Source organism: Phacochoerus africanus, chromosome 15 (assembly GCF_016906955.1).
Source record: "Phacochoerus africanus isolate WHEZ1 chromosome 15, ROS_Pafr_v1, whole genome shotgun sequence".
NCBI lineage: Eukaryota > Metazoa > Chordata > Mammalia > Artiodactyla > Suidae > Phacochoerus > Phacochoerus africanus.
In genome coordinates, this window is record NC_062558.1 from 124,954,974 (window position 1) to 125,067,892 (window position 112,919).

The 112,919-nt window shown below is 50.5% G+C and overlaps 1 protein-coding gene across 4 annotated transcripts; it reads right to left on the minus strand.

Annotated features, from left to right (window-relative positions):
- Window positions 1-1,913: 1,913 nt before the first annotated feature.
- AFAP1L2 (actin filament associated protein 1 like 2) lies at window positions 1,914-106,522 on the minus strand. Of its 4 annotated transcripts, none has more exons than XM_047760243.1 (20): window positions 106,392-106,472; window positions 100,930-100,983; window positions 43,418-43,546; window positions 36,672-36,746; window positions 35,353-35,447; window positions 27,344-27,434; window positions 21,293-21,498; window positions 19,691-19,870; window positions 18,857-18,946; window positions 16,667-16,751; window positions 15,980-16,084; window positions 12,516-12,727; window positions 10,554-10,699; window positions 9,343-9,454; window positions 6,482-6,721; window positions 6,229-6,400; window positions 5,782-5,937; window positions 4,204-4,397; window positions 3,963-4,085; window positions 1,914-3,111 (listed from the first exon to the last, which is right to left on the minus strand). In XM_047760243.1, exons 1-20 carry the CDS (start codon window positions 106,405-106,407, stop codon window positions 3,085-3,087), a joined length of 2,508 nt encoding a protein of 835 aa, XP_047616199.1. In that variant the 5' UTR covers window positions 106,408-106,472; the 3' UTR covers window positions 1,914-3,084. The 4 variants fall into 4 exon arrangements, with proteins under 4 accessions (XP_047616199.1, XP_047616198.1, XP_047616200.1 ...); XM_047760242.1 differs by having other exon boundaries at window positions 6,229-6,403; window positions 106,392-106,471; XM_047760244.1 differs by lacking the exon at window positions 100,930-100,983 and having other exon boundaries at window positions 6,229-6,403; window positions 106,392-106,522.
- Window positions 106,523-112,919: the final 6,397 nt, after the last annotated feature.

The window sequence follows — 112,919 nt, forward strand, 5'->3', positions numbered from 1 at the left end:
TCAAGGGATACATTCATTCCTATGACCACTCTTGCCTTGGCAGAGGCGACATCAGAGCGAGGGCCACACGTCCACCTGGCAGATGCTGATAGGTGATGGCAGAGAATTTACATGACTCCATTGTCTTTGCATTCGTAGCAGTTTAATCATTTAATAGCGGAAGCGCTTTGTCTGGTTCAGGGCTGATATGTGGATGTCCCATTTTCATTGGACTTTATTAAAAAAAAAAAAAAAGCCACAAAACTGTGGGCCCTGGGCTTACATACCAAAAGCCTTTTTTTTTTTTTTTTTTTAAAGGCTTCACCAGCGGCACATGGAGGTTCCCAGGCTAGGGGTCGAATTGGAGCTGTAGCTGCTGGCCTACACCATAGCTCTCAGCAATGTCAGATCCTTAACCCACTGAGCGAGGCCAGGGATCAAACCCGCAACCTCATGGTTCCTAGTCGGATTTGTTTCGGCTGCGCCACAACGGGAACTCCAGGCTTTACTGTTTTTTATTTTTAGTTCTCAGTCCTTGAAACTTTTTTTTACCTTTTCTAGTGAAGGTGCCAGTTGAGGGATCAGTGCTTTCAGGGTCCCAGTAGTGGCAGAGGGCCTTCCTAACCACACGGCCTTGGTGAGCTTTTCCCAGCCAACCCTTTCTCCTTCTTTTCAAAGAAACTGGCTCTTCATTATGTGTGTAATATAGATGTATGTTCTCCTTGGAAAAATGTAAACATTGCAGGTAGATCATAAATCTTTTCTTTGCACTGAATGCTCATGATTTCAACGAGCTTGCTAAATGCTCTGGTCCTGACGGTTATTTGTGTCTCTTGCTTTTCTAGAAAGATAGCATTTACACATACTCACCGTTTTGTCTCTTCCTCTTGAAGTTCCAGACTACTTCTTGTCATTTTTGTATCGTGTAGGATCTCCAGAGTGATGTTTTTTTAAAAAGTAATGGTAAGAGTGTGTATCTGGTTCTTGATTTGAAGGGTCTTTTTCATCATGACATTTTATTTTTTTTGTGGGTTACTTGATAAGGAACCCTAAGTAATCTAATTCCTAGATTACAAAGAGTGTATTAGGAGGGTTGAGACTTGTGTTTCTGTTTCCTTTGAAAAGATGTTTATTTCACACTGAATCTGTTAATAGGATAAATTACCCATGAGCGTATTTTCAGTTGTTGAACCACCTCTGATTTTCCTGGATGAATGTTATTTGGTTGCGATATCCGATTCTTTAAATGCTGCCGAATTTCATTTGCCAATATTATAAAGATTTTTTTTCATCTATGTCTGAAAATAAGATTAAGTTTTTCTTCTGCAAAGTGTTAGAATTTTGGTATCAGAGCTATGCTAACTTTCTAAAATGGAACACATATAGTCCTCAACCTTTCAATCTGCTATATTCATAGTATTTTCTTGTAATTTAAAAAGTCTTGTATCTGTACTTAAGGCCTCCTTTTTAGCTCTACCATTTAATATTGCCTTAAGCTACGTTTTTTATTGGATTTGTCCTCTTTTCAAGGAGCTAGAAATTTGATTTTATCATTTGGAAAATGAGCATATTTACACTATGAACTTTCTTAATTATTACCACTGAGGCAACTTTCCAAGTATTGATATGTCCCCCCCCCCAAGAATTATTTAGGAGTGTGTTTAACTTCTAGGAGTATTGATTTTGTCATTTATGTGGGTGACAGCTTCTGAAGATGTTTCCCATGTGTTAAATTACAGTATTAAAATCTTCTTACGCAGCTTGATTGAAGGAGACTTAAAGTCTCCTTCTAAGATCCCCCCTTATAGCTCCACCAGTTTTTACTGCACATAGTTTGTAGTTCGCTGCGTAAATAACCATGAGGTTTCCCCCTTGAAGGAGAAGTCTCCCAGGCTTGGTCCAAGTCGTCCCATGAAATACGAGAAAACCCAAAATACAACGAACATTTTATTAAAAAAAAAATCAACTCTAACTCACCACTTGGGACACCAAGTGTTTATGACAAAGGAAATAAATGCCCTGGGATTAGACAATAAGAATCAAAAGACCTTTAGTTCTCAGGAACCAGTGTTATAGAGAACTCTGATTCAGAACCCCCAGAAATGAGGCAGAGATGACAGATGACACATTTCAACCTGTATTAACAACGCCATCGGAAGAGAAGGACAGGCAGCACAAAGAACAGCACTGCCCATTAAAGAAAAGAGACCACCCCCTTTTTTTTTTTCCTTGGAAAGGTCCTGGACATTAAGGACAACTTAAAAAACAGAGACTAAGAGAGCATTATATTAAATAACTAACTCTTCTATAAAAATGGCCTCGCCACAGGACTCAATCTGTAAACACAGGGTAATCTTGTTTCTATGATAATGTAAAAAGTCAGTTAACTCTCCAAAGACACTTTTCACTGTTCTAAATTACAGGATTTTAAACATTTTTTTTCCTATATAATACAGCAAAACAATTTTTTTAAAAAAACACAATTGATTCAGGCTTGCTTTAGGATGGGAAAAAAGTCCTTGATTTATTGGGAACGGTGTCTCAGCTTGGTCCCAAATATCTTTCCCCGTGCAATTTCTCAAAAAACCACGATGGTTTTACACAGTTGAAGACAAGGACGGTTTAACCCCCGGCACCGCGAAGACTCGGATAGGCGATGACAACCAGGCGTTTCCCTCTTCCCGATCACCAGAGCCATGTGATCAGCGCAGCAGGGCCCTGCTACCTCGGTTTCTCGTCCACCAAAGTCTCAACATCAGAAGCTTTTCACTTAAAAAGCTTGATAAAGCAATTGACGAAACCGTCAAGGAAGAAACACAGGATACCCCTAAATACAGCAATGTCTTCTTTACAACCACCAGACTTAGGTCTCCAAAAAAAAAAAAAAGAGAGAGAGAGAAGCCTTTTCATTGTTGTGTTACTTCCTTTGGCTCTGCAGAGGGGGAGAGCCTCCTCTCCGCTGAGGCGCTCCATTCACAGAACCCCAGTCCTTCCTTCCTTCTTGTAACCAGACTCACCCTTTCACAGAGCTGCTGCTCTAACGAAGACTGTCAGGAAGCAGGATTGTCCCCAAGGTCCATGTTGACAGGCGATGAAGCTCGCTTCCTAACTCGCTCCTTTCTTCTCCCATTCCTAGGGTACCAGGCAAACCCCAGCAGCACCCCCCGCCCCAAAGAGACAAGTTAGTTATCTTCTGTAGCAGCCTACGTATACACACAAGACAATGGGAAGAGGGGCAGCAATTAGGGTTCTGCCTCCATGCGTGTGTCCCACTGTTTCACAGAGCACCTGTCCCTCGTGTGGCGGAGAGCGGGGGGTGAGGGATGTTTGTCACAGCACGGTGGCAGCAGTGGCTCGAGGTCTTCAGGGACTTGATAGTTAGTCACTGGTGCCTCAGAGTATCTCAAGCAGGTAAGTGGGGTGGAACTAAAGAGAGTCCACGCCAAACCCGGGCAGCTCCGGGCATGCGCTTCATCGTACAGATGAGCACAGGGTTTGTCACACAGTCTCTGTGGCCCTCGGGAAAACCCCACAGTGGCATCGGCTCCGTGTTTACCCTTCTTGAGCCTTTGCCACCAGCTGGCTGGGCAGCGTTAGGCAAATCAGTCACCTGTCTGAAACTGAGTCACTCTTTAGTTTTCAGGGCGGAAGTCCTGCAGTCACTGGGGTGTTTTTAATGGGAGGACCATGCGGCCCCGGCCTGTCTCTCGATCTCCTGATCAGCACCTGGTGGGCTGTACGGGGCTTTCTGTGCCCTCGGGCTGACTCGTAAGGTCGGAGCCGAGCGCAAGCACCCTTCTGGTGGGTCAGTGCCCAGGGCCCAGGCAAGCCCCAGACCCGGCCTCCTCCTGCCTCATCCCACTGAGAGCAGAGCCCTCACTCAGAGCAGAAAAGGGCCACCCGGGTCAGAAGGAGGCCCCCACCACAGTGACAGTGCTGCTGTCCACCCATGGGCCCAACAGAGGCCAGGAGCGACCCCTTACCTTGGCTTTCTGGAGGACGGTGCCTTTGCCCGTGACCATGACCGACAGAGGTCTGTTCTTGAGCGCAGTGGCAGCATTGACTGGGGTACAGTCCGGGGCCAGAGTTGGGGTGGCAGCTTTGGGCTATGGCGACAGGAGAGAGCGAGGACTGAGTTAAGGGGAGGGAGGTGTGACCCAGTCCCCTGAGTCCGATCCAGCAGGCCCGGCCCACAGCACCAAGGAACGTGGCTCCCTGACTCACACGGGGACTGGCATTCTCCAGGTGGGTGGTGTCCACGGTGGTGCCCAGCGTCACGGGCCCGGCCTCGGCCTTCTTCAGGTTATCCTTCACCTCCACAATGCTGAGCTCCAGGTCCACGCGCCTGCGCTCCTCCACCCTGCACTCCTCATCCATCTCCTTCAGCTTCTGCTCCAGGCTGGCCACTGCCTCCTTGTCTGCAGAGAGAATGAAGCCGGCTGCAGGAATAGCCTCGGCCAGAAGCCCTGCCGGGAGGAGGCAGGATTTGCACCCACCGCTGCTGAAACAGGACCCTGGGTGGCCGTGGACCACAGCTCTGGGTCCCACACACTCTGTGGGGTGGGCAGCCTCCAAGCCCAGGTCCTGCATCAGCAGATGGACAGCCCCGGAGCCCAGATCCTGCGTCAGCGCTCTGCAAAGGCCCCGGAGGAAGAGCTCAGCCTTCACAAAAGGGCCTGAGTCCCAGAGGCTCTTAGAGACTTTAGAGATTGTTTTGATATCTGCTCTTGTGACAATGACCCCAACCAAAGGGAGAGAGGAGCTTTACGGATGACCCTTGGAGGAAGGCTGGGCTGTTTCAACCTGCCCCACACAATTGCCCCAATCCTTCTGGCACGTGGTGCTTCCTAGGGCCTAACACAGCAGTGTGTCTCAGTCCTGCCCTCTGGTCCTGGCTGGATGGAAAGGAAACCCAGTGATTGTCTCCTGGCCTCTGGGCACTAGCAGCCAAGACTGCCCAAATCCCCAAAACCAGTGGGCACACATTTATAAACAACAGAAAGATCTGTGGTTGCCTGGGGATAGGAGGATTGAGGGGAAATAGGTATGGGTGATGAAAATGTTCCAGAATTGACCGTGGGGACGGCTGCACAACTCGGAATATACTGAAAACCATCGAGTTGTACCCTGGAAATGGGTCATCATACAGTCTGTGGATTATCTCTCAATAAAGATATAATATTAATGTAATTTGTGCCCCCATGACCTTTGTCCACCAGTCATGTTAGAAGCTTCCCAGGCCCCCAAACTGTTTATACTTGTGGGTGCGAGACGGCAATTTAAACATTAAATGAGCACAGAGTCACTCTCTAAAAACTAAGTCAAATGCAGCTGAAAGGTCTTCCAAGAGACAAGCTGCTGGGAAACAGCTGACAAATGATATGAGGCTGATGTGGAAAATAATCTACAAGGATTCGAATTTCTTTAAAATGAATAAAACTTAAGACACGTGTATAAGAAACGATGGGAGCTTAAGAAGGAGGCATTAAAGGGGTGGTTAATGCGTGAGCGCTGATCCAGAGCGCAGGAAAAGGCGAAGACGGGCCAAGAAATACGTGTTTGTTTAAGTGAGAATCAAACATTTAAGATCTAAACACACAGATTTAAGAGTTCCTCCTTGAACCAGCTTTTCCAGCACGTCCTGGTGCAGGACAGCAGCCTTTGAGACAGGATGGAGGGGAAGACTGCAGGGAGCATCCACCTGTGCCAAAGGCTGACAGGGCTGCAGACCAGGTGCGCTGATCTGGATTCTGCCCGCCCCCCCGCCAAGAGCCCAGGCCCCTCGCCTGGGGACCCCGTTACCTGTACACTTTAACAGGGTCTCCTTCAGCTCCCGCTTCTCCTTTCGGAGCTGAGCCAGGTGCCCCCGGATTTCTTCCTTCTTCTTCTCGAGCCTCTCCTTCTCCTCCGTGTACCGTTTCACCTCGGCTTCTGTCCTGTTCTTGCCAAGCTTGATCTCTACAGAGCCAGAGAGGCGGGGGGACCCCCGGGTCAGCCACACTGGCCCATGCGAGCTGTCCCAGCCCACCCCACAGGCTCAGGTGGAACCCAGGCCTTTGGTGGCAGATTAGAGCTGGACACCAGGCTTGCCTGGCAGGGAGAGAGGAGGCAACTTGGTCCACCCTTTCTCTGCTGTGTGATCTCAGGCAAGTCCCTTCACCTCTCTGAGCCTCTGTTTCCTCATCTGAAAGGGAGGGAAGCAGGCTAACTTCTCTAAGCCAACATTCAGCTTTTATCTAGCATAGGCACCTGCATTGGTTGCCTTCAACTTGTCCTTCACAGGTGGGCTGGCCCCGGCTGGGGCATTGGCCACAGCATCCGGGCAGCTTGGTGGGATGGAGATTTTCTGCTGGTCAGTCTGGCTTTTGACGGCTGTCGGCCTAGGGGAAGTCTCCTCAGGTTCCAGACTCTCCTGCTGCACCTGCTTTGGGAGAAAGCACGACTCAGCTGGCCCAGGGCCCGGCACAGGGAGGCCGGCTCACCTGCTGGGGGCAGCCTGTACCTGCAACTCAGGGTTCTCTGGAGACTTTGCGAGGGGCTCATCAGGGGTGGGGTCTGGGTCTGCAGGGAGGGCCTCCACCGGAGGGTCCTGCTGGGGCGGCGTGGGGGAGGGGGCCCGGGCCTGCACCCCGCTGCTGCCGTGCAGGAAGGACTTGACGGGCGTGAGGTCCAGGTATACTCGGTCGGGGTCGGACTCGCTCGGAGCATCTGTCGCAGGGGCAGCTTCCTCGGGGGGTTCCGCCTGCACAGGAAAGAGTCAGGTGGCTCTCACTGCCTCTGATCCCGGGGGGCTGCAGGGGGCACCAGCCCTGCTGCAAACCTCTGTCCCGGCCCATGGAGTTCACAGGACCTCCTTCCTGGGGAGCCTCATACTGAGCTGGATTAGAATGCTGGGGTTTGAGTCCTGGGTTTGCTGCTGTAGAGGTGGCAGGCCCAGGAGTAGTACCTCATTTTCCTGACCCTTCTTTCCTCCTCTAGAGAAGAGACAGTAGCACCTCCCTGTAAAGTGGCCGGGATGAAAGAGAAGCCCTTGGCACAGCACAGAGGCTCAAGCCCGCTTATTGGAACCTGTTGTCAGGGTGATTATTCCAATCTGAGCCTCAGAGGCTCATGAGCTCTGACAGCTACAGGTAAGAGAATGAGATGGGAACACCTCCTCATACCATGCACAAAAATAAACTCGAAATGGATTAAAGACCTCAGTGTAAGACCTGAATCCATAAAACGCCTAGACCAGAACATAGGCAGAACACCCTCGGACATAAATCCTATCAGTACTTTTTTGGATCTGTTTCCTAAGGCCAAAGAAATAAAAGCAAGAATAAACAAATGAGACCTAATTACAAAAGCTCCTGTAAAAGCTTTGGTACAGCAAAGGAAGTCATCAACAAAACAAAAAGACAACCTATAGAATAGGAGAAAATATTTGCAAAATAAAATGACTGACGGGGCTGATGTCGAAAATATATTAATAGCTCATGATTTCCTACTAAAAAAAAAAAATTGGAGTTCTCTTGTGACACAGCAGGTTAAGGATCCAGCATTGTCATTGCAGTGGCTCTGGGTCACTGCCTGTGGTACAGGTTTGATCCCTGGCCCAGGAACTCCCACATGCTGCGGGCGAGGCCGAAAATAAATAAGCTTACCATAAGACAAACAAGCAAAAAACAGGCAGAAGACCTGAATAGACACTTTTCCAAAGAAGACATATGGTGAGCTCATAGGCACATGAAAAGATGCTAATTATGAGAGAAATGCAAATCAAAACCACAATGAGACAGCACCTCACACCTGTCAGAAAGGCTATCTTCAAAGAGCCTACAAATAAATAACAAATATGGAGAAAAGAGAATCCTTGTATACTGTCGGTGAGAAGGTAAACAGGTGCAGCCACTGTGGAAAACAGCACAGAGGTTCCTCCAAACACTAAAACAGAACTAATAGGATCCAGCAATTCTACTCCTTGGTATATATAATATATCCGGGACAAGCAAAAACACGAATGGGAAAAGAGACATGCACCTGTGTTCACAGCAACGCTACTTAAAATAGCCAAGATATGAAAGCAATTCTAGTGCCCATCAGCAGGTGAATGGAAAAGAAGATGTATGTATGTATATACACATATATACATACACAAGGGAATATTACTCAACTGTTAAAAACTAAAAATTCAGCCACTTGCAGCAATGTGATGGACCTAGAGAATATAATGCTTAGTGAAATGAGTCCGACATGAAAAGACAGATGCTGTATGTTATCACTTTTATATGAAATCTAAAAAATAATACAATCAAATGCATAGAGCAAAACAGACTCACAGGCGTTCCCGTCGTGGGGCAGTGGTTAACGAATCCAACTAGGAACCATGAGGTTGCAGGTTCGATCCCTGGCCTTGCTCAGTGGGTTAGGGATCCGGCGTTGCCGTGAGCTGTGGTATAGGTTGCAGACGCGGCTTGGATCCCCGTTGCTGTGGCTGTGGTGAAGGCGGGCGGCTACAGCTCTGATTAGACCCCTAGCCTGGGAACCTCCATATGCTGTGGGTGCGGCCCTAGAAAAGGCAAAAAGACAAACAAAACAAAACAAAACGAAACACAGACTCATAGAAAAAGACAACAAACTACTGTTGATCACTAAAGAGAGGGAAGGGAGGAAGGACAAGATAGAGGTGTGGGATTAAGAGATGCAAACTACTCTGGATAAAACAGATAAACCATGAGGGGGATTAGAACCATTATTTTGTTATAACTTTTAATGGCATATAATTTATAATCATACATACTATGATGTATACCTGAAGCTAATATAATATTGCAAATCAACTATACTTCAATTAAAAAAAAAAAAAAAAAAAGGGCTGGAGTTCCCTTCGTGGCTCAGTGGTTAACAAACCCGGCTAGGATCCATGAGGATGCAGGTTCGATCCCTGGCCTCACTCAGTGGGTCAAGGATCTGGCATTACTGTGGCTGTGTTATAGACAGCAGCTGTAGCTCTGATTCGACCCCTAGGCTGGGAATTTCTGAATGCTGCAGCTGCAGCCCTAGAAAGCAAAAATAAAATAAAATAAAAAGAGCTAACAATATCACCACTCCCAATACCACACCCTCTACCCGTGAACTGACCAGAGTGGTTAACCAGCTCTTTCATCTAGACAAGTCCCCAAGCCAGGCAGCTGGCGCAGCCCCAGCATACATAAGAGGACTTTGTGGCACCTTGGTTTCAACACTGATGGCCCTGTGGGTGACTTGGAGCCCATCCCTCTTGGGGACCATCTAATGGTCTCTGGCACTGAGACACAAAGGCACTGAGGCTTGGCAGGAGGAGGAGGGGCAGCCCCAGGCGGCTGCTGGTGGCATCCTTACCGAGGCCGTCAGCTCCGACATCTCCACATCATCATACAGCAGCTCCTGGCGATCCTGGCTGGGCAGGCCGTCGATGTAAGTGTTCGGCTCCGAGAACTTTCTCTGCATCAGTCTGGAAGACACGGCAAGAGAGGGTAAATGCCACCAGCCTCAAAGCATTCATAGCAGTGAGAGCTATGGCGAAATCCGTGGGCTGTGCAGGAGACCTGGGGACCAGCACTGACCTCATTTTAAAATGAATTTTTTTTTCTACTTTTTAAAGTTTTTTGGTCATGCCCTTGGCTGGGCCAGGGATCAAACCCATGCAATAGCAGTGACTTGAGCCACTGCAGTGACCATGCTGGATCCTTAACCCACTGAGCCACACGGGAGCTCCACGAATCCGTTTGCTTAGGGTTACCTCCTCTCTCTCTCCCCAGGGCCTTCTTATTAGAATTCCCGTTCCAAATTTCTCTTCCAGGAAAGCAGGCGTCCCTATCCACCTCCCTCCTCTTAGGCTCCTTTGCCGTCTTCTCACCCCTATTTCTCCCTTTCAGGATCTCCTTCCAACAACAAAATCCTTTCTCATTTTATCTGTGCGGCACACGGCATGCTTGGGGCCTCACTGGCCAGATGGCACTTTCTGCATTTCGTACCTCAGAGAGCAGATTCTGTTCCAGTGGCTCGGCTGGCTGCCACATCTGCTCACCCCTCCCCGCCCTGCCCTAGGACCACTTCTCCCGGAGTTAGTTTGCTGATCCAAGAAGCAGAAGTGCCACCTCTGCCCTGCTTCTTCCAGGGTGTGCTGGGACCCAGCGAGGGCTCCATGGGCAAATGCTGCCTCAGCAGAAGGAAAGCGGAAGCCAGCAAAGGCGCCGGCTCTGCCTTAAGGAGCTGAGAGTGTCTAACCAGAGCTGGATGCTGTGGCTGTCCCTGGGCCAGAGGCCTGGCTCAGCTCCTGCGGGGCCCTCCTGAAGGCTGCTCCCTGGCCCTGATCTTTTTGCTGCGCAGAACAGGTTAACCAGCTCTTTTATCTAGACAAGTCCCCCAAGCCAGGCGGCTGGTACAGCCCCAGCATACATAAGATGACTTCGTGGCACGTCGGTTTCGACACTGATGGCCCTCCCAGCTGCCACACTGCTCAGCTGCCCACCAGGGCCCCTTCTGGGCCTGGGTCTGGAAGCAAGGCTGGGCATGGGAGGGTGCAAAGCGGGAGGTCCCTGAATACTCACAGCAGAGAGGTTTTGGCGGCGCTTACAATACAGGAAACCCTATCGGCATCCACATAGTCGTAGGTAAATTCTTCCGGGTCTGTCTTGGAGCCTGACTCCGAGAGCAGGAGGCCTAGCCAGTGGCCCATTTCCTCGGAAGTCTTGGCCTGGGAGGAGGCCGAGAAGGACATGAGCGGGGCTGACCGTGCAGCCTGGGGCCCAGCCTCTCCCCAGCCCCACCCTACACAAGGCCTCTGACTGTGAGGCCCTGGGGCCAAGCTCCTCATTTTCACTAGCACGTCCCATCCTCCGGGGACCCGAAATAGTATTTCCTGCTACTAGTGACACCCTAGAGTGACCTCAATGATGCTGTGGACATTTGTGCCAAGTATGACACGTGATGCTAATATACATCTATTTCCAGAAGGCTAATGAACCCCGAGAGGCCTGGTAACGGTGTATCTTGGGTGACACCTCTCTTTTGTGAATGATCACATTTCAATTTCAACAGCTTTAATTCATGCATGTAATACTACCGGATCCCTGCTAAGAAATATCAAAATGCGAATTTATTTTTGTTTACGGTTTCAGTATACACCTTACACCAGGTCAAATCGTTCAGACAAATCAGGAACTAAATCCCCGTGACGTTGGTGCCTATATTTTCCCAGGAGACAACACAGCATTCTCATCAAGTGTACCTGCTGGGTATTTCTATTTAAATGCCAAGATTGATTCTTGGCTTGATAATGAGAAAGCCCTGGAAATTCTATGAATATTATGCGTTTTCTTTCATGAGGAAAAACAGCTATCTGACTGGCATTGCTCAGTACAGCTCTGCCACCCCTTTGCCCTGTTTTCGTGATCGGAGGGGGTAGCTGAAAGCGGATTTCGACATTAATTGCTTTCCTTTTCCTACTCATTTTCAAGTGGATTTCTCAACACAGCTTTTCTTTGGATGGCCTGTAGTTCCTGCTGCGACCATCCCTGCCCTGGACAATGGTAACAGCTTCTCATTTTATCCCTTCCTACCCCCCCGCCCCCGGCAGCTGGAAGAAGTGTCTGGGAAGCCAAATCTGAACAGGCCACCTTCCCTTGAATCCCTTCAGGGTCTCTCTCCCCTCTTAGGATCAGCCTCGCTTTCCTCCCCACCTCTCCTGCCCCACACAAGCTCTCCCTACTTAGCGCCCACCTGCCCAGCACGTGGACTTCCACACATATTCACAGCACCTGCCCCACTGCTCTCTGGCAACTGGCCTTAAGTAATCGATGGGGCAATGAAGAACATCTCACTCTTGTACTAGGAATGTAAGTTCCACTTCTTCACCATATTATTGTACTGAGTAGGTATCTGTCAATGGGATGGATGGATGAAGAGGGATGTGGATCTTTTAGCCACCAGAGGGCAGCATTGGCGCAAAATCTGGAGGAAGACCCCGGGGATACAGGGCTAGGTGCACAGGAGTGGACTGGGGTGTGTTCTTAAACGCCTGTAAAGCCTTCTGCTGGGGACTGCCCAGCTCATTGCAAGGTATTATGTCACCTCTTATTTTTATAAATGGAACATAACATCAAACAGGGGGGGGAGTGGGATTACTGTCATTGTATCACCAACCTTATTCTCCCCCAAGATAAGCCCTACTGGTTGGCATGTTAATGTACTGGTGATACACAAACAAAATCACAAACCCGCTTTGAATCCCCAGAAAGTTTTTCCAGCAGCTCAGGGAGTTATAAATACTCCTCTTGCCCTGAGTGCAGGAAATAGCTCATTGTCCCGGTCCTATAACTCCACCACCCTGAGGTCAGAAAGGGAATGGAATTTTTTTTTTTTTTTTTAAATGCAAACAATCTCAGGCAAAGGAAGTACAAATAAAGCCGCTGGGTGGACTCTCCCATTGTGGGGCTGTGGTCCTCAGGACCTGTGGCAAGGGCTGTGACCTTGCCCCCGGGCCCTGCCCCTCCCCCACGGGCCAGCACTACCTCGAGCTTGGCCAGCTCCTCGCCGTTGTGGAGGATGCGGAAGGAGTAGAGGTGGTCCGGGCTCGGGTCTGGGACCACCTCACAGCCCACCAGGCTGAGGGGCTGCTGGGCCGCCTTGCTCCGGTTCCGGTCCTGGTAGATGTACAGGTGACTGTCCCTGACAGAGCACCAGCGCGACTTCCACTGGCTGTTCACCAGCACGTTCAGGTAACCTGCGGGGAGGGATGCAGCTGAGGGGGCTGGGTGGCGGGGGGCGGCCAGGGATGCCTCCAGCCCCCTGAGAGGCTCCTCCAGAATCTCTGTTCTAAGACTTGCCAGGCTTGGAGTTCCCGTCGTGGCGCAGTGGTTAACGAATCCGACTAGGAACCATGAGGTTGCGGGTTCCATCCCTGGCCTTGCTCAGTGGGTTAGGGATCCGGTGTTGCCATGATCTGTGGTGTAGGTTACAGATGTGGCTCAGATCCCGAGTTGCTGTGGCTCTGGTGTAGGCTGGCGGCTACAGCTCCAATTCGACCCCTAGCCTGGGAACCTCCACACGCCACGGAAGCAGCCCAAGAGATGGCAAAAAGATTAAAAAAAAAAAAAAAAAAGACTTGCCAGGCTTTGCCCGAGAAACGTTCCAACCTTGCGGAGGCTGTGAATCGGACTTTCTCCCTCCTTTGCATTAGCAGCTTAAACCTTTTGAAGGTGGGCAGCACAGCACTACTGGTTTTTGGAAAGTGTGTAGAAGCAAGTGAGTTGGGTCTTAGACTAGAGGAGGCCGTGTGTGTGTGTGTGTGTGTGTTGGTGTGCATGCATGTGCAAGTGGAGACTCCTTCACACACACACCCCTGCCTCCCTGCCTCATCTCCAGGCTCGAAGGCCTGTCCTCCTCCCTGCCTCCACCGGCGGCTCAGGCCCCGCGCAGGAAGCTCACCCCAGCCACATGTCCTAGCTGCAGGTGCAACCCCCTCACCTTGCAGACTCAGTTTCCTCAGCTGCTCTGGCAACCTCGCCATCCCTGGGCCACTCAATCTCAGCCTGCAAAGTCCTCCTCCCCTCAGCCAGCTCCTCCTCCTCCTCCCAGAGGTGGCCGGCCTTGGCCCTCCCAGCTCTACTGCCTTCAGAACCCTTGAGTCCTCAAACAGTGACACTCTGCTCCCAAGTAAGCCTCCCAAGCAGACACAGAGCTTGTCAAGGCCAGGAACTGGGCACATTCGTCTCCAGTGCCCAGATCTGTGCCCTGTGGTCTTTCCACCAGGGACTGCTTCTTTCTCTGCCAGTGCCGGTGGGGGCACCCCTCACGCCATCCTTTCTTGTGTTTAAATGGTTGCATGTGTTGGGTTCAGATGATAAGCCTTTCCCTCCCCCATGATGTTATGGAGCTCACATCATGTGCCAGGCACAGCCTTGTCCCAGGTGCTACAAAGATGAAGGGTCTTTCGGCCCCTCTGCAGGAGGCTGACAGCTCTCTGCGCTGCTCACCTTCCCAGAGGCACAGTCTGACAAAGAGGTTATGCCTTCTCCATCCTTGGGGATCAGCAGCTGCTCTCACCTTAGCTGGGATGAACTGGGCCCAGGCAGCAGCGTCAATGTGGATGGCCACCTTGGCACCCAGCCCACTGCGAGACACACAGTGGAGACCAGGAATTTCTCAGAGCCATGTGACTGTCACATCACCATAGTAAGATGGGGAGTTCCCGTCGTGGCTCAGTATTGACGAATCCGACTAGGAACCATGAGGTTGTGGGTTTGATCCCTGGCCTCACTCAGTGGGTTAAGGATCTGGCGTTGGCCGTGAGCGGTGGTGTAGGTTGCAGACCAGCTCCGATCCTGCGTTGCTGTGGCTCTGGTGTAGGCCAGTGGCTACAGCTCCGAATGGACCCCTAGCCTGGGAACCTCCATATGCTGCAGAAGTGGCCCAAGAAATGGCAGAAAGAAAAAAAAAAAAAATAGTAAGACAGAAGTATGTAAGCCCAGAACCTGGAACCCTGGTTCATTCAGGCAGGTGCCCCACTCGCCAGCAGCATTCTCTAGGCCAAACAGAACTCTGGGTGCAGAAGCAGGGAGCCCAGACGCCGAGTCCCAGGAAGAAGGGCATCTGCGTTCTCTCTGGCCCTGTCCCCAGCCACAGAGGGCAGGATGCTTCACCACTGAGTAACTTCCAGCCTAAGCCAGCTGCATCTCCCAAAGTGACTCACTGGGGCCAGCATCATGCCTCGAGGCTGCAGGGGCAGAAGCAGGAGGCTCGCAGTTAAGGCCACATCTGCCGTCTTCCTGTTCCATCTGATCCCAGGCTGCAGCCACAAAGCATGGAGCTGAACTGGGACTCAGGAGGAGAGCCAGGGCTGGGACATGGGTTCCAGGAGGAGGAGGGACAGGCCCAGAGATGGTCAGCAGTGGCCTTTAGGCCCTGGGGGGACGTAGAGCAGTGAGCCTCAGGCTGGAAGCCAGGATATTGTCTGGAAAAGGTCTTTCTCCCCTGGCCTTGGTTTCCTCAAGGTTGAGTAAGGGCAGCAGAGCCCCCCTCTAAGGCCCCCCAGCACCTGCACACACCCTCTGTACTTAGAACACAGGCTTCTGTCGTCCCTGTAACAGGTGTCACCAGTGCTCCTCTCAGAGTCTTGTTCCTGCCCCCGGGGGCCCTCCCAGCCCTTTGGGCTCCTGCCCTTCCTCCAAGGCTCAGGTCCAGGAAGCCAGTCCTTACTCTGTTCCCAGAGTAAGAAAGGTTCTTTCTGTCCCTGAGTTCCTGTAGCTACTAAGACAGCACAGTGTGTGGTTATAAATATAAAAAGCCATCTTCTCTTTTTCTTTTTTTTCGCCTCTTTTTTCTCTTTCTCTCTCGTTCCTTCTTTCTTCCTTCCTTTCTTTCGCTTTTTAGGACCACACCTGCAGCTGATGGAAGTTTCCAGACTAGGGGTCCAATCGGAGCTGTAGTTGCCAGCCTCCATCACAGCCGCAGCAGCGCCAGATCCGAGCTGCGTCTGTGACCTACACCACAGCTCACGGCAACACTGGACCCTTAACCCACGAAGAAGGCCAGGGATTGAACCTGCATCCTCATGGATACTAGTTGGGTTCGTAACCCGCTGAGCCACAAGAGGAACTCCCGCCATCACCTCTCTTGAGCTTTAAGCTCTCAGGGCTCTGCCTCCGTCTGCTTGGTCCCCCTTCCCTGACACTGTGCCTACCACGCTCCATACATACTGGTCAAATGAACATAACTTTAAGGACCTTTAGAGGACAGCCATCAGTTACCCATCAACCTCCACAAAGGAGCCAGCCTTGCAGCAGGAGGGATGGGTAAGGCCTAAAGAGCTGCCTGCAATGAAGATCAACAGAAACTGTGGGCAGGGGGCCCACCCACCCGAGGGGTGTCAGAGTGAGACCCAGAACCCCTGCTGGTGGCTGAGCTGCCCGCCTGGAGACCTGTGGCAGCCCAGGGAGAGCCCGCCCTCTGGCCCAGGAGGTGGCTGGGGTCTTACTGGCTGTCTCGAGGGACCTCTCCTGAGGCTCCAGGGAGGTAGATTTCTTCCTGCCCAGGTTCATCAGGTTGCTGAGCTTGAGGCCAGCAGAACATTTTTTCTTGACTGTGGAGATGAGAGAAAACACCATCAGCCTTGCACACAGCCTACCGGTGTGCCCTCATGGAGACGGAAAAAATAGCAGAACCATTCCCATCAAGTCTATACACACACACACACGTCATAGCAGAACTATTCCCATCAAGTCTGCCTCTCCCTGTGAGCATGTGCACACATGCGCATGCACACGCATGCGCGCACACACACGTCTGCTCCCCAAACCAGGATGCACAGGCCAGAGTCGGGTGTCCCTAGACTCACACCCTCGAGAGAGAGGCAACCAACCTCTCATAGAACATGTCAGCCCTGGAGAAGCTTTGCAGCCTGAACTGGCTCAGAGAGTTGACCTCGGGTTAGCAGATGAGAAAAAAGAATATTCTACCCCCAGCAGTTCATGAAACTTAACTTTGCTTTGGTCCCCTCTCCCTTTCTCTGGCGTCTATCAGCTGCTTATGTCTAAGCAGTTCAGGAATCGGAGGCGTATTGGAATTGGCTGTTAAAACCTATTAGGGTTGAGCCAGAGAGCTGAGCCTCACAGCTTGGGGTACCCCCCACCCCACCCCCGGCTGACAGCCAGAGCGCTGATACCATCTTTGGTCTCCGGGACCTCAGGGTGGCCATCTGTGGAGCTTCCGTACTCCGAGGCGGACAGGTACTTCTCGTTGATATCTGGCTGTGGAAGAGAGAGAAACAAGTGGGTGATGGCGTCTGGGGATGATTCTTGGGTCACCTTGGGGTCCAGGTCACCGGTGGGACATGGCCAGGCTTCCCTGGAGGACCTGTCTTTGCCCTCCCTTCTGCGGTTCCCCGGAGCGCCTTCCTCTTCTTCAGCTACTGCACATCCTGGCCACCAGTTCTCAACATGACTGCTCCATGCGATGTCACAGCGCCCCGTAGCCAGTGGGGAGGGCAGGGAGCCGGCCCCAGGGCGCATTGGAATCAGCACCCCAACTGAAGCCAACTGGCAGGTGGGGAACCGGCCATACCAGGAGCTGGAGGACATCTTTTCAGAACTGACTGTGCCACCAACTTGCGGTCTTTGGAGAAGGGCTGGCTGGTTGGCACGGGGTCGGACCAGGATCCGAATGCCAGCTGGAGCATTCTCCTGCCAAGCAGGGCTTCCCTGCCCCCCACCCTGTGTATAAAATAGGGATAACATCCCTGTCTGCATTCCCAGGGCTGCTGGGGGATCAGAGACAGTCCCTGGAGGAGTGTAGTGGCTGCTGCTGTTAGAACATGAGACACTCAGAATATTGCAGTCAAGGAGGTGCCCTCGTGGCTCAGTGGAAATGAACCCGACTAGCATCTATGAGGATGTGGGTTCGATCCCTGGCCTCGCTCCAGGGGTTAAGGATCTGGCGTTGCTGTGAGCTGTGGTGTAGGCCAGCAGCTGCAGCTCTGACTGGACCCCTAGTCTGGGAACTTCCATGTCCCATGGGTGTGCCCCTCCCCCCAAACAAAGACTATTTCCTTCAAGCTTCCAGAAACACTGGCTCCAGACCTCTGGAAACTAAGGCAAGGGACTGACTCCCAACCAACAGAGCCTTTGCCAGGGACCAAGGACTCCTGTCTCTGGCCAGGGAATCAGCATTCTGGGTCTTTAGGGAGAGCCCTTGTTTCTCACCCCCATATGAAGAAATCCCTAAGTTTACTTTGACTTGTGTTTGTTTTCTTTTTCTTTCTTTCTTTAGGGGCCATATTCATGGCATATGGAGGTTCCCAGGCTAGGGGTTGAATCAGTGCCATAGCTGCCAGCCTACACCACAGCCACAGCCATGCCAGATTGAAGCTGCATCTGCAACCTACACCTCAGCTCACAGCAATGCCAGATCCTTAACCCACTGAGTGAGGCCAGGCACTGAGCCTGCATCCTCATGGATACTAGCTGGAGTCATTACCGCTGAGCCACAATAGGTATTCCTGATTTTTATTTTCTTGTCAATGTCTGAGGAATGACTAAGACAACGAAACATCTAGAAGTGCTGTGGGTTTTCCTCCCTGGAAAAGGGCCCCCTCCCTGCTCAAGGCCTCTGCTCACCCTCTGCCTTCCTCCCTGACAGGAGTGGGGACCCCCAACATAAGACACAAGCACCCTTGGCTCTTTGCACACCAGGCTTTGGGCATCTGCCTGCAAATGTCTGGGGATGTGGAATGTGATGCTGCAGTGATGGCACCCTCCTCGGCCAGCACCCAGCCTAACTTCCCTGCCTTTGACCTTAAAGCAGGAGCCCCACAGCTCCGTGCAGCTGAACACAAGGGCCACTTGGTTGGGGTCAACACCTAGGCTGTTCCCCCAACCCCTGAAGCTTCCAACAATTAATGCTGTTGTCGTGAAGCTCTCCTGGGGATGAAGTGGGAAGGAAGAGCCTTGAAAGATGCATGTCCTTGCCCAAGGACACAGGCAAAGTGACTTTGTCCTAATAAAGTATTCCCCCTGCCCCTGGCCCCAGGCCCAAAGCAAGAAAATATGTAGGTTTCCTTGCCAAGCTGAAGCTCCTACCCTGAGCCAGGCACTGTATGCTTCTTATTTATTGGGCTGTGTTGCAGAAGCAAAGCTCCCAATTTTACACCTGTAATTTTTATTTATTTTTTTATTATTATTTGCCATGCTCACAGCCTGCGGAAGTTCCCAGGGCCAGGGATCAAACCCAAGTCACAGCAGTGACCAGAGCCACAGCAGTGACAGCTCCGGATCCTTAACCTGCTCAGCCACCAGGGAACTCCTACATCTTTAATTTTTCTGGAAGTGAACTCTCCTCCGGGCAGGGAGAGGCTTACTTTTGGACAGCTCAGGCGCTGGGCATCTGGGCTGTACTGGTTTCCCTCGGATGTTCCTTCGGAAGGCAGGCCGCTCACCTCCTGGATGACCTGAGGGAAGAGGAAGGCCCTTCACAGCCAGGCGGAAGCCAGAGCCCCTCTAGGTCGGGTGAGCGAGAGGATGCAGGATTTCAAAGGAGCAGAGCACCCCTGCTCCACCCTTGGCCTGAGAGTCCCCTGGGGGCCCCAGCTGGGTGGGGGGTTGTTCCTTAGGGCCTGCCTCCCTCAGGTCCCCACGCGTTCTGGCATCAGGCTGGGGATGGGAGGGCAGAGTTTGCAGCAAAGCCCAAACGGGCCAGAGCAGCCAGCCCACAGATCAGTGAGCCCCCTCTTGTCCCATCCTCGGTGGGACTGGGTATTCGCTGTGTGTGCCAGGTGGCTCCTCGGAGGTGGGGGGTCACCGTGGAGCACCCACATGCTGCCTTGGTCCCACAGAGGTTCCTAGACTTGATGCCACAGTCCACCCCACCTCCTCCAGGGTAGAGCCTTTTAACTGGTGGTGATGGTAATGACGCCTCCCCAGTGGCCAGAAGGCACATGGATTTCAACTAGAGCCCAAGCCCAGGTGACGAGAAGGAGGCAGACCTAAGGGCTGACCCTGCGATCCGTTTCCCTAAGACAGAGGGGTACCACTTGGAACACAGGAAGCCCTGCAAACTTGAAGGATCGTAGGCCCTTTACCCCTGACCACATCCATCCCTTTTGGAAAAGGTTCAGGAGCCAGAACTGCAGGAGACCCTGGGAGCCCCAGAGGGGAGTGGGCCTGCTTTCCCAGTGGCCAGGCCCTTCCCTCACCCTGAGCCACTGCTCAGCTTGGTCCTTGCTCTGCAGGCCCAGCACGATCACGTCTGCGTTCATCGGCGTGATCTTCAGCTTGTGCTCCTTCTTCCGCACCTGCTTCTCCTTGTGCACCACGCTGCTGCCCAGCAAGTTCACGTCCAGCTGGGGACTGTGGTCCTTGGAGGATTTGTAACACTGCAGAAGGGAGGCGAGATGCTACTTGGCCAGGGTAGGAGGCAAATTCTGCAGGGGAGAGGCCGCTGGGCAGGGCGAAGGGAGGAATCAACAACAGCTGGGCTCTGCCCAACCAAACCAAAAGGCTGGGCCCAAGTGCAAGTGCAGAACTGTAACCTCAATCAGGAGCAACACTTGCTCTCAGCGTCACGGTGACCAGACAGCTGGTCAACCTCTCCCTCGAGCCTCCTCCTCCCCACTGGTCAGAGATGCCCCAGGACCCTGCTTATCCAAGCTGCTCCAACCCCGCTGCAGGCCTGCACTGACTGGCTCCTAAGATGCATCCTTTGTGGGCAACCCCCACGTCCCCAGGGTGGAAGGTACTTTTCCCAGTTCTCTGCCCCTGTGTTTCTGTTTCTTGCTCAGCTTCTCCAGCAGAGGGTCTATAGGGGATGAAGGCCAAGTTTGCCATCCGCTTAGTTAGGAGATGATCTATTAGCAGAGAAAGGAAAGGGCTGTCTTCCCTACCAGAAAAAATACATGGTGCCTCAGTTTCTCGTTTATAAAATGGGGGTTCTTACAGGGCTGCTTGACAGGATTACCTGAAAAACATCTGCACACAGCAGGGCAGGTTGGAACCAGTGAAGAAGGGGTATTTATAGTAACGGCACAAACTTTAAATCGGGGCATAAAACCAAATTGTAATTTGAAAATCACAGGAGGAGTTCCCATCGTGGCTCAATGATTAATGAACCCAACTAGTATCCGTGAGGACACAGGTTTGATCCCTGGCCTCGCTCAGTGGGTTAAGGATCCGGTGTTGCCATGAGCTGCAGTGTAGGTCGAAGACTCAGCTCAGATCCCACGTTGCTGTGGCTCTGGCATAGGCTGGACGCTACAGCTCCCATTGGACCCCAAGCCTGGGAACCTCCATATGCTGCGGGTATGGCCCTAGAAAAACAAAAAAATCAAATCAAACCACAGGAAACAGGGCTGTGGTCAGAGAACTCTCTTCTGATTCCTTATGGGTCTTATAATCAATCATTCAGAATATTCCAATTTCTGAGAAGATACCGATGCTGCCTGTGAATGCAGGAGCCCGAATTAGGGCTGCAGGATAGGTGGGGGGAGCCCTGACTGGGCAACAGGCTCCGCCCCAAACCTCCAGGGGCCGAGATGTAAGGAAGAATGAGCCCACAGGCCTGCAGACACAATATCTATGGGATGGGATGCGGGGGGGAAGGGTGGCCCTCACTGACACCTATGAAAGTCTGATGAAAAGCACTGGGCATGTTTCATTCAGAAAAAGCACATTCATCCATGCACACAAAGTTCAGCATGCAGCCTCGGGATGGGGAGAGGTCAAAACGTCCCAAAGGAAAAGGCTGGGCGCTTGGCATCGGGGACCACCCCCACCCCCACGCCGAGGAGGGGGTGACTGACCAGGAGCCTGGTGTCCTTGATGACGCACAGCTGCTTGGCCCACTGGCCCAGCCACTTCTTGCGCCACAGGAAGGCGCAGATGCGGGCGTCTCGCATCAGCTCGATGCTGGCTTCAGGCGAGGGCCACTGGTGGGGGGCTGACTTGCCTTTACTGCTCTCCTCCTCGTCGTAGGACTCGTAGGAGCTGCTCACGGCCTCTCCATCCTCTGCAAGAAGATCCCTGGGTCACGGCCCTGCCAGGTGGGGGATGTTCCTAAAGAGGCTTTGCTCCTTCCGGAGGGAGGGCGGGCAGCGGGCAGGAGCAGCCGGTGGTCCCCAGGCCACCCCCGTTCTCCGCACCCTTGAACCAGCCCACAGCCACCAACCACAGACCCAGGCAGTTTCCGGCCCCCAAGCCCCCGAGCAAAATGTCTTGGATGCTTCCTCCGCCGCAGACACAGATAATGTAAATCCAGGAGTCTCTCCCTTTTTCCTCCTTCAATCCTGTCTGATAGACACCGCCCTCAGATGAGAAGTCTAGCCCCCTCCTCGGAACCTCTGTTTCTTCAACTGAAGGATGAAGCGGGGGTGGGGGGGCTGGGGGGGATGAGCCTCTCTGTTATCCTCAGGACCCAGGAGGAAAGGGGTTACTATCTAAGGCCAGGGCTAGGCAAGCCACTCACCGCTGCCTGCTGGGTCTGCTCTGTCCCCGGTCCTGACCTGGGAGCAGAAACAAGCTGTGGCTCCTTGGAAATAAAAGGCAAACTAACCACAGCAGGTGCTGCTCTCTGGGGAAGGCGGCCACCCTTCCTTTCCTAAACGCTCTCCTCTCAGGCATGGTCCCAGCCTTCCCTGCAAACCCTCATCCTCTGCAGCCTTGTGCCTGTTCCCTCCTCACAGAACACCTCCCAGCACAAGCTTAGCCCCTTCGACTCACTTCCACCTGATGCCCTTCTTCCAGCCCCGCCAAGGAGCTACCCTCACACTTCTATTCTGTTTAAAAGAAGCCCCAGACTCCCCAAGTGCAAGTCATGCCCAATCCTCTGCCTGTTCCACATGCCTTGAGTACCGCCCCCACCACCTTGCAAGAGCTGCTCTGTCCTCCAGGCCTCACTGCCCTATTCAAGGTTAGCCATAAATAAGTGCAGGAAAAAAAAAAAAAATCAATGAAGCCCCAAAGTGCGGAACACGGAGAAAAGAGAACCCCAGGATCCAGGTCCAACCCTTGGCTCAGTACAGGAATCCTGTCTAGCATAACCCTACTCTAGCCTTTGCTTGAATTCCCTCATGGACGGGGAGCTCACTACCTCCTGATTGCTGGACAATTCCTTCCATTACTGGGCTGCTCTAACAGAAAGTGGGGCCACCATCTGCTTCCTTGTGACTTACACATACATGATGTGTCCCCCTGAATCAGAGTGAATGAAACCTCTCTTTTCTCCCCACATTACTTATCAGAAAAGAGAGCCCATGGGCCTCTAGTCTTTCCTTCTCTGGAAGCCTCCTAGCCTATCCGCAAAACTCGGTTCCTGCATATGAAGAAAAAAGATCCACATCTGAATTAGAAATACAGGGAAACAGAATGAGGCCACGGCCACAGTTACTCCAGCTACAAAGCCAATGAAAATGTGCTTTCTTTTGTTTTATTATTTCCAAAACTAAGACTTTGAATATTTTAACATCAGTTTTCTTTAAAAGCAGTCTGATATTACGCCCCTTCCAGGTTTAATAAATAAAAGTTGCACCATTCACAATTTTAGACCTATTGAATAAGCAAAGACTGAAAATAATAGTGCTACCCGGCGGGGGACCCTGAGCTCTCTTACCGCTGATAGCAACATAAATTAACACCAGCCTTGCAGGAAACAACCTGTCAGCTTGTTGTTCTGAGCATCATAAAAACATCCACACTCTTTGACCCAATAATCCCAGTCTTGGGAGTTTATCCTAGGAAACTCGTTTTTCAAAAAGGAAGGAAGGGGGGATAGGTTACATGCATTAAGATAGTTATTCAAGTGCTATTGAACAATCAGCAGCAGGAAACTGGGGGAAGTATGACTCCATCCAGTGTACCATGCAATCATAATCAGTGAAAACTACAGAGACGTGTCTGCAACTCGAGACACTTCTTAGGATGAGATGGTAAGTGAGAACGTGCAATTAACATGACACATGCAGGAGTTCCCATCACGGCATGGCGGAAACCAATCTGACTAGTATCCATGAGGATGCGGCTTCCATCCCTGGCTTTGCTCAGTGGGTTAAGGATCCGGCGTTGCCATGAGCTGTGGTGTAGGTTGCAGACGTGGCCCGGATCCTGCATTGCTGTGGCTCTGGCGTAGGCCAGTAGCTACAGCTCTGATTGGACTCCTAGCCTGGGAACCTCTATGTGCCACGGATGCATTTCTAAAATAATTACATAGGCAAAGAGAACAGTACTGAAAGGCACACAGGGAGTACTCAAAATAGTGGATTTGATCTGGCGGTGGCCACGTCTGCATCCTTTAGCCGTCTGTTCAGATGACACACGTGTGCTCATGCAGGACCCATGCACGAGGACAGGAAAAGGGCATGGCCACCCCTGGGGCATGCACCCTGCCTCTGAGAGCCAGGCAGCAGGCAGGGACCCCTGGCATTCCAGCTCCAGGACAAGCAGTACCCAAGGTGATCGTGGCGTAAACGACTCCTTCAGGCACCTGCGCCCATCTGGGGACTCCGCTGGGGGGGAATCTGCCAGAAAGACCTGTGTGGTGTCCAGAAGCACAGACAAAGGCAAGCGGGAGAGAGATAAGATGAGGAGAGGGACAGACCCAAATGCAGAGACAGAAAGAGAGGGGGCGACATGGCCGCCTGCCCATCAGAAGTGAGAGCTTTCCAGTGGGAGGTGTGGGCTTGTTAGGTGAGGTCCCAGCCTGGCGTAGGACACCATGTCCCAGGCCCTTGCCATCCAGAGGTGACCATGTGACTTCCTGTCACCAATAGAATGTGGGCAGAAGCACTGGGTGTCACTCTGGCTAGTGCCTTTAAAAAGCACACAGAGGAGTTCCTGTCGTAGTGCAGTGGTTAATGAATCCGGCTAGGAACCATGAGGTTGCGGGTTCGGTCCCTGGCCTTGCTCAGTGGGTTAAAGGATCCAGTGTTGCCGTGAGCTGTGGTGTAGGTTGCAGACGTGGCTCGGATCCCGAGTTGCTGTGGCTATGGTGTAGGCTGGGGGCTACAGCTCCGATTAGACCCCTAGCCTGGGAACCTCCATATGCCGCAGGAACAGTCCTAGAAAAGGCAAAAAGACCAAAAAAAAAAAAAAAGAAAAAAAAAGCAGCACACAGAGGTTCTCCACGCTCTCTTTGAGGAGGATTCTGCGGCCTGAGGCCTGTGGGGTAGCCAAGCCCAAGCTGGAAGGAGTCTGGATTCGCAAACTACGTGCTGACCAGTGATGCCTGCACTGAACTGTTGGTGAGGGAGAATCAGATTTGCAGTAAGTCTCTATAAACTGCAAGGGGGGGAGTTCCCATCGTAGCTCAGAAGGTTAAGAACCTAACCAGTATCCATGAGGATGCAGGTTCAATCCCTGGCCTCACTCAGTGGGCCAAGGATCCGGCGTTGCCACAAGTTACGGCAGAGGTCACAGATGCAGCTTGGATCTGGCTGTGATGCAGGCTGGCAGCTACAGCTCTGATTTGACCCCTCGCCTGGGAATGTCCATATGCTACAGGTGTGGCCCTAAAAAGTAAACAATAAAAAACAAACAAAAAACCCTCAAGGGGCTTGTTTGTTACAGCAGCTGCCATTACCCCATGTGGGAGACACTGTGAAAGCACTAGCTGTTTCTGATGGCTGCTGCCCAGGCCATGAGGGCACTTACTAAACTTTTGTGCAGACAGAGGAACCTGACCCAGCAGGAGCAGAGAGGGCACGGTGCTGACGAGACAGGTCAAGAAGCCAGGAAACTGCTCTTCTGCAGGAAGGCAGCAAAAGCACTGTTGGCCAGAGAACTAGAGCAAGGGGCTGGCGTCCGGTGGTCCTTCCTCTCTTGTCCCTGTGTGTCCCACTGGCAGGAACCGAGGGCAGGCCGGCTTATAATGCAGGGAAAGCCTCCTCTTTGTGCCAAGTGTGACCAGCTCCCCCCAAGTCATCCATGGTCCTTATCCTGGCAGGATGGCAAAGGCAACTGGCATCTTCCCATCCCCCTTGCTGACCTTATGGTGCCCCCCCCCCAGTCCTGGATGAAACCAGTATGAACTCCCAGTCAAGAGACAAACACCGGGAACCTTCTGACCACTTGTTTGTGTCAAGATGAAGCGTCTGCCCCACAAACAGGCCCCCGGGAGCATCTGGGAGACAAGCCCCGGCTGGCAGGGTCACACCCCAGAGAGATGGGTTTAAAGCCAAGGGGGTGCTTGTGGGGTGAGTCATCGCTCCCACCTTCCAGACGCACCCAGACAGCCCCGCCGCGCCCCCGGCTCGGGTCTGAAATCACATTTGGGCTGGTGATTTGGCAACACCTCACACGCTAAGTGACTCTGCCCACAAAACCGGCCTCTTAGAATAAAAGGCTCTCGGTCCAAAGAAGCGCTCATCTCCCACACAGTCCCGGGACCGCAGCCAGAGGTAAAGCACCAAGACGCGTGCGTGGCCCCAAGTGACCGGTCCCATCTCACCCCTGAGCCAATTCTTTGGGGAACCAACAAGGCTCCCCACCTTGGGCCAAGTTCATTCCCATGACTGGGCCCCTTACCCCTTAGTCTGCAAATTGCTTTATACTGTCAAAGACCTTTCACTGAGAAAGGAAGGAAAAAGAAGGAGGTAAGAAAGGGAGAGGGAGAGGACCAGAGTCCAGCTGTCCAGGAGAGGAGGGGCACAACCATCTCTTTCTTCCAGAACTCCCGCGGCCTTTCTGTGCTAGAGAATTCCTGCACGAAAAAGAGCTTTTTTTTTTTTTTTAAAATGGCCACACCTGCGGCCTATGGACGTTCCAGGGATCAAATCAGAGTTGTAGCTGAGACCTATGGCACTGCCACGGCAACACTGGGTCCAAGCTGCATCTGCAACCTATGCTGCAGTTGGAGGCAACATCGGATCCTTAACCCACTGAGTGAGGCCAGGGATCGAACCTGTACCCTTATGGACAAAACGTCAGGTCCTTAACCCGCTGAGCCACAACGGGAACTCTAAGAAGAGCATTTCTGATCCCATCTCCTCCGGCTGAGAACCCCTGGCCAAGACAGACGACTCCCGTGTGAGCCCTGCCCCCATGGCAAAGGCCATCTTTTTTAATACCTAAGTTCGGTCAGCCCCAAAGGAACCCTGCAGAGGCTGAGGAAAGTCTATGCAGGGAAAAGCCAAAGTCCTTGCCAGGGCCTTCTATGTCCCCATCTCTTAGCACCTGCTCCTAGCACACATGCCAAGGGCTCTCCTTTCTCAGGGCCTTTGTATGTACTGTGCTCTCTGCTTAGAAAGTTCTTCTGGCAGGTACCAGCCACTTCATTCAGGAATCTGCTCAGGGTCACGCCACTAGAGGGGTCCTCCATAATCTACAATAATGTCCCTGTCCTGTCCCACCCCCACCCCCGCGGCTTTCCATCCTGACATCACCACCTGACATACATCCTGTCTGTTACTTGTCTTCTCTCACAGAATCGAAGTGCTGTGACCACTGGGCCCGCTGAGTCCCGACTGTGGCTGAGTTCCTGACTCCTGGAGGCACGCTTGGTACTCAGTGGGAGTCCAGCGATGGAACCTGGAAACAGCCTGAGCCCATTTCTGTTGCTTACTGGGCCTCATGCCTCTGGGCCAGGACCTCTCCCCCATCATGTTCCTGCATGGAACCCAGCAACATCCAGACAGGACCACAGAAAGCCTCAGGTCTGGGTCTGTTGTGGGTCTCAGCTCCCCATCAGACCAGGGGCCAAACGCTCTGGGGCCACAGCTCTCAACTCAGGCCGCGCTCTCTGGTAAGAGCTGCCTCTGTGTTTCCAGCCAGGGGTAAGCGTGCTAATCACCACCAGCAGACCCGGTACTGCGTCCACTCGGGAAGGGGCTGGAGCCCCTCCGAGCCCCGTCGCCAGGACGTACCATTGAGCGATGTGTCATACGGTTCGGCCTCCTCATAGTAACCCTCTGGAGACTCGATCTTTGGGATGGAGAGCTGTTTCCGTTCTGGAATCTGTGGTATGAACAAACAAAACAAACATTTCCAGATACCATACACTGGGAACGACTTGCAGTTAACCCTTTGGGTGGAAGGAGAGGGAACCAGAAGAAAAACAAACGCGCAGCTTGGACGTCAGGGATTACGTCAGCCCCGCCGTCCATAGTGATTGGTCTGCACCCAGCTTGAAGGGCTGTGGGTGTGGCTTAACCTCACCAGCCTCAGCCCTCTCCTCCGCAAAAGGAAGCCAGACTCCCATCTGCCCCCAGCCCCAACATCATCATTGAACACACAGCATAACATACTTTTTTTTTTTTTTTTTTTGTCTTTTTAGGGCTGCACCTGCGGCATATGGAGGTTCTCAGGCCAGGGGTCTCATTGGAGCTGTAGCCACCGACCTGAGCCACAGCCACAGCAACACCGGATCCTTAACCCACTGAGCAAGGCCAGGGATTGAACCTGCAGCCTCATGGTTCCTAGTCGGATTCGTTTCTGCTGTGCCACGACGGGAACTCCCCAGCATAACATACTTAAGGGTCCAGATGGTGACAGGCTGTCATGGTAGCTTCTAAATAGAATGCACTTACTTTTCTTTTTTAACTTTTTTTTTTTCTTTTCTTTTCATGGACACACCCAAGGCATATGGAAGGTCCCAGCTTAGGGGCTGAATCAGAGCTGCAGCTGCCAGCCTACACCACAGCCACAGCAACACGGGATCTGAGCCACGTCTGTGACCTATGCCGCAGCTCACGATAAAAATGCCAGATCCTTAACCCACTGAGGGAGGCCAGGGAGCGAACCTGCATCCTCACGGACACTGTCAGGTTTTAAACCCGCTGAGCCACCACGAGAACTCTAGAATATACTTTCTACAAAGGCTAATCAGAGGCACACAGAGAAAGAGGGCCAGGTTTCTAGCTCCCAAACTTTCCCATAATAAGTTCAATCATTTGTTCGGCAGATACTGGATGGCTCCCATGGACCAGCTGAGGGACACATCCAGGTAGTCAGGAGTCGGTCCTGAGAAAGGATTCACTAGGTCGTCAATGCTCACAGCTCCTGATCAAGTGCATCGTGAGCAGTGCTCTAACAGACAAGGTCAAAGCTCTGTGGGAGCCTGCAGGGTGTCAGGAACATTGGACACCAAAGAAGGATGCTCAGAGGACAGGTCCACCCTGAGCTTCTTACATGACATGAGCGTGCAAGGGCCTAACTGGAGTGGAATAAAACACACATGCAACTGTGGGAGGTGCATAGCATGAAATCACTCTCTCCTCCATCGTCCCACCTGTAAGACGGCACTAGACTCTGAGGGTGGTCGTATAAGCAAGAGCAGGGGAGAAAAAGGGGTAGATTGTGGCATAAGTATTACTAGAGACAGGTCATGAATGTGCAAGCATCCACCCGCATGCGTCTCCGATGTCTTTCTGAATCATGGAGCCCCTGAAGAGGGCCAAGGGCACGTTCAGGGGTTGAGAACAGAAACGCGAAAGCTGAAGTGCATTCTCACTCCTGGTTTTGAGAAGTCCTTGTGCCGGGCATCCACGTGAGGAGCAGGCCTAGGTCTTCATGGGGGTGGGATGGGGGTGGGGGGGGAGCACAAACTGGCAGCACAGGAAAGCTCTCTTTTTCAGGTTCAAATCTGCGGCATATGGAGGTCCCCAGGCTAGGGGTCCAGTTGGAGCCATAGCTGCCAGCCTACGCCACAGGCACAGCAACGCGGGATCCGAGCCACATCTGCCACCTATGCCGCAACTTGTAGTGACGCCAGATCCTTAACCCACTGAGTGAGGCCAGGGACTGAACCCACATCCTCATGGATACTAGTCAGGTTCCTAACCCACTGAGCCACAGGGGGAGCTCCAGAGGAAGGCTCCTAAGGTAAGAGGGTGCAGAGAGATGAGGCAAGGCAGGGCCCTGGGCTCAGATGGATCCCTGGGCGGTTGGGGACTCCCTGCCCTGCCAGGAAGAGGGGCAGGACTGGGGGCAGAAATCTAGAAACCTTTACCTTGGAAAATGAGTTTATCTGGGGAAACGGAGGACAGACAGAATGTCCTTAGTCCTGGCCCAGGCGACGCTGGGAGAACAGGCAGCCTGGGCTCGGGTGTCCCTGGGACAGTCCTCAGCGTGGGCTGCAAGGGTGTCTACCCCCAGCTGCTGCACCAGCACCAGCTCCCCAGGGCCACATCTTCTGTGGCTTGGCATCTAGATCTGTTTATGTGGCTTCTAGAGTGAGTGTCACTGGGTTTGAATCCAGGATTTAGGAGTTCAAGATTTAACCATGGGTACGTGACAGCCTGTCTGAGCATCTTTTTCCCTTTCCATGAAAGTACAGTGGTACTGGGGTTGTTCTGAGGACTCAAAGATACAAAAGGTGATAGTGTCCCACAGGGCCCGTGTCAAACATGATGCAGGCTATTGTTATCACCGTCTCCTACAACTCAGGGGTCCGAAGGGGCCAGGTTACTGGACTGCTGTTGGACAAGCTGAGACAGGGCTGCAGGAAGAAAAGTGGGAGAGGCCAAGTCACCATCTGGGTCCCACACCACATCCTTCTAACTCCATCTGGCCCGACACCAGGAGAGCAGACCCAAGTCCTGGAAGCAGGCTCTGAACAGCTTTTGGCCCCAGCAGGTGCAACACACAGGAACACAGAATAATCTGCTCATTTCCTGAGCAGCCCGGCTGCTGCTCTTGGCCGGCAGGTGCGGCCGTGGAAGAGGGATAGCTGTGACGGCCCCTCCCTCTGGCCAGGCTCTTCCCCAGGGCAAGGGCCCTATGCATGCTGGACAACCTTGGTAGCTGCTAGTGGATGAACTTCACCTTTGCTGCCCCGGGGCCTGGAGAGACATCTCTGCTCCTCTCGCCATCCCTGGCCCCGAGGTCAGCCAGAGGAAGGGCTGCCTGTGAGAGCCAGCCGTGGTCCTCTGAGAGCCAGCTTCCTGGGGTCTCAGGGGAAAGTGTCTCCACAGCTAGGCTCTGGCAAGTCTCCGCAGATGGGTCCTGGGGCTTAGGCTTCCCACGTGGGCCAGGCCTCCACCTTCAGCCTCCAAGAGGCCCTACTCCCCCATCAAGGGATGCGGGACCCTTCTCTTGGTGATGAGGTAGATCCCACCTAGAAAGAAGCTCTAAGCACCGAAGACCTGGCTGTTGCCTGAACTCCCACCATTAGAACTGGACAGAAGGGGAATGAACCTTCCTGGGGGCGAGGGGTCTGGCCCTTCCGTCTAGGACTGGAGCACCAGGGGGTGTTTCTTGAGGGTCTCCCAGGTCTCTCACTGTAAAATCATCCATAAATGGATCCCTACTGAAAGGCATATAGGGCAGTGGCAAGAATTGGACCTCCAAGGCTGAGTTTGAATCCTGACACTGGCACATCCAAGCTGTGTGACTCTGGGCAACTGACCTGACCTCTCTGGGTCTCCGTTCCTCTGCTGTAAAATGGGGAGACTAGAAATACTTGTCACATGAGGTCGCCATAAGGATTAAACTGTGCTCAGCACTATGAAATCATAAGTGTTAGTTTTCACTAACCTTAAAAACAAAATATAAAAATACCAATCAAAGGGAGAAAAGTTGCTTGCCGGCATATTTGGTGGAGGAAGACTAGGTGTCTTCTGGGAGGATACAGAGGAGGTGTTTGGGCATGATCTGGCTTATGCCAAACTCCACCTCCTTAAAACACAGGACAGTCCCTGTCCTCAAGGCTGCCAGGGCAAAAGATAAGCACATGCGTCAAGGTAAAGGATAAAATGATTTAAACAATTCGGAAGAGAATCACATAGTTACCCAGACACAATGGCCTATGAGCAGAGCTCAAAAGGGCAAGAGATCCTAAACTCCCAGAACTGAGAATAAAGGGCTCTTGTTTTAATTAGCATCATTGTTATGATGACAAAGATGGTGAATATTCAACAAAGATGCAGAAGAGACATGACTTCAAAATCTAACATAGGAGTTCCTGCTCTGGCGCAAAGAGTTAAGGATCCAACTATCGCAGCCTGGGTCTCTGCGGAGGCACAGGTTTGATCTCTGGCCTGGGTACTGCCAGATGGCACGGGTGTGGCCAAAACAATAAAAACAAAAAACCTGACATAAGAGTCTAAGGGTTCACAAGAAGGGACAGGGAAGAAAGCCACTATGTTCGCGTGATTTGCCAAAGGTCAGCAAAGTTTTTGTATAAGGAGCCCCAGAGTCAATACCGAGGGATTTGCAGGCCAGCTGGGGTCTCTGATCTCAGCTATTCAATCCTGCTATTGCAGTGCAAAAGCACCCATAAATAATACATAAATGAATAAGCTTGGCTGTATTCCAACAAAACGTTCTTTACAAAAGCAGGTGGTGCGGGACTGGGTCGGGGGCTGTACTTTGCCAACTTGGATCTGAATCAGACATCAGGTCTGCAGATGAAGGGGTGGCTCAGAGGACCTGAGGCATCTTGGCAGTCTGGAGCAGCCTGCCCCAGGGTGCACTGTGGCAGGTTCCAGGGTGGAGATTAACGGATCCAGCCCCAGCTCCCAGACCAACCAGGGTGACCGCCTTTGGTGGAATAAGCTGTTTCCCCTCCAGAGTGGCTCGCAGAAGTCCAGCACCAAAGCGTGTCCAGGCCTTGAAGGGAGATGGGGTAGAGACAGCTGTGCTGGCCAGGAGCAGAACAGTGCCAGCAAACATCTGTTTCTCCTACAGCGACCACAGCACCTGGCTGTGCAGACTGCGGCCTGGAAGTCCCACAGCTGCCTGAGTCACCGGCCACACCCACGAGGCTGCGCCAGACCCCTGGCTGCCCTTCCAGCACTGGACAGCCCTGAGCTGGGGACAGAGGCCACGCGCCTGGCTCAGCCCTGAGCACCGGGGACCTCAGGCGGATACCCAGCTTCTGCCCCAGCCACCAGTGAGCCTGGGGCTGTGCATCAGGGATGACAAGTCACCGTGGTCCCTGAAGCCCTGGGATCAGGGTGGGAAGGGACAGGGAACAGGGCTTTCTCTGAGGGAGACAGCCCAGCCCAGGCTCAGGCTGCCACACTCGCTCCCCAAAGATTTGCTGCTCTGGCTCGGCTCCTCCTTGTAAGAGCCTGAAGACACAGCTGTTCCCCACTCGGCCCTGAGACCCCTCCTCTGGGGGCCTCGAACTAAGGGTTACGGCTGCTTCAGCCAGGCTTGACCTTGACCAGAGAGGAGGCCCGAGGGAACAGGTGTGTGTGAATGTGTGCACGTGCGTGCAGGCAGGGCGAGGAGAACCCCCGGTTATGGCACCCCTTCCTCACTCCTTAGCCACAAGGCCCTGGGGTACATGGGGTGCCCGGGACAGAATGAAGGGAGACCCAGACAAGGTCCATCTTGGCAGAGAAATTCCACAAGGAGGGGAGACAGTCAGGTTTGCTTGCTCTGCTGGACCCTCCCCTGGGCCCGAAGTGCGTCCACGGGACCCATTAGCACATGTCCAAAAGGCCACCCTGGGACTGTGGGATCCTTGGGTGTTGACACTTTCCCAGCTCCAGCACATGGCTCCCCTCAAGTCTCTCCTGGCCCCGATGGCCACAGACACAGTTGACACAGGGAGTCTGCTCCAGGGGACAGCCCCTGCCCTTGCCTTGCTTGGAGGCCCCATGTCTCACAGCCCCAAGCCCCTGGGGCCTCTGAGCCCAGGTCACAGGAGGCTGGCTGAGGAGGGATAAAAGCCAGCTTGCTAGAGCCCTGGGGCCCACTGGCCTCTGTGATATGATCAGTGTGTAAGTGCACATGGCCCGGGGCCCTGGGCTCCCAGTTGTCAGACACAGACCTCCGGGCCAAGTCAGCACCTGGGAGAGAGTCTGGTGCTGACCCATAAGCAGGTGCCCCATGTGGCTCAGGCATCAGCACCCCAACTGCACAAAGTCCAGGGGCACCGTGGTCAGAAGCAGACACTGAATTCCGGATAAGAAAGTTCCAGCCCTGGCTCAGAGCAGAGCTTGGGACACTCCTCCCACCTGCTTAAAACCAACAACTGCTAAATGGGAGCTGAGGGGCCGTGCCCCCTCCCCTGAGTCCTGAGGCCAAAAATAAGGGGCGCCTGCAGCTGGAAAGGGTACAATTTTTTTTTTGTCTTTTGTCTTTTTTTTTTTTGTTGTTGTTGTTGCTATTTCTTGGGCCGCTCCCGCGGCATATGGAGGTTCCCAGGCTAGGGGTCAAATCGGAGCTGTAGCCACCGGCCTACACCAGAGCCACAGCAACGCGGGATCCGAGCCGCGTCTGCGACCTACACCACAGCTCACGGCAACGCCGGATCGTTAACCCACTGAGCAAGGGCAGGGACCGAACCCGCAACCTCATGGTTCCTAGTCGGATTCGTTAACCACTGCGCCACGATGGGAACTCCTGGAAAGGGTACAATTTATACCCTTACTTGTTTAAAAAGATGAGCGGAAGTCTGGGAGGCTGCAGAATGGCCCAGAAACCTAGAACCTGCATACAGATCCTGGCCCTGCTACCTCCCAGCAGAGGGACCTCGGCCAGATGTTTTAACTCCAGGAGGCACCATTTCTCAGCAGGTGGCGGGAGAACCCTGTTTGTGTGCACAGGGCAGGCAACAGCTCAGAGCACAGCAGGCACCTGTGTCACTGGCGTATGGGGTGACTCAGGGGCTCAGACCATTAAGTCTCACTCGGCCTGGGATGAAGTATCCCCTCCGGCTGTCCCCCAGCTCAAGGGGCCTCCTGTGTGGGTGGGATGCTGCCCAGGCAGGCAAGAAGGATGGCCTGGTGGGAGCTCAACGACCATGGAGCCCACAGCTTCCTTCCAGAAATTATGTCTCACGCCTTGTCCTGGAAGCCTCCCCAGCAAGATCCTACAGCAGAAACAACTTGGGTTCAAACTCTGGCTCTGCCACTGGAGGCTGTGTGACACTGGGACATGATAAACCCACTCATTCCTGGTTCCTCACTCACAAAATGTAAATACTGCCACTCATCTCACTGAATACTAACAGGGTCTGTCACACCCACTGATTATAAGACAATCTTGGGGGAGAGATGTTCTTTTCACTCAAACCCAGGAGACAAAGGGCCAGACGCCTTAAATAACTGGCTTAAGGTCAAGGAGCTAGTACCTGGCAGAGCTGGGATCTGAACTGAGGTCTATAGGATGCCATAACTCCATCCATCCATCCATCCATCCATCCACACATCCATCCATGAACGGATATACATGTGGTCCACTGTGAGCAGATGCAGGACGCGGAGCAGTAAATGAGAGACATGGTCCCTGCTCTAGGGAGGTTCCATCTATCTGCTCTGGGAGGCAAACAGTTGGCTGGTAGGGCAGACAGTAATAGGGACAGATACTGAGGTGGGGTGCTGCCCACGGGCCGGTCAGGGAGCATCTCAGAATGTCTGAGACACGAGGCGCGGGCAGCTGTTCCAGAGTCAGGGCCCGGGAAGTGCTAAGTCCCTCAGGCAGGGCTGACCATGGGCGGGATTCAACCCAGGAACAGAGGCGGGGCCAGTGAAGAGGAGACACATGAGGCTGGAGATGCAACGGGCCCAGACCGTGCAGGCCCTGGGGCCACGTGAAGGAATGTGGGTGTCCTGTGCCACGTTCACCGAGAGCTCTTGGTGGGTTTCGAGCAGGAAATGCGGTGTGATGTGATTTACGTTTCTGAAAGGTCACTGTGGCCTGAGCTGGTGACATGGCCCCGCTCACGGAGGGCTGATAAAGAGCCTGGCATGGCCTTGGACACATGGTGGCCCTCGATAAAGGTAGCCCTCATCTCCCACTGAACAAATGATGTCACCTTCAGGCAGGCTTGTCCCTGTCCCTCCCTGGGCCTGCCCCAGGCTCCATACACAACAGGGGCTCTGAACAGGCCAGACGCTTGGTGGACTGACACCCGTAGAAACAGCTGGAGGTTCACGGGGCCCAAGACAGGGAAATCAGCAGTCCTGGTCCCAACACTTACTATCTTGGGTGGCGGGAGGTCTGGAAGGTTCTTCTGAGGGGCCGAGGAGTGCTGGCCGGGCTCCCCGTTGGTCAGGGGGGTCTGCTCCTCAGGCGCTGTGGGCAGCAAGCAGGAGAGGGCTTCAGTGAGGGGCGCCCAGCCTGATGGCAGAGCCTCATTAGCCAGTAAAGTCTGGTCATGTGAACACGGAGTCTATTTGCGCAGGAGTTAATTACCCAGGCAGGCGGTCCCTGGAGCCAGTGTTGTTTTGCCTCCAAGAATAGTGTGCATCTGCTACAGGCAGATTCCTCAGAAGGAACTGGTTTGAGGTTTCTGGCAGGTTCCGTGCCCTCTCCTCCACCTGCCCCAGGTCCAAAATGATCCGGCCACAGAGCTTTAGTGAGCAGAGGAGCTGCTCGGGTCACTATATTGAGCTGCTCCTGCATCCACCCTGTGATTACCTCTGGCCACCCCACAGTTTCCCTGGGAGGCCAACCACCTTGGGTACAGTGTCTGCGTTCTTGGGGGAGACTTCTGCTGAGCCAGGCTTGGCGGTGGGACAGGAGGTGGAAAAGCCACACTGGGAAACTTGGCCACCAACCCTCCGTGTGCTTTTAAGGAAAAGGCACCAAGAACTCTTCTGAGCCTGACCATTTCGGCCAGTGGCCGAGCCAGTCCGGGACAGACAGGTTCAGGCAGATCTGATCTCAGCACTTGGGTGGCTGATATCTTGAAGCCAAGTCTTTAACTGGACTGGATGCGTTGGGGTGCTGGGTCCCCGTTTTGCTAAGGCTCTGCACTTGAGTAATAGGCTTGAGAGTAGCAAGATGGGGCTTCTAACCCGCTAGACAACTAGGCAGCTCTGCCAACCTCTGGGTCTGTGGGAATCTTACAGGACCCACTCCTGAGGGTTTTTAGAGAAACGCAGAGAGCAGAACAGGGCAGAAGAGTGAGACACCATGGCAACCTCTCCTTCCAATGGAAGATAAAATGTTCTGCCAAGAGATCACCTGTGAACAAAACCTTTGACGATTAAGGCAGCTGATCTGAATTATAACTTCCTACTCCTGCGGTGATGCTGAGAAATCTTGAGAGATTTTAGGGACAGATCCCTGATCCATGAAGGGGTTGTGGGACCTTTAAGAGGCAAGGAGGTGGCTTGATGAAACATCCCAAAATACATCAACCCAAAATACTATCTACCAAAATGTGACTTCTCCAAATAACTCCTCCAGGCCTGTCTGTGGTGCCGGCTGGGAGGAAGGAGGGGGGATGGGACCAAAGCTTACAGCTGCCCCTCCCGGAGGGAGCTGGCCATGCCACCAGCAGTAGCCCCGTACCTTTGTCTTGGGACTCGGCATTCTGCTGCTTGTGGACCGTCACTTTGTTCATATAAATGTACTCTTCATCAGAACCTGCAGAAGGAGGATGGAAGACACAGGCTTCATGTGATTTCATGAAGGGAAAGGGCTTCTAGAGAAAAACCCTATCATCTCCTTCCCACTTGCCCAAGAGACCTTGTCATCAGCTCGGATATTAGTAAAAAGCATACATTTTGAATTGATTGAAAGAGTCCATTATAGAAATGGTTGACAGATTTCCCCCCAAAAATAAAAGCCAAGTTGCTGTTAGTTTTCCAGCCTGGGGGGAAGTGGGGTGAGGAAAGGGGATCAGATACAGGATAGCTTCAGGAATAAAGGTCTTAAGTGGAAAAGCACCTATTTCTCAAAGATCTGCCTCATATTTCACCAAGCAGAGGTTTCTCTGGGTTTCCTAGCTTTTCATTAATTGTAAAATACTTCCTGGAGTTCCCATGGTGGCTCAGCAGTAAGGAACCTGACTAGTATCCATGAGGATGAGGGTTCAATCCCTGGCCTCACTCAGTGGGTTAAGGATCCCGCATTGCCATGAGCTGTGGTGTTGCTTGAAGATGAGGCTCGGATTCCACGTTGCTGTGACTGCAGTGTAGGCTGGCCTGGGAACTTCCATTGCCATGGGTGCCACCCTAAAAAGACAAAAACCAACCAATCAAACAAAAAACACTTCCTATCAGTCATTCTCACCTTAGTCTGAAGTACGTGTATGGACTAGCCAGAGTCATGTCTATATAAGACAGGTCAGAGTGGGGATCTGGAAGCTTATCTCCTAGGCCTCCAGTTGGGGTGCCACTGCAAGGGCCTGAGCTCTGGGTTTGGAGGGGTGAGTGTGCTGGAATTGGACCTGCAGCACCAACAGCTCCCTGCTCCACCCTGTAGATTGTACCCTGCAGCGGGACAGCCCTTCCCCGCCTTTCAAAACATTTCTGTACAGATTGTCATCTTCCCCAGGCATGTCTAGGCAGACTAAAGCTAGTCTTCCAATGCAGTGCCCGATGCCCCAGGGACCCTTTCTTAAGCCTGCAGAGGAAGCTCATCCTAGTCCTTCTCCTCTTAAGAAATCCTCCTGTGTTTCTTTGAGGCTCTTAATTTGCATTTCCTAGAAACTTGCGGCTGATAAATTCCAGTGGTTGGAGACTGAGCCAAGAAGCCCAATTCAAACCCCTGGCGAAGGAGACGGTTCAGCGCCAGTCAGCTCCACGCCCCAGACGCCCAGACTCCAGCCAACGGGCTTGCATAGAGCCCTGAGAATCCAGAGCAACAGGAGGATACAGCGGGATGGATCTTCCTCCATCAGCCCGTGGGGTCATCACCCTGGTGCCCAGCCCTGCCAGGACCCATTAGCAACTTCTCTATACAAAGGGCTACAGCAGCGAATGGGAGGGAACTACGGGTCTAAACCCAGTCATGTGCACCTTGCATACTTCCACGGACTGGACCAGAGGGCCTGGGTCACCCTCTCCTCCAGAGCACGGCACAGGGAAAAGTACTCTGCCGGTGGAGGCAGGAGATGGGATGGGGGTGGTGGCGGGGTCTCAGCCAAACCCTGCGGGTACAGTAATTCTCAGCAAAACACCTATCCCGTGTGCCTTGGTGTTCTTGTCTGCATCGTATGCAAAGCAATTGTGACGAAATAGTGCCTGTTTCGACCTCACTGGTTTTCAAGAGCACAAAACTCAAACAATAGGGAATTTGAAAGAGTAAGGTAACCCTGGTCTCGCTCAGTAGGTTAAAGATCTGGTGTTGCCATAACCTGCAGCATAGGTGGCAGATGCAGCTCCATCTGGTGTGGCTGTGGCTGTGGCATCGCCTTCAGCTGCAACTCCAATTCGACCTCTAGCCTGGGAACTTCCAAAGGTAGCCATAAAAAGAAACAAGACCAAAAAAAAAAAAAAAAAAAGAACAAAACTTAAATTCCCACTAACAGGGGGCTGGTTGAACACTCACTATTCTGCATCCAGCTCTGGATACAACCCACCTGTGAAAAATTACGAAGTAGCTCAGTGTTTGCTGTTTATAAAGATGTCCCCAAATTCCAGTTAAAGGATCATGTTTCAGAAAAACAAAAAAAGTGTGTGAACTGTCAACACATGGAAATGTGCACAGGCAGCAATTCTAAATGTAAGAATAATGCAAAGCAGAACACAGAGGCAAAACACAACTCCGTGAAAATATTCTGATGACACTGATAAAGATAAAAAAAAAAAAGGAATCAAAGAAACATAAATAGTGCTTAATGCTCATTTCTTCTCTTCATATTGTTGACGAAGCTCACACTCCTGGACAAGGTAAAAAAAAAAAAAAAAAGATGTTGTTGTTGTTTTAACTGTTAGATTCTGAGCAGGTTCTTCCTCCTCAAGATGGTCATTTGTAAACTGCAGAGAAAACTGTGTCCCATGGCCGTGTCTCCCTGGGCCACTCTGTAGGCTGCGCTTGACGAGGTGCTGGTTCTCGGCATTGCTAATCCGCTACCATCCCATTGGTAAAGACGCATCTCCCAGGACTACCTGCCATCCTTTGACCTTGGCCTTGGAAAGGGGAGGCTGATGAGCTGTCCCATGGCTGGGGGGCAGCAGCCTTGGCTTGGAGAGCCTCTCTCATTCATTTTCAGAAGTGCACTGAGCACCAGCCCCGTGCGAGGTGCTGATGATACAGCAGGGAACAAAACAGACATTGTCTCTGCCTTTGGGAACCCACCAGGGTAGGGGGGGAGGCAGATCTGGATGGGGTCCAGGAGGGTGGGAAATGACAACAGCCATGGGTCCAGCAGAGAGGTGAGCTCACTGTGCTCTGGGCAAGTGTGTGGGTCTGGGGGACTGGCCCTTGTCTGAAGAGGGTGGGGGAGAGGAGCAGGGAGGAGGGGCATGGCCCCTTTCTGCTACAGCCAGATAGAATGATGGAAGCATTTCCATCACAGGGCAGCCCCTGCAATGGTCCCCGAGTCTCTGGGCAGGGTATTGGGGTGCCCTCAGCGTGAAGACAGGAAAAAAATATCAGATCCCAGATAAACAGACCTCAATCCAGGCCTTGGCCTCCCCATCTAGACCAAAGGCAAAGAGGGTAGAAAACTCAGGAACACAGTGAAAGATCAGAAAATGGATACTTCCGTTGGAAAAGGGCAAACACACACTCTCATGCACTCATCCGCCGCCCCAACTGTGGGGGAGGAGACAACAGCTCAGCCAGCAGAGACCACAGGCCATCTCAAAATGATCAGCTGGCTTCCACCTACAAGCCCAGTCAGGCTGAGTTCATTTTCTGGAAGATACACAGTGACGCAGGCTTGGGAGGCTGAGGGAAAACAGCGAAGGCTTTACATGTAGGGGGCTTCAGGCTCTATCCTGTGCAGAACAATGACCCTGGTGCAGACTAATCTGGATGGCGGAGAGGAGAGGGGGCATGAGGGTGAGGTCCACTGGCCCAGGTCCGAGCCTGGGTTCCACCACTCACCACCATGGGCCTCGAACCCGTGACTTTCCGAGACTCAGTTCCCCGGCTGGTAAGTTGGGGCTAACAACCCCCTCATGGCCTTGAGACGCGAATTAGATGACATAATCCAAGTCACCCCAGACTTGAACTGCGGGGCTGGAACTGGTGAGCACACACAAGTGTAAGCTGCTGTTATAGCCCCTCTGCCATCAAAGATGCTGCAAAGAGGACCCGAAGGGGAACCTCCCAATCAGTGGCCACTCATGAGTGGGCGGCCACGTGGGGAAGAGAAGTGACAGCAAAGGCCTCAGTACGGCTGTGCACGTTTATGGGTGGTCTGGGGGCAGTTCACACTGGGGAGCCCCCTGACCTGTCCTCAGCAGCCCCATGCGCTGCAAAGACCGCCGGCGGGGAAGGCTTGCGTTTCTAAGAGCAGAACAGACAGAGATCAAGAGTGAAACAAAGGTCATCCTACAGGAAGCTACACTAAACCAAAAAGCCTCACTATCGATCAAGACCACGCGGGGGGCTCTGATGGGGTGCGAACCAAGACCAGAAGTCAGACGCCACTGCACAGGTGTTTGTAAGTTCCCAGCAGAGGTGTACGTTATCATTAGACATGCTCAAGTCGGAACACATCTAAAGAGTCTGGGAGTGTGCTTTGGAAAGGATTCCACTGATGAATCCTTCTGTGGAGTGAGTCACCCGTCTCTAACTCACCTGCTCTGTAATGTGGATTTCCCATCCGCTCTTCCCACCTTTGATGTGCTGCTGACCAGCATTCAGGGCGGTCAGCGGATGCTCACTACAAAGCCGGGAGGAGCCTGGGAACCGGAGGGTGGCCTGCAGAGCTGCAGAGGCAATGAGGGGGCTCAAGGAAAACGCCTGTAAGGAAAGGCTGAGGGAGCCAGATTATTCCGCCAGAAGAGAAGGCTGCTGGGCGTATAGCAACACCCTTCACTTGATGACTTCTCTGATATTCAGACGACAGAAACGAATTCCCCAGGGAACAAAGAAAAGGAAAAGGGATTTCGAAACCTAGCCTGATGGATGCAGGCTGGGGGTCAGGGAGGAGCTCCCTGCAGTAACAGTCAAGGCAGGTGCATGTTCCTTCCTGGCATGGATCCACGCTGTTCCTACTGTGAGGCAGAGGGATTAGAGGCCCTCTTAGGGTCCCTTCCTGTCCCAAAATATCACTTGCAATTCTCAAACACCCAGTATAAAATAAATTCAACTAAACTGTGATGGCTTCCCAGGAAGGCTTTTCTTAGAAATCTGTGCTAGAAAGGAAACCATATATCTACAGGAAGATCTGTAGAAGAATGTTCAAAGCAGCCTTATTACTCTATGGACAACCCGAATTCCATCAGCAAGTGAATGGATAAGCAGATTGTGGTACGTTGGCAGAATGCAATCAATCTATTCAGCAGTAAAAGGAGCTACTGCATAGAAGAATCTCCTGAGTAATGGAGGCCAGACATAAAGCATAAACCATATGATTACATGTCTATGAAGCTCCAGGATGGGCAACACCAGTAATGGTGGAAGAAATCTGAACAGTGGTTGCCTTGGGGAGGATTCTTGCCCTGGGACAATAAAAATATTCCATGTCTTACTCTGGGCAGTGGGTACAATGTCAAAACTCATTGAATTGACTACTTGAGATCTGATCTTTTTGTCTGTCTGTGCTGCACCTGCGACATATGGAAGTGCCCAGGCCAGGGATCAAATCTGAGCTGAAGCTGTAACCTACACCACAGCTGCAGCAACACCGCATCCTTACCCCACTACACGGGGCCAGGGATCAAACCCATGCTGCCCAGAGACAATGCCAGATCCTTAACCCACTGTGCCACAGTGGGCACTCCAAGATCTGCATACTTGACGTGATATAAAATCTAGCTCAATTAAAAACATACAAAAAACAATGAACTCAGAGTCCTGGGATCTACAGGCCTAAGACTATGTTTTCCTGGGAGGTCCCTGGGGTCTTGTGGTTAGAACTTGACGTGTTCACCTCTGTGGCCTGGGTTCAATCCCTGGTCCGGGAACTGAGATCTCACATCAAGCTGATGCACATGGTGGCCAATAAAACCCACAAAACAAACAAACAAACAAAAAAACCATCCCAAACCCACTGTGTTTTCCTGTTTTCCCTTGGGCCATATGACATAGGACAAGTTATTTAAACTCTTCAGGCCTCAGGCTCCTCATCTGCAATCACACCACCTCGCAGGGCTGTCTCGAAGATGGAGCACGTTCATACATGTGCAGGCGGGATGTGCTCGACCAAGTGTGGCCATTATTATACCAGTTTATTATCCCTTCTCTAGTCTCAACCACAATGAAAAGGGCTTTGAAAACACTTTGTGTAAAGCCTCTCCCTGGGCTGCTGTGTTGGGTATTCAGAGATTTCTGGGGCTCCCACACCTGTCCCACGACGCCTGCGCTATTGCTATGGGCTGAATCGTGTTCCCCTCAAAGTTCACCATGTCCTAACTCTGAATACCTCCGAATGTGACTATATTGGGAGAAAGGGTCTTTTGTTTGAAGTGGGGTGGGGCTGCACCCACGGCCAATGGAAGTTCGCAGGCCAGGGATCAAATCCTAGCCACAGTGGCGACCTACGCCACAGCGGGGGCACCACCAGATCCTGACCCCACTGTGCTAGAGTGGCACCTCCCAAAAGGGTCATTGAAGAGATAATCATGGCAGAATGAGGCCACTGGAGTGGGCCCTGATCCAGTGAATGGTGTCCTGATAAGAAGAGGAGACCTGGAGTTCCTGTTGTGGCTCAGTGGGTTAAGAGCCTGACTAGTATCCACGAGGATGCGGGTTTGAGCCCTGGCTTCGCTCAGCGGGTTAAGGATCCAGTGCTGCGGCAAGTTGCAGCATAGGCTGCAGATGCGGCTCAATCCCACATTTCCGTGGCTGTGGTGTAGGCTGGCAGCTGCAGCTCCGACTCAACCTGGGAACTTCCACATGCCGTGGGTGAGGCCCTAAAAGGAAAACAAAGAGGAAGAGGAGGAGATCTGGACACCCACAAGCACAGAGAGGAAGGCCAGTGTAGAGACCCGGGGTGAAGCGGACGGTGTCTACACTGCGAGAGAAGCATCCGAAGCAATCAACCCTGCTGACACCTTGAACTCGGATTTCTAGCCTCCAGAACAGTGAGTAAATGACTTTCTGTTGTCTCACCCAGTCTGTGGGGCGTGATCACGGCAGCCCTAACACACGTGCCCCCATCTTCCTCTTCCCCTGGGGACCTGGGCCACACTCACTGCTGCTTTTGGTGTAAAGCCGGAGGAGCTCGGCCAGGCCACTCTTCTTCACCACGGCTGTGCTGCTCAGGTTTTCCTGGTCAAGGATCTTGAGGAAGTCATCCAGCTCTGTCAGCAGCTGCTCCAGGGCTAGAGAAGAAAACAGAAGAAGCCATTACTGTGGCTGCCCTCTCTCCAAAGGCCAAGCTCGGGTACACCGCCAGACCCCACCGTATCCCATGATGACCTTCTGGGCCCAAGGGGAGGGGTTCCAGAGTTCCCTGACGGCCCAGCGGTTAGGGATTTGGCGATGTCACTGCTGTGGCTCCGGTTCGATCCCTGGCCCGGGAGCCTCTGCATGCCACAGGCATGGCTAAAAAAATAAAAATAAAAATAAAAACACTGTGTGTTTTCCAGTGCGGGGAGAGGAAAAGCAGACCTTTGGCTTCAAGATGGACCACCTGAGCCGAAGCTATTCATCTACCATTGCTGGAGTGACGTCACACCATGCTGGAGTGACGGTGGCCAAGGAGGCCCAATCAAGCCCCTCAGGCCATGAGCGTCTGCAAATGGGACTTTCTTTCTCAGTAAAGGTCCATCAAAACAACTCAGGGTCTGGGGAACTCTGAACACAGATCAAACCCACAACCATCGAAAGAAATGCTGTGGCAGACCCAGTTGTGACTCCTTTCCCCAAGGATGGGGACATGGAGTGACTCCAGGGAGATGAAACAGTGATTACTCTATCCCTGCAGAAATACGGACAACCCATCGAAAGCCACACGTGGACAAACAAAACCTTTCTCTGAGATTCTCAGGGAGGGAGCCACCTCAGTTGTCACGAGTCCAGCATCACTCCCAAGCTGGTTAAGGGTTCTGGTGCCTCAGATCCAGCTGTCAGAGGTCTCTCTCAAGGGCCATTAGAGAAGCACTTGCCAATTTCCAGCTGGAAGCAAGCGCTGTGCAGAAATGCTAGTGCAGAGGGCAACAGTCTAGGTGCTGGGCATCCACCACTAGTGCTGCTGTCATTACTCTTAATGACCTAAGTCTCCATTAAGAACAGGATGCTGGGGAGTTCCCACTGTGGCACAGTGGGTTAAGGATCGGGCATTGCCGCAGCGGTGGCATAGGTTGCAGCTGCGGCTCGGATTCAAGTCCTGGCCCGGAAACTTCCGCATGCTGTGGGTGCAGCCAAAAAAGAAGAAGAAAAAAGAGCAGGCTGCTGCATTTGCTGATGGGGTCCTGAGCTGGCTCTCTCTGCCCAGCTGGCTCTCCAGAACATGCCCATTCATGGCCACGGCTCCTTGAGGGGCTGCACAGTGCTTCCCCACCCTGGCTGCACTGAAATCACCTAGAGAGAGCTGAAGACTCCTGATGCCGAAGCCTCGCTTAGGCTGCTGATATCAGAACCTCTGGGAGTGAGACCCGGGAGTTCGTGGTTCTTAAACCTCCTCAGATGATTTCAAATCACAGCCAACGCCAGGAAGTATGGGTCTAAACACAATGTCAAGGGCCACATCTGAGGGCCCTGCTACCAAGGCAGCCATCAAGGTGTCCGGACCTGCTCTCCATCACCTGCTGTGGGGACTCTGAGCGGTCAGACACTCTCTCCGAGCTGGGTCCCTCATCCAGAAAGTGGAGAAGACCCTGTGGGCCCTGCCGCCTCTCAGGATTGGTGGAAAAGACAAAATCTGTGAAAGGCACCTGCGAAAGGCTATGCTAAGCACACACAGAGCCTAGCCATCATCATCACCTCCCATCCTGTGTCATCATTTATTATTGCTCCTTCTCTACCAGCAGCACTGTCGTGAAGCTCCCCCTTAGAGAGAAACAAAACCTTGCCCTGTAACACTCCTTACCACACCACAGAAGGTAGGAGGGGACGGAAAGGAAGGCCACCTCCTCACGGCAGCCTTCCCGGGCTGCCTTCTCCAACCTAGAGAGTTCCTATCCTCCGACTCGCCATCTAACCCCTGCCTTCACAGCCCGAGTCACAACTTCTTAGCAATATGAATACACAAGAAGTTTTATTGTTTTGGAGCTCCCGTCGTGGCTCAGTGGTTAACAAATCCAACTAGAAACCATGAGGTTGCAGGTTCGATCCCTGGCCTCGCTCAGTGGGTTAAGGATCCAGCGTTGCTGTGAGCTGTGGTGTAGGTTGCAGACACGGATCAGATCCCGCGTTGCTGTGGCTCTGACATAGGCCGGCGACTATAGCTCCAAGTAGACCCCCAGCCTGGGAACCTCCATATGTCACAGGAGAGGCCCAAGAAATGGCAAAAAGACAAAAAAAAAAAAAAAGAATTTTTTTCATTATACAATGATTTTTTTCATTATAGCTAGTGTTCTGCCAATTTTCTACTGTACAGCATGGTGACCCTGTTACACATACATGTATACATTCTTTTTTCTCACATTATCATGCTCCCTCATAAGTGACTAGATACAGTTCCCAGGGCTACCCAGCAGGATCTCATTGCTTGGATATACAATTTTAAACACGGTTTTGAAATGAGCAAAATCAACAGTGAGTGAAGTTATAGTTTTACTTGTCTATTTCTAGCTTTCATTTTTGTCTTTCTCACCCTGGTCTAGTCTGTTAGTGAGAGTCAGGACCACAACTCTCCTGTATCTTTGGGATCTCACACTGGTATAAGTGTTGCCTTTTTTTTTTTTCCTTGTCCATTTTTAGGGCCGCACCCATGGCACATGGAAGTTTCTAGGCTAGGGGTCAAATTGGAGCTACAGCGGCCAGCCTGCGTCACAGCCACAGCAACACAGGATCTGAGTGACATACACTGCAGTTCACAGCAACACTGAATCCTTAACCCACTGAGCGAGGCTAGGAATCGAACCTGCATCCTCATGGATAATAGGTTCTTAACCCGCCAGCCACAATGGGAACTCCTGGTATAAGTGTTGAGTAAATGTTTATTGAAATAATGAAGAAGTGAATTAACGAATGAGGCACCTGCAAGCACATAATTCTAGGAGGTAGATTATGCCCATTTTGCAGATGGGGACCTGGTTGCCCAGAGAAGGCCCATAATATCCCATAAGGCCTGTGACAGAGAGCTGGGTTTGCTGTCTGACTCCAAGGCTCCAAGCTCTCTCAGCAATACCCCACCAATGCCTCTGTGTGGGACCTTCTTCTGCCATCCCCCAAAGGCCTGGCTCCACAGAACAGAACCAGAGCCCTGGACCACCCCCTAACATCCCTGTTAGAGAAAGAAGCCCTCGTGCTCCCCTGCTTCTAAGGGAGTGCCCAGTGTCCTATTTCTATTCAAACACCCCCTTGGCTCTCAGTGGGGTCCTAGCCTCTGAGTTCCATTCCTGAAAACCCAAACTCCTGGCAATGAATACAGCCATTGGCTGGGAGAGCTGGAGGGAGGCAAAGGGGTGTGAGGATGCACAGGTCAGAAGAAGGCAGTGTTAACAGGACTGGCACATGGTACTGTCCGATCCAACAGCCAGCTGGCTCAGCAGGGTGGGCGCTGCCGGGGCTTCAGCAGAGAGCATGCTCTCCCCCAAGGAAGAACTCCTGAAAGTTTCTCCCGGAAGCTGGAGAAGCAACAGAGAAACCTCCCCGCTCCTCTTCAGGGTCCTGGTAAAAGATGAAGAATCAAGCAGGTTCCAGAGAGGTCTCTGCATCACCCCCTCCACCTTGTTAACAGCCAAGGGAAGGGGAAACGTAGCCAGTGGCCCAAATGCGGCCTGTGATACATGTTGGCCCAGAGGCGGGTTGGAAGGTGCCCTCTACTCTGCCATAGAGAGGCAGAGAAGCCCAGGCGAGGCAGGAAAGAAGCCGCATCGGGTTGTTCTGCTTGGGAAAAAGCCACGGGCCAACAGCGGGTTCGTGCCCTGACCTTAAGCGTTGGGAAGAAGAGCCCGGGGAGTCTCTAAGAAGGCTGTGGCTTTCCCCCAGTTTATTCAAAACTGAGTAAACGCTTCACAGAAAGGATGTGGAAAGAGCACCAGCAAAAGCTCCCAGAGCCCACTGCCGGGGAGCCTAACTTACTGGGAACGTGCAAAGCAGATCGGGTTGTTGTGGTTCCTGCCTTCTGCAGCTCATGGGCAGGGCAAGCCCAGCACAGGTGGAGGGGTTAACAGACCAAGGCACAACCACCGGCAATTCAAGAGTCGAGCAGGTGGCATCAACTTCAAGTGTGACAGGCGATCGGACAAGAGGACTGAGGGCAGGAGGGTATCTGGGAAGAGACCATCGTAGAGTAAGGCCTTGGGTGGTTGGTTGCTTTTGAACAGCCATTCATGAGTTTCCTGTTGGGCGGCAGACACTCAACAGGCTAAAAAGCCGTAAGCTTAAAGAAGTCAATGGGGAGAAAACAAAGGAAAAAGGACACTGAGCCTTGAACTCCGCTACAGAGGATGAGGAAACGTGCACGGGCCTTGCAAAACAATTAGCACCACAAGCTGCACTTTTCCTGACCCTCTGAACTCCATTACCATGGCAACTCCTGTGAACAAAAAAAAAAAAAAAGGAAAACGCACAAGAACTGAAAGTGTCTCTTGCTTCCACATCGTCAGCTATTCCCCACAGTGGCCTAATTCCTGGAAAACAGGCTTTATTTATCTTTATGTGAACAAAGAGGTAATCAACAAAGAGGATGGGCAAGTGTTGTGTCCAGCTCCGGGGAGACGGAGGTGAGCTGTGGGGGCCGGGGGGTCCCTCCCATTTCCAGGGGCCCCAGGCCTGAAGGAGGGCACCTGTAAATACACAAAGTAGGACAGAAGTGACTCAGGGATTTCTCCAAGGATCAGGAACGCACCCAGGAAAGAGACAAACTTTGGGGTTCTCAGGGAGAGGCAGGTATAAGCTGGTCATTGAGGATGAACGGGAGCTCGCCAGGAAGAGGCAGAAGCATTTCAGGAAAAAGGACTGAGATGCTCAGAAGACTCAGGTGCTAAGAGCACAAGAGGTGTCTGAGAAACCACAGGTTGCTGTGCATTGGGGCACCCAGAGCACGGGGGGCAGCGGGCAGGATGGGTGGGCCTCGAAGGGGAGAGAACGTGAGCTCTGCAGCCAGAAGAGCAGGATTAGATCTGTGCGCAGGTCATAAGGGTTTTATCTGCTTTGCTAAGGAGTGGGAGCCTTATCCTACAGGGCCTCTGGGCAATGCAGTGGAGGAGGCCATGGAAAGCTGCTCTTCAAGCAGGGCAGAGATGAGCAACCCTGCCAGGAGTGATGGAAGGAGACCAGGGGATGGGGAGGCCAGTTAGATGACTGCCTTAGCACAGATGACCACGGTGAGGCTGTGACCTACTCACAGCAGCCGGGGCCATGCAAGGCGCTGCATCCCCACTCCCTCCAGTTCTCCCAAGCACCCTGCAGGTGCACAGCGGGGAGAAGGGGCTCCTAAGAAGGTTGGGCTGCAGTGTAACTCAGGCACCTCCACGGGTTAGTGGTGACACTGGGGCTCTAGTCCAAGTACTTGTTGTTTGTCAACCATCCCCAGGGAAATCCAGGAAGTCAGGGAGGTTGGCTTGGATCTTGGACTCTGCTTCCCATGGGGGGGATGGGGAGGAGGGGTTGGACTTGAGACACGGAACAGGCAGAGGCCATGGGACTTAGAGATAATCCCACTAGACCTAGGGACCATAAGAAAAGATACCTGTAGGAGGCTGAGAGATGGGGGATGCCATGGTCAACCTTCCGGCTGTGGTCCCTGCCACTGGGGAGCCAATGGGCCAGGCAGACGGAAAAAGTGGGCAGATGGAGAGCGCTGAGCAAGCAGATACCTTCCCTCGCCTCTGAAACAGCTGAGCGAGGTGAAGGGGAAGCACCAGCATTGAAGAGACACAGGACCCAGAACCATACGGAATCATGAAGCCCAGAGGTCATTTCCCTTCCTCTCTGGATGCACGTCATCCTTCAAGGTCTGGCCAGGTTTTTTTTTTGTTTGTTGTTATTGTGTTTTTTTTTTGTTTTTTTTTTTTTTTTTGCTTTTTAGGCATGCAGCATATGGAAGTTTCCAGGCGAGGGGTCGAATCAGAGCTGTAGCTGCCAGCATACACCACAGCCAGGGCAACGCAGGATCCAAGCTGCCACAGCTCATGGCAATGCCAGATACTTCACCCACTAAGCAAGGCCAGGGATCAAACCCGCATCCTCATGGATACTGGTCAGATTCGTTACGGTGGAGCCACAACGGGAACTCTAGGTCCCTTCTTTACAAAGCCACCCAGGGCCCCGGAGGCACTCAGCTCTGCCTCCCTAGATCCTTCACTGTCAAAGTCAGCTGTTCATGATCGTCTCCTTCACGCCAGGTCTATATTGCGGGCTAGACAGCAGCCCTTTCTGTCAAGGGTCAGGTTGGGTAGGTTTGGGCCTCTAACGAGGTGCTAAGTGCAATGGAGGCCAGTGATGCTCCTGCGACCATAGCCTCTGGGATCCGGGGTCCAGGATCCAGGGTCTCTCCCCCAACCCCATACCCGAAAGCAGAACATTCCTAGGAAAATTTCCATTAAGCCAAAAAGGCATAACGTGAAGTGGCAAGTATCTTCTTCTGGAAAAGTGAAAATCCTCTTTGGATGGGTTTCTTTCAGTGAGCGTAAACAGGTCTCTCGCCAAAGCCAAGTGGCGTAACGTTGATTTCGGAAAAGGTGCTGAAACCAAGAGCTCAGGCTCTGGGAAATCAGAATCAATCGAATCCAGGCCCCGGTTTGTGCCAAGCTGGGTGCCATTTTTCAGCCTTCAGACAGGCCATCCCTGGGAGGAATGTGGCCATTTCCACGGAGGCTCTGGGGAGCCCTCATTCCACAACCCCTTCCCCTCCCCCACCCATCCCCCCCCACCCCCACAGTTCATTTGGTCTCTTCCTCAACCTCCAGAATAAGCATGTTGTTCACTCTGGAAACTGTAGGCCCTTGTGCAGGCTTTCCATCCTGGCTCTGTGAAAGTGCAGAGCTGTCTGCTCACGGTCGGACAACGCATCAATAAGATTCTTGTTCGGGACTTGCAAGGCCCACCCAGAGCTGGCCGGTTCCACTGCTCGATTCACTGCCCGAGGCCAAGGCGGAGCTCTGCCTCCAATGACCCCCCTCCCTCCTCCGGTGTTTCTGTCTTGAGGCAGTCCTGCATTTTGGTCACTAGGTCCCCAACCACAAATGTCTCCCCAGCATGCCGAAAAAGCTGTTCTTCATGGTTCCCCTGCTGTTTCATGCACACATTTTTAGTTACACCGCTGCCTTTGCTGCAGACCCATGATTGAGGATGATTTTCCTTCCAAAGAGGAAATTAAGCAGACCTGTTCTTTAAGTACAGAGACCTGCATCCCCTGCCTAGCCCCAAAGGTTCCCAACTTGGAGCCACTGGTCTTAGTATCTGCATGATCTGAGTTGCTGGGGACCAACTCAGTATATGAAGCCAGAAGAAGTTTCTGCGACAAGCAAGCATTGAGTAGGCGCAATCGAGGGCAGAATATGCCAGTAGATGCCTCCTGATCACAGAGGATGCCCCAGTTCTCAAGAATGGAAAACATGCCCTTTTACTCCACCTAAAAAGAGACACCCCCGCTTCTTTTAAGGGGCCAAAGCCCCCTTTCCTTAAAAGAGCCAAATGCCGAGTCAGTCTTTCCTGAGTACCCACTATTGGTACCTGGCCTATCAACCAGGTCTGTTCATAGGAAGCAGGTTTTCTTCTCCTTTTTTTTTTAATGGTGGTAATATACATATAACTTTATTTACCCCTTTAATCACCCTAAAGTTTACAATCTAGTGGTATTAAGCCATTCACAATATCATGCAACTATCTAGTTTCAGAACTTTTTTTTTTTTTTTTGGCTGTGCCTGAGGCCTGAAGAAGTTCCCCGGGCCAGGGACCAAACCTGAGCCACAGTAGTTGACAATGCAAAGTCCTTTACCACTAGGCCACCAGGGAACTCCTAAGAACTTTTTAATCAACTGAAACACAAACTTGTTAGGCAGTCTCTCCATTCTTTCCTCTCCTAGGTTTTTGGCAACCACAAATCTGCTTTCTGCCTATGGATTTGCCAACTCTGTGGCCTTTGGGCCTTTTGAGTCTGGCTTCTTTCACTATGCATCGTGATTTCAAGGTTCATCCACGTTGGAGCATGTATAGGATTTCATTCTTTCTTATGATCGAATAATGGTCTATTATATGGATATATCACATTCCGTTTGTCCCTTCACCATTAATGAGGAAATGGAACTTTTTTTTTTTTTTAGGGCCACGCCCGCAGCATATGGAAGTTCCCAGGCTAGGGATGTAACTGGAGGTGTAGCTGCCGGCCTATGCCACAACCACAGTCACAGCAACGTGGGATCTGAGCCACGTCTGTGACCTACACCACAGCTCGTGGCAATGCTGGATCTTTAACCCACTGAATGAGGCCAGGGATCGAACCTGCATCCTCATGGATGCTAGTCAGATCCATTTCCACTAAACCGCGATAGGAACTCCGAACTTTTTTTAAAAAACAAAAAGTTGTTTAGATTTACATGCAGTAACATCCCCTGTTTTTAAAGTTCTAGTGTTTTGACAAACACTCAGCTGTGGCATCTATCACCACAATCAGGATGCAGAACATTTTCAATACCCAGAAAAGTTCCTTTGTGCCCTTTTGCAAGTGACCCCTTCCCTACTCCCAGGCCTTGGCAACCTGCATAGCCTCCGGTGTCTGACTCCTTTTACTGAACACAAGGCATCTGAGCTCTGTCCACTACTGTTACATATATGAGAAGTTGCATTCCTTTTGATTGCTATATAGTATTCCATTGCATGGTTCCAGGGAGCTCATGTCTTCATATATCCAGATATCTTCTCTGCTGGGTGCTTCTGCACAGACACAGCAGCTTCCTATGTCCTAAGGCCAGTTTGTTATAATCTTGAAGGCACCTTCCTGGTGACTTTCCAGGGCATGCCTTCTTTCAGTACACCCAATGGATGCCCACTTGGGGCCATGCATACAAAAGATACAACAGTAATGAGTGCACATGAGAAGCACCTGGGGAGTTAAAAAAAATTCCTGATGCCTAGCCCCCCATCCCACCCCAACCCCAAGCACCTGCCGTCATGGCTCTGGGTGTGGTCTGGGCCTCAGGAATTTCAAAGCTTCCCAGGTAATTCTACTCTACAGCGAAGGTGAGGAGGAACCAGAGATAAAGGTGTGATGATTGCTTCATGAATAGTCTTTTTACTGTATAAAATTACATATAAGATTCTTAGAAAAACAAATTTCCATCGTGCTGCTATGTGACTCCATTCTATTTGACAAGGAGAACTTGCTAGATTCATGCCTGAGATACAAAGTCAGATCCACATGAAAATATCTGTTCCCCCGCTAACATCTTTTCCTTTCTGGCCAGTGAGTGTGTGGAAGGCAAGGACCAAGATGCCTCTAAGCTTGCACATCACTGAACTCAATTCTTTGTCTTGGTTAAACAAGTGGGAGCTCTTATCACTGATCATCATTAGCCAAAAGATTTGCAGGCTACCCCTCCCTCCGGCGGGCTGTCATTGAGCCCGCCTGCTTGGACCACCGGAGACTCAGGCAGATATGTAAATAACTTTCTCCCGGATAAATACTCCAGGAGTTTTTCTTAATCTCAGTCTCCAAGAAATGATGAGGGGGAGAGGGCTGTGCTTCATTTACCAGCACTGTGATTCTGCTGCTCCCGGCTCAGCCTGAGCCTCAAGGTCAGCTTGTCATCATTTTTTGCGAGATCTGCTTTTTCTCACCTATCTTTGAGTCTCATCACTGCAAACACTTTCCCCAAGAAGAGGCCACCCTCTGCACTTCCAGATCAGCCGGGCAGGCCTGAAGAGTTGGGATAGATGCTTTGCTGCAGCTTGCGCTACTGGAAAAACAACTCGAGTTGCTCACTGGTGACCTCTCAGATGGAACAAACCTCCCGAAGAGCAGAATGCCAGCCCCAGCTATGGAGCCAGCTAGAACCAGAGCTGCTCAGAATAAGGCCCCTCGGAAATTCCCACAAACCAAGCATGGCCAGGCGGGGAGACCGGGGGCCGGCCAAGGGCCACTTCCACCCTGCCTCGACCTGTCCAGAAGCACCACCTGTTCATCCAGTCCAATGGCACAAGGCTATGTTTATTTTCTACTTATCCCATGAATGCAAGTCTTTGGCCCCCAGTGAAGTTGAAAGCTCTGTGTAGGCAGGGACCACTGTGTAGGTGGTTTGGTTTCTCCCACTGTGCTTAAGTAGCACTTTGCTAAGCACTTTGTGTTTAGATGGAGTTTCCACTGTGGCACAGTGGGTTAAGAATCTGACAGCAGTGGCTTGGGTCACTGTGGAGGCGCAGGTTCGATCCCCGTCCCGGTGCAGTGGGTTAAAGGATCCTGTGTTGCCACAGCTGCAGCATAGGTCGCAGCCATGGTCCGGATTCAATCCCTTGCCTAGGAACTTCCATACACTGTGGGTGCGGTCATTAGGGAAAAAAAAAAAGCAGAACTAAATCAATAATCAATGGTTTTTTTTTTGTTTGTTCTTTTAGTTCTTGGGTAGTAGAGTTATCAATTAAAAAAAAAAAAAGGTCAGTGTTTGGAAAACATCTGCTGAGCATAAGGCTTCCCCCCCCCACACACACACCCACCCACCCACTTCCCCAGCCTAATGAAAGCTCCTCCTCAGTTGTCTTGTACTAAAAGGGTCTGGGCTGCTCTGTCCAGTAGGGCTGGGCAAAGGGCTCACCAGTTGCTGGTCACAATTCAGGGCCCCAGCTGGGCCAGTAAACAGCTCTGGAATCACCACCCAGAGGCCGCTTCTAGCTGCTGAAGTCTCCCACCTGAACAGCACGCTGGTGAGAGAACTTTCTGAAGGTGCAGGTGGGAAGGCATGGAGGTGACCCTTCTCCTGGAGACCAGGAACCCAGGGCCAAAGGAACATGACCCCTAGGGCATTCCAGCACTTCAGAGGGCACAGGAGGGCAGGGGCCAGGCACCCCAGGTTCTAGCAGCCACCAGGGACCAGGGCAGACAAAGAGGCTTTGGGGCCCAGGGGGCCTTTGTTCCCCAGCTCAGTTGGGACATTCCTTAAATGCAATCTGCCGAAAGACTGGCTTCATTCAGACTCAGTTATGTGAGTGGGAGGCACAGAGGTCCAGCTGGGTGGCTCCCTGCGTGGCAAGTCCCACAACAACTGGCACAAACCAGTTCAGTCTCTGAACAAGAGGCTGTTGGGGGGTCACTCAAGTTCATTTTGGAAGTTTGGGAAGGACTGTGCCTGATAGGGAAAAACAAGAAGGATGGAAAATAACAGCGCTTACCTCTGGGCAGAGGGGTTGAGGGAAATTTTTCATTTCTTCTTTCCACCCTCCCCTGTTTCTCAACACAAAAGAGCGATGAGTTATTACACACAGAGAAGATGCTGTTGCAGGGCCTCTGAGCTTTCGGTTTTGGCTGCAAATTTAGGCTTGTCCCTGTTCACTTGGTATTTGTATTAAACAAAAAGGACACAAAGGGGAGATGTATGGAAAGAAAGAAAGAATAAACGTACTCTTCGGATTTTCTGTTCAGCATCTGGCAAAAGTAGTGACACATCATTGGGCTGATGTACTGGTGGGGCCTCTTCATTCTGTTTAGGCCTCTGCCACTGGGGAGGTCAAAATCAGCTCCCCAATCCAAAACCATCTGCACCTTGGCCTTGGAGTCAGCTGGCAGGTGGCTACCCCCCAGCCTGGCTCTGCAGCCCCTGGCTTACAGAGGCAAGAGCCCTTCCTTGAGGTTCCAAGGAAGCTGGGCTGAGGACAAAGCCCTCCTAGCCACCCCCTTCCCCTGAGCCTCTCTGTCTGGCCTGGACCCTAGTGGCTGCTAGAACCCAGGGTGCCTCACCCCTGCCCAAGCCTTTGAAGTGCTGAAATGTCTGAGGGCAGTTGGGGGAGTAGTGGTCATGCACTTGCCTTGGGTTTCTGGTCTAAAGGGTCCTCCATGCCCTTCCCACTTGTACGTTGCTTAAATCCACGATTTGTTCCAAATTGTGGTTCACTCTTGACTTCACCACATACAGGCTGGGTGGTCTTGGAGATCTTATTTAACTTCTCTGTGCTTCAGTGTCCTCATTTGCAAAGTGGGGTTAAGAATACCTACCTCACAGGATGGTGCAAAGACCAAAATAATCCCATAGAGTACATATACTAAGGTAAATGCTAGCTGCTAAATAAAACCTGAACCCCTCCTATAAGATGGATATGGAAAACTCCATAAACATACACTCACTCTCTCACACTCACACACACTCGTTCTCTAATTTTAGCAGGACAGCTTCAAAAAAAAAAAAAAAGGAAATATCCCTATTTGATTTTTGCAGGACTACTCAACTCTGTCCTGGCAGAAGGACAGCAGGAGTCACTGAGGCGGAATTTGGGTTAAACCCCTCTGGGGAACCACCTTCCTAGAAACACACAAGGCTGAAAGTAAATAAGTGAGGGTTTTCCAAGCTTCCTGTAGCTCCCCAGCCCCCTCTCAACAGGTTAAAACTGACATCAGAAACCCATGTGCAGCACAAGAGTGAGTGTCAGGCTGTCCTGTAAGAAGTAGCTACACGGTCCCTGTGCATCTTCTCTACTTTCCTTTAACCCCTTTACCCCCATCGCTACCCCCTGCCTTGACAGCAACCCAGGCAACATTCCTTCGGGCAAAAGGCACAACACTACTAAAAAGGTTGCTCAGAAGGGATAACCCATTAGCGCGTTCAGTGCATCCTGTTACTCTTCCCTCTTCTGCAGCTTCCACTTGTCCTTCTTATTTGTACCCAATGATATCTGCAGGGACTAGAAGCCCCACCCCCGACTCCAGGGGCAGCCGCATGAGTTAGCCAATCAGAATATTTCATTTCCTAAGCCACAGCGATTGGCTTAGGAATGGCCTCCTGACAAGAACCTAGCCAATGAGCATCAGCCTTGGGATGCTTCGGGGAACCCTTTCCTGGTTGCTGAGCTGCGAGAATGTCCGCCCCAGGCCATTGTGGCGGTCCCTGGGAACACCCTCCCAAGGAAGGAAAACAGAGCTTGGACGTTATGACGGTATTTCAGCCGTGACTCAAACGAGCCTTCCCCTATACACTCAGTTATGTGCGGCCAACACGTCCAATTTTTTGATTAAGCCAGACTGAGCTGGGTTGTCCTTTGCTTGCAAATGGAGAGTCATCTACACAGAGCATTTTTTGAGCCTGAAATCTGGGCCAGGCAGTCCTCATATACAATTTCAGTTCATCCTGGGGGGTAGGCATTATCTTCCCCATTTCGCGGAGGGGATTTCTGAGGCCAAAGGAGGGTCACAGCGTAAATATCAGAGCTGAGAAATAACAGGTCCTTCTGGCTCCATGCCTAGAATTTAGTCCATTCATCTGTGTCTGCTTTACATTGGTAAAGATTTGTTGTTCATTTTACTCCAGAGAGTAAGATTCAAAAACATTCTAATGAGAGCAAAGTATGGGGAAAATCGGAGGGGCGGGGGGCACCTTGAGAAGCCTGGGACAAAATGTCACCAAGACCTGGGGTGAGGGCAATGAAGACAAACTTCTGCCAGCCTCAGGAATAAGATTGGAAGGAAAACTGAAAGGGGAATTCCAAAGACACAGAGGGGAGAAACAGAGCAGGGCATGGCATCTGGGGATGGGGAAGGATCTGAAAGAAGACCTTCACTTATTCCAGGCAGAACGGATGGATTTCAAGACAGCAGAGCCATCCAGGGCAGCCTGATGGGAGAAACAACAGTGGCAGCTGCAACTCTTGGCTCAGGGAGCATAAGAGCTGGGAGAGAGAGTGCCATCCCCAAACCTCCAAAACAGACCTGTAGAACACAACAGCTGATGGAATAAGGGGGTGGGGTGAGAGAGCACAAGAAAAGGGTCTGCCTCCTAAAATGGTCCTTAATATTAGGAGGAGTGGAGAAGCAAAAGTCCCCACACAAAGGAGCAGCTTTCATAAAGCCAGCAATTTCGTGCAACTGTCTAGCTAGACTAGCCTTGCTTCTGCTCATTGGAACATCTCTAATGGGCCAGAACTGATAATCGGGCAGAGAGCCATATATAATTCCTTTGTGTGAACACTATCAACTGGGAAACACCCTCTTCAGCAGTCTTGCAGAGGTTAAGAATCAATGATGAGTGGAAAGTAATTATTTTGGCCTACTTAGCATTCTTTCCCCCTTCTTTTGGTAACAGGAGGATCTATTCCACATGGTTCAGATTTGGCTGACCCTATCGAAGCCATAGGAAGTGGGGATATAGCTGAGGCCTGGGCATTCTTACGCCCCAGTGATGGACTCAAGCAAGGCCAGAATGTCCCCTAGGATTTGCTCTATGGGCTTTGGGGAAAAGAGGTCTTTTCTGTCTTTGGATTATACACCACAAGGATGTATAGCTTGAGCTGCAGTCGACCCCCTCCTTTCCTGTCTGAGGATGAAGTCAGTACTCAAAGGGAAGGAACGCTGCTAACTAGAGAAAGAGAGCCCTACACGCATTGCTCGCGTCCCTCGGTCCAGCCATGCCTGAAGCTACCTTTGCACTTGCCAACTACATGAACTTTTCACATAAGTTGGGTTTTAGTCACTGGTGACCAACAAGTCCTTATTCATGGGCGAGTGAGGTTTGAACAACTGGTGGCTTCATGTAAACCACTCCCTTTAGAAGGTATCCCTCAATTCCCCAAAGCCAGAAAATGGCCCAGTAGTCATCTTAATTCCATGCTTCCTTTGAAAGGTCCAAGCACAAGGTGAGGTAATTTTCTTAGACAGTCACTATGCTGCCCAAACCACCAGAAAAACTGCTGACAATGGCCCACAAACACTGCAGGCGTGGCTGTGATGGTCCCGTCTAAACCATAAGAGGCAGCAGACCCAGGGAGAGGCAGGTGGGGGTGGGGGGGTGGAGGTTGCCACCCTGCCAGGAGCCCATCTCCTCTCTTTTCTGACTGGTGTCCATGTCCTTGTATTGCTTTCCATGGTCCCCAATACAGGGCCGATGGCAGTGCTTTTCAAACTGGACATGATCCTTTAGTGGGCAATGCTGTCCACTCAGTGAGTTTACAGCAGCTTGGAAAAAAGCGTAGGAGGAAACACTAGAACACACAGCCTCTAGTAAAAGAGTGTATCTTCCATAAAACCTGTTTTTAGGTTGTATGTATGTCCTAGGATACAATGTAAAATACATTTCTAACCATGGTTCCAATCATTTTGCTGTACAGCAGAAATTGGCACAACATTGTAAATCAACTATACTTTATTTACTTATTTATTTATTTGCACCCATGGCATATGGAAGTTCCCAGGCCAGGGGCTGAATCAAAGCTGCAGCTGCCAGTCTACACCACAGCCACAGCAACTCAGGATCCGAGCTGCATCTGCGACCTACATCACAGCTCATGGAAATGCTGGATCCTTAACCCACTGAGCGAGGCCAGGGATCGAACCCACATCCTCTTAGAGACTGGTCAGACTCGTTTCCACTGTGCCACAGTGGGAATTCCAGCTATAGTTTTAAGTTTTTAAAAAAGTTTTGAAAAACACTGCTGTAGGCCCATGTGCGCTTATCTGAAACCCACAAAGACAGAGGTGTTTTGAAAGCCAGTATGTTTCAAATTCTAGAAAAGGAACAGGGTGCACAACCACAAGTTCTGGGGAAGGACTCAGGGAAAAACCCATTCATATATCTAGAGCCAAACACACAAACGCTCAGGCTAAGGGGGCTCAACAGATCATGTGTCACCTCACATCATTTCAGAGGCCACCCAATGAACCTGTACTGGCCTTACCAAAAACTGCTGGCTTTCCAAGTTTGGGGATTTTAGCATGGAGGGGATAAAACCAGACTTGTCTAGGGAGTCATAGGACTTTTGCCTTCTTCAGCATCAAAACTGACTTCAAAATTAATCTTCTGATTCTTAAAAAAGACCTCACGGATAATGGCAAACCCACCCTAGGCTTTTAATGAACTCATGCAAAACCACAAGGTCTAAGAAATTCACAGGGCTGTGAGCAGGTGGCCCTTTTAAGGATCCTTCTCAAAGTAACTTTGCTGCTGAGTGGGGCTCACCCAGCGACTCATGGTCTAAAACGATACTGTCCAATTCTCCAGCCACTAGCCACATGGGGCTCGTGAGCACGTGAAATGTGGTTAGTCTGAACTGAGTGCTGTTAGTATAAAGATGAGCTTTCAAAGACTTAGTGGAAAAAAAAAAGTAAAATAGATCGACAGTTTTTTTTTTTTTCAATATATTGCTTCCATTTTGAAAATGATGGTATTTTGGATGTACTGAGTTAAATAAAAATCTAATCTTAAAATTAACTCCGCCTGTTTTTTAAATTGAAACATTTTAAACATCCGTTAAAATCACTGTGGGGAGTTCCCATGGTGCCGCAGCAGAAATGAATCCGACTAGGAACCATGAGGTTGCCAGTTCAATCCCTGGCCTCGTTCAGTGGGTTAAGGATCTGGCATTGTTGTGAGCTGGGGTGTAGGTTGCAGATGCAGCTCGGATCCGATGTGGCTGGGGCTGTGCTGTAGGCCAGCAGCTGTAACTCCGAGTGGACCCCTAACCTAGGAACCTCCATATGCTGTGAGTGCAGCCCTAAAAAAATAAAAATTAAAAAGCAAAAAAAAATTTTTTTTAAAAATCACTGTTTTGCTTTATATTTCCATTGGACAGCACTAGTCTAAAATGTCAGCCATGGACTGAGAGCATTTTAAAAGCAAGAAAAAAGTTATCCCTCTGATAGAAACAAAGCAAGGTTTTCAGAGAGAGAAAGGGACTTTGCCAAGGTCATACAGTTAGTTGGTAGAGAGCTAAATATTCTCTATCTGCCCAAGGCTTTTTTTTTTTTTTTTGTCTTTTTGCTATTTCTTTGGGCTGCTCCCGCGGCATATGGAGGTTCCCACACTAGAGGTCTAATCGGAGCTGTAGCCTCTGGCCTACGCCAGAGCCACAGCAACGCGGGATCCGAGCCGCGTCTGCGACCTACACCACAGGTCATGGCAACGCCGGATCATTAACCCACTGAGCAAGGGCAGGGACCGAACCCGCAACGTCATGGTTCCTAGTCGGATTCGTTAACCACTGCGCCATGACGGGAACTCCTCCGCAAGGCTTTCTAAACCTAAATGCAAGAGGTTTTGATTCCTCAGAGTAAAGGAAGCACAAGGGTCATTCTTTAATGAGGCTTCTCTGGGAGCGGAGGAGAAGGTTCTGGAAGAAGGGCAGGATTCTAAATGTGTAGATCGTGACTCACCAAAGTGAGAGGGGCCCGAAGGGGGAATTTCTCTCTGCAGGAAAGCAGCTGTGACCCGGATGAAAAAGACTCGGTTCCTCAGCACAGGCTGTTCTTTGTTTACATGAACAAGGACCAGTTATGAGCTGCAGAAACAGTCTAAGTGAAATAAATCCCTGAGCCCTGCTATATCAACAACGCAAAGGTATCACAGAGTTTTGAGTTGAATCAATATTTGTCCAAAACTACTGATGTACAATTTCTGACTCTTCCAAAGCATTTCAGTTTGGAGGAACATTTTTTTAAAATTTTTATTATACTTTATTTGCAATGATCAGTCAATTTCTGCTGTACAGCAAAGTAATAATATTTTATTTTTCTCATAATATTTTCCATCATGTTCCATCACAAGTGATTAGATATAGTTCCCTGTGCTATACAGCAGGACCTCATTGCTTATACATCCCAAATGTATCTACCACCCCAAACCCCAAGTTCATCCCACTCCCTCCCCCTCGGCAACCACAAGTCTGTTCTCCATGTGACGAGTTTGTTTCTGTTCTGTAGATAGATTCTTTTATGCCATATTATTATTTTTTTTTAATTTTTACTTTTTAGGGCCACACCTGCAGCATATGGAGGTTCCCAGGCTAGGGGTCCAATCAGAGCTGTAGCCACCAGCCTATACCACAGTCACAGCAATGCCAGATCTGAGCCACATCTGTGACCTACATCACAGCTCCCAAAAACGCCAGATCCTTAACCCACTGAGTGAGGCCAGGGATCGAACCCGCAACCTCATGGTTCCTAGTCAGATTTGTTTCCGCTGTGCCATGACAGGAACTCCTGTGCTATGTTTTAGATTCCACATATAAGTGATACCATATGGTATTTGTCTCTTTCTGACTTACTTCACTTGGTATGAGAATTTCTAGTTCCATCCATGTTGCTGCAAATGGCATTATTTTGTTATTTTTTATGGCTGAGTAGTATTCCATTGTGTATATATACCACATCTTCTTAATCCAATCATGTGTCAATGGACATTGAGGTTGTTTGCATGTCTTAGCTATTGTGAATAGTGCTGCAATGAACAGAGGGGTGCATATATCTTTTTGAATGATAATTTCTTCCAGATAGATGCCTAAGAGTGGATGCCTGGATCATATGGGAGAACATTTTAAATGTGCATTTGGCTTTTTCTTCAGATCTCCATTCCCTCCCCAGCCAAAGGGATCCCTCTGCTCCTCATTCTCCTGTGCCAGTTTCTCCAACACTCTGAGCCCCAGTCATAGATACTCTGGAACTGCCATTAGCCCCTTTTTCTCTGTGATAGCCAAGTTCTCTAATGCAACTCTACTCACCCTGAACTACTATTCCCTTGATTCTCAAGCCAGGCTTTAAGAGCCCCCTAAGGTATGGTCAGCATTTCAGCCCACAGGGTGCCCTGTGCCGTCTCACAGCTTCCTTGGCCCTGTTTAGTAAGTGTTTCCTGGGTACTGGCTGTATCAATGGCCCCTTTAACAATGGTAGTTAAGGACCTACTCTCTGCCAGGGCTGTGCTAAACAATGGGGGGGAACAGGCAAATCCTATTTCTCTATTTCAGTTTGCATATATTTCTTGCGATCATAAAACAAGAATACCTGTTGCAGCCCTGTTTGCATGGAAGGTAGTGGTGCTTCCTTTCTTCTGCCCCTGCAACCATGATGTTACTAAACTGAGGATGCTTCTTGTAACCAGTGACACCTTAGAAGCAGCCATCCCTCAATCGGCTCCTCCCCTCCTGACCACAGTGATTTTCCATTCACTCACACTGAGGGGCTATTTGCACCGTGTTAGGTTTCTGTGGACAAGTTACTTTCTGTTTTCAAGTCCCTTAAATGCTAAAATTGTGTCTCTCTCAAAGCTCAAGCCAAATTTTATTTATTTATTTGTCTTTTTAGGGCCGCACCCGCGGCATATGGAGATTCCCAGGCTAGGGCCTGAATCAGAGCCACAGCTGCTGGCCTACGTCACAGCCACAGCAATGCCACAACAGGAACTCCTCAAGCCAGATTTTTATGTTGCAAGCATCATAGTTCCCTGTAGGCAGCCCCTCCTGCACCTGGGCAAGCACCTGGTGAGGCACCTGCTGGGCACACAGCCCTAAGCACTACACATTTGATGACAAAAGCTGTGAGGCCTGAGTGAAGAATCTCCCCTCTTCCAGCCCACTGCCCTGAAAGCCCCTGCCCTCTTCATTCAGCACTGGGCTGTTGGGACCCCATCCAGCATCCCCAGACCAATTCCAGCTCCCAAACCCAAACTTGGTTCAGGAATTACTTATTTAGAAATGAGGCTTAATTTTACAAACCTGCGAATAAAGGCGCCTTCCTTTGCCTTCCCATGGTCCTGCATGTAACTTGGTGTAAAGCAAAGATGCAATGACTCCTACATTCAGCAACCAGGATTACTAGGTTATATGATGAGCAGGTTCTACTGAAACGTAAACAATGAAGACAACTACCGTTCAGTAACCAAAAAAAAAAAGCTAGTCACAACAAGCCAGTAAAAGAGACAGAATGTCAACCAAAAGAAGAAAACTGCTTTAAATAGGAAGAAAGTTCGCCCAATCACTGACAAGGTTTATCACCCCAAGCTCTTAATAATAAACCGATACGGTAGACACAATAATATCTTAGATGAAGACACAGACTCAGGCAGGTTAAGTAACAGGTCATACAGGTCGTAAGTTCAGATCTGAATTCAAATCACTCCTACCTCTCCCTCCATAACCCTGGCTGACCTCCCTTGTAACTTCTCCTTTCATGTCCAGATAGTAAAATTGACCAAAAAAAAAAAAAAAAAAATTCTGCAGCCATTTGAAAATAGTGCCTAGCAGAGCTGGCATACCTAAGGGACTATTATTGCCTAGATTTATATATATAAATACAGAAGGACTCTGCTAGTCCATTTAACCTTGCTTATTCATACAAGCTAATGATCAAATCAGATCCAATGATAAAGGTAACACAGTAAAAGAGTAAAAGACTCAAGGAATATATGTCATTTACTATGGGTGCTGAGATCAGCATTATTAACGTTTCTGGTATGTGACATTGAGTTATTCGAGAACCTGACAAGTTTATCGGTCAATCTCACATAGTAATTCTTTAGTCAATGCCATATTTGTTCATCACTGGTGGCTACATTGCAGAAACTATTAACGTTATAACTAGGTTTTAAAATGATTTTTGGTTTTAAAAAGACTAAATGCCTCCTAATACAGTTAGCTGATAAAAAAAAAAAATTCACCGCTCGCATGTATTTTGTGAGCCCCTTGTGTAAACACGCCTTGCATTTCTCTACACAGCAAGCAACTGAGAAATGGTGGGAAGGAGGTGGAACGAACAACCAGAGACCAATCGAACTGAAGGGTATTCATCCAAGTCCTTGGGAAATTGACTTTTCTTGCCCCCTGCATCGCAGGGCTTCTCAATCAGAGTGTGTTCATGGGGAGAATTATATCTATAAAAGCGGAAAGGGGCAGGCTAGCAAATAAGGATTCAATCAAAGCCTTCCTCTGGCTTTTAGAAAAAGATTTCCAACAAGGGATCTGTGGCTTAGTGCAGACCTGGTCAAAGAAATCCTGACACTTCTCCTTGCACTGTAATAACATATCTTATCCATCTTTTCTTTCATTCATTTAAAAAAGAGGTACTGACCGAGGACAAGAGGCCAAGGAAGCCAATGGAAATTTAGAAGACTGGAGTTCCTGTCGTAGCTCAGTGGTTAACAAATCCGACTAGGAACCATGAGGTTGTGGGTTCGATCCCTGGCCTTGCTCAGTGGGTTAAGGATCCGGCGTTGCTGTGAGCTGTATTGTAGGCTGGCGGCTACAGCTCCTATTAGACCCCTAGCCTGGGAACCTCCATAGCCTGGGAGTGGCCTGAGAAATGGCAAAAAGACAAAAAAAAAAAAAAATTTAGAAGACTAAAAAGACATTCTGTCTCATGAGCCCCTGTTCTGATTTCTGCCCCTCACACTCCTTTAGTCCCTACATGCCTTTGTTTCAGGCGATATACTTTTGCCAAGGACATTCAAAAGGGTCATATCTATGACAGCGCCACCTTACTAGAGTTAAGAATGGACACATGCCACGAGATAAAGTGTGAGGGTAATGTTAGGTGTCAACTCATCTGGGCCACAAATTTCCATAATCACAGGAACCAATTCCTTATAATAAATGTCTTCCAATGGATGGATGGACAGATGGACAGAGAGGTATCCCATTGGTTTCTTTCTCTGAAGGACCCTAATACACAGAGTTTTTTCAAACCAAGGAGATGTCCTGGGCAAGGTGAAAGACATTTAGAAAACAGCAAGGAAAATTTCATGTTTGGGAATTGCAACACTTGACACTATTGTCCTGTCGCCTCAACCCTCCTAGGTAAAGAGCTGGGTTGGAATTCAGTGGCTCTGCAAACTAGCAGAACTTCAGCAAGGTTGACAACTTCCTTGAACCTTCGTTTCCCCCCCTACAGAAGTGAGAAGACAGGGTTGGCATAGGGATTAAGTGAAATAACACATAAAAACCATCAGACACAAAGCATTATTCAATCAACATTATTATTACCCCCTGTAGTGGGTTGAAGAGAGGTGCCCAGGAAGACACGTCTAAGTCCTAATCCCTCGTACCTGTGAATCTGACCTTATTTGGAATTGGGTCTTTGCTGTTGTAATGAAAGGAAGGATCTGAAATGAGATTATCCTGGATTTGGGGTGAGCTCTAAATCCAATGACTGCAGTCACTGAAGAAAAGAGAGGGAGATTAAGGTACAGAAACACAGGGGAAGAGGCCATTTGGAGGCAGAGGCAGAGATGCGAGCCATACCACTAGAGCCAAAGAATGCCAGGCACCACCTAAAGCAGGAAAAGGCAAGAAAGGATTCTCCCCTGGGGGCGTCAGAGGGGGCCTGGCCCTGCTGACACCTTGATTTTGGATTTCTGGCCTCCAGAACAGTGAGAGACTAAGATTCTGGTGTTTTAAGCCACCACCTTTTTGGTCATTTGCTACTGCCAGCCTAGGTAACAATACACCTGCCTTCAACTCATGGCATGAGAACAGAATATTTGTACACAGCTTAGGAAGAAAACAAAGAGCCCAGTAGGGAACAGATTTAGAAAAGATTTAACCCAGTGGGAAAGCTCTGATTTTCCGCTGACTTATAAGAATCTAATTAGGTTTAAAATCAGACAGGTACAACCACCTGAATTTGAAAACATCCATTCCGCTGAAACCGAGTTCTCCATTTTGACCATAAACAAGAGTCAATAACCTTCCAAGAGCTGAGAGGGTGGTGGACCCAGGGCTTCCAGGGGGCCACAGACAGGTGCAGGAGGGACAGGGGAAGAGAAGGTGACCAGGAGGCTCCTCACTTGGTGACAGTGGGCTCTGAGCCTCTCCTGCACTGGGAGCTGTCTTGCCGGAGTCGGTGCTGGACACAGAAGCAAATTGGGAAAATGGAAATTGGGGTGAAGTAACCCTTGGAATGTATGCGGGACTCAAATGCTCCAAGTGGGGTCGCCTAGAAGGTTCTCTTGAGCCCACTGGCTTCCCATCCCGGAGAAGCCTGCTGTGGGTATGCCCCACTGGCCAAGGGCCCAGAGTCAGGCCAGCTACACCTCTAGCATCCGCACCTGGGGCCCCAGCAGCCCCTCACTTCAGGAACGAGGCTGAGCCCCTGCTCTAGCTCTGAGTCCTGGTCCTTTCACCCGAGCCCCCAACCCACATTCACTGAGCAAACACGTTTCATTTCATTTCATTCCCCAGTCTTATAAAATAGGTTTTGTTAACAAGTCTGAAAGTTGAAGACGTGGAGTGAAGTAATTTTCCTAAGGTCACATGCGTCACCAGTGCCAGAGCCAAAGGCCAAGCCCAGATCTTGGGCCTGACATCCAGCGCTCATTCCCACATCTAGGGAGGCCTTACCTCCTCAATCGGGAGGCTTCTGTCCTCTCCTACACAGCCTGCACTGTTCAGACCACTGAAATGACAGCGCTGTCATGCGTCAGCCTGCTGCACCAAGGCATTCTACCCACATTTTTGCCCTCTTTCTCTTGTTAGGCCCGCACCTGCGGCATGTGGAAGTTTCCAGGCTAGGAGTCAAATGAGAGCTGCAGCTGCCGGCCTACACCTCAGCCACAGCCACGCCAGATCTGAGTTGCATCTTCAACCTACACCACAGCTCACAGTAACGCTGGATCCTTAACCCACTGAGTGAGGCCACGACCTCATGGATAATAACTGGATTCGTTCCCACTGAGCCACAATGGGAACTCCTACTTGCAACTTACTTAACCCCCAGGACAGCCCTATGTGAAAGATATGGTTACTCCCATTTTACAGATGGGAAACTAAGGTCTCTGAAAAGAGAAAGGGCCTTGTTCAAAGCCGCACAGCTGAGGCAGAGCAGGAGTGGAGCCAGGGCCCAAAGCGCATGCCCCTTCCTCACGCAGAACCTGGTCGAGCCACTGCTGTGACTGCAAAGCCATGATGATCAGCCGCGGCTGCTGGGGGCTAATTAAGCTTAAGAGGCTGTGAGCAAGCAGTCACTCATATTTCTTTGAGTCCCTTTCGTCTTGTGGATGTTCTCCTGTGCAGGCTGCCGCCTCGTCAAAAACTCAGGAGAGTCACAGCTGTGACATGTGCGGAGGGTTTGCCCCTGGGCTCCTGCTGCCCAGGTCAAGGGAGGGCCTGGCATCCCCCTGCCCATGGCCAAGACCCTCGGGGTCTGTAGTAGTGCCCCAGGGCCACCATAGCAAAATGCCACCAAATGATGACTTAGGGCCACAGCAATGTGGTCTTTCCCAGCCCTGGAGGTTACACGTCCAAAGTCGTGTGTTGACAGCATCGTGCTCCCTCTGATGTACCTGGGGAGGGACCTTTCCCGTCTTTCTAGCTTCTGGTAGTTGCTGGCAATTCTTGGCCTGCAGCTGCCTCAGTCAGATCGCTGCCTCTGTCATCACATGACCCTCTCCCGTGTGTCTCTGTATCTGAACTGCCTTCTGCTTGTGAGGACATGTATCTTTTTTTTTCCCTCTTCTTTTTATGGCTGCACCTGAGACACAGGGAAGTTCCTGGGCCAGGGACTGAATGCCAGAGGCTTTAACCCACTGCACCAGGCCAGGTTGGAACCTACACCTCTGCAACAAGCCAGGCTGCTGCAGGTAGATTCAGCAGTGAGGCAGAATATTAACTCAGGTAGTCCATGTAGGAGCGTGGGCTTCCATGCATTCTTTGATACAGCTATTGATTCACTTTTGTGGCTTAAGGGCTCCAGGGAGTAACATTCCCACAGGCCTTGTTTACTATGGGAGGGTACCTACCCCCAGATGGACATTAATTCCTAATCCCCTGTGACTCAGTTTACAGGCAGAAAAGGGCAAAGAAACCATGAGACTCACAGGACCTTTCCACCCCTAAAGCCCCTATTGGATAAAGACTGATCCGGGTAATTGAGCAAGGCCAATGGGAAAAAAACACATCTTTCTGGACCCCATGGTGGTACCTGCCATCTTTAAGGTAGTAAAAATCCCTATAGGACAATAGAGAGCGGGGGGCTCTTCTCCCCGCTTCCCAGCAGTCCTGGGAGCTATTCGCTTTCCTTTAGTAAAGACTTTGCTTGCTTGCTGCCTGTGTGTTTGCGGACTTCAATCTTTGTCTTCATGAACAAGAACCTGGATTCCGGTAACATTGTTCCAGCATCAGCAGGAACTCCAAAGGATATTTATCCATATTGGATAAGGGCCCATCCCAATCCAGTAGGGGCAGATCTTAACTAGACTACATCTGCAAAGCCCCTGTTTCCAAAAAAGGCCATATTCTGGGGGTTGGGACTTGAACAGAGCTTATTAGGAAATCCAAAACAGGGTCCATGGGAACCCAACCAAATCCTCTTCTCTGAGCCCTCCCAGCTGCGGTCCCAGCTCTGAGCAAGGCCTTCAGTTCTCAGCTATGGGGGGGCCAGGGTGGGGGGCCCCTTTGGGTCCTCTTGCTCTTTCTTGGACCCTGAGTTTTGTCTTAATATCCATGCCCCAGACCAAGGCAGTCAGACTCTTTCTTGTTGGCCCCCGGAGGCTCCCCAACTGACTTACATGAGCAGACAGGATTCAGAAGTAGTGTCCGGAGGCCGAAGTTTATCAAAGCAGTGGTTCAAGTGGGGTGGCAAGTCCTGGGCAACCAGTAAGGGACACTCGTCTGCGGTGTGTTCCAGAGCTTCCAGGCTCCTTCCATCATAGCATTCCTGAGCTGCCGAGGCCTGCCGCCACCCCCACCTTCCAACCTCCCTCCGGCCTATAAGCTCCGTGAGGAACATCCCTCTGTGTCTGTCTTGATCTCTGGTTACTCACACTGTCAAGTTCGATGACTGGCCCAGAGCAGCGACGCAATACGAGTGTGTTAAATGAACGAGGGAGCAAAGGTATGGAGAAATGAGGGAACACGTGGACATCGGTGCCATCAAGGGCATTTTAGAGGGAGACAAAGCCCATCAGGAGGGTAAGGTGAATCCTGCCATCCATCCAGCAGTTCGTAACCCAGAAGAGGGGGGACCAACGCCTTCACTCATCACCACAACTTGAGCAAGAATCTATTAAGTCTATGTGATCGCGATTCTATGGGGGAGGAAAGGAGATGACAAGTGATGGGGGGAGGGCACAACGGCACCTGGGTGGGGCTGTGGAGGATGTGACTAAATGGAGATGGGGCACAGGCAGGGTTCAAGGAGGTGGTGAGAGGGGTGAGAGCTCTGGGGGCTGCAGAGCGGGGAGAGGGGCTGCAGCACATGCTTTAGGCAGGAAACAGTGAGATGAGACTTACAGGACTGCCTCGCCAACCAGGTGGAAGTGTGTCACACTTGCTCCCCAGGGCAAGCATCCAGTTGGTGATGGGAAACCATACATGGCTTGGAGCAGAGCAGCGATGATGAGAACAGAATCAGAGACGAGTGGTCTCAGTGTGCTATGTGGAAACCGGCAACCTGAGGCCCGTCTCTGCTCCAGCCCAGCCACAAACTCCAGGTCACAACGCAGACAGAGGCCTGGCATCAGGGGGTATCTGACAAACCCGACCTATGACCCGGAAACTCCTCATAAGATATGTTTTACACAGCCAGGGGCTTGAAATCAGAACTTCAGGGCTGAGAGTTTTCAACAGGAAGGAATTCCCTCCGCCCTTTCTCAGAATGCATACGGGATTAATCCTTGTGATTGTTTGGGCAGAGAAAGCTACTGACTTCTGCAAGCTCTGTTTGACTCACAGCAACAGAACAATACGGCGTGATGCGCATAAAATGTGCAGAAGTACCTGGGCGTGTGTATTGTTCTCTCCTGTTCCCCAGCTAACGTGGGATCCAGGAACCCCCACGCATAACCTTATGGATCCTCCGGGGAATCTGGCTCATAGGAGTATCTGGTCATCCCTGGGCATCAACCTGAAAGGAAATGTAACCGAGGCTCCAAATTCTGAGTCATCGGTGGCCGTCCAGATGGTCCAGAATGGGCCTAAAATCTTTTTTTAAAATCATTACCGAAATGAAAATATAAAACGAGAACTCATTACAGAGAGCTTAGAGGGAAACAAGCATCTCGGGCCCAGCTGGAGAAACATAATCTTAAGGCCACGGAGAAACACACCCGCCATGGCTCCCAAGGAACCAGTTTCCATCCTCCGCCACCATCTCCACAGAGCTCACGACCCTCACAGAGGCCTTTCTGGCCAGATCTGTCCAGATCCACTTACTCCAATCAGCTTAAGCATCCTTGAGATGCGCGCCATGCATGTGTAACTACCTGTACCTTTGGGGCTGAGGCTGATGACAGAGGGGTCCCAGCAAAGACTCTTTGGTGAGTGGGTTCATTAACTGCGAGGGAAAGAGCCCCGGGTCTCAGTTCCCAGCAACAAGATGCTGTCTCTTAGCAAAAAGCAAAGATGTTGAGGTATTCGTGAAAGATGCAGCTGAGGCAGGCCTGGGCTGGGGGAAAGACAGGCCTGGTCAGGATTCTGCCCAGAGGAAGCACGTGGCTTTCCAGGGGGGAGGGCTGCGTGGGGTCCCCAATACCAAAGGACAGAGCCATCCATGATGGGTAGAAGGGGGGAGAGGACCACTGCCTCTGAGCAGGTCCCTTACTTGTGCCCTGTGCGCTTCCTAAAGGCTTTCTCCAAATAGAAGCAGAAAAACGAACAAAACAAAAAAGCAACGACAACCGTAACAACAAAAAACACCCTAGCCAAAAGGAGGGAAAAGAAAATATACCACGAACCTAGGCTAAAGTTGGAAAGAATATGAAATATGAGCTTTGCCTTTCAAGGGAGTCAAATCCGGTAACGGAGGAGAGGCCATTACTCTTCTCTGATCAAAGGCAACACACCAGGAGCTTCAGCTTTTCCTGATGCTACAGTGTCAGAGCCTCACCTCAGACAGATCAAGGCCCCTCTGGTGGTTTTTCATATTAACACTGAGCGACAGGGCTAGGTCGGTCTGCTGAGATGGCTGGACCCCGCCACGCCCGTGAACGTGGCCCCAGATACGGGGGAGGTGAGAGCCCACACACCCCTTCCTGGCTGAGCCAAAAGGAAAATAAAGCTTTGGGTGACTTCTCATCTGGTCTGTGTAATCGGAGTCTTCTTGACAAAAGGCAAGCAGACAAACAGGCTTCTGGAAACACGCAGTCTGTGCCGGGGCAGAACCTCGTTAGCTGTTTGAGGATGGACATTTGGGGACTTGGACTCGTACGGGGTCATCCTCATGTCCTCTGAGCACACGGAGCAGAGAGCAAATTCCGAGGTGCATCCCGGCTCCCAAACGCCAGCGGGGAAGTGACCCAGTGGTTCTGGCCATCTGTCCAGGGCGGCTGTCGCCCCACTCGCCCCTCCCCGCTTCAGCACAGGCGGCCGGTCCGGAAGGGACAGGATGTGGTTGTGGGCAAGAGCTAAATGTGAAAAGAGTTGTTTGCAGGAACTGACCAGTAATGAGCCCCAGTCCCCGAAGCTGCCGATAACAGGAGGCCAGAGGCCACACTAGAACGTAACCTCCAGTAAATCACTGTTAATTGCAGGCGAGAGAAAGGAATGAAGGCTCTGCTGGAACTTGCAAGTTGATTTCAGGTCGTTCCAAAGCCTTCCCAGGGGGCTCCCTGGCAAGGAGGGGGGAGCCGGCAGAGCTGGCAGAGACTGCCCTCTGCCCTTGTCTGCAACCCTGTCCTTTTTTGCAACGACAGTAGCCGCTGATGGCCATAAGAATGCACACACACTGAAAACCGACCGAAAGCTGACTTCTCTGCACACATGCAGGCCAGGCTGGAGTGTGGCTTTAGGAGGACTCACTACATGGCCACGTTAACACACTGCACTGCAGGCGGGGAAAAAAGAAGCAGGAGTTCCAGGAGTGGGATTCCACAAATGGGGCAGAGTGGGTGCCCCTCACGTGGGTGAGCTAAGAGGCTGCACCTGCCTCTAGGGTTGAGGGCTCAGAAAAGATGCTACTATTTAATAACTATGGCAGCAGTACATCAGGGACCAAAAACAAAAAAACAAAAAAAACCTGTCTTTCAATTGACAACTGCCTATGGTGGCAACCACAGGTATTCTTTGTGACATCAGTTTCCCTGATTATATGTTGATTTTTAACACTTTTTCTTTTCTTTCTTTAGGGCCATACCTGAAGTTCCCAGGCTAGGGGTTGAGTCGGAGCTGCAGCCACTGCACCACAGCCACGGCCATACCAGATCCGAGCCACATCACAACCTACACCACAGCTTGCAGCAACCCCAGATCCGAACCCACTGAGCAAGGCCAGGGATCGAAGGTGCATCCTCACAGACACTGTGTTGGGTTCTTAGCCTGCTGAGCCACAACAAGAACTCTAATTTTGCCATTCTTATCTCATCGCATGTTCTGCTTATTTTTGCTGAAGCATTTAAAGACAAAGCCACTCAAAATATAAAGTTCTGCAATATGCATAAATACCTCAAGGTAAGTCTATCCGGTAAAACCTTTCTACATTCAACACCAAGGATCATCCCTGACAAAATGAACATGGCTTTTGTTTAGTTACCATGGCCCCTCCTGCCCAGATGCAGGATGTAGCGGGTATTAACGGTGGCATTGAGACACCCTGTCCTCTTTTGCCACAAGCAGGGTGACCCTGGGCAAGCTGATCAATCTCCCTGGCCCACAGTCTCCTCATCACTGATAGAAAATCATGGGGGTTGGTCGCTCCAGTTTTTTGTTTGTTTTTGTCTTTTTGTCTCTTTTTAGGGCCACACCCATGGACATATCAGGTCCAAGCCACATCACAACCTACACCACAGCTTGCAGCAACCCCAGATCTGAACCCACTGAGCAAGGCCAGGGATCCCAGGCTAGGGGTCTAATTGGAGCTGTAGCCACCGACCTACACCACAGCTCACAGCAACGCTGGATCCTTAACCCACTGAGCGAGGCCAGGGATGGAACCCAAAACTTCCTGGTTCCTCCTTTCCAGTTTTGTCTAAACTCCAAATACAGCTATTCTCAGGCCTCTGAGGGTCCTATCCACCTGCATACTCTCCTTTGAATAGTGCAGCCTCGGTATGCAAGGAAATGCATTTAAAACCGCACCCCAGCATGGGGAGCTCCCTTTTAAAGCACCCTAATCAAGTAACAAACACCCGGGGCTTCTGGTTAGTTGAAAGACTCCACACCCCAGAGGCGGCTGCTACAAGGCTTTATTGTGAAGGATGCTAAAACCGTTTTGTTGCTGACAAGAGCGCTGCTCACATAAATGCTATAGCTGGAAATTCTGTTCTGGTGCCTCCACCCTCACCTGAACCTGGCCTGGGACAAAACGTAGCAGTGTTTACATGTCGCTGGATGACTGTTGCCTGACCCACCAGGGGAGCTAAGTCTTGCCAGCAACACTTTCTCGCGTCTGCCTTAAGTGTCCTGTTGGGCGGGACACCTGAACACCAAAAACAAAACACTAAGAGTGTTCTTGTATCTGCTGGCTCACGGATATTCGGGGTACAGCTGAATTTGGTCCAAGACGTGCCTGCATTTTAACACATCAGCAGGGAGTGAGATTGTGGGGGAGGGGACCCATGGGGCCCTTCTACAACTTACCATTGGAAGTCACTGGGTTTGCCCAAATCACCCACGATGTGGCTCTCTTCCCACTTTTAAACTTTTACCCCCATTATTCCTCTTTATCTGAATTCTCTCCCCCCCCCCAACCTTCTCCATTAATCCTTTCCATCTGCTAAGGCCCAATCCATATCCTGCTCCTTCCAGAGCCTTCTCTAGCCAACAAGACCCAGGAGCCGTAAGGCCGCCCTGAGCTCCTCTTTCCCTTTCCCGTGACCACGAATTATATTTGGGGCTGCAGGAGTGCTGCGAGTGACAGGCTGGTGTCCACGGGGCCTCCCCAGGACACTGGGTGGCCGGGGCCAAGCAGCAGCTCACCCTGTCTCTCTCAACCTTCCCCACCTGCCACTGAGCAATGCAGCTAAAATGCTGCTGAAACCTTTGCTGAGTCTGCCTGTCGACATGCTCAGTTCTCAGAGGGAGGAGCCAGGTGGGTTTGTGCTGAGGAAAGAAAACGGGGAACGGGAGGCAGGGATTGGGCCAGCATCTTGGCAAGAAGAAACTCAGCTCAGCTGGGAACAGGCCGACCGAAGAATGAAAGGCCTCCGGTGTGGGTAGTTGTAAATGCTGATGCTGAAGAAAGCAGAGAAGCAGGACAAGACCCCTCATCGGTCCAAAAAAAAAAAAAAAAAGATGATTTGCCAAGGTCAGAATTTGGGCCATGGAAAATTCCCTGTGTTTACTTATTTTATTTTTTTTCAACAGCCCAAGAACAGAGGGAGGATTATCTTTTCATGGGAGAGGGGGGGAAAAAAAAAAGAAAGAAAAAACCCTTTACAGCTCATAAACCTAGTGAACTAAAGAGGATTCCAGTGTGTGCATAATATGGCTGAGTTCTACTGTATTCTGTCAGGGAGAGAAGATGAACTGGAATATGCTTCCCCCCATGAGAGCCACTCCATTAACTTCTCCCCAGCAAGTCACACCCTGTAGGGACAACAGCAACAAACAACAAAGCTTGCTTTCCCTTCACTTGGATGAAACAGCAAGATTTCTGAGTAATTCGTTCCAAGTCAAAGTTCCTCCCTGGGCTTGAAAAGTGAGGCTGTTACGTTGTTTGGTGGAGAATCTCAGGATGGCTGGAGAGTTTAACCCTGGCAATGACCACAGGTCTTATCTCCTGGTCCTTGGGCAGCCACCTGGAGCCACCCAGAGCCACCTTGGGAGCCCACCCTCCCGGCCCAGGAGCTCTGGGCACCATCCTTCCTTCCAACGAATTCCAATAGGTTCCCAGATTTTCCCTCTGTAAACACCACGTCCAGCCCATGGCTGACTTGCCATTGTTTGTCCCAGAATTTATGGCTCAGCCAAGGGAAGCTGCATAGGGCTGGGTGGGATGGGAGGGGTAGGGGTTGCCACGAGTGAAATAACCCAGTATTTTCTTTTGCTTTTGTCTCCATATCTCAATGTCCAGAACAGGCCGAGGGTGACCAGCTCCGGAAGCTTCCATGATGCCAAATACCTTCTCAATGACTTCTTTTGTGTACTTTCTTCTATTTTTAATAATTTCAACTTTTACTGGAAAAGTGGCATGCATGCATATGGTAAGAATACCTATTTGTTTGTTATTCATATCAAACAGCAGCACCAATGCAAACAATGAAAACTTTGCCTCCCATCTCAGAACTCTCAGCACCAATCCTTTTCCTGGCAACTATTACCGATGAACAGCATATCCTACCAGGGAGTTCTAATGCCTACTGGTCTATATAGTAAACACACATAGAAAAATACAGGAAAAGCGCTTTTATACTAGTAAGCTCACACTCGCTTTGGCATTTGGAATCTTACTGATTTCACTTGTCGACGCCCTTGGAGAGCCACGTTAGGCCACCTATGGATGTGCCTTGTTCTGCTTAATAGCTTCATAGTCTCCACCGAATGGGTGTAATCCATGTTTAAAAATATCTATTTTTGGATGCAATTATCTGTTTAAAAGGTACAGCTTTTTTTTTTTTTTTTTTTTTGCTTTTCTACAGCCACACCTGCGGCATAGGGAAGTTCCCAGGCTAAGGGTCTAATTGGAACTACAACTTCTGGCTTACGCCACAGTCACAGCAGTCACAGCAACAGAGGATCTGAGCCCCGTCTTTGACCTGCAACACAGCTCACAGCAACACCAGATCCTTAATCCACTGAGCCAGGCCAGGGATCAAACTTGCATCCGCATGGATACTAGTCAGGTTTGTTATAATGGAAACTTCCTTTTTTTTCCCCCTCTTTCTTAAACTTTCCATCCTAGTAGTCCAAAGTCCCCAGCACCATAGATTGCCCTGAAACGATGACACTAGAACATTTGTGTGGTGGCGAGCAGAGAGGACAGGGACATAGAAGATAAAGGCCAGCCCCTCTGCCTCCACTCCCTGATCTCTACCTGAGAAGTCCCCAGGCCTCTGTCACCATGGTTACCTGCCAATGTACCACCCCCCCCCCACACACACACACACCCCTCAATCCCAAGCCAAGCAGCAAGATAATCTTGCTCCTTCTCTGCTGGTAAAATCAGCAAGACCTGGGTCCACAGTGGACAGAAGGCTCTAACTGGGACCCCAAGACCACCCCTGCTTAGGGTTTGCAGAAGATCCCAGAGGTAGGAGCCCTGCCCTCGTGGGGCTTCCGGATGGTGTCAAAGAGCAACACGACACAGTCCCACTGATGAAAATCATCTCACGCAAACTCTGCACGCCCCGTCCATTCTGACGCCTCATGCCATGGCTTCAGCCTTCCAGGCTGGGGAGGACATTGTGTTGGTTACTTCATAGACCTTAACATGCCCGTCCCTCACGTCTCCAAGGCAACCTGACCCTAAACATCCCAGCTCAAGTAACAGATTGGAAACGCCTGCACATTATCGCTGGATTTTTCTGAAACGTGGTCATTCCAGCAGAAAGGGAAAAAGTGTTTCTGGAAACTCTCTCCATGAGACAAACAGGACAGCTGGCTAACCCTCTGGCACAGAATTGGAATGCCAGGGGCCACAGGCCTGCCAATCAGGATGGCAGTCTCATGGAAGGAGCTGCTGATGCGCATGCTGCCTGGGGGAGAGGGGTCATCACCCAGCGGAGGGACGGGGACCCTAGTGGGGCTTGGAAGACCATCCACCGGGCTCCCCCTCCGCAGCCTTGGCCTCAAAATAAAGGCAGACGCTGGGAGCCTGGCCCTGGGGAGGCCCTTCTCGCTGGTTAGGGAGCAGCAGGATTCACTCCAGTTTTGTTCCCAGATTTGTCTGTAGCTGTTCAGCATTTACCCAGGAGCTGCCAGAGTCCTGAACTCACCCCCTTGCTGGATGATTCTAGAAGGAGAAAAAAAAAAGAAAAATCATGCAGCTGTTTCAGCTTCTCCATCCTTGGAAAGACCTTCCAACTAAGTGCTGGAAGGGGCCCAGGGCTGATGTTGCATTCTGAAAAAACTCTTTCCTAGACAGATTTCAGAGAACTAGGTCTGTGGGATGGTGGGGGCGGGATGGTCAACGCCTCACAGCCAAGGAGTGGCCTGTGGGAGCGGGAACATGCCTCATGGCTGGGGTGAGAAGGGAGCCTGTCACTAGACCAGACATTATCTGGCCGAGTGTTATTTCAGGTTCACTGGCGTGACTGAGCCTAGGCACTAAGGACTTCTGGGGGCTACTGCCTCATCTTCTAGAACAGGGGCCCACAAACAAGGGCCCATGGGCCAAACAGAGCCCACCACCTGCACAGCCCTCACACTAAGAAAAGTTTTTATTTTATTTTTCCCAATGGTTGAAAGAAAATCCAAAGAAGAATATTCTGTGACACATGAAAATGATATAAAATTCAAATGTCAGTGTCCACAAATAAAGCTCTGCTGGAACAAAACAAACAGTCTTGCCCATTTATTTACAGTTTGTGGCTGCTTACACATCACAAGGGCAGAGTTGGGTTACGGCCACAAGGACCAGATGGCCATGGATCCTGAAATATTTACTACCTGCCTTTGACAGAACGGTTCTATGGCCACTGATTCTAGAGGAGCCCATTAGGAAAAATCAAGGATCTTATGTGGGTACTACTATAATAAGAGAAAACACCAATTTCCCCAAATGTTCTATTCATAAAATTCAAAAAATAATAATCGAGTTTTTTTTTTTTTTGGTCTTTTTGACTTTTGAGGGCGACACGTGAGGCATGTGGAGGTTCCCAGGCTAGGGGTCGAATCGGAGCTGTAGCCGCCAGTCTACGCCAGAGCCACAGCAACACAGGATCCGAGCCACATCTGCAACCTACACCACAGCTCAGGGCAACGCCGGATCCTTAACCCACTGAGCGAGGCCAGGGACCGAACCCGCAACTTCATGGTTCCTAGTTGGATTCGTTAACCACTGAGCCAGGATGGGAACTCCAGAGTATGATGTTTTTTAATACAGGTCTGACTAAGGCGAGTGAAACTCTTTTTATAGGGGCATATTTTGCTTATTGGGAATTCCAAGTTCGCGTTTCCTTTCACCAAAGTGATTACAAATGTTCATCTGTAAAAAACCTTTCTTAGCGTGAAGGCCACTGGCCAGTGTAAGAAAAAAAGACGACTTCAGTTTTCTGATTCCTTATTTCGATTCCATGAGAGTCGAATTGGGAACCAATATAAACAATTTTAAACTGTATTGGGGACAACAAAGGATTGTATGGTCAGTGACATTGTTCCCTCCTACCTCCCCCGGACCCAAAGTCATCCTCTTAAAGGAACCACACACCTTAAACTTTGCTCCCAAAACTGTGAGCATTTCCAGAGGAAAGATCATGTCTATTCACAGACTCTCTTACTTGTGACACAAACACATATGGAGCGTCAGCTGTGAACCAGGCTTGTATGGGGTCTGGTGGAGGTGGGGTACAGGTGGTGAGCGCAATTCAAAGAAGCATGAAATGGTCTCTACACTTAAGGATTTTCAACGCAGAGAAGGAATAAATACCCATTAAATAATAGAACTAAACTCGGATACCAATGCGGCTGCTATAGTAACACATGACCAGCATATGCGCGGTCTTTATTGGAGCCTAGACATGCAAATTTCTTTTAACATGGGGTAGAGTATTCAGTTTCCCCCACTCAGAGCTGATGAACTTCTACAGTCACTGCTCCTCTTGGAAAAGGATTACAGCTATTACCTATTTCAAAAGCCACAAGGAAGAGCATTCTGAAACAATCACAGAAGCTGAAACTGCAAATTCAGTCCCTGATAACACAGTTGCTAAACGTGTTATATCCAGCACTGTCGACACTCAATTAGAAACACACACAATGACTACAACCCTATCCAAGATATTGAAGACGTAAGACTACAGAAACATGGGAAGAATAAAAGACCACCCAGGCAGAATCAGCCAGAGACTGAGAAACCATTGGAGCTTGCAGGCCTCCCTAGAAGTCACCACCCACAGAGCCATGAGCCAAGAGGAAGGGGAAGGAGATGGTAGAGAAAGCCCAGGGGATGGGGCTTGGCACGTCCTTCACCTGGCTTTCCGATGCCGGGAAGAAGGGCACTCTGCTGGGGGTTTTCAAACATCACTAGAGAGGGTATACAAGCCAAGGTCATAACACACATAGAAAACATCTCCTTTGGACCACAGTTTGCTAATTCGCACCCACCCCCTCTTCCCCCTACCTGTGGCTTCCCAAGTCAAAGAGCACCTCTGAAGAAGCAAATGCGAGATGCCATGAACTTCACCTTGACTGGCACATGAAGAGTTATTACACCAGTTTAGCACATGGAGTAGGAACAGTTCACCAGACGATCTGAGCACCCAGCAACTCTATTTCTTTTCTAAGATTCTTCAGCGGGGCTAGACTCAAGGCAAGGTTCAAATGTGGCACAAAGCATGATCTGTAATCTAGATTACTCTGGGTCAAGTTCAACCAAGGACAATTATGTGCTTCTTAAAAAGCAGCCATTGCTGTGCCCATCAAGGTGGAGTGAGTGAAGGGCGTGAATGTCTGTGGACCGTGTGCTGTATCACTGACACTGGACCACACACCATACGTATTAATCAAGGGAGTACATGTCCACGGTCAGCGTGGTCTACAGAACCAAGGTCTTGGCAAAACGATGGTCAATGGAATAGAATAGTTACTGTTTTTGTCCTGATGTGATGGTGAAATTATTCAAGAGATGGAAGCAACCTAAATATCCATCAACAGAGGAATGGATAAAGAAAACTGGTACATACATACAATGGACTAATACTCAGTCATGAAAAAGAAGGAAATAACGGCATCTGCAGCAACACGGAGGGACCTAGAAATGATCACACTAAGTAAGGTTAGTCAGTGAGGAAAAAACATCACATGATACCATTTATATGTGGAAGCTAAAAAAAAGGGAGACCAATGAACTTATTTGCACAACAGAAAGACTCACAGACTTTGAAGAACTTATGGTTACCAAAGGGGCTAGGTGGCGGGGAGGGGTGGACTGAGGGTTTGAGATTGGCAGATGCACACTGAGGTACATGGAATAACTGGCCAACGGGACCTGCTTTAGAACACAGAGAACTCTACCCAATATTCTGTGATCATCTATGTGGGAAAAGAATCTGCAAGAGAATGGACGTGTGTATATGTACAACTGAATCACTGTTGTACAGCAGAAAGTATCACAACCTTGTAAATCAACTCTACTTCCATAAAACTTTAAAAAATTAAATATTTATTGAGCTCCCAGACTCTTCTAGATGCAAAAATAAATAAGATGAATAAGATGTACTTCTCCCCTCAAATGCTTTCATTTCAATTCAGCAAAATAGTGATGAACCAAGGGCAAGGGAAGCAGAGAGAAAGAGTATTGGCCTGAGAGGCATAAGGAGAGAGCATCACGGAGGTGGCTCCATTTCAAAGGGACATTGAGAGTCCCCCCATCTCGGGGGGGGGGGCGGTCTGTAGAGGGCTCAAATGCAACATTTCTCAGCAAGTGCTTCCCAAGAAAATGATTCACGGTTCTTCTGGGTCTTTGCTGATGCCACACCTCCCATGTGCTTTGGCCCTATTTGCCAGGAAGTGTCTCAGGCAAGGAGGGCTGTCACAGCAAAAATAGAGCCTGAATCCAGGGAAAGGGTCTTCAGAGGGAGGATGTAAATCACCAGGTGTCTCCCCACCTGCTAAGGATTGCCCAGCTGGCAAAGAACATGAAGGAACATTCTTTTTTACTCATGGACTTCACAAGACAGCTGCTTATGACTCTTGTTTGAATGCTAAATATGTTCCTAAAATAAGCATCAGCTTTGTACTGACACAGGAAATTGACTGGAATTGTCAGTCAGGTACAAACCATCTCATACGACCGATGCTTTTATCTATTACTTTATTCATCCTTACCAGGCAATACCTCATGGTCCCCTGAATGGAATATAAAAAAGGCTGGAACACACACTAACCTCAGAGCCCTTTCCAGGACAAACTGAGAAGCTTTCCATGAACAAATATTAAAAGCGTTGCCATTGCCTACATTGTCCCCAGAAGGTGGGAGATTTAGAATGTAAATGAATACCTTCCAATATGATGAACATAGAATGTGAGAAAGCCAGAGAGAGTCTTTGTTCATAAAGCAGTGTTATCTTGCTTTTCCTGCAAATAGACCATCTTTCAGATGGGCGGAGACTTCTGCTTCTGAAATGGTGCCTAAAATTCAATTAGCCCCCAAAGACCAAAGCTCAGGGCCTGCAGCAGAAGGCCCACTTCAGAGCTTCCCAAGACCCTACAGTCCAGGACGTCCCAAAAAGAAACTCATGGAGGAAGAAGCTTGGCTTCCATGCACAGGGATGTTCTGGCCACCATGGAAGACCAAAAACACATCGCTGGTCATCTTAAGGGGGTCTGGGCCAGTGCGCCTCAGACCCACCAACCAGGAGAAAGCACCTGACCTTGCCATGGCCTGGGCTGAGACACAGAGCAGATGGAGGAGAGGCTGCCCCACCTATACCAGCTCCTCTGCAGTGGTGACATCTGGGACAAAGTCAGCAAAACCAGGATCAGCAAAACCAGGTCACACTGACCCAGCCTGGATCTCCTATTTTCCCACAATAATAATAATAATAATAATAATAATAATAATAATAATAATAATAAAGGACAAGTCGCCCACCACCCAGTGGAACAGTTAAAACTTTGGAAAAGTTTCCCCATAAAATAACCCTTTTTTAGGGGGGTGATAGGAAGATGGAAGACGAGACAGAGAGACATGTTTTTCCTTTAGTGTAAGTTCTGAAATATTGAGGTAACTTGGATTGCATTTTTACTGCCACTTCCAGGCAAAATCCTTCTGAGATTTCTTATTCTGATGGGTTTATCCCACATTCCTACAAGGAAACGCTTCCAGGGGAGTCACATGATACTTGCTTAAACCCATAACCCCCGAACCCCAAGTGTTTGATGAAGTCTGAGGAAGTGAAAGTTAAGTAGGTCTTTTCCTTGGGTAAATTGGTTCCCTTGCCTTACAACTCCCTGGAGAGTGGAAATAAGCCAAGGCCAGGACAGTGAGTCTGCCTGGGAAGAGATGATTTCATTGGTTGGGACTTTATGGGGCTTGTATGTTTTATGTGGCAAATACTTTTGCTATCCTTTTGCAAGGGGGGGAAAAAACAAAACAAAAACTCCATCCCTGGCAGGGATCTTGAGTCACACAATCTGGGAAGAGAATGTAGCCAAAGTCCAAGCTCATTTCCCTACTGTCTGGAGTCTCAATTTAGTGCTGAGGGATAGTAGGATTTACTCCATTCCAAGGTCTGGGGCTCTCCCACCCTGGTCATCCCACTATGAGGGAGTGAACACTGACTCCAGGGAAGACCCTGAGTGAATGCACATGACACTGCCCTGGACAGTCTCTCCATTGACAAGGCATCCAAGAGCACCTCACCCAGAACTTTTGGAAGACAATCCTGGAGGTGTCTGTCTTCTGCCTGTCTCATGTCTACAATGGGAATGCAAAGTTCTATCTACCTTCATGGAAAGGGAAAGTTAAATAAGATGGAAGGTTAAATAATGCATTTGTTACAGGACATGACAATGAGAACTCTTATTTACTCCAAGCTTTTAGGTGGCAAGAACAATGTTGGATTTGAACCATGCAATTGCTAACTTTGCACTATAGATAGATAGATAAAGAGGTTAAATAAATGCTTGTGATGAGCAGGTTTTTTTAAAAAATTAAGAGTGAAGGAACATGTCACAAAGCTACAAAAATTAAAGCAGTGTGGCAATGCCATGTGAATGGGCAAGCAGATCAATGGGAAAAGACTGGAGTGTAGAGAATAGGCCCTAGTATATACAGCGATTTAATTTATGACAAAGACATTGAGAAAGTAAGATTATTGAAAAACACTGTTTTGTTTTGTTTGCTTTTTATAGTCTACACCTGTGGCATATGGATGTTCCCTGGCTAGGAGTCAAATCAGAGCTGCAGCTGCCACACCAAGCCACAGCCACAGCAATGCCAGAGCCAAGCCACATATGTGATCTACACTGCAGTTCACAGCAATGCTGGATCCTTAACTCACTGAGTCACAATGGGAACTCCCCAAAAAACACTGTTGATACAACAGAGGAGCCATCTGGTAAAATATACATTTTAGACCCCTATGTCACACCTTCTGAAGAATTTCCAATTATTCAAAAACTTTAAACATGAAAAATTAGATCACAAAAGTACTAGAAGAACACATGGCTGGTGAGAGTGTAAAATGGTACACTTTGAAAAACAGTGGCAGTTCCTCAAAAGATTAAACATAGAATCACCACATAACCCAGAAATTCTACTCCTAGGTATATACCCAAGAGAAACAAAAACCTATCACAAAACTCACATACAATACTCAGAGCATTAAGTCTTAACATTACTCATAACAGCCAAATAGTAGGAACAACAGAAATATCCAGCAACAGATGAATGGCTAAATAAGATCTATTATATTGCTGCATATACACACAATAACACATTATTTGGTCATAAAGAGGAATGAAGTACTGGAGTTCCCATCGTGGCTCAGTGGCTAACAAATCCGACTAGGAACCACGAGGTTGCGGGTTCAATCCCTGGCCTTGCTCAGTGGGTCAAGGATCCAGCGTTGCCGTGAGATCAAAGATGCGGCTGGGATCCCACGTTGCTGTGGCTCTGGTGTAGGCCGGCAGCTACAGCTCCAATTAGACTCCCTAGCCTGGGAACTTCCATATGCCGTGGGCATGGCCCTAGAAAAAGGAATGAAGTACTGATAACATGCTATAACTTGGGTTGAACCTTGAAAATGTTATGCCAAGTTAAAAGAAGCCAATCACAAGCACCTCCATGCATAGTATGTAATTCTATACATAAAGAGTCCAAGATAGGAAAGAAAATCAGTTGTTGCTTAGAGCTGGGGGAGGGGAAGGGAGTGAACGGAGGATAATGGGGGGACAGCTAAAGGGGACGGGGTCTTTTTTTGAGGTGATGAGATGTCCTAAAGTTGACTGTTTGCACGTATCTGTGAATATGCAAAAAAAAAAAAAAAAAACCTCACTGAATCGCAGGCTTTAAATGATGAACTGTATGGTATGCAAATGATATCTTGATAAAGCTGTAGAATTTTAGGGAAAGCCTTTCTAACTATGAGCAAAATCCAGAGCCATAAAAGGAGATAAATTTGACCACACACATACAAAAAAATCCTACTTTAGAAAAGTAAACCTAAAAGCAAGTCAAAAGACAAGACGCTGGATGGGTGGAGGGGGTGCACATTTGCAGCTCATATCCAAAGGGTTAATTTTAACATATATAAAAAGTGCCTACAAAATTAATTTTAAAAGATGAATAACCCAATAGAAAATGGATACACACACATACAAATGGGTTTGTTTTTTTTTTTAAGGGCCGTACCCAAGGCATATGGAAGTTCCCAGGCTAGGGATCCACTTGGAGCTACAGCTGCTGGCTTACACCATAGTCACATCAGATCTGAGCCATGGCTGTGACCTACACCACAGCTCATGGCAACACCAGAACCTTAACCCACTGAGCGAGGCCAGGAGTCAAACCCGAAACCTCATGGTTCCTAGTCGGATTTGTTTCTGCTGTGCCACGACAGGAACTCCATACAAATGGCCTTTAAACACAAGAAGATGTTCAACTTCCCATATAATAAAAGATAAATACCATAGAGAGATACCTTTGGCCACTCGGATAGGAAAAGATGAAAAAGTGTAATAATACATTGTGTTGATGAGGATGTAGGAAAATAGATACTCTGACACTTTGCTGATGAGAGTAAAACAAACACAGCTTCCCAGGAGGGCATCTGGCACTAACCAAATTGTAAATGCATATATCCTTCAACCCAGCAATTCTGCTCCTGAGATGATATCTTTCATGTGTGTGAAATGACCTGTATGCAAGTAAATTCGTGGGGGCATGGCTTGTTATAGCAAAAGATTGGGGAAAAACTTAAATGCTTAGCAAGGATATAAATGTGCAATGTCCACATAAAGGAAATACTTGACACATTTCAAAGAAATAAAGCAGCCGATCTATCAGAAATGAGCTCCAGAAAACATTCTTAACTTAAATAAAAAGGTGAGCAGTGGGTATGCTCCATTTGGGGAAACAGGACATTATGTCTACACAGTTGCTTACATATGCATTCTTTTTTGAAGGGTATATAATATTCTGTTTGTTAACGGTGGCAATACTTGCTTCCAGCAAAGGAAAGTGAGTGAAAGAGGACATGAGGGGAGTTTATTTTTTACTGGACCCTTTTGTTTTTTTAAACTATTCCATGGGGGTTGGAAAGGAGAGAGAAAAGGGATAGGGATGAGGGGAGGGAAAGAAGAAAAGGAAGAAAGAAGTGAGGGAGAGAGTAGGGGAAGGAAGGAAAGAAAAAGGAGGGAAGGGATTTAGGATTCCTAAAGAGAGGAAATAAAATATTTGGTGGATATATCCTTGACAGATATGACCACTGAGGGTGGAATTCTAGGGATTTTCACATTATAAATTTCTGCTATATATGCATATTCGATAATAAGCATGTATGACTTTTGCCACCAAAAAACAGATGTAAAATTGGGAGTTCCCATTGTGGCTCAGTGGTAACAAACCTGACTAGTATCCATGATGACATGGGTTCGATCCCTGGCCTTGCTCAGTGAGTTAAGGATCCATCATTGCCACGAGCTGTGGTGTAGGTGGCAGACATGGCTCAGATCTGGCATTGCTGTGGCAATGGTATAGGCCTGCAGCTCCAATTCGACCTCTAGCCTGGGAGCTTCCATATACTGTGGGTACAGCCCTAAAAACCAAAAAAAAAAAAAAAAAAAAGAAAAGGAAAGAAAAGAAAAAAAGTAAAATAATTATGTAGAACTCCTTACAGAGTGAAACAGTAGTTTGAAACATGTGGCTGCTGTTTATACTATTTTAAATTATTTAAAGTAACTCCATGGGAAACAAGTGAAAATAACAAAAAGGAAAAACTGAGTTTGCCCAGTTGAGCCCCTGTATCGTGGGCTTGGAAAGCTGACCTTTTCTTTTTCGTCCTGAAAAATTAGCAGACACACAAGCGCAGCGGGGGAGGGAAGCAGAACTTGGTGGGAGGGGGTCTTGCGGACGTCCAGCCTGAGGCCAGCAGCACCTAGATACCTACTCCCAGCTCCAAGGCCAGAAGTCCTCACTGGCTCTGCCCAACTCACCCCCAAATCTCTTTTTCACCATCATCCCTTCTGACCTGGTTACAGGAAGAATGAAGCAGCTATAGATCCAGGTGAGAAGCCAGGGTCAAGTTCAAGAGCTCAAGCTCTTCATCTCTCTTAGCCTCTGTCCATCTAGAGAAACATGCTCTGCCCTAGAAGGACTAGACCTTCTAAAACTCAGTGCTCCTATAGCGACTGCAGAGGGCTTTGCAGATGTTTCGAGGGGGAAAGCCAGCATCCTGTAAGTCACCTTCTAGAAGGTGGAACCATTCACTGATTTTTCGGGGCCTTTCTCGGCAGCCATGTATCTCATCCTTTTCTGTTTCTTGCTGCCGTCAACCTCTCTATCACCAAGGCTGTTGGGGGCCTTCCTTGCTGAATCAATGGCTTCTTGTCTGTGGTCTTGACCCAGCTCCAAGTGATGAACCAACTTCATTGGGAGCGTCTGCTGAGGGCTCTCTGAGAAGGGCCATTGTTCACCCCACACTTGTCCAAAGCCTCCATTTAGGGCTGGCTGGGAGCGTGGAGGGAGGCCATTCATCACACGGAACACTTGCCAACAAAGGAGAGACAGCTGTTGGGCTCCAAGGGCGTGTGGCTGAACGTTGCCTGCAGTGAGATTTATTTTTCCAAAGGAGAAGCTCCCCACTTATCTTTTCTTCTTCCAAACTATAAGACAAGGGGAAGGGCTTAGCTTCCCCCTTACACATCAGAGTCCATGGTCACCCCACTAATCACACAGGGTGCAAGGCCTCCCGCAGAGTGTGCACGCCTTGCACACACACCTGCCTCCAGACCCACAGACAGAAGTGGCCAGGTCACACGAGCCGTGCCCCATGGCCAGGGACCATGCCATGCTCTCTGGCAGTGCCAGGTCCACACACCCAGCAGGGACTCCTGAAGGCGGGTTGAAAGCGGCAGCTGGAAAACTGGACAGAAACTCCCGGGAATCACCAGGAAGAAAGGGAATGCCTGCTTATGCGCACTTTTTGCCCATGTTAGGGCCGATACGACCAGCCATGGAGACAAGACAGGGAAAGAGGGAACAGAGACTCACATACACCAGCCCAAGGAAGTGCTGACTGGGTCCCACGTGGAGCATGAGCAACTGGGGCCAGATGTGATCAACACACACCAGCTTCCTGGGGCGGGGTGGTAGATGAGGTAGGTGTGAGTGGGAAGGGCGGAGGGACAGGAATGCACATTCCCTGTCATAGAGAACAGCAGCAGCACAGGCAGGGCCAGGCCATCTGGGGACACAACAGGGGGACAGGCACACTGAGAAGCCTGCTTTAAAGGCAAGGCTGTTTCATCAGCCAGGGCTCTCTTTAGGGACGGCCAAGCCTCAGCTGTGAGCAACGTAAGGGAATCCTCCTCCCCACCCAAAAGGACACACAAAGATGGTAAACTGCCACCCGGAGACGCAATGCCCTAATTAACATCAGATTCCAGTGTGGCTGCTGGTCAGGTTTGAAATCATTTGAAGATGGAGATCATGTCTAGCTTGATCAAGCCACACCAAGCAGCAGAATGTGCTCTAGCATCCGATGGAACCGGGTTTGGATCCTGCCGGATTGGCTGTGAGCTCTTGCTTGGGCTACCTCTGGCCTTAATATCTGGCTTCAATTTCCTCTATCCACAGAATAAGGATAATAATGTTTACTGCTGGATTCCTGCCTCCCCACCCCCACCCCCAATTCTGATTCTGGAATAGGATGAAAGTGTCTGATGGAAAAGCTCTGGGAAGCCTTTTATTAACATTCTTAGCCCAGCCTAACTCAGGGGACAAGTCTCTGCATTCCTGGGGACGGCTCCCCTGAGCAAAGCAATGCCAAGAATGTCGTTGAAAGATTCTAAGATGCTTTTCCTATCAGAACTCTCCCAGGTATGCACTTCCCCAGGGAGGAAGGGGAGGGGGAGAGCTAGGAGGTCAGGTTCTCACTGCCACCTGCCCGGAGGATGTCAGGATTAAATGAGATGGTGAGAACCAAATGCCCAGGGGAGAGAGGCTACTGCTAAGCCTGTGAACACGGCCACTACCAGATGTGGGCAGCAAGGCTCACACTCGGCTGAGAGTCCAAAAACGCCTGCTGGTAGAAGCTGCTTCCTAGTCAGCAGCTGTGTGACAGTTAAGCTTAATGGCTCAGACCCTCAGCCTGTGGACAAAACAGCCATCTCAAGACTTCGGATGCATCTCACTGGGATGTTTGTGAAGATTAAAAATGGCACATATATTGAAATAAGAAGTAAAAGAGACTGGTATCATTATTTTTCATAATCACTCCTTTTGTTTTTTTTTTTTTTAGGGTGACACCTGTGGCGCATGGAGGTTCCCAGGCTAGGGGTTGAATCGGAGCTGCAGCTGCTGGCCTATACCAGCCAGAGCAACTCAGGATCTGGGCCACGTCTGCAACCTACACCACAGCTCACAGCAATGCCAGATCCTTAACCCACTGAGCGAGGCCGGGGATCGAATCCTCATCCTCATGGGTACTAGTCAGGTTCTTAAACTGCTGAGCCATGACTGCAACTGCTCATATTCACTCTTGATGCTCCACTTAATGTTAAGAAGGTAGCAGCTGTAGATCGAGGAAGATGAAGAAAAGCAGGGTTGATGGGTGAGGAGCTCTCCCCTAAAGGGAGGCAGGAGAGGCTGGATGAGCACATCCCGGGCTGCCCAGCCCTCCCCAGGGAGAGCTGCCTGGAGGCCAGCATTCCCTGTGCCCAGCGGGACCCCACTGCCAGGCCAGGGACCAGCAGCCTGGGGTGAGTGAGGAAAGCACCCCTAGAGCAACGTGTTTCCAAGCAGATGCTTTTGTAGGGTTGTGATGGGTACCTGGGCCATGCGGCACTGGTCCTGTGACTGTGCAGGGCTTATCACCCTGTGTGTCTCGCAGATGGACCCTCTGCATGGAAGGGTCCTTTGCCTGCAGGACCGAAATGAACTTCACCAGCCTGACCGAATCTCTTGCTGAGACTTCACTGCTGACTGTAATTCCCGCATCTAACTGCCCACCTCATCAGCCAATTTCGGACGTGATTCTATGCAAGAATAGATAGAATTCCCACGACCCAGAGAGCCCACCTTCTGGCCATAAATCCCCTAGGGTTGAGAACTGGTCAGGAACAACTAACAATGACTAAGGAAGCACGATGAACTTGCCTTTGCCTGCTATGCAATTCCCAGTCCAGCACTGAAATAATCCCCCTTTATACATGCTCTGTGCATTCCAGTTTTCCAAACGCTTTTATGCAAAGTTTTCCATAGATCTTCCCAACAAGCCTGGGACAGGAGTGGAGCGGTTACAGATGGGGAAAACTGAGGCTGGGGTGACAGAGGACTAATGAGGCACCATGGTCTCATACTAATGGGTTCAGAAACAGGAAACGGCTCTTCTATACGCCAATCAGCTTTCCCCTCCCCTGCACAGCCTTAATGGTGGTACGAGTAAATGCAGAGGTTTTAGGCATCAGAAATAAACATGGCAGATTGTGACAAATTCAGCCTACCATCACCTACTGCTACCCATAACTGGCCTTTTGGGGCTCTGATCCTGTGCTGAACCTACCAAGAAGCCCCAAGATTTCATTCAGCCCTTACAAACCTCTATGGAAGAGAACAATCAGCCCCTTTTAGGTGGAGCCGCTGAGGCTCAGAGAGGACACGTAATTATTCACCATCGCAAGTATCCAAGCTGGATCTGCCTGCAACTCTCAACCGTTACTGTATCCCCTACCATTGGCCCAGAGGGGGAATAAGGAATTCCCTGCCTCTTAAAGGGAGAAATAATTCCTGAGATGTTGGATGGTTCAGAGGTCAAAGAGCTGCTTTCTTTCCAGGGCTTTGCCTGATGGGAAGGAGGCAGCACCACCCTTTGGGAACACCAGGCAATAGTCCTACACCTGCCGCCAATGAGCTGTACACCTGCAGGCCTTCTCCCCGCCAGTCTCACCCTCAGAACCCCCTTCAGTACACTGTGTCTGGAGCACCTCAACTTCTTCAAAGAAGTATGAAGGAGAATATTCTTTTAGGATGTGCTTGATGTTTTCCTGCAGAATAAAGACTGGTGGTCACCCTCCCAGTTAGGAGGCAGTGGGTGTCTGGGAAGCTAAATTTCACTGCCTATAAAGTACTCTCAGAAAAAGATGCAAGCTCCCAGCTCACCCACCTCATCTCTCTCCACCCTCCCTGCTGCTAAGTTCTGCTCCCCCTCCCTAAATCCACACTATTCAAGACCTCAGAAGCTTTGCATCTGTTCTTCCCTCTGCCTGCAACTCCCAACCCTGGTTCTCCAAGCGGCAGGGTCCTCCTCATTTAGATCTCAACCCAAACGTCATCTCAGAGAGAACTTCCATGACGCCCCTGGTCCTCTTCCTGCCTCCACCCCTGCCAATTACTCTCACAACATCCTGCGATGTTACTACTACCTGAAATTATCATTTTTTCGAACTGTGCTTGCTTGCTCATGGTCTGCTTTCTTCCTCCAGAATATAAGCTCCTCTAAGACAGAAGCCCCCTTACCACTGTGCCCAGCTTGATCCCAACACCCAGTTGACACCTGGTGCTTGATGAAGCTTGAAAATTGCCTGTGGTGTGAACACCTGGAACTTTGCCTGCTACCAAGGGCTATTTACAGACCCCAGCAAGTTCATTACAAAATCACAAATCCTTCTAACTGGAAAGGACCCAGGGGCTGACACTTGAACTTAACAGAGGTGAAAATCTTTTATTTTTCCATCACTGAGGTATACCCATTCCAGTGGACCCAGGAATGGGGAACACTGGTCCAGAGACAGGGAGCAGAAACTGAACGTGGTCCCTCAACAGACATTTCAGATGAAGAACGGCTAGAAGAAAAAGACATCAGCGCATGAGAAAGAACGATGGGAAAACCATCGAACCGGCAGAGCCAAAATCAGGGCTTTTTCCATTTTCTAAAAACGTTAAGCATTAGTTCTTGGCTTTTATGCACAGTTGGATTTGCTGCCCGCCCGCTGAGCCACACCCAAAGAGTTAGCCCTTCTGCCCACGCTCGCAAGCCCCCAGGCAGCTCCAGGCCCCATCTCCCTGGCCCAGGCAACCTCAAAGAGCACACACTGGGCAGAGCAGAAGCAGGCAGTGGTCACCCCCCTAGTCCAAATGGCTCTTTACCACATACATCTTTGAATCTCAAGCAGACTTAAAAAAACCAACAAAAAAAGCCCCCAAAGGATAACAAGTATATTTCAGGTAGAAATAAAGATGGAAAGAAAACTGCTAGGGGCCAACGTGCTCTTATTTGGATGCAGTGATGGGAGTGAATAGTCCCATCTCCTGGGTGGAGAGAAGCAAATATTAACTGCTGTACAGAGTCTAGCAACTTCATGTCCAGTCAATCAAGTACTAGAAAAATCCAATTCCAGTGCCCTCGACTCAATCTGATAAATCCTTGGAACATTGGTTCTTGGCCGTGACCTGTGTGTACATATCAGCAATGCAAACCCAAAGATGACGCCGGGACCCCAGAGTGGCTCAAGGTGACTGCAAAATACACAACTAGTAAAAGCTAGCTCTACCAGCCCAGGCTTATCTGAGGGTGGGTTACAAGCATCCCCTCCCCTGATGACCACAGAAAACTGCTAGTCCCTGCTGCAGTTCTAACAAAGCATTAGCTTTGGAGTGAATTGTCTGTGTGGTCTATTATCACCAGGGGCAAAGGGTCATGCACAGCCCACTGATTAGAAGAAAGAAAGTCACCTCCTCATTTATTCTTCCCCATGGTGGGGGTGGAGGGCTGCAGGAGATAGTGTCTGCCCACCCCCATCTCTGCACAGCACACGGCTTATGCTTCTAGTGTTGCCATCACAGTGCCAAATTCTGCTTTGAGTCAGATCTGTAGGCTTCTAGCATCAGCAACAGACTGTAAGCAAACTCTTACGAATTCCCTTTCATGCCCATAGACCATTCCCCGCTACCAACAGAGATGGTGGTCTCTCTATTACACATCTTTTTATTTGTATGTGTACTGCTTTGTGAATTTTTTTTTTTCTTTTTAGGGCCACACCTGTGGCATATGGAAGTTCCTGGGCGAGGGGTTGAGTTGGAGCTGCGGCTGCCACAGCAACAGCACATAGCCACAGCAACTCGGGATCCAAGCTGCATCTGTGACCTACACAGCAGCGCTGGATCCTTAACCCACTGAGCAAGGCCAGGGATCAACCCCGCACTGTGGATACTAGCCGGGTTCGTTTCCGCTGAGCAACAACAGGAACTCCTGCTTTGTGAATTTTTAATGTCCTTAAATGTGATTGTCAAATGTGCTATTCTGCTTCTTACCTTTCTGTCAGCACTATGTCTTAAAGAGCCATCTATGTTTCTGCGTAGACAGCTTCATCCATTGCTTCTACTGCTGCAGAATTTTCTAGAATGTGCGACCCCTGTCATGGGTCACTTACTCCCAGGTGACACCAAGAGCTTCCCACTCCCCATCATGACAAATAATGCTGCCAAGATCATCTTCAAACCTGCCCAGTGTGGCCCCATTCAGAAAGTTCTGTGTGTTCTGAGCACACTTGGTGCCCTGCAGCCCCTCCCTCCTGCCAGACTACCCGGTGCTCTGATAACTAAAGAGGAGCCCCAATGCCTCTTCAGGGGCTCCTTAGCATTTTGGAAGCTCTTTCACCTGTAAACTCCCATTCACACTCTTAATTCACCTTCTTTTCTGCTGAGATCTCTGCCTTTTCCTGGCCAGTGTGCAGGAGCTCCCTGTATATTCTAAATGTTAATTACCCCGACGCTTTGAGACCTTGTAAATCTCTCTCTCCTTTTGCCAGCTGCTTACTCCCTTTGCCCGGGGTGCTCTCTAATGAACAGAGCCCTTAACTTTGATGCAAACTTGGAAAACGTGAGGACAGCAACCGTTTCTCACATACGATTTCACACATGAGCGCTGACAACATATCATCCATGGAGTTAGGTGCTGTGGACACAAAGAGGAATCAGGGCTTTTGACTTTTGAGCTTTCAGCCTCCTAGAAACACTGACTTCCCATCAACTGTAACATGGACCCAATGACCACAGCGGGTCATGCAAGGTGTAGTGGGGGGTTAAAGGTTTCAGGGCATCAAAGTCAAGGCTGAGTGAGCCTTGATAAATGAGCCTGGCAGGCAGCTCTGAGGGGAGAACATTCCAGGCCAATGGAACAGCACTTGTAAAAGTCCAATATGGGGAACCACAAGGAACCCAGTATGGGGGGGGGGCATAGGACAAAGGAAGAAAGTCACAGAGGCTGGACAAATGGGAAGGGACCATGTGCAGAAGGAGCTCAGATTTTTTCTAGTACCATTCTTGCTCTCCCCACAGCCACTGGTGAGTTGCCTTAGACACTGCCTGCACCCAAGGAAGAGGGCCTGGTTCAGGTACCCTAAGAAGTCTGGGCTCACCTTGCTACACAGCAAGGTACTGAAGTCTCACAGAAACCCACAGACAGAATATTCTTGAAAGAAAAGGTTCATGAGCATTCAAGTTAAACACCCAAGGTGGATAAGAGACACCCATTGGACAGGTCTGGATTGTCCTGAATGACAGGAAGACGTCCCTTCCTGGCCTCCGCTAGAAGCAGTTCTGGCTGCTGCTCTTGCCTTGATGAAAGTTCCCAGCCACACAATTCCCCAACTGCCAGGGGTGCCTGCGCCGGAAATGTACCGAATAAAGTCGTTTAGTGACACAGCTGAATCCTACCCAAGACCCCAGCAGGATCTCTGCCAGCCAGCTGTTTCCTCCTGAATCTAAACCATTTTCACACTCAGCAATGGTAGTATTTTGCAGGGGGGGCAGGGGGGGAGCCATTTGCAGAGAATGTTTTACTCCAAGCTATGTAACGACCCTTATTTTTTCCAGCCAGAGAAGAAATCCATATGCACAGACACATGCCGGCCAAGTATGAAGGCACAGAGGAGGGCTGAGCAAGAAGCACTGAGGGATGGTTGGGGGTCCAAGGTCAAGGTGTCAAGGCTGAGTGAGCCTTGACAGATAAGCTTGGGATCTGGACGTCACTCCATCCCAGCAGAAGGTAGACTGTCACTATCTTCCAAGCTGCCTCAGGCTCCCCAGGGCGGAAGAAGCAATCTTGTAGGACATCAATCTTATCCTTTAAGGGCATTAGGGAAATAGCTTTAGGAAATTAAAAAAAAAAAAAAAAATGGTTCCGATTGTCACCCGATGCCTCCTTTCCTCTAAGACAGATCAGACACACACACACACGCACGCGCGTGCACACGTCCCAGTCATGCCTGACATCTGTGACATGAATGGTTGACCAGCTTCCTTCCCCTTCACTGGGGCCCCACCCGCTAGGTGTGTCAGGAGCCGCAAGGATGCAAAGGGGGTAAGCCAGACCCCAACATCTGTGTCCCCCACATGCCCCCAACTGATCAAAGGCATTTTCCAACACCATCCCTGTGATCACTTTGGCTCAGAGGTGACTGCCAGCTCCCCAGCTCGGGCCAGGGAGGTAATGAAGGGCCCGAGGCTGCCTGCACACTTCAGAGGCCTCCTGCTTGGACAAGAGGCTCCTGCCGGCCAGCTGCCATGCTCCCGTCAGGCATCCAGTGGTACTTGAGAAATGAGGCTGAAACTGACCCGGAGCTGGCCCTGGGGAGGGGGCCCCAGGTTCCCACCCAGAGAACACGGGCCTCCCTGCAGACGCGACAGCATGCGGGGCCCTTACCTCGGGGTCAGAGAAACAAACCCCCACATAAGAAGAGACTCACTCATGAAATAGAGCCCCCCGTCTTAGACACCGGGGGGGGGAGGGGGTGCAGGGCAGGGAGTTATGCTTGCAAAGGACTTGATCTCAAACGCTACAGACTAAATTCTCCCTGGGAGAACAGGACGCCCTTTCCCACTCTCGAGGGAACCAGTGCCAGGCGAGCCGGGAGTGACACCTGGATCCCATAACTCTCCGAGATTTGCTCCCAGCCTGAACTGTTTACAATTACATACCCCAAACCAGCATCGGATGGGCGGGAGATGGACGCTTGCCCATGGAGAAGCCGGGAGGTCAATGGGAAAAAATTATTTTAGTCCATGTGGAGCCTTCATGTTTGGAACGTTTCTCCAAACTATAGCAATGTTCTCATGCTCCCCTCCCCGTGCGGGTGCCAGGCCCTCCTCTGATGCTCATTTCCAGGGAGCTTGGGATGGCAGTGGGAGGAGCCCCCCCCCCAGGCCTGCTTCCTCCACCCCTCGGAGGTCAGTGGGCTACAGGCCATTTAAGGACCCACAGAGAGCGTGAGACCCCTCCTGGGAATCCCAGTCACTGTGACCCCTCACAGTAACCTGAGCCGGGTCAGGGGGAGGGACTGGCAAGGTCTCAGGCTTAGCACATGGCTCGGATCATGAGAGCTGGGGAAGGTGGCCTTCTTGGCAGCTGGCAGTGTGGAATGACAATTTGCAGGGCCTGATGGGGCATGGGGGAGGGGGGGGGCATGCCCAATAGATTTCACTCAGGCCTCCTCTTCCAGGAAGGAAGAAGCTGTTCCTTATCGGGCAGGGAGCACACCCCATTTCCCACGCTGTCTGAGGTCACTAGCTCCTCCTGGGGAAGCCTGAGATTCTAGCCTTGGCTGTTAGAAAGGAGAGCAGAGAGCTGGGACAAGGGGATACACTTTCTTTCTGGGTCTTTCTGGACTTAAGTTCCTGGGGAAAATCCTTTTTCTAAAGGGAGACCTGAACAGAATTGCCAGGGGAAAAAAAAAGTCAGAAAGTAGGAGAAAGTCAAGAGGAAGAGGGGAGTTCCCATTCTGGCTCAGTGGTAACAAGCCCAACGAGGATCCAGGAGGATGCAGGTTCGATCCCTGGCCTCGCTCAGTGGGTTAAGGATCCAGTGTTGCCTTGAGCTACGGTGTAGGTCGCAGACGCAGCTCAGATCCTGCATTGCTGTGGCTGTGGTGTAAGCTGGCAGCTGCAGCTCTGATTTGACCCCTAGCCTGGGAACTTCCATATGCTGCGGGTGTGACCCTAAAAAGACAAAAAAAAAAAAAGACAGAGAGAGAGAAAGAGAATAAAGGAATGAAAGAAGAGGGGGGAGGGAGGAGGGAGAGAGAGAAAAGGAGATGGGTGGGGGTGGGTAGAGAATGGTGCCTGTATGTGAAGCTATGCCTGTGATGGTTTTGTCATCAGCCTGACCTGCTTTGCCAGAGTCTAACTCTGGGGCATCTGGGATATTACTGACTTGAACCAGAGACAGGCTTCCACTGTCTCCAGTGAGACAGGAGTTTCACCCCAGCTCAGGTGCCTGCAGTGGCTCTCTCGGGAGATGCCCTAGGGCCCCAGGCACCTGGAGTTGTCACCAAGCACCAGGAGAACATACTGGCTCATCATACACACTGGGATCCTTAGCCACAACTCCAGTAATCTCATCTGCAGAGATCCCATCTCCAAAACATGCTAAAAGACATGTAAACCAACTCGGACTGTCACGGACCAGCCGCACTGCATCAGCCATTCAAACAGTAGAGGCGAGGCTGAGACTTGTGGCTGCTGCCCAAGTTCTGCCGTGTCACCACCCTTAATTTCCTTCCACTCGTGCAGGAAACTACCAAGCACAAGCCACAGGGGGCCTCTGTTAACAGAAGTCCTAGGGGTGGTGTCCATCGTCATGTCTTCAAAGAAAGTGCTAGAAGGGGAGGCCACAAAAGGCCTGACAATGCAAAGGGCAGTAGGATGGCAACCCTCTCAAGCTCATGAGAAGTCTGGGATTGTTAGTGAGAACATTTGCCCCAAGGAGACCCAAGAGCGTGAAGATGAAGATAAGATGCCCCAAGCAAGCCCTCTACCCAATAGGTCCCAGCCCCAGCATCAGGGCCACCGGGCACCCTCGCAGAGTTTCTTCCCGAAGGCTCATATTTGAATTTTAGTAAATCAGCTCAATATGTTCTAGGACTGTGGGTATTAAATAAAAGAAGCCAGTGAAATCGTCAAACAATAAGCTCATTCAATACAATCTTTTTTTTCTCCCCCCATCTGGGGACTTGAATAGAGTTAATATGAATAAATCCTGTTGTGTGAAAACTGGGGGAGAAGAAAAGGCGGGGGGCGGAGGATGGAAGGAAATGGCACGATTCCCACTTGTTGGTCTAAGAGGAAGACTGAGACCCAGACAGTCCCCAGAACCCCAAAAAATGCCAGCGTGCCAGGGTAGCCTGGGGAGATGGTGGCAACAGGTTGGCAGTCCAGGTACGGAAGTGTCTGGAATTTCCCCACCCATGTACACCCAACTTCTCCTCTGCAGCCCTCAAATGAGTGCTCATGCTTGTACCCAACCTAGAAGTGGGCCCTTGGGCTGGCCCTTCCTCGGGGGACCCGCCACAGGCCAGGCTTGACCCGGCATCAGGGAAAATTCACAGCAAATATGCACAAAAACTGCTCCCTGCCTCTTCCCCATCCCCCGCCACTGTCCTCCAACAAAGACAATTAGAACTGAGGACTGCCATTATTCTATTATTATTCTGCTATTTTTCAGCAATTCTTCCTGGATATCCCCCAAACAGGTGGAACGGACTTGCCTTTCCAAGCATCCTGGACATACTTATGATTAAGAAGAGTGGCAGGTGTGAAAGTCTGGGTCATTGATTCAGAGTTGAAAATCATCTGCGCCCGTACAGTCCTCATGGATGGAGGACCTTCCAACCCACTGTACTTAAGGGAGAAGACACAGATCCTTTAAGATCCAGCTGCCCGGGGCACAGAGCCAGACACGCATCACTGGAAGAACAAGCCAGTTCAACATGGGGTGGGGGGTTGGGAGCCATTAAGCTCTTCAGATCCCATGAGGACCACCAGAATGATGCTTCCTCCTTCTCTTGGAACCCCGAAATATCCCAAGTCCTGGGCTGGTGAGCAAAGGCTGGTTTTTCCCTGCCTGGAAACGGGAGGGCTGATCCCTTACCTTATATGGGATTGGGTGCAGGATTTTGCAAAATCATGCATTCTCCCTCCCTCGAAATCCGTCCTAGCTAGCACAGACACACAGGACTGCCAAAGACAAAGGGTCAGCCAGGAATACTCATGGGTACTCAATTCAATAACTTTATTGGTGACAAAATAAAAAACTTGCTGCAAGAAGGCTGCCCACGTCAATACAATAGCTATCCATGCGTGTGCAGCAGCAGCAGGATTCCCAGGGTAGGAGAGCTAATGCTTCAATATTCCGTGACCCTCCTGGGCACATCTGCTGCCTGGGCTTTAGGGGAACCGCTTTTCCTTTTCTCTGACTGGGGGAGAGCTTTCACCATCATCCTGTCTGTGCCCCACAGAAAAGTCTCTTGCATGGACGAGGGGACCACTGGTCTTTTTGTTTTGCTCTAAAATTCTTGCTCACCCTCTTCGGCTGCACCTCCAGGTGGCGGCAGGCATGACCATACCAAGACCTCAGGTTCTATTTACAACCTGTGATGACCAACCGCACGCTGGATGGATTCTTCATCTAGACCACAGAGTCACCAACAGCGAGGGTTTGTTTTAAAGTCAGTTTTCAGGAGGTATAACTTACACACGGGGAAAAAAAAACAAAAAACAAACAAACAAACAAAAAAACCACTGCCCAGTTGACTGCATGCTTCTGTGTTTTCACAAACACCTAGAGCTGTGTCACTGTCACCACCATAAAGATTCCAAAAAGGAAGATTCCTATCATTTTAGAAACTTCCCTCCATGCCCCTTTGTGGTGAACCCCTTGTCCCAGCAATGAATGACCTGTTTTCTTTTCCGACAGTTTTTACCTATTTCAGAAAGTCACACAAATGGAATCATACAGTGTATAGGCTTTTAGAGTCTGGCTTCTCTCCCTGAGGATACCAGTGTGAATCACTTGTCATTAGTTACAAACTGCTAGTTTTATTTATTTATTTTTTTGTCTTTTTGCTATTTCTTGGGCCGCTCCCGCGGCATATGGAGGTTCCCAGGCTAGGGGTTGAGTCAGAGCTGTAGCCACCAGCCTACGCCAGACCCACAGCAACGAGGGATCCGAGCCGCGTCTGCAACCTACACCACACTCACGGCAATGCCGGACCCTTAACCCACTGAGCAAGGGCAGGGACCGAACCCGCAACCTCATGGTTCCTAGTCGGATTCGTTAACCACTGCGCCACGACAGGAACTCCACAAACTGCTAGTTTTAAAGCTTTGGACTTTTGCTTTCTTGTCAGAGATGAAATAATTGGCTCTAGTTCACCTTTGCTATGGAGTAACCACATTTTTGATTTAAGGCCTTTGAATAAAGCCGAGGCGTGGGAACAGGGTGACGCACCACCTCGGGTCTGCCTGGGACTAAGAGATGTCCTGGGACCTGGCCCTTTGAGTGGCAAAGCCAGGACAGCCCTAGGCAAACTGGGACAGTTGGTCGGCCTCCCTTGGAAAGCCACCTCCAAGGACAGGGACGCGCGTCGCTCTGCTCCGACTCCTTCTGGAAGCAGCAAGCCACTCTCTGAGCTCACAGCTACCCATCCTCCTTCCGTTTAACCAGGAGCAGAAGGCCAATCTGCAACCTGCTGGGGCCATGCTCCTGGGCAGAGCTCACCACACTGCATGGGCTTGCTGGTTTTGAAGTCCCTGGGAGGGGCTCTAGGAAGTGAGAACTCAGGGGTCTGCTTAGAAAACAGCAGAGCAGGGCTTCTGTTGGTGTCTGTGCCCTTGTCTGCTCCCAGGGAGACCTGACATGAAAACACGCTGGGCTCAACCTGCCTTTGCACCACGCAGCGTGGTGATGCCTGCTCCTACTTTTTCTAGATATTCTTTGACCTCTCCCTCTCAGTGGGGTTTTTTGTTTTTTTTTTTTTTTGGTTAGTTTTGAGACTAACTAGGGAGAAGGTGAGAGCCACGTGACAGAAAATTAGCAGAGCTTGATGCTCTTGTTAGAAGTTCAGGGCCTCTCCCATATGTAAACTTACTGAGCCATCAGAGAAATTCCTTGCCCATTTCCTTTCTAGCTGACCTCGGGGTGGGGTGGGGGGGATGGTTACAGAGATGCTCTGAGAAGCCAGGCTGCCTGGGAACAGGCTGAGCAGCCCCAATAGCTTCGTAAAGTGTGTGATGGGCATAACTGGTACCCACGTTAATTGTGAGGACCACCCATGCCCCCGAGGATGGCAGGAACCGGTGGGGTCAGAACCACGTTGTAGCAGTTTCAGGGTACTGCTCCCTGAATTAACATAACATTACCCCTTATAAGTACAGCACGGTAGCTCTCACAAGTTATTCCACCAAGCGGCAGTTAGTAATCATTATCCTCACTTGCACAGATGAGGAAACAAGGCCCAGAGAGATTAAGTGACTTGCCCAAGGTCGCACAGCAAGTTAGTGCCAAAGGCCAGATTAGAACCCTGAGCCCCAAGGTGCCCAGGCCGCCGGCGGGCAGCTCTATGAGATCCCTCAGCCATCAGTCCAGAGCATGGGCAGAGCCAGGTCTGCACCCTCGGGAGCCGTGGAGGCCGGGTGAGCTGCTGCAGAGGGCACAGGCAGGCTCATACTCACAGGCAGAAACCTGCAGCATCCTTCTCTGCACCACCAGACAGCAACACCCCTGTGCTGGAACAGACAGAAACAAGGCTCAAGTTGGGAAAGCCACGGGCGGCCACTGTGGGCCTGCATCTCCGCTTCTGGAATCTGGCTTTGAGATCCTGCCTCCTTTCCCTTTGTGACCCAGGTCGGCTCTCGAGGACAGAACTGGGAGACGAGAGGCTCTTGTTGCCTGGGATGCATTCATTCACTCATTGACCCCCATCATGTCCAGGGCACTTACTCTATGCCTGGCAGGGCCCTAGGGGCTGAGGAGGATGGACCCTTGGAGGAGAAAGACATCCCTGGCTTGATCAGGTTTCAGGAGAAACAGACAAAGAGACAGATCACGGTAAGACAATGTGACTTTAATTCAACAAATATTTGTTGGGCCCTTACGATATGCTCTACCTAAAACAGGGGGGGAACTATGGAGCCACTCTGGGAAGGCTTCCTAGAGGAGGAGGCATGTGGGTCAAGTCCTGAAGATTGAGGAGAAGTTCACTGAGGGGCTAATCCCTTCCTGGCTAAAGGGACACGGATGAGGAAGGGGTCTGAAACTGCTTTGAGGACTTCTTTCTAAATCAGCCCTTGCTCATATGAGAACAGGAATTTTACCCTTTTGAAACCCAGTTCTCAGGGACTCCTTATCTTGTCTCTGACTGTCTGAGTGGTTCCTTAATCTCTTTAGGCCTCCGTGGACCTGTGTCTCCAACGGGAGTGAAAAAAGTCCTGTGTTTCAGAGAGTGGTTCCAGGCTTTGGAGAAAAGTCCTTGAGAAACAAATTCCTCATGCGGCCGATGGCATCCTCCTGCCACCGCTCGCCACTTACAACAGGAAATTGGTTGTATTTATAAGAATCACAAGCCTAAACTGGCCTCTGCTGGGCTACCCGCAGTCCCCCCGCCCCCATTCCCCTCTCTCCCCAAGTCACACATCCTCCCTCCAAGATTCCTCAGGGACCACAGGGCAAGTAGTGCAGAGGGTTGCTCATAAAGCCAATGAGCGAGCACTGGAGGTTATTTTCTAGATGAGGAAACCGAGGCCGTGGGTCTTCCGGTTCCCAAGCCGCTGCCTCTTCATTGCACCCCGACTGCTCTCAGCCTGGGCTCCTCCAGCAGACGTGCCATCCTCCCTGGGCTGGGGGAAAGTCTCCCTCCTCTGGATGACACAGTCTTTAGAGAAACATTTCCCACCATTAAAGGGATTTGGAAGAAAACTGGTGCAGCTTCCTCGGCTTTGAAGCGCGGTGGCCCCTCCTGGCCCTTTAATTGTGCTTGGAACCAGCCCAGTTCCCAGAGCTCCCGCCCCTTCAGAAGAGGGGAAGGGCCCAGAGCCCTCCTGGCCTTTCTGCACCAAAGGTGACCTCTCAGTTCTTGTTTCAGGCCATTTCATTGCCAAAGCATCAAGGGCTCCCACACAAAGAGCTTCAAAGCCAGGAGGGCTCAGGGTCAAGTACAACCATGAGCAAACCCTGAGCTTTGGATTCTGAAGCATCGCCTTTGAGACCGTGTTCCAGCAGAGTTCCCACAGCCTTTTAAAGCCTATAATAGCTTCAGGTGAGTGACATTAGATTTCTGCAGCTATCACACGATTTAGCTAAACCACATCAGGTGAGCATGGAGGGAGTATCATGCCACACTTGCTCTTAATTTTCCAAGCGAGGAAGGTGTGTATATAATTATCTTTCTTCAATAGCTCTCAGTGTTGGCTACTCATGAGAATCATCTGAAGAGCTTTAAAAACTAAAAGCCCTAAGTGGAACCCCTAGACCAATTAAATCAGAATGTCTTGGGTGGAGCCTCTATACAACCATACTTGTTAAAGCGCCCCCAATGGTTCCCACGGGTGACTAAGGTTAAAGAAGCACCGCCTTAAGTAGGACGTTAGCAGGGAAAAACCTGAACTCCCAGGCATGGGAAAACCACCCATACAGGTGATGTTTCCGAAGGCAAAATGAAGATCAACCCCGTTCATCTTTTAATTAATTTTTCATTTTCAGACCTTCCCTGACCACCGATCTCATGATTCCCATATAAGCTTTCAAGTATTTTTACTAGCTTGACTCTTTCCAGCTCACCTCCACCTTCCAGTGCCCTAGAATGAAGTGCCCTCTCCTGGGAATCAGGTGATCTGACTCAGAAACCAAAGAACACGGAAAAAGAACGATTATGCTTTCAACCAATTACTGTCATCCAAATTACAGTGACTATCTCACCCCTGCCTGTTTGGATCCAAGTGTGATGCAATTTCAGGAAGCTTTGGCGTGGATGTTCCAAGAGCAATCCACAGATAGTAGGTCAGTCACATTTGGCCCTGGACACATTCACCAGCTGGAGGAGCAGTAGGAACCAGAAGCCTTGACCATGTGGTGAGAGTTCAGCCAATGGGCTCACAGACAGTGATACAAGGATGCCCTTGGGAGATTCATAAATATGTAAACATCCAAGGATGGGAACCGACTCAAGGGACTTCAGAGGACTGAGCACAGCTTATACCACACCAAAGAGAATCAGGTACAAGAGATGGCAACTCTACCATCTCTTTCTAGGACAGCTCTTATAAAAGTCCCACGTCTTTGGGGAAGACAATCCACTTACTCTCTCCACCGCCACCTTGGTTTTGCTTAAGAGAAGCATGGCTGTCACAATGGCTCAGAAGGGATGAGGAGCAAGCCTGGAGATGTTTCTGCCTCACACACCAGGGAGTGGTCCAAACGCTCTTTACCTCCAGACACTTCTTTACACCTTACAGAGCAATGGAAAATCAGCCCAGAACCTACAGGTGATAGGCTCATTTTGGAGATGTACAGTACGTGACATGCAGGCGGGGGAACATGGAAAACAATTTCTCCTACAATTAAACATTTGAGACTCTGGAGCTGGTGATGAGGCGTTCTACCTATGTGGGAGGAGGGAGAGCTCAAAAAAATGGGAATTTAGAAACAGAAGGAGGTGTTTAAATAACAAATGTTAGAAATGTCACAAATAATTCTTTACGGTTTTTACATATGTTCTGAAAGCCCAAGTATACCCGGCTTTTCCATTTAATTTTGTTGTTCAGACCACCATACCTAGTCATTCCATAATTGTTCTATCTTCCAAAAAAAAAAAAAAAAAAAGCCCACAATCTCAGACCAGCAAGAGGAGACCACAGATAGTAGTATACTGGCTGATGGTTCAACATGCTTAATTTTGCACAGATCGACTTTCCAATTCTATGAGTATTCAAAGCACAACTCATCTTCTCAAGTGAATGCGGACGTCCACATCCTTCAGAGGCAAGGCAGGTGGGGCAAATCCCCAGATTCCTCAGCTGAAAGGTATAGTAAACACATCAGTAGGCCCTTCCCCAGTGAAACCTGCAGAGAAGATTTTTCTCCAGAATTAAGCACTAAAGGCTGAGTCGGATTAGCCTCTGCAATCCAGATAACTCTCAAATGCATCCACGTAGCACTCTGATTTACTGCAAAATGAGGAGGCAGAGACATGTGTTACCAAAAACACATCACACTGAACTGGAAACCAAATTTCTTCAGTTGGCAAAAAAAAAAAAAAAAAAAAAAACCTCTTCGGGATGGTGGAGGGTGGAAGGATTTTAAACTTTCAAAAGATTTACCAAGAAGACTTTTGCAGGTTAAGGGTCAAGTCAAAAGGTATTCATTTAAAAACTTTCTGATAACTGGGCACTGGGAAAGCCTATCCAGAGTGTCATCCTTTGCCCTAACTTAGCAAGATTAATATACTGATTTGAGAAAGTGCTTGCAAGCTGGACCGACAGTCAGGAGCTAACACGATTCAGGAAGGGCAGGCTCTGAGCTGGAAGGGACCCTCGGGGAGGCAACTCGAGTCTTGATTTCCCTGGGAGGGTCCCTCCCAAAGGGCAGGAGGAGGGGGGCCCAGTGGGGGAGGGAGCCGCAAACGGCCATTCTAGAAGGAGAGGGGCTGGGGCTTCTTCAACTGTTCTGAGACTACAGAAGGACGCATTGAGCCATTCAGGCACAAAACTGACGTGATCTACGCAGAATTTGAGGGGAAAAAAAAAAACAAAACTCAGAAATGTGAAGAGAGGCTCCAGAGAGGGTTCATAGGAAAAATTAAAAAAAAAAAAAAAAAAAAAAAAGGAAGGTTGCCAAAGAACTTAACCCCGTTTCCCCAGCTAGCTTCTGTGCTCTTGGCAAAGACCCTCCCTTTATACGTGAGGCCCTAAGATTTAGGTCTTTCACCCTCACCTATAACCAGGTGACCCAGAAGAGAAAAAAACAATGAGAAAAATCAAAAGATTCAGCTAGTTTAGGGAACTAGAGCCGATCCCCCAAAGTTTATGTCAGCTCAGAAACGAGAAACCACTGGGAGTGAGATGCCTTGGGAATCTGAGCGGTTCTCCTTTATTTCGCTCCCAGGGGAAAACAAATTTAGAAACAGTATTTCCTTTTGCAGGTTTGGCGGAGTCCAGGACAAGAAAGTGCAAGAAGCTTTCCCAAAGGAAAGGAGTTGGGGTGGGGGGTGGGCGTGCCCGCAGCGTCGCGCTTCAGGGCCAGCTCTTTAACCTTTTCCAAAAGCTGTGCAATCCAAGGCTTCTAGACACCAGCCCCAGGGCTCCGAGCAAGGGTGCGAGCCGGGCACAACCGGCACAACCCGGGCCGGCCCGCCCACCAGGGTTTGGCCAAGATTCCCCGGCCCAGGCCAAGTCTCTTAACTCGCCCAGCTGCGCACGACCTAAGCCCTCGGGCGGAGACGCGCTCCACCTGCCGGGCACCCCTCTCGGGCCCAGTCCCTGCACCCCGCCCCTGCTTGGGGGTAAGGGAACGGAGAAGGGCTCGGAGACAGACGGTTACCGGCGCGGCGGGACATAAGGGTGGTTCCACCAAGCCGAGAGCGGAGCTGCGCGCCCACTCTACCCCATCTAACCGCCCAAGCGCATCCCCTCGCAGGCTCTTTTTCGGCTGCTGCAGGAAGCCCTCCATTCCGGCTGGCAGCCCGGGTGAGAGGCCCCAGCAACCCGCCCCTTTGCCCTGCCAAGCAGCCCCGCACTGTTCTGACCTCACTGGGGAACTCCTCTGCCCCCAGCATATTTCCGAGACCGCCGAAGCGTGGGCGGGGGGGGGGGGGTCGGTGGTCTCTAAGCGCACCCCGGGTCCTCTAACAGGTGAGAAGCCTCGCCACGTCGACCCCTCAGCCTCCGCGCCAAGGAGGATCAAAGGGCCCGGGCCACAGCCTCCACCTAAGAGCCCGCTGGGCTGGCCCGCGGCGCCCCGGTGGCCGGAGTCTTCGGCCCAGGTCCGGGCTGGGCGGGGGCGGCCGGCCTTGCTCACCTGAGGCCTGGAGGGACGCGAGACGCTCGCAGTGACGCCCCCCGCTATCCCCAGCCCTGCTTTCCCGCGCCGCGAGAGGCAAGAAACGGGTGGAGGCTCCCCGCGCGGGGACCCGCGTCCTCACCTTTGAACCGCTCCATCGGGGCCGCGGCGTGCGCTCCTCGCGGCTCCGCTCCGGCGCTGCGCTCTCGGCCCTCGGCTCCGCGCCCAGGGCGGCCGCGCTGGCCCCTCCCCGTGAGGTCACGCTCGCGGCCGGACCTCCTGGCGCGGCCGCCGCGCCCGGGGCCCTCGGACCCGGTACCCGCCCGGAGCGCCGCCCACGCCGGGGAACTCCGCGGCAGACCCGACGGACAATCAGCGCTCAAGTCTGCGGCCGCCTGGCAGCTGCTTCGCGTTCCGGCCCCGGGGGCGGCGGGAGGGAGCGAGACCGGGACGTGCCCAAATCCTGGGGGAGGCGCGAGCTCGGGCGGGCCTACGAGAGCTGTTCTTCCAAGCGCCCGGCTGCAAACCCACTGCCTGGAGGGTGAGACTGAGGTCTGAGTCGCAAGGCGAGAAGCGCCTAGAGCGCCCCCTGTTTGAACTCTGGGTCCGCGCGCTTGTGCCGTGGCAGTCCTCAAGGAGGTGGGGGAGGGGGGGGGCTTGGGGATGGGGCAGAGACAGCAGAGTCTGCCCCCAGTTCTTCAGGAATCGCCCCCACTCTCGCTGGGCAGCGGGTGGCACACACAGCTACTTGCTTCTTCTACCCCAGCTCAGGTTCCCTGAGCGCCGTTGTGCCAGATACTCCCAAGGACTAGAATTTCTAAAGCCGCTTGGACAAATCTAGGAGCGCCAGGTTCTCAGGCTGGCACCGCGTGGACCGCCCCAGAGAGGTAGCATCTATTTCATAGGGAGCTCAATCGTGGCTCTAACCACCCTGCGACGCCGCCACCACCAGGTTCCACACGTCTTTTACCTCCCTACCTCCCTTTGGCCATCGGTCCCTCCAGTCTCTCAACAAGGCCATGTCTTCCCCAGCTGTCCCCAAGGAGGAGCCAGGTTTTCCTTTAAACTTCCATTTTCACTTTAAAATCTCAATCACGGTTTCTGCTGAACTGCCTGGTTTTTCAACAAATCTCCCCCAACTTCCTTGAAGGAACACTTAAGGAAGATTTGTTGCTGCTGCTGCTGCTGTTTTCTAAAAGACTTCCTAATTCTTCCTTGAAACAGCAGACTTAGCTCTGATGTTTGGAGACCTTCTGCCCCCCGGCAGGCCTAGAAATGTTTTTCTCAGTTCTACCAGCAGCTAACGTCCATGGAACCGTCCTCACAAGCCAGGCCTGCTGCTGAGGTCTGTACAGGCACAGCCTTTATTTCCTAATAACCCTGTGATCTGAGTAGCAGCATCATTTCCATCATGGAGTTGAAGAAACTGAGACAGAGGTGAAACAACTTGCTCAAAGTCCCACAGCTAAAAGAGAACACAGCAGGCAGTACATCCAGGTGGTCTGCTTTCAGATGTTTGTTCACCAAATTTTCCAGGGGCCATTAGGAAGTGCCAGGCTGGCTGTCACTGTCTGGAGGAACACTTGGACAATGAACAATGAGGGCACAGCCAGTAGAGGCGCTGATGAGACCCAACCACAAAGGATTCTGGGAACCCAGTGCAGGGCCCAGAACCAGCTTGGAGAAGCCTCCTAAGCCTTCTGGAAGAGGAGATGGCTGAACTGCGTCTTAAAAGATGAGTTAGACCCAGTGAGGTGACAGGTGAGGTAGAGTGAGTCAGCCTTCCAGGCAGGAAGGACAGGGGGGACAATGACAAAGAAGTGAGCCATTTTAGGCTCAAGCAGTTCTGTGTTGCTGAAGCCAAAAGGAAGACTCCGGGGTTGGGGGAGGGAGGTGAGGCTGGAGGGGTGGGCACAGGGCTGCCTCGGGGTCCAGGATACCAAGGGATCTGAAAGTTGAGGAGGTTGGGTGGCACTGAAGAGCGAAGGTGCCCAGGGCTCCCAGGGCAGCTGAGCAGAGGGTGGAGTACAGGCGGCAGCTGTACCAGCCAGGTGAGAAGTCTTTGGGGTGGTAGAAACCCAGGTGAGGAAGAGAGGACTAGGGGCAGAAACAGGCAGAATGGTCCACCCCAGGGCTCCGTACCTGAACAGAGGGTGTGGAAGCGCCAAGGTGGCCTCTGCTATTTCTAGCAACGGAGGTGACCAAGTGGAGAGGGTCTCCATTCGGGCACCCAGTCCGTCTTCAGAGATTACCTAAGGCCCTGTCAGGTGCAAGGTGCTCTCTGGCACAGCAGAGAGCCTGAGCAGGGTGGCTGAGGGACTGCTGTTGAGACAGGGGGTGGAGGTGGGGATGACAAGCTAGAAAAGAGATGAGCAGCCTTGAGTCAGATGCAGAGGAGCGTTAGCAGGTGGGGGTGTTAGGGGCAGAACGTGAAGGGGCCCCCAGTATCTCCAGAGGCCTTAGGGCCCCGAGTCTGAGCCCTCAAACTCACGCACATACATTATTTCATTCAGTTCTCTCAGCCACTCTACCAGGTGGGCTGGTCTCATGGGGGTTCAGAAAATAGGACAAATGGAGCTTGAGGCGAGAATGCTGACATTTTGGGGAATCAAGGGACAGGAAATGGGGTTTGGGGGGACTGGGTGCTCTTGCTTTTCTGTGTTCTCCTTTTTTGTTGTGTCCCTCCCTTTCCCCATCTTGCCAATGGCCAGGTGTGGTGCCCACCCTCCCACGCTGGGTCTTGGGTTTCGCTTCAGGCTCTCTGGGAGAATCTGACTGTGCAGCTTGTTGAGACAGGGGGCTGGTCACTCTTGGCCAGATTTCGGGTCCAGCAGTCAGCTGGGGCCAGCGGGGAGAGGTTATGCGGTCCAGCCGGCTCCGCAGGGGCTTTGTTCCAGCTGACTCTCTCGGGGGTGGGGTGAGAGCCGGGCTGGCTCTGACTGAGAACACTGAATACAAAAGGTAGGATTAAACTATCTCCATCCTGGAGTTCCCGTCGTGGCTCAGTGGTTAATGCATCCGACTAGAAACCACGAGGTTGCGGGTTTGATCCCTGGCCTTGCTCAGTGGGTTAAGGATCCAGCATTGCTGTGAGCTGTGGTGTAGGTCACAGACGTGGCTTGCATCTGGCGTTGCTGTGGCTGTGGCGTAGGCCAGTGGCTACAGCTCGGATTATACCCCTAGCCTGGGAACCTCCATGTGCCGTGGGAGCGGCCCTAGAAAAGACAAAAAGACCAAAACCAAAAAACAAAACAAAAAAAACCTATCTTCATCGCACAAATGAGAGGAGTTAGGGGCCTCATCCAAGTCAGGAAAGAAATCTCTCTTTCAGAAGGAGGACTTGAAAATCAGGTTTCCTGATTCCAAAGCCTGTGCTTTGTCACACCTCTCAGTTCCTGCTTCCCCCGGGGGCCTCTAACTGGACAGGGCTTTGCCCCAGCCAGTCCTCTGGTAGCCCTCTCTGTAAGCACTTCCTGTAACTGCACCCCCCTCTCTGCAGGCTGGGGGGGCGGCTTGCTATCTCTATCATGCCTGCTTCCCCCCACCCCACCTCCCCCCAACTGGCTCCAGTCCTTTAATTACTTCTTCCTAAATCCCCTCTAGTTTATCGACGGAGACTTGGCAAATCCCAGAGCCTCTAGACAAACAAAAATCAATCAGAAATACATGCAGAGTGAATTTAAAGTGGGATTTCACCACCCTTTCCCAGAATGAAACTGAAACGCTGCTTCAAACCGTCAGTAGAAGTTAGGCCTCTGGAAGACACAGCACTGCTTCCCCCTCTTTCCAAATCCTGGGTGCAGTTTAACCCCATGGCTTTAGTCACTTTGCAACTTCCAAAAATGGGCCACTCACATTCAAGTTCTAGTCCATTGAGTTTCCGGCCTCCAGGATCAGATGAGTTGGTTTCCAGGTTCTTCTCAACCATCTGAGGGCTGTGGTCCATCCCATCCCAGACCCAGGATCCAAAATGGGCTGTCCTGTTGCAGGCAGTCTTGAAACCAATTTGAATACCCCCAGCCTGGAGGGGACAGGGTAGGCAGGTGTTCCCACGAAGTGCTGGAGTGGGCTGCACCAGGCTCTCTGGGTATACAGATGAAGGTGTCTGGTTCTCCCCTAGTTCCTAAACCAGGAAGGTTTCTTCAGCCATAAAGGGGTTGAGGTAGTTGCCAGCTTAATCAACTCTATCCTGTTTAATTCTCACGACTATCCGGGCAGCAGATTCTTTTCCCCTCATTTCACATGTGGAGACCTTACATAACTTGTCCAAGGTCACTGCTAGACAGGACCCAAGCCAGTCTCATTGGAGCACCACCTCTGACCCCACATCCCACCCAGGCTCTCTTCTGTAATCATGTTTTGTCAAAAGCCATCCCTGCAACTGTTCTTCGTCCCTATTCATCCCTCAAAAGCCACTCCCAGAGTTCCCACTGTGGCTCAGTGAATTAAGGACCCGATGTTGTTTTTGTGAAGAGGTGAGTTCCATCTCTGGCTTTGCTCAGTGGGTTAAGGATCTGGCATTGCCATAAGCTGTGATGTAGGTTGCAGATGCAGCTCAGATCTGGTGTTGCCTGGCTGTGATGTAGCCCTCAGTTGCAGCTCCAACTTGACCCCTGGCCTGAGAACTTCTATATGCCACAGGTGTGGCTGTAAAAAAGAAAGAAAGAAAAAAAAAAGCCTTTCTCTGAGGACAGTCCTCTCCCTCCATTTTCCACCCCCTCCCTGGCATAGTTCTACTCTGGTTCTCTTCAGCGATCTGCCCCCACTCACACCATAGACCTCTATCTTAAATTGCCTTAATCCCTACCCCTGTGTTTAATAGAGCACCCTGCATGCAGCAGGGGGTCCACAGTGCCAGCTGAATTGACTAATAGGTGACTATTCCATCCTTTTTCCTCTTGGTTTTTCTGTGAAAAACAAAAACCCACAAAATAATTACCAAAGGACATCTTAGATCTGGTTTGTTGGGGGAGGGGATGAAGCAGAAGGAAGGTGGCATTGGAATCAAGCCTTGAAAGGATGAATTAATTCTTTCCATTGTGATAAAATATGCATAACTTAAAATGCACCATTTGAATCATTCTTGAGTGTACAGTTCAGTGGCATTAAGTACATGCCATGTTGTTGCCCTACCATCGCCACCAGCCACCTCCAGAACTTTTTTATCATGCCAAACAAACTCTGGCCCCTGGTCCTGTTCTGCTCAAAGACAGCCTTTCTAGGAGGATCCCCAAACACCAGGCTCCTCACTATGGGTGCAGCCTAGCACATGGAATTTCCCACAGATCTTCATGAAAGAGTGAGGCATTCCCCACGGAAGTGATTGTATCCCTTAGGGGACGAAAGTTTGTTCTTGGGGGAGGGGAAAAAATCTTACAGTATAAACACACACATGCACAGTACATAAACAGATATAAACAGTTTATCTATGACATTAAACTTTCATGGGGGAGTACGATCTTGGCCACCAGTTACTGTGTGCATGGGGGCTTCCCCAACACCATGAAGCAATGCTCTGCCATCAGCTGGAAATAGCATCAAATCCCACGGTTAAGTCCTGCAAGACTGAGCCCTAAGCCCTTCCCCCCAGCAAGCCCAGCGGCTTCAGATGCCAATCCCAAGCTCAGGTTATCATCACCTGTGCTTCTGATGCACTGACTGTGTTTTGGTAGCTCCCACAACCTCTTCCTCAGGTTCAATTAATGTGCTAGAGTGCTTTGCAGAACTCAGACATTTGACTTACCAGATCACCAGCTTATTACAAGAGGCTATAACTCAAGACCAGCCAGATGGAAGAGAGGCGAAGGGCAAGGAGTGGGGGAAGGCAGAGTCATCACCAAGATGAAAGTTCTCTGAACCCCGTTATTTTGGGTTTTTACAGCATCTCATGTCATGGGGATAACTGATTCAATCATTGGCTGTTGGTGACTGAGTCAACCTTCCTGGGGGGAGGATGGAGGGATCGGGGGGGGGGGGGGGGTGGACACTGAAAGTTCCAAACCTTCAACCATGTGGTTGATTCAACTGAAAACCAGCCCCCATCCTTAGGAGCTATTCAAAGGTGACCTCATTCACGTAAACCCAGGTGTGGTGAAAGGGGGTTGTTATGAATATGGAGACACCACTGTCACTCTTACTACTTAAGAAATCCCAAGGGTTTTAGGAGCTCAGTGCCAGAGAAATAAATTTCTTACTATAAATCACCATATCACAAGAAGCACCTAGGAGAAGATGTCTAGAAAGACTCCAGGATGAAGACAACAATGAAAGTGAGAAAGGCTGCCACTTTGGCTCTGAAGTCAAGGTTAGACTCTCCCCTCTACCTCTTTCTAGCCAGTGACCTTGGGCAACTTACTCAACCTTTCCGTATCCCAGTTTATCCCTTAGTCAAATAGGAATAAAAATTATACTCACCTCATAGGTTGGTTGTGAGAATTGCATGAGATGATAACAAAGAATTTAGTTCGATGTCTGAGATATAAGTTCACAACAGGTGTTAGATGCAACCATTATTAAGATGGTTCCCATTTGTGGCTCAGTGGGTTAAGAATCCAGCATAGTGTCTGTGAGGATACAGATCCAATCCCTGGCCTCACTCAGTGGGTTAAGATCCAGCATTGCTGCAAGCTGCAGCATAGGTCAAAGATGTGACTTGGATCCGGTGTGGTCA

Coding starts and splice junctions, on each gene's coding strand:
- AFAP1L2 (XM_047760242.1), bottom strand. Junction 35,448..36,671: donor TGCCGAGTCCCAAGACAAAG/GTACGGGGCTAC, acceptor TGCTGCCCACAG/CGCCTGAGGAGCAGACCCCC. Junction 4,398..5,781: donor GACCCTGTTAAAGTGTACAG/GTAACGGGGTCC, acceptor TTCTCTCTGCAG/ACAAGGAGGCAGTGGCCAGC.